General features: G+C 40.1%; 2 protein-coding genes across 3 annotated transcripts; one reads left to right on the top strand and one right to left on the bottom strand.

Annotated features, from left to right (window-relative positions):
* Positions 1-15320: 15320 nt before the first annotated feature.
* LOC148038478 (protein CURVATURE THYLAKOID 1C, chloroplastic-like) lies at positions 15321-18112 on the bottom strand. The gene is made up of 6 exons (XM_087672538.1): positions 17748-18112; positions 16777-16874; positions 16603-16689; positions 15812-15874; positions 15685-15722; positions 15321-15584 (listed from the first exon to the last, which is right to left on the bottom strand). Exons 1-6 carry the CDS (start codon positions 17917-17919, stop codon positions 15524-15526), a joined length of 519 nt encoding a protein of 172 aa, XP_087528664.1. The 5' UTR covers positions 17920-18112; the 3' UTR covers positions 15321-15523.
* A 16053-nt stretch (positions 18113-34165) lies between these two features.
* On the top strand, positions 34166-108469 carry APC7 (tetratricopeptide repeat (TPR)-containing protein). 2 transcript variants are annotated; one of them, XM_087672525.1, is made up of 20 exons: positions 34166-34317; positions 34626-34732; positions 51433-51501; positions 51981-52031; positions 52115-52255; positions 52368-52430; positions 52510-52625; positions 79448-79523; positions 91386-91445; positions 92440-92485; positions 96894-96967; positions 97727-97777; positions 97865-98068; positions 98356-98400; positions 98543-98636; positions 98810-98955; positions 100435-100664; positions 107342-107402; positions 107478-107590; positions 107962-108469. In XM_087672525.1, the coding sequence occupies exons 2-19, from the start codon at positions 34664-34666 to the stop codon at positions 107559-107561; spliced, it is 1680 nt and encodes a 559-aa protein (XP_087528651.1). In that variant the 5' UTR covers positions 34166-34317; positions 34626-34663; the 3' UTR covers positions 107562-107590; positions 107962-108469. The 2 variants fall into 2 exon arrangements, with proteins under 2 accessions (XP_087528651.1, XP_087528642.1); XM_087672516.1 differs by having other exon boundaries at positions 34187-34380.
* The last annotated feature ends 35710 nt before the right edge of the window (positions 108470-144179 follow it).

The raw sequence follows: 144179 nt of genomic DNA, 5'->3' as shown, positions 1-144179 counted from the left end.
CAGACGACTGGGGCTGTGTCGATGGTGGGCTCTTGTTAGGCTGGGTGGGGAAGATATTGACCGGGACTCAAATGGTGTAGTCCCTGACCACAGCTATTTCAAGAATGATTTTAAAAAATTCATCAAATTCTTGCTTGTCTCTAGCTATCTTCTCCTCTTTCGAGCACCTAGTGCCGAGCGTCTGGTGGGGGCCTGCACGGCCAGTTTGGGGGGTTTTTGGCTTGTGTCCTGGGCAATGTCTCTTGGGGCCTCTTTTCGGCGTGTACCTCTTTAGAGTAGGCACGTAGCATTCTGATGGGCACGCTAGTGCCTTATGCTCCCTTCTACGGAGAAGAGCTTCCTTGCATGCCAACTGCATTGTGTGCTCCATGACGGCTACTGTGGAAAAATCTGCAAAATGTGAATCAAAGTTAGGCTTTGAGGCATGATGGAATTATTTACATGAAAGGGATTAAACAATGGATTATCAAGTGCATATGAGGAGGAGGAGCGAGGTGAGGCATGCAGTGTTTGTTGTAGAGGAATGGCCCCCGTGATGATATTTGTCCTGCCTAGACTACGAGGCGTATTCCAGCCATTAGTAGATCTTGGCTTATGCTAAGTTTCATGGACTGGTTGTTATGGAGTGGAGCAAGGCTCATCCCTAGAAGGATAGATCGAAAATGAGAGGAAAGCATATAGAAAGGGACGACGCCCTATCTACGCCCACAGAGGTGTTGATCAGGGCTTCCTATGGCAGTAATGAGAGTTATATGCCCTCCCCTTGGAGGCGGGAATGGTCACACAACTTCTGAACGTGTGGTGAGAGGAGGACCTGAGGAGCTCAGTCTATCAAAACCAACTCTTCTCCCTGCGCTTGACGATCATTGCTTGTGTGTGTTGATATTATCTATACAAGGTCACAAAACTCATTGTTTATTTATGTATAGATTTACGAATCCATGTCACTTCGTGAGGATAAAAACCAATTCTAGAACTCAGGATTGTACTGGAGTGTGGCATACGCATCCAGTATTCATGGTAGCTTACTCAATAACGATAGATATTTTACAACATTGAGTAGCATGGTACCTTGTCCAAGATTACTGGCAACATGTAACTCCTCCTCAGTGAGAACCTTATCAGCCAGAGAGTTCTCTCAGCTAGTTCCAACTAAGTCCGTACCCTGAATGGCAGTCAGCACTCAAAAGAAAGTTGGCGTCACATAGATTAGGTCTCTTTGAGACCGCCATTTGGCCAATTGCTCCTCTGAGACTGTCATAATTTGGGCTCCTAGTTCGGCCATTGTAACGCGGTTTTCAAACCAACGTTTTTCAAATTAACTTCGACTCTTTGATTGTCGCTTTAGTTTCTCTATCTCTAAGAGATTTGGTTGACATAACACATCATTGAATGTCACAATTAAGCGTAGTTCTTCGACTTCCTCGTTAGAGATGAGTCACATGTGTTCATGCACGAGCCTGTCATAGTGCTCGTCAAGATGTTCTTGCTCTTCCCAGGATAGGGAAAATGGCAAGTATTCTCCAAGCTGCTTCTTGGGGAATGCACCCATGTTCGCAAGGATGTAGACATATGCGAATACTTTGAGTTTAGCATCCAACTCAGTTAAGCATTCCGCGACACTTCTATGTTCGACGAGGGCTTGCTCGATTGCTATCTCATGCAAGGTTCTAGGAGTGTCCCTAGGCTTTAGCATAGCTGGGGGCTCAGGCCTAGATGAGCAAGATTGGTCAACGCTAGGATTGCTTATGCTTTCGGGGTTTCCATATTTCTCCTGAGGCCTTGCTGCTATTGTGTCATGGTTCTCCTTGGATGTGACCGGTATAGTCTTGTCACCCCGTTGTGACAGTGTTGTATCCACTCTTGATTGGTTGATGCGAGTTCTATTGTCGGTGGATTGAGTGTTGCAAGAAACCATTGATGGTAATGGTTGCTTTGATTTTTCAGAGCACATGGATGTGCCTGAGGTTTCACCGCTGTTAGAAGATATAGCAGTGGGTTCATTCGTGGGTGGACTCAATGCTTTATTCCTTAGCTCTTCGGCACTCTTGCTCTCAATTTTCTTGGAGTCTACAAACCCTTGCAACCACCGTTGTTGTTCTCGTTGTTTTCTCTTCTCTTTCTTAGGCAATCGAGGTGTATCCCTAGAAGACTCGGGACCTTGAACTAGGTCAACCGTCGTTGATGTGCTTGGTTGGACCTCAGCATTCTCTTTCTCTAGTGTGTCCTCATGGAACATAGCTACGGCCTGTTGAACAACCTTGCTAGGTTGTGAGGGTACAACTGCCTCTCTTTTTGGAGAGTCTAGCTCTTTAGCTAATTCCCCTCTATTTAGCTTCTCAAGCCTAGGCTTTAGGTACCTTGGAAGTGCTAGAGTTGTCAAGGATTTGGTTGCGACACCTCCTCCACAGGTGAATGGATAAGGACACATTCCGCAAGGGACATTGTCACGACCAAGGGCTATGACTGCTGTGATCCATGATTGGAAGCAGTAGCAGCTAGTTCAGTGGACTGGCTACTATTGGTGGATTGCGGTATCGAGTCCTTAGGCCGATCGAAAGTCGTCGTGTCTTTTGTTGCCCTTTGAGCATTCACTTGTGTGGATCGATCATTAATCGATCTAGTCACATTAGGTTGCACAGGTATATCCTTGGGCCGAGAGCTATGGGTGGTGTCATATCCCATCTCTTGGACATCTGTAAGCTTAGATGGAGATAGAGGTTGGGATTGAGCACTTGCACTTGACGGCTGTTGTTGTGCTTCCTGTGTCCATTTAGGGAAAGAGGATGTAGGAGATCTGGGACTCTTAGGTGGACTTGGCATTGGCTGAAAGATTTGCTCGCGGCTGTTAGATGATTGTGTCATTTGCTTTGTTGAGCAATCAGCCTTCTTATGAGCAGCGTTGTGCCTGTTGTGCTCATGATCCTCTTGGGAAGTCAAAAGCTCCTTGAGCACTAGTGGTCTTTGTGCACGCTCAATGGTTACATCTGACATCTACTTATTAAGCATGCTAGGCTCTTCCTTTCTAATACTCATGTTTGGTTTCTTGCCTCAAGACTTGGATTTTCTCTTAGATTTCCTCCTATGCCTCTTTGCTTTTGATGCAATCTGGCCTTCAACTGATAGAGGTGGTTTAGCAAGGGTTTTGGTATCCAAATCCATCGGTTACCTACATAATACCCTTGAGCACGTAGCGACGCTTTGGATATCCATCATGGTGTTGTGCTAGCTCTCCATCGGTGCCTTCATCTATACGGCTTATGCTTCTTTCGTAGTCTCCTACGATGTTTGTGAGTCCCAAGCCTACCCTGGGCATTGTCTCCTGACCTTCTTATTTCAATCCTGGCCTCACTCACTAGTTCTCTATGTTCAACATGCGCTTGTAGCAACTCTTTCAACAAGTACTTGCTCTCATCACTAGGCTTGCTTGGCATGTCAAAATATTCCTTGTCTTTCCCTCAAGGTTTGATGAGGTCGCCCTTACTAAAGGTTGTGATTATCCTCACACCCGATAGAGTTAAGTGTATCCTCTGTGCGACATAGTCGACCTCACACTTGGTTGCACTTTTGAAGGGTCGTCCAAGGAGGGTTTCCTTTCTACAACTAGCACTATTTGGAGGAACATGGAATAGGACAGGCAAGCTTTCAGTTTCAATAGTTACAAGGATTTTGCACTTTCCTATGAGTGTTTGTGGGTGTCCCCCGTAAGGACTAAGAGTTGCATTAGTTAGTGTGAGCTCTGGTTGGCCTAATAGGGTCCATGCTTCATAGGTCAGGATATTAAAATCTGCCCCTTCATCGATAAGAGCATCGTCAGTATGCTCTCTTTTTGCAGTGAGTTTGACCCTAAGATAAGCAAGCAGTCCTATATCTTCATCTTTCGAGTCTTGGCTTATAAATTTAAGCCTTCTGACAAATGCCCTGGAGTTCCCAACTAGACGACCAGATGTGGATTCTCCACTCATGTCTTGGATCGTCTGTGCAGTGCTATTCAAGGTGCTTCTATCGTCATGACTATCATATCTAGTCATCCTCGCATCTGTAGCTTGATGTTGTTGTTTTCCGCTTTGACTAGATGCAGGCCGAATGCAACACATACGTGTTTTTGTGGTGTGGCCTTTTTGCCCTTGTTGGGTAGATCGGCCCATTGAGGTTCTAGGGTCTCTGTTTGTCTTTGTTCGGGTATGGGCTTTCAGTTGATGTTTTACAAGTGAGAGTCTATGCTTGTGTAGAGCCATTACTACACTGGGATCTAATTTGGAGGACTTATCGCGCGCGTTTTCTCTCCAACCTACTTGGGGGAGATGTAGAGGCGATAGCCCCCTCTACGGGGGTTCAAGGGGGGTAGTCCCCCCGGCCCGCAGGGCCATTATGGTAAATGCCATGCGCGATTTGAAAGACCGTTTATAGCCAAGTTTTGAACTACTTGCCCTATATTTCAGCTCAGTGATAGATCTATGATATAGTTTCAGCTCTATATGGTCTCTCGGTCAGTTTCAAAGTCTATAGGTTAAAATTTTAAAAAAATCTAAATTCAGCCCAACATGTCTGAATTGCAGGGGCCGAATGCCCGATTCGGCCCGTCCGAATGGTCAAGGGCCAAATGCAATTGGTCCGAATATCAAATTCAGCTAGTCCGAGTGTGGTTGTCCGAGGGCCAAGTAGTCGACTGCCCGAGAGCCGAGTCAAGTGAACCGCGGACCGAATAGTGAATTCCGAGCTGAATATCAACTTGTCCAAGTGGGGTTGGGCCAAGTCGACAAGGCCGAGAGCTGAATTTCAAAGTTGGTCCGAATGCTTCACTCGAATGGGCTGAGTGAAAAGGTGTCTGAGTATAGTTGCTTGAGGGCCAAATACTAGAGGGCCGAATGGCCGAGTGGTCCGAGGGCCGATTCTGGGACTCGACCCAGAATCGTTGTCACTCGAACGGACCAAGCGCGATGTGAGTTTTACCAAACTTCAAAGAATTCATCGCACTGAGCGATCGAGGCTTTCCTATCTATTGAGCTCCTCCAGATCCAAGCTACTCATGTGGGGGAAGGTATGGAATTACCTGTGCTAGGCAAATAACTCCTGGATGACTAGATCGAAGTAGGTCCGCGCAATGAAGCTTTCTCTCTCTCTCCAACTCTCCTGAAATCCTACAATGCAAAATGTGGTCTTTCTTGCCACTCCTGGCCTCTTATTACCCTGCCCAGGGCTATACTCACCTTAGTCTTGCTTTCCTTACTAATATTTAACCCAAATTTTCATTTTTTCTCCTTCTTTTCCATGTTTCAGCCTGTTATACAACAATAAAAAACCCAACTATGTGCTCCAATGTTTTGCTCCTATCCTTCCTAAATACAAGACAAATCATAAGGAAAATACCTACATTACTCCATCATACTTTCCCAAGTCCAAAAACCAAAAAGCTACTTGCTAAGGAGATCAAATACCTCTTCAAACTCCCTCGCTTCCTACCTACCTACCTCAAGCACCGGAAAACCCTACTTCAATGCTCGATTCAAAGCGCGCAAGCGCTCAAGGCTTGAATCCATTGGTCGCCACAACGGAACCAAAATATGGGAACTCTCGCTCAACCGCCAAGATCCACGGACCGCTTATTGCTTCAACGTTCCAAGCCGAGCACTAATGGCTACCTCTCATATAGTCGACGCGCTACCTATCCATGAGTGTAGTGAGCTTATCTCCATGCTGATCGAGTTACTTCCTCTCCCGCACACTTCAGGAGCTCCACGATCCAAGTGCAAGCTTCAAGCAAGCTCCATCCTCAAGCTCCACGCTCCAAGCTCCATTACTGCGAGTAAGAAAAAAAAGAGAAAAGAAGAGAAGAAGAGAGGAGAAGATGGAGAGCTTCTCCTCCCCGGTCCCTCACCCTCACACTCTCACTCCCTCTCTCAAGCATAAGCTCAAGCAAGCAAGAACAAGAAGAAGAAGAAAAAGAAGAGGAGAGCCACTTTTGGCCACACACAAGAATGAGCTTCTTATTCACTTTTAAACTTTATATACAAAACCCTAAATCCCTTTTGGGCGGTCATTCCCTTATCCCCTTTTTTACATGGCCAGACGTGGCCTAGGCCCCTTTTCCCATTATCCTCCTATCTTCCTAGCTTCCTTTCCAACGTCCGTTTATATTTACAAATTGCACGAGTGAGAGCCCGACACTCTTAAAATAAATCATGGTGGGCTTTGCACTTTTTTACAACAGTATAGACTTGCGCTTTTTCTCATGCGCCTTTTTCCTTGATTTAGGACTTTTCTACACTTCTTGTGTTTCCATATTCTTCTTGACGGGCCTTCATCTTCTGTTTCACTTTTGCCTTGGCCTTGTCTTCTGCTTTAGATTTTCCAGCTTTTCCACCTTATTCATTTGAGGGTTAACAGATGTCAACCAAACTTTGTAGGACCCTTCCCAAGGTATAAAAGGCCATTCTGGATACATCGGTCACCAATAATCCTCTCCCAATTAAAACAGTTTTAAGCATCTTCACTTCAGCGCTACTTGTCCATTGCAGTCTCCTATAGCCATATCGTCCTCCTGGGTTAAACATCCATTGGATAGTCGACTATACATGCATGCAAGACATACCCTTTGACTTAAAATAACTTGTATATCACATGAAATATGTCAATATCAAATATCCACATCATTAATCCACTTAATTTTCTTAGGCCATATTTCTTTGCATCCCAAATGGCTATATCCTCTGTAACCAGTATCAATGTCTCTCTTGTATCTTCTATGATCTATTTACCCTTGACATTATCATCATTGTCTTTCTCAGTATCCCAACCTACTGTAAATCCCCATGATGGTGGCGGCAAATTCAACAATTGTATGGGATCAGTTGAATGCCTGCATATCCTGATCCTCTTTCCTATCCTTGGTACCCTCATCTCAGTCTCAAACATCTCTGTCAAAGCATATGTCACATGCAATACTTTACATCCATCAGATTCAATCTTATCCTATCCAAAAAATTATCCTATAGAACCACCCTGCAGAAAACTACTCGTATCTCTTGAACCATAACTCGGATTACCAAGCTTTAAAAAGTAAAAATGTAGCCCTGCTGGCAATCTACAACTTTTTTGAAGATATTTTGACCAAATTGTGAAGATTTCAGCCCCTAAAATTTTTTGTGCAACCTGCAATTGTTCATTACAACATGCAGTCCCAACCAGACATGGACCTTCCCGACTTTGTATCTCCTACATGTGAACTCAGATGTCAACCAAACTTTGTAGGGCCCTTCCCAAGGTATAAAAGACCATTCGGGATGCATCAATCACCAATAATCCTCTCCCAAGTAAAAAAGTTTTAAACATCTTCAGTTCAGCCCTACATGTCCATTGCAGTCTCCTATAGCCATATCACCCTCCTAGGTTAAACATCCACTGGATAGTCGACCAATAAGATATACATACATGCAAGACATCCCCATTGACTTTAAATAACTTGTATATCACATGGAATATGTCAATATCAAAGATCCACGTCATTAATCCACTTAATTCGCTTAGGCCATATTTCTTTGCATCCCGAATGGCGATATCCTCTATAACATGTATCAATGACTCTCTTGTATCTTCTATGATATATTTACCCTTGACATTATCCACATCATCTTTCTCAATATCCCAACCTACTGTAAATCCCCATGATGGTGTGGCCGCACATTCAACAGTTGTATGGGATCGATTGAATGCCAGAGCTTGCTCTTTTCTCTTTTTGACTTATGCAAGTTTTGTGCTCATGCGTGTCAGGTGTATCTGCACCTCCATAGAGGTTGGAAAGATATTGGCATCTCTCTTTGGGATCTAGACATTCGGGCATCAATTATCTCTCGATTTGAAGCTACGACAACTTTCTATCGCAAATTCCCCTACGATGTGGGATCACATCAACAAGATGGAGTAGATTTGGGATGAGCTTGCATCCCTTAGTACGGATATTTCTTCAAAGGACCTAGCCATGGCACTTCTCTCGTATCTTCCATCATCGACATATGATGTGTTCTACACCAATCTTCTCACTTCTCGTAGCCTGAAGACTCTCATTTGAGAGAAGCTCATCCCATTGCTGCGTGTTGGGACTGATCATTGTAGCATTGTACCTTCAGCCATTGTAGTCACATTGTCCCTTCTCTCTTTTGCATTCTCTCTTTGTCTCCTCCTCTCCATGATCACTTTCCTCTTTGTGTTGCACACTCTCACAAGTTCATACCATCCAGCTTGTCCAGCTAGAGAGGGTAGGATTGGCACTTGCTCAGGAGATGCCATCAATGCCAATCAGGGATTGGAAGCCCCTGAAGAATATAACAGGAAAAAGTGATAGAATGGTGGTCGGTCTGAATCATCTCGAACCACACAATCCCCCAAAGCATACACATCGGCCATTGATGTCCTTTAATTAAGTACTTGCAAGAAAGCAAAGAAGATGCCACCACTGGAGTGAAAGCAACCAATAAGAGGCATCCTCGGAGTAATCTAAGTCCTTCGGACCATGACCCTAAAGAAGGCTGACTTAGGCAAGGTAGATGGGGAGTATCGCATACCAAAAGAAACATGCAATGCCAAGCAAAGAGATGGAGCAGTAAACGCAGAGGGAAACAAGTCTTCAACCAATAAATGTAGCCAATCCAAGGGTTGGTCAAGAACTAGGAGTGCCTGGAAATGGAGTCCTTGCAATAAATGCAGATTTGTGATATTGCTGGCATGATAGAGAGGCCACCCAAACTACTAAGGTGCTGCCTAGGTCTAGAAAGACAAGCCCAATGTGAAATGCAGAAATAAAGATAATCTATCTAAAAAACAAGCTGACCACAAAGTGTATTGCCCAAACTACTAAGGTGCCGCCCAGTGAGAAGCCTACTAGCCAGCTGCAAAAACACAACACAAAACGTATTGGCTGGAGTGTTGAACCTATTGCCTAGAAGGTGGTTGTATTGCTAGGCTGCAGGAGGAGACCCTTGGTCTGAAAACATGGCATAAGAAGATGGTTGTCTTGCACAAACACAAGTTTGTCGAGCCTGGTTTGAGGTTGCTCTAGATAGTGTTGTTGGAGTGTGTAAGCTTAAAGGTCTATCGCAAGGCTAAAATATAGAGGGTATAGAGATTTTGAGTCCTAGAATAGGATGAAAGAAAGAGAATATAAATATTAGATGAATCCAAAGATAATAATCCAGGTGCAATCCAAAGATCTTGTATTGCATGTAGCTCAGCGAAGCAATCTCAGTACATCCATATAATATGCCCAAATCCTAGGCATGAAGACACTTGGGATACTAGCCCATAACACACTCTGAGACTATGACTCAGATATACTCTGACATACATCAATATCTCTACTCCAAAATCAATGACATATGCCTCATATATCCATGCATATAACAAAATCCCTATAGTAAATGTTGGGTATTATCACTCGGAAGCGCTATCATCCATGAGAAAGCATCAATATGTCTGTTGACCCATTATGGGCCTTCAAAATTCATTTCAACTCTTTTAATTAGATTTATTACAACAGCATTAAAACATACATATGCTACCCAAAAATCACTCCAAAGCACATACTTTGGTTCTGGCAATCATCTATCAACCATAGAGCATCAATAGCATTCAACGAGAGTCTTTGAATACCATAAATCAATCTCGAAAACCGTGTGGACAATGGATACCCTGTTGTATACACAGTTTAGACAACAATAAACTGTCATAATCTCACTTTAAAGCCTCTATGAAATCTCCGGGAGTACTACCATGCATATAACCAAATCCCTGTAGTAAATGATGGGTATCATTACCCGAAAGTGCTATCATCCATTAAAAAACATCAATATCTCTGTCAACCCATTATGGGCCTTCAAAATCCATTTCACCCTTTTTAGACAGATTCATCACAACAACATTAAAATGTACATATTCTGCCCAAAAATCACTCCAAAGCATGTACTTTGGTTCTGGCAATCATCTATCAACCATAGAGCATTAGTAGCATTCAGCGAGTCTTTGAAAGACCATAAATCAATCTAGAAAACCCTATGGACAATAGGTACACTCTGCTATACACCCAATTTAGACAACATTAAACTATCACAAGCTCTCACTTTGAAGCCTCTATGCAATCTTTGGGAGTATCTGTGATCTGTAGGTAATGTCTATGTCTGCCCTTTGCCTAAAAGATGAGCTATCCCAACTCAAAGCTTCTAGCTTTCTTTTTGTTTTATTTGCTTAATCACGAAGTATATACGTATGTTCAGCATATGGATAAGCAAAACATGTCTTCAGCATGTGCATGAGATGATAGAAATGTAGGAGATTGATCATAGCAAGTTCAATTTGAAAAAGTATTCTCCCCAAGACATCTGGGATTGCATGCTCCTCCCACAATGGCGTTGTCCTGTTATTTTTTTTCTCTTTTGAATACGCTATTGCGGTTCAAATAAAACTCCTTGTTTTTTTCTCTAAAGTTAGGCTATTGAGGCTTAGTTAAGTCTCCCTTTTCCACCTAATTCCAGTCTCATACATGAAAACTCCACTTCTTGACTTGAGTCCTTCCCCAATATAGCATGATCAACATTTGTCAGTTTTGGTATGGACAATCTACTGCAGTGTCTTCTAGAACTTGTCTTTCACAATCCCATATGCAGACCACTGACATACTCAAAACACAACGGCCAAAACGCTTTCATATCATAGACATAAATCCCTTTGTTAGCGTAGGCACCATCCAATGAGTATGAAGGGTCCATTGGATCAAACGTAGGTGTGTATTGCGGTCTAGCTCAAAATGCAGCAGGGAAGGTGGTGGAAATAGGTTGTCTTACACTGTAGAATAGTAAACACAAGGTCTTTAGCACCTGGAGATGTCGCCTAGCTAGTTGTAACATGGACATCAAGCTCCTCTTCATAGACTTTGGCTCCCAAACTATCGGGGGTAATGTGTTTAGCCACAAACCGTGAGAGTTTTTGAGAATGAGCAAGATAGAAGATAAGATAGAAGAAAAATCGCCAACTCATTATAGGATATCTTTGGTTTAGAGAACAAATCGCCACACTTGTGAAAGTCTAAAAATACAAGTTTCGCCACATATTCTATACCATGAAAGTATACATTAGCTCTTAAAATCATCTATGGTAAGTTTCTCAACTATGAATGCTTTGCATAAAGCTACTTTAAGCACAACACTTGCGATGAAAGTGAAGGAATCACTACCAAAAATGATAATAAGAGCTACCTTTTCTCCAAAGTCAAAAGACTTTTTCTTATTGATGATTTTCTCGTCAAAAGCAGTGCAGCAATGAAAGCGTAAACATGTTCTAAAATAAACTGTTGAACACAAGACAAAAGAAAAGAAAGAGAGAACACATTACAGATGAGAACTTAGATATATGCTCGGGAAATGGAATCCATATACCAAGACATGAGACAGCACATAAGCAATGTGATTCACCAACTGTGGAGGCACTGACACATGCTCCCTCTCCCCAACAACTAAGTGATAAAAAAATATGTAGAGGAAGCCAAACAATATATAGGACAAATAAATGCCTAAAATATGATTGGTCAACCAGTATTGAATGCTGGTCGACTAGCTATAAAAAATACCCAGACCTTAATAAACAATGGTAAATAAAATACCTAAAATGTCTCTGTGCCCAGCCTGTTGTACCACAAGTATAGACTTAACCATGAGCTGATTAATCTGCTAACACCCTCTCTCAGATCATGGGTGATCTGATACAATACAATATACAATGATAATGTTATATCATAGTACATACAATAATGTCCACCAGAGTAGAACCATGGATAGCCAAGTAGTGGATGCGCAAGCCACCACTAAGGTACCTCAAAGAGAACCTGACGTCAATGTCAATCGTACCAGCTCCTGAAGATAGAGATCATAGCAGCACTAACTGTCTGTCAATAATACCTCTGATGTAGCATACGTAACCATCCTATCACCAATGCCGCAGTGCAAAAATGACCATGGATTTCCCTTATTTGGCTAGACCACCAAAGTTTCCTCTCATATGAGCTCCAGGCAAAAGCCACCCACTCTTTGTCAAGCAACAAGCCCATCATGAACTTGGATATCAATCCTAGCTCCAGAATTTGTACCTGCCAGACTTTGGCCGACACGTCAAGGATGTCCCTCACTGAATCATGTGCATCTGTATAGAAATATAAATGAGGCACGACTGCCCCATCTCACCACCTTCTCACACTCCCTCTCTCGCACTAGAGATTGGTGAGGGATGACCACATCACCTCCACTAGAAAGCAACTGAGGAAGAAGCTACTAAGCCCTTCCCACAATCCTGATGCCAGGAGGCATATTTCACGGTGGATTCCGTGAGGTTTTACGATGGATTCCGTAAACTTTGTTGACCGAGGCTCATACACAAAGTGAATTCTTTGTGCGAGAAGTTGATGGGGGTGCCTATCCTTTTTGGGCGTTTCATTAATTTAGTGTGTACATGGGTGATTCCATAGCAGATGATTTCGCAAAATACATATTAAATTAATAAACGATTATGAGTTTAAAGTGCGCACTTCTGATAAATTAAGGTTAGGATTGCTTTCTAACCAGTTGATTAATTTATGTAGCTGAAGACTGCTAGGTCTTCACTTTTGTCAGTTTAATTGTATTATTTTACTAACGATTGTGAATGTTTTAGATGATGTGTAGAGATAGCAGCAGTAGCGAAGGAAAGCATTGGAGGATAGCGTGTATTCGAGTTATCACTTATATTTTGATGGGCGCATACCTTAGGCATGGCGCCTATATTTTGTCGCGCCTATTTATTAAGACGTTAAATATTTATTTATTATTTTGTATGTGAATAGGCGCACGATTATGATATTTGTATTTGGACATTGTATTAGGTATGTCTGACTCTCTAGACACCCGCCCATTAGCTTTATTTCTATTTTGTGCTAAAGCAAACTCAAAAGCCAAAAGCGTACTATTTTGTAAGTTGGGCTATTAATTTGAGCTTGAAGATAATTAATGCATAAAATACATGCTTTGTCGAGCGCTCATACAAGGCATGGGGGAGATTACACCCAATTGGTCTCTTGTTCATGTCGTGCATGCTTTCTACCTTGAGTTTTGTGCAAAAAGTAGAGTTCTTTTGTTCTTTGGGACCTTCTGGCGTTCACTACGCGAGCATAGAGCATTCGATCTGTGCACCAGATACGAAGAAGAAGATCCCTTCCGCACCTTGGACTTCGCCTTGACCGAAGAATCGGGATTGGAATCTGAGGCAAAAGATGACTCGTCAAAGGAGTCTGCATACCACTTCGTCTTCTACTCCTTTTTCTTCATGGAAGCCACTAACTCTTTGCAATCCTTCCTTAAATGACCCTTCTATCCACAACGATAACATTGGGCCTTCGACTTCTTCATCTTTGAATCCCTCTCTGAAACTGCAAGAGCCTAACTTGAACCTTCATAATGTGATGAAACTCTCCCTTAAAGTTGCAAAGTAGCCTCATGCTCAAGTAGCATCATGGACCTATAAAGAAATTGACAAGAGTCGTAGATGTCTATGCCTGTAAAATATTCGCCCCTCCATCAAACTCTCGAGAAAGCTTGTAGAGTACCGTACCAACATGATGTGCCTCTAATCGAGCAAATTGTATAGTACAAAGCCAGTCTTGGAGTTAAGTAATGCAAAGTAGAAATGACTGAATCATATCCTTGAGTTTAAACTTCAATTGTTGGAGCTGGCCATAGAGGGTAACAACCCTCATAGTGGAAGGAGCTTGTCATCAATGGATGTGCATGGAGGAGCCATCTAGAGAGGATTTAGAAAAGTAGAGAAAAGAAGGGATTGAGAGAGGAAACGCAGCCAAACCACAAGCACAGACTACCAAAAGCAAGAGTTCACATACAGTATAACCTAAAATCCGATCAAAATAAGCCAATAAATCTATTACACAAAATCAAAAAATTAGTTCAAAAGTGTCAGAAACAATAAAACAACTTGTTCTGCTAATCGCCGAACCCAAAAGAGTACTGAAAATAGCAAAATACATGATATACACTACATAAACAAGTGCAGAGAACTGTCGCCAACAGACTAATGATAAAAATGCAGATAACAAGAGGTGTTGGATAGGCATGCAATGCAAATGCCAATTAAAGCATAGAGCATGGAAGCCAAAACTAATCGCAATCAAGTTGACAGCAATCGCATGGGCAACAGAGGGTCAACTCAGCCCTGAAATTAGCAATAAAATACAAAAGAAACGCAAAACCTAAAATCTTATACCATGTCATAAGTGGTGCAACAACGAAAGCGTGAACGTGTTGAAATAAACTGCTAAACACAAGACAAAAGAAAAAAAAGAGAAAACACAATATAGATGAGAATTGAGATGTATGCTCGAGATATAAAATCCATATACCAAGACATGAGACAGTGCCAAAGTAATGTGAGTCGCCGACTGTGGAGGCATTGGCAACTTCTCTCTCTCCCCAGAGATTGTCAAGTGATAAAAAATATATGGAGGAAGACTAATCTACTAACACTTCTAGCTTCCAAGAGAGTTCACCAACATCAAGTATGGAGCAAAGATAAGATCAACAAGAGAGGTGGGTAGCCATATGCTAGTTTCCTCTGAAAAATTTCATGCCATGTAATCTACCATGTAAACCTACTTTTCCTTTCATTAAAAGGATTCACTACATGTGCACTATCACATGCATTCAAAACTCATTACTTTACTAAATATTTTATAAACAAATTTTACTTACACGAAGTATACGGTATACCCCCTTTCCATTCAATGTGTAGATAACCTCCAAGTGATATGCATATTCTACGCCATTTCCAATCCTTCCCTCTATACATGATTTTTTATGTCTATGGTTTTCATAATGCCGAGGCGGATCCGTCGGCTATTTTCCGCTTTTAAATATTAAGGCTGATCAGTTACTATCATCAGTGTCGGTTTTGTCTTATTCTTTTCTATGGGAACTTTCATACACCAATTAAACGTCATCGCATTGTTTTACAAATAGAGACATGCCCTTAAACAAGGTGGTCGCCATGGTTGAGCTTATAGCACCTTTTGTGCCATTTGTGTTCACGTTGAAGTATCCTCTTGCCAGCCCCCCCATGGAAGAATACACAATGGTCTGCTGCACCGTTTAATATATGACCCAAATGAACGGAGACGGTAGGATGTTAACGCAAACAAGCATCTCGATAAGGCTACTCAAGACACTCCAGTAAAACGTCTTCACTCTCATCGGCCAGCTACATGAGAACATGCATGCGCCAGCTATATACATATGCAATGTCAGAAAAAAGACAGTACCCACGTTAATCCAGAAGTTAGTGTCATTGACAACACCTCACCTCTTTCATTGCGTTGCAAAAACTGGTTTGATCATCTATTACATGGCGTTTCTCACAGCAGAGAAAACCCATAAAATCAAACCTTGCAGATAGACCGACCAATGAAATACACAAAATGACCCTGCAAATGCAATACAGACTACTACCCTTCACTTCCAGAAATTTTGGCCCAAGCCTGTTCTACTTTTTTTACGAGCTCCTCCCTGCATTCATATACATTAAAATTAGTATAAGGGTTAGTACAATACACACTGGATCAAAACTGAAGGCAAACTCAAGGAGTCCACATCCTGATAGACTTACCTGTCCGGTTTGAAGAGCAAGTATCGATAGACGAACCACTGCACGTAAAAGAAAAGAACTGAGTGGAATTACTGCATGTGAGAGAACCAATCGGCATGCAAACTAAGCATCAGTAGCGAAGTCTCACCCCAGTGAACAGCAAGCCAACAAATTCAAAGAAGTTGGGAATGAGTGGCAGCTTGTCAATCGCCTGCAGTATTAGCACAAAGAATAAGAATTTCGCATTTACTGTACCAAACAAGACCTGAAAGCAGCATTTACCATCTGTCTACGACAGTTTTGGGTGAGCTAGACCACTTTATCACCTCTTTCCGTGGTATCTAGACTAATTTGCCACATTCATGGATAGTATCAAAACCCCCACCACAGAGACAACTAACACACACGCATAAGTGCTTCCAACAAGCAATCAATAGTCATCAAAACATCTGATGAGAGGTTTGATATTTGGGCATCTAGCATCTCAATAAAGCGCAGAGGAGCAAAAAAAACCCCACTTACAATCTTAGAGTCCAAACGAAACTTTTACTTTAAGGGCAAAATCAGGTGGCCCTTGCAATATGTTGCACTCTTTGTCTCTCCAGTCAGCAATCCGACATGAGATTACAAGAATCTCCAACAGTTAAATCAAATAGTCAGGCTCACATTTAGAGCCATGAACAATGACAAACGCACACAGCCACTATCACCTACATATCACTCAGCTCACTTCACACATCACACACGTGGCATATCTAACAATTGCCATTCTAAAGCACCACTTGTCTTGCTCAAGTCCATTAATTTTTTGAAAAAACCATGCCAATGTGTAAACAATAGACACTGCAGTTCAACTTTTTTTGAGAGCCCATACTTAAAGCAAGTCTGCATGCCAGAAAATAGCATTCAGGGTTCAATGTCTTAGAAAGTGCAACATACCCCTATGAGTCCAGCCGATGCCCACAAAACAATCAATCCTGCAAAGCCTAGCCCGCCAACGGCTAGCTTATCTTCTGTTTTGTCCCACTGTTGAAACGGTACAAAGATTTTAGGCAACTTCAGAACTTATGGAATGCTTATGAAAAAGCGTAGAGTGCTTAGTCTGGCACATACCGCTTCCTGGATAGACTTCAATACATCTTGCACAGCCTCAGAAGGATCACTTGACTCCCCAGTTGCCATGGCAACAGTTCTCAATCCCCTCCCATTCTCTGCAATGCATGGGCAGGGGCAGCAATGACTTTCCAGATTGAGCTACAAGCCTAACAAGTGCAACATAAACCAAAAGATTGCTTGCCATGTTTCAAAATAAAATAATGCACTGATGACACTGCCAGAGATTGAAAAGGCTACACTCAAGTGACTAGTGCATTTGGTTATAATACACCCCTACTCTACTTCCAAGTTAAGAGTAGTTGTGAGCATTGAGCTCAAAAACATATTGGTAGCTCATAACCCAAAATTTTCTTCAGAGCCATGTAATGCCTAGCGTCACCTGTGACTTGAGAATAACAATCAATATTATATTTCAAAGTTGCAGCCCTACATTCTATTAGACTTGAGCAACCAAGGCTTCTCGACGTTCCTGACCTGCACTGCCATAGTAAAGTCATAGGCTCAGTTGTTCAATCCTGTAGTTGTTCAATCACAGGATTGAATGTGCATGATCCCTGAGTTCTGACATAAAACAGAAATAAACATACAAAATAGTACCTCGAGGAATGATGTACATGCATTGTTCAGATAACCCTATGAGGCATGCAATGCGACCATATAGCGAATGCAACAGCAAGAGTCTCTTGCACTAAGCATTATTCCACTATGCACGTTAAGAGGCTCCATTGCAATCCAGGATCAACCCACAAGATGTGCAGCACAGCCAAGCGCAAGACAGGTCAACTTCCCCTAATCAAATGCTGGACACGATGCAGGCAATGTCCTCCAACTGCAGCAACTAATAGAGGTGAATATGTCACTTCTATTGCCGGAGAGCCACATGTCGATGCCACATTTTCGGAGAGTGCAATACCGTTCTATGAATCGACAAACAGATGCTGTACGACAACAGGAGCAGGAAGAAATACCTAAGGACTTGACTGAGAGCGGCGAGAAGGCAAGGCTGCGGGAGGAGTTCCGCTGCAGCTGGTGGCCGACTATGGCGGGCAAGGAGAGGGAGTCCTTGGAAGAGAAGGCAGGCGAGTTTCCGACCGAGACGGAGGAGGGGACCAGGGTAGCGGTGGCTGCGGCGGAAGCCATGGCTACACAGCTCGTCCTCTTCTTCTGCCTCCTTCTTCGTCGCTCTTGCTTCCTTCCTGTCTTCCTTATGCTGCTTCTACTGTTTGGCCTTCTTCGAGCACTTCCCAATCGTCTTTTTCTGTCTATCCTACAAAGCGCTCTCGCTCGCACTCTCTCACCCCCTGTCTCTCTTCCTGTATTCGATCAGAACCAGCAGGACCCATACGTTTTTTTTTTTCCTTTTCTTTTTCGTTTTTTCCCCCTTTTTTTGGGATTTTTCGCTTATCGGAAAAGAAGGTCCTTTTCACTATCCAATCGTGGATGAGAGCAGGCAGATCCACACACCCCTTATCGCCCGCCCACTACCCTTTTTACCATTCGTCCACGTGGCTGCCTACCTGGCTTCCACGTGTTCTGCATTTCCACACCCTCGCGAGCTGCAAGAGAGAGCTTGTGGGGAGGGTCCGTTCATGTAGACAATCTATTCCTACGACCTTCCGATGCCAATTTGAATCACCAGTTCCATTCTCATTGGAGCTTGTTTCAAGACCAACCAGACACTCTACGCCTAAATTCTCCCGGCATTTCATATCAATGTTTCGCACCAAATATGGGGTTGACATAAGGAACATAATCCAAACTTCGAAAGCTTATGTGTATATATGAAGTATGAATAAATCACATATACTCGCATATTGTTTTCTTTTTCCCTCTTCTTAATTTCTCTATGCTTTATGTGTGCACGCATGCACGCATATATAGGTGTATACATGTGTGTGTGTGTGTTTAATACATGTACGACTATTTTTGTGGTCTCGTAAGCATGTGTCCTCTCTCCCGCTCTCATCATTTTTATTTTCTATCCTCTCTTTTTCTTCCTCGCATCTCTCATCTTTCTTCATCTCATATATGTGCATGTTGTGTACACGTGTGTGTGTGTGTGTGTGTGGATATGCACATTTGTCTTTTTTATTTTCTCTCCTTTCTTTTTCATCCTTATGTCTCTCATCTTTCTTTATCCCATATGTGTGCATGTTGGTACGCATGCATGTGTATATGTATATACATATCTATGGATGCATTGCATGTATATGTGCATGTATATATTTATGTGTGGATGTACATGTTCGCATATGTCAACGTGTGCATATTTGTAATCACACATTTTATAAGTACATATTTATTCTCTCTCCATTTGTATGGTCTCATAAGTGTGTGTACACAACTCTCTCTCTCTCTCTCTCTCTCTCTCTCTCTCAAAATGTGTGTATATGTCTCTATGTGTGAGAGTGACACACAAACGTTTTTTTCTTTTTACCTCTTCTTATTTTTCCTATGCTCTGTGAGTGTGCATGTGCACCGTACATATATTTAAGTATACATCTGTGTATGTGTGTGCATATGTATATATATGGTCAATACATATGTATCCATTTGTGTGGTCTCATAACGGTGTATCATCTCTCTCTCTTTCATCATATTTATTTTCTTTAGTTTCTTTTTCTTCCTACTATCTCTCATCTTTCTTCACCTCATATGTGTGCATGTGTATATATGTGTACATATACATGTATATATGCATGTATATCTTTGTGTGGATGTACATCCATATATGTACATGTACACATACTTGTGCATGCTTTATAAGTGTGTATCCAATCTCTCTCCTCTTCTCTCTCTTCTTCTCTCCATTTTTCACTCACTCATATATATTTACATGTATATGAGCATATATGTGTGCACATTTACATGTGTATGTGTACATGTATTGTATATGTGTCTTTATGATCTATATGCATTTGTGTGTGGTTTTAGAGTATGAATACATTGCACGAACATGCTCAACCATTGAAATTATTATCTCATCCCATATATTCAACTAAAAAAACAAATTCAACTCTCTTTATATAGTGTATGTGCATTTATGGATGTTTTTAAAGTATGTAACACATTGCGTACACATGTTTAACTATTGAAAAATCATATCATTTAATATGTCTAATTTATTATTTTTTAACATCTCTCTCTCCCCCTAGGAAAGGAGAGAGAGAGAGAGTCATATATAATTTTTTTAAGACTCACATTTCCCCTTTTTATGATCATACCCTATGTTGAATTAAAAGAGAGAGAGTGTGTGTGTGTGTGCCTATTCAATCGAGAGAGAGAGAGAGAGAGAGAGAGAGAGAGAGCATGTGTGCAACTCTGTGTGTGTGTGTGCAACTCTGTGTGTGTGTGTGTGTGTGTGTGTGTGTGTGTGTGAGAGAGAGAGAGAGAGAGTAACCCCAACTCAAAGCAACTTTCTATGAGAAACTTCAATGGGAGTTTTGGATCCGAAACCCCCATTGAAGTAGCAAAGACCAACTAAGTAAAATAAAGCAGAGTACCTGGTTCTATATATTATTTAGAGCTTTGCCTTAGGGGTCCCAAACCAATGATGAACACTTAAGTGAGTAAAATAAATTCATCCATCTCTTACCAAAAGAAAAAGAAAAACTCCTACAATCATTTCCTAGATGTAAGATACAATATCATAGATAAGCATGTTAAATACACTATAGAAGACAAATAATCTGACACAACTTGTGAACCTTACACGTATGATATGTTTATAAAGCTCTAACACAAACATTTATAGAGTTTTAATGCACAATCAAGTCCTTGCAAAAACATTAAACAACTACACACAACCTCTCTCTCTCTCTCTCTCTCTCTCTCTCTCTCTCTCTCTCTCTCTCTCTCTCTCTCTCTCTCTCTCTCTCTCTCTCTCTCTCTCTCTCTCTCTCTCTCTCTCTCTCTCTCTCTCTCTCTCTCTCTCTCTCTCTCTCTCTCTCTCTCTCGTATGAATAAAAATTTATGCACTCATAATTAGCTTTGGAGTTAAACATGTATTGCTTAAAACATAATCTTAAAATGCACGTGGCATATATTATACTTCATATGGTAAAATCCACATGTGCATGTCTTTTTGCTTATAGTTCTTCGTGTAAACTACCTAGCTCTTTGTCACACGATTCTATTTCATTCTCATCTACTTTGGTGCTACTTGCTCCATGAAATACGCAAAGCCCTACTACATCCGTCCTTCCACCTCACAATGATAGTCGTCTTCAACATACCTAGGCCATGATAGTTGTCTTTAGCACCTATGCCATGACCATCCGCCCCTAGCCACTCAATCTAGTTCCTCATATGGCCAAGTTGCAAGCTTGGAAACGTTATTGTACACCATAATGCAGGGAGTGAATGAAAGAAAACCAATGAGAATTGCATTAAAGAAAATGAACGAGAGAGATGTGTAGTTCATGTGATAGTACGATCTTTAGCATTGATAAGTTGGATGGCAACAATTTTAACTATTGGAAGCCACAGAATTGACAAGTTTTGGTCCAATAGAAGTAAGTTAATCCATTAAGGTGTAAAGCCAATAGATTTTGACATTGACACTTGGGAGGAGCTTGATGAGCTATGCGGCAAGTCCATTATAATTTTATATTCATCTAAGCAAATCTATTTCAATATCATTAAGACTACTAGTACTTCATGGCAATTATAGAAAAAGATATGTGATCTTTATGATAAGTAAAGCTTGGTTTTGTTGTTGTACTAGCTTAAGAAACTTATCGACCTTTGTGCAAAGGAAGGAACTCCTATATCTACTCATTTGAATGAATTCCATTCTATTTGTCATCAACTTATATCGTAGAAGATTGCCTTTGATGACAATATTAAGTTTGTGTTCTTATTTGTCACTCTCCATGAGTCATGGGACACATTTAGTATTGCCATTAGTACTATTACTCATGAGGGTGGTTCTACATGCTCAAATCTAGAGGGAGTTTTACCCTACAATGCTCATGCAACAAGTATTTGTCCATTATCTCCACCCCATAAGAAACCATCATGACCTATAGGTATCACAACAAAGAGGATCCCTTTTTTTCATACTACCACTTAATGAGATGCTTAGCACAACCGATCTTAGGACTATTAGATACTCATATGTCCATACAATGAAAACCATTCTTTGATACCAAAAACCAAGATTCACCAATTTGTTTTTTTTCTACTATGATGTGCCTAGTGCAACCAATCTTGGGACTATTAGATACTCATATGTCCATACAATGAAAACAATTCTTTGATACCAAAAACCAAGATTCACCAATAAACATACCACCCCTAAGCTAGACATGCTTGTAGGATATAACCCCAAACTTCACAAATTTAAATATGCCAATGTCGATTGTCCTTCGAGATTACAAATTTTTACTCGTACTACAATGCATTCGATTTTTGTGAGTGCCATTTGGTTGTCTAAAAATCAGGTCTTCCATGAGAAGATAAAGCACATTGAGGTATGCTATTGCTTCATCAAGGAGGTGGTAGAGGACATGTATGTTGAGCTTAGTAAGATCTCACTAATGAGAATCCTATAGATCAGCTCACTAAAAGTCTCTCAGCAAAATTTTTGCCTTCCTTAGGAAGATGATGGACGAAGGATGAGATGATGTCTATTCCTCATCCTATTGTACTTTATATACATTTGTACTTTGTCACTTTTTTATTGTTCTCTTTTGACGAAGAATATATTCACCTTTAGTGAGAGGTTGTCAGGGGTAAATGCATCTCTGCCTAACTACCTATGTATTCATTATATTGAGAATATCCTCGCACCTATACACTACAAGTGGCGAGCACTCGCCACTATCACTTCGTTCTTTATTCTTTCAATGGTATTTGAACAAGGAAAGGTTGGTCACACATTGTGACTATTGGAGTTTCCACATATGGTATTTCTCTCAATTGCACTCTTGCTCCATCTACAATAGCTCTTGCTTTCACTCGTATACTTCCACTCAAGCTCTTCCTTTCATAGGCATCCACTACTCATAAGAAACAATCAAGGTTGCACAAAGACCTACTAACTTACTTACCAATCACCTACCAACAACAAACAAGTCTGCATGTGCATATTATACTTGTAGATTAATTTATATCTAGGTCCATTTTCAATAGAACTCATGCATTTATTTCTTAGGTTAATTGTAGAGGTTTACTGGGAAAACCTTCTAATTAATGGCTCATTAATTGCAATCACTCTTGTATAGAAGAGATATGGTGTCAAGACATTGTGTGTCTAAAGCATGAAAACAAATAGGTTTTTCAATGCTAGAGGATTTCAGTGTGCGCATATGGGAGGAGTTATTCAATGATTTATTAGACCTCTCAAGAGTAAGTTAGTATATGACACAATATAAAGTACCAATTTATATGCATAACATGTAATTGACCAAAATTAAGTGTTAGAGACCATTCTGAGTGTGCCAATACTTATTTTTATTTATGTGACCTCTCAAGAGTAAGTTTGTGTATGACACAATATAAAGTACTAGTTTATATGCATGACATGTAATCGACCAAAATTAAGTATCATAGACCATTTCTAGTGTGCCAAGACTTATTTTGAGTGGTACAAATCTTCCAAGTTGAAAAGTATTAAGAACTGGAATATTTACAAAAAAGCATCATTTTCTATGCTAAGAGGATTTCCACAATTCTACTTGCATCGGCTTATTAATCAAGTTTGTTCATTTTGATTTGAGTACTTTTGAGTTCGTATGCAAAAGTTATTGTCAAAACAAGTTGCAATCAAGCACAAAAGAAAATGAATTCAAAAAAGGCACTAAAGAAAGCAACGAGAAATTGGAAGGCAAAAAGCACGAAAAGCCATAGTAAAAACTAGGCATGTACGGTTGTAAACTATTGTAAATAGAGATCTAAGCCATTCTTACAAGTCTTGGCAAATCAATACGTAATCTACAACTGCGATTAGATCTAAGCCATTCTTACAAGTCTTGGCAAATCAATACGTAATCTACAACTGCGATTAATGCAGCTGAAGTAAAAGGCAAGTGATTCTACCTCTTTGTGAGTGTCTTTGGTCCATAAAGACATGTCTATAATATGTTATTTTTGAAATAGATATGAATATATATTTACCTATTACTAAATGTGTAAAATAAAAGTGTTTGTGTGGCTATATTTAAAGAGAGCTCATAGGGTTTTAGCTCATAGGGTTTAATAAAAGAAGGATATTCTATAGAATTTCCTTTGAATTTGCTATAGTAATTTTTATTCGAAGTCGAAAGGGTGGTGTTGAGCTATTGTCTCAAATAGAGTTTACCTATGCTCATGTCTTAGGTATAGTGTATTCAACTTGAAGAGATTTATTGCAGTTGTATAAAATTCCCGAGAGTAATACAATTTCTTGTTGGGTTTAATTATTTATTGTGTTCTCTTGTATATTCGAGAGTTCTTGTTCCAATATTTCTTTATTTCATCTATCTTTTATTTTCCTGAATTGCCAACAAATTTAGGCCTAGACCTTTCCAATCCCCAACATTTAGTGAACCTAACATGAAAGGCCTACCTCTGAGTCTACAAGACGGGAGAACTAACCGAAGATGAAGTTGTTGTTAGGACAACAAATATCAAAGATTTAATGTAAGCTTATGAATTGATTAAACATGAAGAGGCTATTACTAAGGCATTGCAAGAAGTGATTGCGAAAATGAAGAAGTCTAACGATATAAAAATTTCAAAGTTTCTTCATTTCTATGTGGAGAAGTTAGAGCTAGCTAGTGTAGCAGTAGATGATATGCTAGCATATTTTACCAGAGTTGTTTCTTATCAAATTTGAAGCTACATAGAGTCAATCTATACAGATTATGAAAATACATGGGCTACTTTCAAGAGATACTAAAAAGAGGAGTATTTTATAGAGAACGTAGATAGAGTAACCAAGCACACTTTCCTAGAGTGGGTTCATAAACTTGCAAAGGGCCATTTTGCTCTAAAGCTACAAAGAGAATTTGAAAAGAAGTTTGATCAACTACATATGTAGAGAAATTATATTTGCTTACACAAAAGTTCTTTTGTTTTTACAAGATGTGAACCTTCCCCTGTAGCTAGAGCTGGAGAAGTTGTTATAGGATGATACTATAGAGTAGGATATAAATATTGAATGGAAATATGTGTAGGATGCTATATATAAATTAGTGGAGAGAGAGAGAGAGAGAGAGAGAGAGAGAGAGAGAGAGAGAGAGAGAGAGAGAGAGTTGATGGCCATGCCCAGGCCTATGCCCAGTCAATTATAGGTGTCAATGCTAATGATTAGGCAACCACCTCCCATTCCTTCTCTAGATTCTTAAAAAGACAGTGCCATGGATGAACTTATCAAAAGTATACATGATTTACAAATTAAGCTTGCTAAGCTTAAAGAGCTAGAAAAAGCTTCTACTTTGAAGACCCCCAAATTTTGTCCAACATTGCATATGGTGTGACAGTATAGAGTGTGACTATAGAGACTGTGAGATATAGAGATGCTTTCAGAAATAATTTGATTTTTTGGAAGAATGGGAAGGTTCGTGCAAGTGAACTTGGTATGCCCCTTCCTAAAAACTTTGGAAAGGTAGGTATGCAAAATATTCTTGAAGATCTTACAATGCAGAATGCAAATGTAGTTGTCGTTGATGCTATTGTCTACAAACTGCAAATAGAGATATCTCTAGTTTTTAGTATAGGTAAGAAAGCAGAGTTATGGATCTATGCCATGCAGACAATAAGTAATGTAAAGTGAGAAAGAATGAGCTAAATGATATAGGTCAAAGTATTAGAGACTACGTGTGATTTCCCTATGGATTCATGTGTAATAGTGGAAGATAAAAGAATGAGAGAAGACAAGAATCCAAGGACCTCAAAGAGGATTACTAGAGGGGATGGTAGGAGCCTGAGCAGTTTTTGCCTCCTGCTAGACTTGGTTAGAGCTGAATATGGAAGATGTACAGAATAAGAAAGAAACAAAAGAAATAGGAAAAGGCAAAGGAAAAGCAACCAATATACAAGCTACTATTTGACATAGAGACGACTATAGATCTTAACAAGGATTTGGAATAATAAAGTAGAGTTTAAATTTGGTGAAATCCTTGGAATAGCAATAAAAGAATTCCATGAAAAATTTATAGACATTATAAAAAGAAAAAGACAATCTATGGATGAGTCAACTCAAGCTACAATATAAAGTGAAGAAGAAACAGATCTACAGGGCATATTGTTGGTTTTTTATGCTTGTGAAGAAGTAGAAGAGCTTTTTGTAGACAAAGCTAAAGTGAATACATTGCAAAGAAGACCATGGTATGTAGTAAAAATATAAGAGATATACAACATGTGCACTATACAGAGGTCGAAGTGGCATTATGGGTGATACCCAAGAGTCATTATTATGGGAACCATTGGGCCCATGCTACCATAGAGACTATAGTGAAGGTTGAAGAGTTGGAAACTCCATGTGTTTCATTGATAGACCATGGCTCAAATATTAATGTCATGGTGCGAAGTATTGATGAGAATGGAAGATGGACAATAAATGCCAACCCATAGATGGAGGATGCAAGCAACCAACAACTCTGCAGGAGACCTATATAATACCTATCCAAACGTGAAGATTACCATAGGAGATGTATAAGATAATCACCATTTCTTTGTGTTGGATTCTTTATCATACCCAACGATCCTAGGGCATGCATTTATTACTATAACACAAATGGAGACTAAAGTTTTGGATGATAGTTTTGCCTATGCAAGAATCAAGAGCAGAGAAAATAGAAGAGCATTGTAGTTTACAACAATCAGTGTCAATCATGTAAGGAACATTGATACATTAAGGGATTAACCATTACCTCCCAATGCCAAAGAGTTTTGGGAGCTGGGTTTTTAGTAAGTGATGTTGTAATGTGGGACTACAGCGATACTAAGAGGACAAAGCTCTCACCTGTTGCAGCAAGTGAATATTATTTTACTTCAAGCATCATATGATTCTCAGTAGGAGGTTTTGTGAAATTCTAGAGGATTGAAGAGATGAAGAGAGCTTCTAGATAGTATGTTTGTAGGGTAGGAAAGAGTATGAAAGATCAAGGTTTACTACATGTCGATGAGAGAATTACATGATTATATGATGGGTTATCTTTTATAGACATAGTTGCAAAAATATATTAGATATGCTAAAAAGATAGCAAAGTATTGGGTCTACCATTATACTGATAAATTCTTTGGATATGTTTCAAGTCATTTTTGTTGAATTTATGATGCAAGAAGAGTTGTATGGGAAAAATAGGATAGAAACTAGTGATGCCTATAGAAACAACGACCCAAAATGGAGCATAATTCCATGGGAAGAAGGTTGACTAGAGAATAACTTTTAGCCCTTAGGATTTAACAATTAGATAGGAGACCACAAGATATTGAAATTGCAATGCAGAGACTAAAAGAGGTAAGATTTATAACAAAGAGAGATTTGACAAGAGATAGAAGTTGAGACCCAATACTATTGAAGAGGATGATTAGATGTTGGTATATGATAGTAGTCTGGATAATTAGTATAATACACTTAGGATGATATCCAAGAGGTATTCTGGACCATACATTGTGAGGTGGTTTGGACCATATATTGTGATACGGGTTTTTGACGATGTTACAAATGTATTGTGTGAACTATATGGGACAGAGCTTAAGATCCTAGTTATAGGTAAACAAATCAAGATATTCAAGAGAAGAGAATCTAAGGAATATGAAGAGCCAAAGCTTGATGATGAAGAGGTAGAGCAAAATATTGAAGAATAAGATGATTCAGAGCTTATGACAAATGATGAAGACCTTAAACGTGCAGAAGAGTAAATGGCACATGCTAGAGGATGTGCAGTTTTAGACGGGGTAGATGTTGAGACATTGTGTATCTAAAGTGTGAAAACAAATAGGTTCTTCAATGTTACATGATTTTAGTGTGTACCTATGGGATGAGTTAGTCAAAGGTTTATGTAACTTGTCAATAGTAAGTTGGTGTATGACATAATGTAAAATACTAGTACATATGCTAGACATGTAAGTGGCCAAAATTAAGTGTCTGATACCATTACCATTATATCAACACTTATTTTGAGTGGTACAAGCTTTCCAAGCAAAAAAATATCAAGAAACAATACATTTACAAAAAAGTGATGTTTTCGGCTACTCTATGACGATTCTCGCAATTTTGCCTGCACTAGCTTGTTGATTAAGTTTGTTCGCTTCAATTTGAGTACCCTTTGACCCTATACTAAGTTTGTATATGAACGTTATGGTCAAAATAAGTTATAGCTAGGCATAAAAGAAAACAAGTTCAAGAAATGCACTAGAGAAAAAAGCAAGAGTTTGGAATGCAAAAAGCATGAAAAACAACAGTGGAAAGTAGGCATGAACTACTATAAATGGGTATAAATGGAGATCTAAGCCATTAGTATAAGTTTGGGTAAATAAACAAGCAATCTACTCTATCATTGACACGACTAAAGTAAAAGACAAGTGATTCTACCTCTTTACATGTGCCTTTAGGCTAGAAAGGCCTGCTTGTAAGAGATTATTTTTGAAATAGATACAGATATATCTTTACCTTACTATCTAGGAGTGAAGTAAATGTGTTTGTGTGGCTATAATTGAAGAGATCTCATAGCATTTTACCAAAAAAAAAAAAAAGAGGATAATTGAAGTGGTTTCAAGTTGTTTTATGCATATTTGAGTTATTCTGGTAAGGTATTATTCTACAGTATTTCCAAATATTTCCTATGTATTTCCTATGGTACTTTTATTGCTGGCTAAAGATAGAGTTTGCATAAGCTAACATCTTAAGTGCAGTGTATTTAGCTTGAAGGGTTGTATTATAGTTATACTGAGTTTTCAATAGTAATACAATTTCTTGTTTGATTTAATTGTTTCTTATGTTCTACAGCATATCCAAGAGTTCTGGCTCTAGCATTTCTTTCTTCCATTTGTCTTCTCTTTTCATTGATCCCCAATAGATTTTGGCCTAAATCTTTCCAACCCTTAACAACAGATTTCACAACTCATGCATGTTTAAATTCCCACTTGCATGTGCCTTAGTTAATTACAAGGATTATCTAGATATATAGAAGATGCTAATAATTTAAAGCCTAGTAGCTCGTCAAAAGAATCTCTTTGTTTCATGTGTCCACTTAGGGTATGTAATATATACTTGCTATCTAGAAGCTAGAGAACTAAATGTGCAAGTAGGCCGTATGCTTTTTTATTGCCATCACATGCTTAATGCCACTAAATTTAGGACTATAACTACTCAGACTTTAATGCATTTTACAAAGGTTTACCAGTAGACATACCCCCTATAAGCTATTGTAGGGTACAACCTCAATTTACACAAGCTAAGAACTGCTAGCTTCTGATGTATCCCCAAGTTACAATTTCATGCTCATATTTATGATTGAAAAGTAGGACTACCATTAAATATAGGATACAAGCATGGAGTGCTCATGCAACAAGTATTTGGTTTGTGTCTCCACCCCATAAGGAATCATCATGACGTGTATGCATCACAATAGAGAGGACTCATTTTTTTTGTTTCATACTACCCACTTTAGATATACACAAATACACACATTACTTTAGATGCTAGAAAACCATGCCTACTGTAGTAGGCTATATGTTTATTTTTAGCTATAGGTGGTTAGTGCTACCAATATTGGGACTAGTAGAGACATAAGTGTCCATACACTAAAAACCATGCTTTGATACAAAGAACCAAGGTTTACCAATAGACACACCACCCCTAAGACAAATGTGCTTGTAGGATACAACCCTAGACCTCACAAATTTCAAATTGTTAGATTTTGATTTTCTGCTAGATTGCAATTTGATGCTCAAACTTAAACTTGAAACTGTCATGACTATCGATAGTCATAGGATCCAATTATAGTGGCCTTGCAATAAGGATTTGATCTATGCTAATAAATTATAAAGATTGCAAAAACCTACCAAATTATAGATTATTCTTGCAGTTTGATGCATACCCAAGCTCCTTTATAGCATAGCTCATTTGCATCCCTTCCTAGACAAGGGTGTCTCACATGGTGGTTGTGATTGTGATTCAATCCTTGCTTTGTATAGAGTTGGCAACTCAACTTGGTTCAACCCTTCCTTTTCATACTCCACAACCTCAAGATGTTCTAACCATGATTGGTCTCACAATCCATTTGTATCACCCCATTTATTATAAGAAATGTGTCTTTCTCTTATAGCTCTAGGTCCATGATTATTTATTCAATTGTACATATGTAAATATCATAATAAATGGTTTCTGCTTCATTGGTAGGTGTTTCATCTCCATAGTCACAATCCACATATTCATCATTCGAGTCCTCTAGGTATAAAGCCCTATCATTCATTTCCTTGTTTACAACTAGGATTTGTCCATCCTTTAGAAGGGTCCAATTGTATAAGAGTTTTAGGTTCTGCACTCGGTCCACTTCCATTTTTGAGATTCCATGAGATTTTTGAGAGGCTTTAGATCAATTATAGGATCGCTCAATAGTGCTTTCTTTAGATACTCAAGAATTTTAACTAGCTCTAACTTGTTTGTCGAAATGTGAGAGGTCATGCAATAAACTTTATTATTTGAGATCCCAGTCATCATATAGAGTGGCATTGAGGGCAAAGTCATTGTCCTTAGATGTATGTTTATCCACAACCCTTACCTAAGTGCTCACTTTCTTATAATCATCTTCCTTGTCAAAGAACAGTAAGTCAATGGTTGCAATGACATGGATCAAATCTCATTCATCCTTTGAGCATGGGATGTGATCCCCCTTTTGAGCACTATCGAGATGGCATCTAGGTCAATTGGTGAGGTCATTCATGTGTCCACCTCTACATAACTGCTTTTGTTTGATTCGCAAATAACATTAGCCCATTACCCTAGTCCTCAATGACTTGTGTTCCTCTCATCTAGGGTTCGCCTAGTAAGATGTCATAGTCGATGCCCTTCATGACAATGAAGTTGACTAAGAATTGGATACTTGCTATCTTGATTAACCAACCTGTGTCAAGACCTTGAATGGTCGAAATTTCGTGGCATTGACTAGCATCACATTGAAATGAGCCATTTCCATAGGCGACTTGCTCCGAGCTTATAATATTGCATGGCTCAGAACACTCACCCCTGTCCCCATGTCCACAATTCCTCTTCTAGTGGTATTCCCTAATACAACAATTAGGAGGACAACATACATTTCAATCCCTTCCTAAAAGGCATTAATTTGCAGGGAACCTAGCACAAAGGTAGGTGTTATACTCAAAATGTGAGTTTCATTGTCTGAGTCTCTTATTTGTGTTGATTGATTCCATCCCTCAACACATGGCTTAAAGGTTTTCCATATGTAAGGATTTTATCTCATTGGCTGGCCAAGGGGTAATGCCACTTGGGTGGGGAGAGTAGAGTTGCTAGTAGACCTACATCAATTTGCTTCTATGGTACTCTCTAAGTTGCTAAGTATCGGTATCCACACCAGGGTGGTGTAAAGTCATCTCACTCTATTGTGCTTGTCTTTACAAGTCATTTTCTTAGCTTTCTACCAATTCAATATATGTTGCACAAGAGGATGGTTTGTTGCTTGAAATTTCTTGATCGTCTTGTTCTAAGATAGACTCTCCTACTGTTGAGAAACATGCAATCACATCCACCATAGCCTCTTTGTATGGGACAAACAAGGCAAAGAAACAAACTGTAAATAAAGCCTTAGACTAGATCATGTATGCACGGTTTATTAAAACCACAGTTGTTGAATACCATGGTCCCTTTCCACCTATCTCCACCTACCAATACCACCTATTGTAAGGCTATAAAAGGCACTCATCCCCACACTCATTCAATCGGTCATTATCAACCAATCGTACTTGCATTATGCTTGGATAATATTAGTTGTTCTTCCTTGTCAATGCTTCTGCCTCATTATGATTGTCTATTTGCTCATCAGTGATCCTCCATAGCATGCATTCTCAGTATTTTAACACCTATGTGGGCGAGGCCTCTTTCACTAGCCTCTTACATTCTTGATTATTTCCAATTGGTGTTTGGTGTAGGGGTACTCCCTATCTTTGTGCTCCCCTTCACCTCAAATTTTAGTGTCGAGATTTCAAGGTCTGCATCAAGCACTTTTCTCATTGAGCTCAATGTTGTGGCACTCTCGCTCTTTAAACCGACCCTTCTCTCAGCTCTTTTCTTTTTCTTTTTTTGTTGCAGATGCCTTTCTTCTAGGGCAATCCGCACATAGATGTGAGATGCTGGACTCAAAACATCTGAGATCAGCTTTGTCTTTGTTTGTTACTTCTTTTTAAGGCATCAATGGGAGGTGTTCAGGGTGGCCACAATTCCAATAGATCATAGGTTCTTGATTTTGCAATCCTTTGAACCCTCAGCCCCTTCCACTACCCAATGTCATGACAAGAATTGGTTTGTGGTCCATGAGAATTAGATTGCCTTCTTCATCGTACAAGATGTACGGGTAAGATATGACTCCTCTTCCAGTGGCTTTGGTTAAGGAAAAGAATATACAATAAGGCACAATCAAGGGGCTTCCCATAATTTGAGAGCACTAATTTGCATCATAGTTCTTGGCTAATGATAGCTCTGATGTAGTGGAGGCTAAAAAACATTATGTTGATACTTTATAAATAGTCTACAACTAGTTTTTAGAGCTATCTAGTTACGTGGTAAGTGTTAATAAGACAAAGTTGACATCCCTAAGCTAGATGTGTTGGTTGTTACAATAGGGCTTTAATCTCATTGGACCAAAAAAGTTTTTATGTAGCTAGGATGCCATGAGGTGTTAGTGTGACTATAAAATAGAGGGCAATGTGGCAAAAAAAGAGGGTGATGGATAGAACAAGGTATTGGAACGGATTGCCACTCAAATTTGGAACCGAAGTGATAGTGTTCAAAACAATGTTGACTTCAATATTTGTCTTCCTAGCCGTAGTGCTTAACCTATTGCAATTATGTGGCAAAGGATTAAGGCAGAGCTTGATTCTTTCCTACGGAAGCAACATGGAGATAAGAGAGTTTAGAGGTTAATTTTCTAGCTTTTGATTATTGCACAAAGAGTTGAGGGAGGACTACATATGCCATTCCCAAATGCTCATGTTTGCATTGTTCAATTGTATTGACTTAGTAGTTGTCAAATGCACTAATTAAGGTGTGGCTGGCTAAGGTCAACATAGAAAAAGTAATTCTTAAAGGATTAGATTGTTTTGACATTACATATTCACATTGAAAAATACGAAAAAACAGACTTTGAGGCAGGTTAAGGGATTATGGCTATATGGTAGGGAATGCTTAAAAATGCAAAGTGGGTAGGTGCTCAGGATAGGCATGGGGATTCATCATTATTTGCAATAATTAATTGGACCTTCAAGCATGAACTTGATCCCCTATACGACCCTATCAAAGAAATTTCATTGATGGTGAAGTAAATTGTAGCTAAGGGTCTTCCAAGTTTGTTAAATATATGGGATAGAAGAGCAATCTTGGAGTTTGCTAATTTAAATAAAATAGAATCTAAGTTCCGACTCAATGGGAGTGAAGTTAGATTCTTATAGCAAGTTCTAGATAAGATGAAAGATTGGCCTACTTCATCTAAAGCATGTAGTAGTAACATTACCAAATTCATGCATGTGCATATGGGGAAGATTCTTTGGAAGTTTAGGAGGAGGAAATATTACCAGAAGAAGGACTCATGTCACATAGGCATTACCTTTTGGAAGAAGTGATACCCCTGTTCTAAGATGAGAACTTGGAGAAGGAGAATAAGTAATGTTTGGAGGGCCACCCCATCCCATAAGCTAAACTTGATATTATGGAGCATTTTACTAAATGAACTTTGCACGAGGGTTAGAATTATCACCCATGTGTGTCTTTTGCAAAAGAGAAGAGGTGAATATTGCACATATCTTATGGAATTGTAGAGAACTCAAAGTAGTTTGGAGGCAAGCACAAGGTTGATTCACTATAGCTCGTTTTGCTAAAAATAGCAATACTAAACTAATACTCTTTGGAGACAAAGAGTCGATCAACGATCAATCATTGAGGATATGGAACTTGGCGAGAGTAATTTTGATCTCCTAGGTATAAAGGCAAAGGAATGATCAGTTGTCTCCAAGGACCAAGCTGTCCTTGACTCCAAAAGATGCTCGCCAAAGGCCAATGAAGAAGTTCTCACAATTTTGAGTCGGTATGGAGCTAAGTGCAAAATGTTTAGCATTGTTTAGAGGGAGGCTTAGAGATGCTAGCGCAATAACGCCTTCTAACAATATTCATTTGGGCCCGCATTATTAGACAAATCAATAGACATTGGAGGTGTATATATGCATGCTCTTTAAATGATAAAAAAGACAGTAGTAATTTGTGTGCACCGTGCAGCTCAAAAGAGGACTTCAAAAACCTGTAAAGCATCCTCCCTCCAGTTTCCTTTCGAACGACAGAAGCACGCTGAAGCTGTCCTTCTCCTCAGGCCATTGTTGAAGGTGACCTCCCGAATGCAAAGCCATCGAGTTCTGATTGTAGTAGATGTGATCGCTTGCTTGCATGTAAGACGTTTTGACATCTAACCTAACTTTAGTGAAATTATCCCGCTCATTGCGAGACATTTGCGTGCTGGCAAGCTTGTGTGGATGCTTGCTCAAGCAGACCGCTCACTAGCACAGCATGTAATTTAAACAACATGCGACAAACAAAACACCTGTCAAGGGTACCCTCAGCCTAGAGTGTTCGCTGTATAAATCGTGAAGTATCTGATGCCAGATTCACTCTCAAGTCGTGTTTCGCCTTCCAGGTTCCAAGGTTGCAGAGTGTTTACTGCTTTATAGACACATGGAGATTCTCCGGGAGCAGATGACTTTCCTTCTGGAGCAAAGTCTCTATGAATCAGCTGAGATTCTGGTATGTCTTTTGTCTGAGGGAGTTCTGGAATCAAATAATGTCATACACAATCTATGAAGAACTTGAACACTTTTTACACTAAATGTATACATCGGTAGGGATGCTTCGTCAATCAAATGGGGATTCTACTCAGACCAAAGTTCTGTCATACGTTGGAGTATGCCAACTTTTCTGCTTGTTTGCTCAAGCAGAGTTTGTGAATAATGTGTTGCTACTAAAGCACAACACAAATAGTGCAGTCATTTGTAGCTGATGCAGAGGTAACTTGAAGAGAAGTTGAATTTACAATGGCTGAGCTGACAAATCCCAACTGGGATCTGAGAAATGGAAATCACCTGGCCGAGATGGGATAACATGCTTTCATACATTCAGGGATGATTTGAGGGACACCTTACTTGCATGATAACTAATCCACAATACAACGCAGGACATGGAAGTTAGTACTGGTCAGGCTATTCCCAGTAAGGCAATGATAGGATCCCATCATCTTACTGCTGGTGGTCTGAAATAGCATTTTTACAAATATTTTACATACAGAAGGGTGCTACATGAAAGGATTATTCAAATATTGAATAGAAAATATGTGTTTTATTATGAAAAAATTCATATATAAGGGTACTTTTAAGTAGGACTTGAAAGCACATGATATAGAGGATTTAGATATAGTGAATCCCTCGAGGATGCAACCAAAGATTTTGCCTCATGGTTCTAGATGGATGGTTGAAGGATTTAATCATTAAATTGCTTATGAGGGCTTGACCAAAGCATGTTTGGGTAGACAACATGAAATGTAGCAATGTTATGGTTGGTATTGAGTATGCTAAATAAACAGACCAAGACATCGTTGTTGATGCAAGTGGAGGTAGCTTATAGAGGTCAATAACAGGGCAATGGATGCAATGTTCAAAGTAATTGCCAAAAATGGATCGAAGAGAATGTCAAATCTTCTCTATGAACATTATGAGAATAGGATGCATAATAGGTGAGGAATTATTGTATGCTTGGTCCCTTCATGTATTAGTGAGACAAGGTTGTCATTTGAGTATTGACACAAGGACATTGCATGGGCTTTCAATGCCTAATCCTTCATTTGTTTTGGTTAGAACCTACATTATGGTTCCTTTTGTATCCATTGTAGAGAAGGCCAAAATGTGTGTGAACTTATGATGTGCCTAAATTCTTTTGTATCCATTGTAGAGAAGGCCAAAACGTGTGTGAACTTATGATGTGCCTAAATTCTTTGCTTGGATGGTAGGTTTCTACAAAAGAGCTAACTTGCTTCTATTATTAAAAAGGCATTAGTTGATGTGGTTGGGCTAGCTAGCAAGAAAGAGGTTGCATAACTAGAGTAAGTCACTTCATCAATCATCGGTTGGAATTGAATTAGCGGCATCATTTGGCATACTATAGTATCAATTTGATGCAAGGATGGTGCACATCTTGCAAGCAACAAATAGATTGCATCATTGGAGGAGTAATGGTTGGTTGAAACTCAACCATACAGAGCCTATTGATTGGCAAATCATGGTATCGACCTAGCACAAGAGTGGTTGGTCTTTGATGGTCTCAAATGTTACATCCATGATAATAAAGTAAGTTGGAGTCCTTTTTTGCCATTTGATTATATTGGTTGAATTTGTTTTGTTGCTTAAGGGGTTGAGGTCCATATAATGTGGTGTTTGGGCAATAGATTGAGTCGCTTTTAGTTATATGAAGGGTTTTTGCATTAGAGAAGACAAAGTACAAGAGTTGTGCATGAATAGACAAACAAAGATTTGAAAGGTGTCACACACAAGAAGGAAGATTGCGTGCAACTTTGAAACATGATGTGTAAATTGTAGCATGTGGGCCAAAAATGCTCAAAGTTGTTTTTCCATAACTTAAGACTCTTTCCTATCATCATGAAAAGCAACAATGTCCCCTTGGGCCTTGAAGCTTTACTTTTTGTTGAGTCAGTTTGGTCTTTCGTATCTAGTATGCAAATGTAAGGAGAGATGGGTTAAGAGGTAGAAGGTTAGGTAATACCTCGTATCCACATGCTTATTTTGATGATTTTGCTCTTGTTGCATCACCGGATCATTCACAAAACCTACCCATTCCACCTTAACACAAAGTTTGCCTACTTTTGTTGCTTTGTTCACACTCACCTATTCCACCATTACCACACTAGGAGATACCCATTGGGCATGCATCTCATATGCTCCTTACCTTTTGCTTGGTTGAATGGTGGAGGTGCATTGGTAGTGGGGGTTATACCCCCCAAACCGAGCTCCCATGCGGACCTATATACAAGGGTATCCATTATATGAATATTGAGTCATTGTTGCAAAATGGAATGAGCAAAATGGACCCTTGGAGTACTGGAACGCTGTTTTGAAATTCACAGGGATAGGAAACGTGTTCCCAACATAAGGAATGTTCCAATTGTTATTCTTGACAATGTTTCCAATCTTGAAATAATCCCTAGCAAGGGAATGCTATTGGGAACATGATGTTCTTGGCAAGGGACTTGATAAATGTCTTGCATGCTTTGCCTTTATCTTTGCCTTGACTCTTGATGCCTCCGTCTTTTGCCCCACTTGTTGAAGCTTGCCCTCCTCACCATCTCCTCTGTGTGTGTGTGTGTGTCCTCTCAAGCTTGAACTCTCTCACGACCCTCTCGTAGCCCTTTGTCACAACCTTCTCTCTATTTTTTTTTTTCGTGAAGAAGTTTGAATTAATGTAGAGAAATATTTACATCAATCCTTTTTGCCAACCAAGCACAATCATAGCCTTTTTGAAATACATCAGCCCTTTAGCCCAACCAAACATAAATGGCAAAATGTGTTACGAAGCCAAAAGGCTTACAAAAGAGCACAATGCATGAATAAAAACTCTTAAAAAAGCTATCAAGCAACAATCCACAGGAACGAAGGAAGGGGATCATCAATATGGTGCAACATGGGTGGAGTGAACAATGTCCATGCATTGAGCAGCCATCTCTCCAATATTGAGGCTAGCTGAAATCATAGAAGAAATTTGCCCCATAATAGCACTCCCCAAGCGTCCCCCCTTCTCTCTTTCTTTTTTTGCAAAGAATTTTGAAATAATGAATTGAAATATTCACAAAGGTCTTTTGGCCGATCAAGCACACTCAAAAGACATGTAGAAAACAACACATGCAAGCAAAAGCTACACAAAAAATAAAGCTACAACAATAGAAAAATGGGATTACAAAGTGGGCATAATAGGGGTGTATAAAGATATGCTAGGGTTTGCATTGAGAAAACACGAAATGTATGAACATGACTAAAACACAACACAGTAATGCAAACAAAAAACTCAAAAACTCAAAACATTAAAACATAAACACAAACAGAGAAGAGAGAGAACTCTAAATTGAATGAATCAATGTTGTAAATGTTAGCAGTCATACAACACATGTAGCCAAAAGGCTACACAAAAAATAAGGCTACAAAATAGAAAAAGGGGATTACAAAGTGAGAATAATAGGTGTGTGTGAAGATATGCTAGAGTTTGCATTGAGAAAACACAAAATGTACGAACATGACTAAAGCATAACACTATAACACAAACAATAAATGCATAAATACAAAATATTGAAACTCAAACACAGACAGAGAAGAAAGAGAACTCTAAAGTGAATAAATCAATGTTGTAAATGTTAATAGTCATGTGTGTCTTATGTAGTTATCTCTTGCTTGTGAGCCTTAGTCGAGTTGACGATGATATTGTATTCATGTGTCATTTTATGTGTTTTAGACACTTTAGATGGAGGGCATATTAGTGTATTTCTTTTTGTGCACTATTGACTATTTTTAAGGGGTTTGACCACATTTAGGGTTTTGTCTCTATTTTGCCTATATATAGGTGGCATGTCCTTCCACTTTCATTATCCATCATTGATCCTTCATGATCAGCCAGCCCTCCTCATTCTCTCATCCCCTTGCTATCGTTTGACATCCACACTAATGCATAGGGTTGCGTGTTGGGGTTGATTGTTGCAACCTTGTATCTTCAGCCATTGCAGTCACATGGTTCCTTCCTCTCTTGCATTCTCTCTTTGTCTCCTCTTCGTGTTCATGTTTCTCTTTCCGTTGCGTACTCTCACATGATATCAGAGCCATGTGTGGGAGTTGGAGATTTTGAAGAGGAGCACTCTGTTCGCGGTTCTAGTCATTTTCATCGCCAGTTTAGGGGATAGCAAACTTGCATTTTGCTTTTTGATAGGCTAGGCGGCCTTCTAGTAGGTTGTTGGGCTGCCATTATTCAATGCTAAACGGCCCATTTTTTGGTCTAATCCATTCGCATTTTGTAGGCAGCCCCTCCTTCAGCATAAGTGCAGCAAGTTTAGCTTTGTGTTTTAGGTAGGTGATACTCTTCTATTGCTGGGCGGGAGTCATCTGTTGGGCAACACTCTTTGCGGCCTGTGTCTTGCATACCTTATCTATAGACCTGGGTGGTCTTTTCTAGGTTGGAAAGTCCATTTATTAATTGGGTGACACCTTTTGTGTATTGGGTTGACCAAGATACAGATAGCCAATTTTTGCAACTTTGGTCCATCCGATCCAAAGTTCTCCCATCACAAAGGTGTCCCTTTCTTGCAACGGTCCAATTGAGCATCATCACAACCATAAGAGCCTTGCCTTCTCTTGCACAGAACAATCTTACCTTTAATCTTACGCCTTGTATCCACATCAGGCACCATGCACTCTAAAACAAGCCTTTGATGTAGATTTGTCTCAGTATCATTTTCTTGATCCTTGCCTTGAAACTTAGTCCACAACAAAGGTAGGTGAATGCAAAGGTGAAGTATAGGCATTCCACCTTCCAATACATAGATCATGTATTTGCTCATATTTCTCTATATGAGGTACCAAATCTTTTAACTTATTGATCATCCTATCCATTGCTTTATATATTTTGCCAATATATGATTGCGTGCCATCAACAAGTCTCAACAAATGCATGGTAGGATGCACCATTGCATCAATTCTTTTTACATCCTTTCAAAAGTCAATGCTCTTTAACTTTTTCCTGTATAATATACCGATGGCAGTGGCTGCTAATGGAGAAGTACTAAATTCATCTCATTGACTAATAACTCTCACTTCACCCATGCACTCTTTGAGGCAACCCAATATTAAAAATTTATATGCAAAGTGTATATGAGAATTTTGAAAAATCATCTTTCTTGACCTTTTTGTGAACTCATAGCAAAGGAATTAGTTATTCAAAATAAAAGTCACCATTTGATTTGCATCCTCTATGACTAGTTGAATCCAATCTAACTCACCAATATCCTTCTAAAGGTTGTTTAAAGTGTACCATGTAATAAGAAAATGTGATGTGCTTGTACACCCCTTGAACAATGGCACTTACTGTCCTATTTGCGGGTTCACCATCAGCCACAAATTCAACTACGAGATGTGGCCCAATAATCTCAATGATAGAGATTCACTTAGTTGCAAGTTAATCTACAGACTTCCCAATCCCTGAAGCATCATGGAATGATATAGAATACATCTCCCCTCGTGAGTAAGCCACAATGCCATGGATAGATCTCTTTCTTATGTCTCTCCATCTCTTTCGTGTGTCACTGGATCCATCAGCAAAGCAAGGGCAAGTGTGGGGCGATGGCATCAGCCACAAATTCGACTACGAGATGTGGCCCAATAATCTCAATGATAGAGATTCACTTAGTTGCAAGTTAATCTACAGACTTCCCAATCCCTGAAGCATCATGGAATGATATAGAATACATCTCCCCTCGCGAGTAAGCCACAATGCCATGGATAGATCTCTTTCTTATGTCTCTCCATCTCTTTCTTGTGTCACTGGATCCATTAGCAAGGCAAGGGCAAGTGTGGGGCGATGGCGGTTGGGTGGAGCAAAGACTTGTTGTAGGTTGTAGAAAAAAAATAGCTTGCTAAAGCTTGAATCACAATTCATTGATGAAGTTTGAAGTCGAAGAAGATGGGGCTTAGGCAGCTTGTAGTAGATGAGACGGGTAGGTGGCAAAAGGTTGGGCAGAGACAAATTGATTTCAGCCTGTATAATCTTTGCAAAGTGACATAAACCAGTACGGTAAATCCTTCAAGAAAACAAATCCATGGAAATTTGTGTGCAATCTCAAGCCATGAGTAGTCTAGGAGCCTCTGAGTATAAGTTGTCGTTTAAAAGTGCTATCCAAACCAGAATAATTCTATTTTGTGTAAAACAAAGAATTGAAAATTGCATAGAATCAACCTTGTGATTGCTCGGATTTATAGCTTTTGTTGTGCTCTTTATTTTGAGCTATAGAAACCTCAATTTTGAGCTCTTTATTTTTACTTTCTTCTTTGCTGTACATTCATTTTAGAGGAAAAAACCAGAAGAGAATGTTGATTTCTCTTCTCTTGAAAGGTTTCAATGTTGCTTAATTTCTTAGACTATCCAAAATCTCTTTCCAAGCATCCAAAGCCAAGTTGTTTTGCATCACTTCCAGCCACTAATCTCTACTCAAATCAATGCCAAAATGGTCTGTTGCAATCCCAAATTGAGCCTTAATGGCTCGAGCACTTGGTTGACTTAGGTCTAGATCCCAACTATGAGAATAGTACCTCTACAATGTGCGGGCAACAATATCAATGTCGAAGAGGCTCCAATCGTTGATCTTCACGACAAAGCTCCACTCGTGCTTCTCGCTCCAAGCATGAGTTCCCATGAACACTGAACTTTGCTCCGATATAGCAGTTGAGAGGGAGCAATGGTGGGACATGAGATAAAAGCTATGGAGTGTAAGAGTTGAGAGAGAGAAGAACACAAGAGAGTTATGTGTGTATAAGATGAATGGTACACTTATTCTTTGTTATCTTCACTTATATATGATTGTACAGTGTGTACATATGCAAGGGGTACTTGCATGGCTATTAACCATTGGCATTTACCCCAACACATGCAACCATAGTAAAGCATAAACTGAGAATAGAATTGTTTGTGGCATAACATAACATTTTTGCCAAATAAAACTCAATTGGAAACCACTGATAAGCTATGCAAATGTATAATCTTAGAGCTTTGGTGAAAACTATATTTATATGTATATAAATTGCAGTGACTAGTACATCGAACAGTGACCTTATGGCAAATATATTGCTAGCAAACAATACCTTGAATGCATACTAACTACATCTGAGATATAGCGCAGCCCATTGCACCGGCCTGTGAGTCAATTTCTCAATCTACTTCATCAAGGATAGTGCCATCTAAGCCTTGTCTACTACCTACCCTTGATCTATCTGCAGAGCCTTTCACTTTTAGGCCTACTCTTAGGGACTTGTTACCTTGTTGATACTAGCAAACTATGTGGGATTTAAGGAACCTTTCATTGAATTCCATTCCTAAGTGCCCAAGAAGATCTCTTCGGCTTTCATATAGTGGCTCATTCACATTTGTCTTTATGATAGATTATATAGCACGTTCTAAGCTTGAGTATTGGCAGGAGGCTCTAAAGCATTGGTAGGATGCTCTAAAGCATCCACACTGGCATGAGACCATGGAAAAGGAGCTCGAGAGCATTGGCTAGAATAGAATGTGGACCTAGGTGGATTGTCTAGGCCTCAAGGTCATTGGGACCAAGTGGATCTTTAGTGTCAAAATGAAGGTTGATGGAACTCTAGGTAAATACAAGGCTTGCTTTGTAGTATAAGGTTTTTGGCAAAGCATGGCATAGATTATGAAGAGACCTATGGACCCATAGTACGGTGTCATGCTGCTACGTGCACACCGTGTAAAAAAAGATCTAGAGTGTGACTTCCTTTTAGATTTAGAGAGCCAATGCTATTTTAGACATTAGTGTTAGTGTCCATGGTTCAAAAATATTAGATTTTAGTCAATTTTTAATATTCTAGATATTATCTCTTGTAAAAAAAATCTACAAAACTATAGACAACTTCTAGATTAGGATGACATGTAAAAGAAAGTATGTAGCTTTCAGCTAATTTGAGAGGATTTTATGTAAAAAGAGAGATTAGCGAAATTGCGCGATGCGCGATCGCTATTTTCAGGTAGTAAACAACACTCTGAAAGTGGGAGATGAAGAAGGAGTGATCTGGCATGATTCTGGTCAGGTGTCTTGGTATTTAACCCCCCTTTCGGAGCCATTAGAAGGATCAAATTGGCGATCTGAGCAGTGTAGAGGAAGGTAATATTTTGTACACGTTTTTGTCTATTAGAGTTATATTTTCTCATAATGCTGAAAGAAACTGACAGGCTTAATCTCTGTTAGTATTCTTTTATATTTTCTAATTCTTTTCGGAAGTATTCTTCTACATCTTCAATCTCTTTGAATCCCTTCTCTTCCGTCTATTCCTCTCCTTGAATCTACCTTCACCTTGCTGTCACTTATCTTCAAGAACTTGGCTTAAAACCTTCAATCCTTCTCTTATCTTTACCATCTCTAGAGTCTAAGCTCTTGAACCCCCATACATTCTTCTCTTACCAAACCCCTGAGGTGACCTTCAACCCTAAGTGCTGCGATAGCGGTTGACATCATTCCGCCTGTTAGTCGCACTAGCTGCTGACCATGGTCGGCCGTTTTATCAAATGATATCAAAAGTATAATTTTGAATGGCTATTTGTAAGGGAAGTGTATATAGAGTAGCCTTTTGGATTTTGTATAGTGGATTGTAAGGATAAGGTCTTTGGTTTGTGGATGCTCGTAAAGAAGCAAGCGCCATGATCATGGTTCCATAGGATGGATGAGTTCCTTGAAACTCATGGTTTCCATGTTACTTGTCACAGGGATGTGAAAATTTGAGATGCTTTAATCTTGTTGATAACATTTGATTAAGTTATTAATCAAATGTACATGGTTGTTTAGCACATGTGATGCACATGGTAGTTATTTCATGATAACAGGCCAACGACCTCTAGGATGTAATGGGTGCTAAAGGTGAAAGTTATTATAAGATATGTTAGATAGGTAGTAGGTGGTACTTGGTGTCAGATTTGGGTTTAGACTAATTTATTAGCCATTAATGTTAGTGGTGACATTAGAGACTAGGCATTAATTAATTAATTAATGCCGGTCTAAGGGCTAATAATTGCTTAGGGATACTTGGAAGACAAATTGGCTTAGCCAATTTAATTATTGATTTGGTGAAATTAATGTTTTGAATACTATAATAATTAATAAATTAATTTTCAAAATTAATATTTTAAAAATTAATTTTATAAACTAGATAATGCTTGAAAATGGGATTAGAAGGCTACCATTTGATAAAGCTTGTCTATGCAAGTAGAGAAAACGTTTTTAGGGGTTGGTGGAAGTCTATTCCAATCATTGTGAGAGAGGAGGAGGCTGTTAGAGAGCAAGGAGAGGTTGTTGATGTGATTTGTAGCCATAGGGATCAGTCCTACAGCATATGATAGCAATTTAGAGTCCTCTAGGAGCAAGTGATAGTAGCCCAAGGTTCTTTTGGTATAGATGATAGCATACAGGAGGGGGCATCAGTCTTTTTGGTGGTCCTAAGTTGTAGGTGACAGCTTCCATGGTTGTTTGAGTAGGGTAGTAGTAGCTTTTTAGTGTTTCTCGTGATGAAACTCTGAAATTTCTCTCTATAGCATTCTCTCATCCCCCAGCTATCTATTAAGTTATCTCAACAATTTTCACTAGTTTGAGCCATCAAAGGAAGAGATTTTAGTCAATCTTTGTTGTAAACTCTCATTCACACCGACAATTAGGGTTTCGGCAGTTGCCTCAGGATGCGTGCTCAAAATTGAGGATATAGGACTTGAATTCCAGGAGTTGAAATTGAGGAATTTTAAGGAGATTGGCCAGCCATCCAATTTTAGATTTGGTTCTGAATTTGTCTTTCAAGGAGCAAGGTGAAATCCAATTTCCAAGTAAACCAAGGGGTGAATTGGTTTGGAGGCTTGCTAATCAGTTTTCATAGCTAGAGGCACTTGGATTAGTGGAGGAGATTAGAGGATCTTAGTTGTACCCCCTCCATTTGCAATATAAGATAAAGAAATGCCGTAAGGGGCGTCAATTTTGAGGCCAACAGGGTGTCCAGTGTCCAAGATTAAAGTGGTAAAGTGTGTATTTTTAGTTGATGTGAATTTTATGTTTGTTGTAATTAGTGCTAAATTAGGTTATTTACCATCTTATTTGAGGAGGAAGGCTGGTTACATGGCTCCATTGTCGGGATACCACTCAATCCTTGGATTTGGTGGGCTTGAGGCACTCGATTGCAAGCCAAAGCCTTGTGCTAGTGTTGATTTTTGCTTTCAGCTGAGAAATTACAGCAATATGTCTTCATATAGTGAGATGGACTCAAGTAGTGATGATGCCTCTCAATATGAATATTCACATGGGAACGAAGGAAATGCAATATTTGACCTTGGACAAGGCTCAAACTATGGACATGCACATGGGAATGAAGGAAATGCAATATTTGACCTTGGACAAGGCTCAAACTATGGACAACAAGCTAAAAATATTGTTGTTTGGGCAAGATGTAGAGCCTCTCAATATGAATATTCACATGGGAATGAAGGAAATGCAATATCTGACCTTGGACAAGGCTCAAACTATGAACAAGCTAAAAATGTTGTTGTTTGGGCAAGATGTAGGGTCTTCAAGGCATAATGAGACTAATGACCAGCAAAGTGAAGAGGAATTTGATGACTAGTTCAAGAATCGGATGAGGACAACAGCAAATCTCTTCGTTGAATTGGCAAAGGGTCCTTAGTTTATCCGTTTTTTGAATGCTCCAAAGAAGGACAGCAAAGGCAAGAAGAAAAATACGTCTTCTACACTTTCGGGATAGCAAGGTGCACTAAAGATAATGCTAAAGCCTTCATTTGAAGCTCCCAAAGATGTTAATGAAACGAAATAGGCAGTATTTACGGGGCAAGGAATGCAAATGTAAGGCTATCATGGAAGTGCCAATCCAATGGATTTTGAACAGTTTGGCATGCATGCTATGATGAGGCAACTATAATACTTTGATGGTGGTACTAGTTTCCATGCTATGGTGGGTCAATGACCGCATATGGGGATGTATGACACCGCCCCTTATCATATGCAGCAACCAATGCAGGGTACAATGCCCAATGTATCCAAGTATAGTTGGTAATATGCATAACCCTATGTATAGAAATATTGGCATGATGTTGGGGCACAATGTGGCAAGTCTGGCAATGCATATATGCAACCCATTGTGTTTGGGATTCATGGTATTAATGCCAGTCATGCAAATGCTTCGTATAGTGTTGGTCATGAGAAAAAATATAGCTAGTAATTCATGCAACATATGGGAAAATGTATTTTGGTATGGTTGGTAGTATGTTAATTTCCATGCACAATCACATTGCAATGATCCAAAGTTTATAAACAAAAATGTTTCCTATACAATTGGTGCTCCTAGCATGTCAAGTACACATGAGGGGCTAGTCAACTAGATGCAATGTTGCATATTAGTTAAGTTGGAGTTGCGACAATGTGAAAGTATAAAGTGTTGCAATGCTTAAGGGGAAGAAAGGCCTATAATCTAGTGGAGGTTTCGAGGCAAGTAAAGTTAGAGGTGAAGTTTCCATTTGCTTCTTAGTGAAGCTTTAGCATTGTTTCACCAATAGATGCAAAGTGGATGGAAGAGGATGACTTGGCAAACCATTCTTAGTTGTTGTAACTTTATTGAGATGCCTTTTAGTTAGAGTTGACTTTGGTTCGGACTTAGTTAGGTTCAGTAGAGTAGGGGTATGGAGCATTGCTTGATGCTCGAGGAGGAGGTAGCACTTCCACTCCTCTAGTTTTTGACAACTCGTATTCGGTGGATCTCGGATGTATTCAGCATACATCCAAGATACTGTGCTGCCAATGGTTGAGATTTATTGAGGAACTTTTGGGAAGTGGTTGGGGAATGAGAGAGAAAGATAAGGAGAGAGAAATTTATGATTCTATAGTGAGCAAGTGCTTAAATTTGTTGCAACCTACTAAAAATGGTAGAATGCCTATAGCCCACCATTAGTAGGAGTCCACATGCAGTTGTCTACCATTATGGGCCCCAAGCTTATAGTTGCCTACCTATAGACAACCAATAGGAGCTTTTGCTTGCTTTTGGCCTCCTCATTAGTTGTCAATAACTCTTTGACAACTTGCGATGACTAGGTTGATCACCAATGATTGGAATATTGTAGTAGTAGCTCTCTTTTTTGCTCTCCCAACGTCCACAATGGTGGAATGAGGCTCAACTAGCCTCCAATAGCCTTTTTCTCACTTGCATGGGTAAGCTTTGCCAAGTGCCACCTTCTAGATATATTTTTCAATCATTTAATGAAATTTCAAAATTAATAATTCCAATATTTAATTTCAACTCTTGTCCTTATCCAAAAAATTAATTGTGCGTATCCACAATTAAATACACAATTAAATTGGCTAGGCTATTTTGAGTCCCAAGGGATCTTGAGTATTAATTAGCCCCTAAATTGCCATTAATCAACTAATTAATACCTAGTTTCTAATGTCACTATTGACATTTAGTGGCTAAAATAAATATCATGGGCCCAAATTGACACAAGGCACCTAGACCAATATAACTTATTACAACTATTGCCTTTGATACCCATTGACATCGTGGGGTCCTTGGCCCATCATTGTGATTTCACTTACTTGCACAACACATGTGCACCTCACACTTGCACATCTGATTAATAACTAAATCAAATGCTAAGCAAAAGCATTAAATTTCATGTCCTTGTGATAAGCCATTTAGCCTCCCAATTTCCAAAACTTAATATGATAAATGACCTTTGCTCCATGCAACTACGAAAATCTTTCTCTGTTGGCCTAGAATTTGAGCCCAATCTCAATTCATTGTTGTTGCACTAATAGTAAGTTTGTTTTCTCTAGCAAATGTGGATTGTATTTCCAACATCTTCCTTCAGCCACATGTCATGGGGACGTGTATTTTTTTTGCTTAGCTTTAGCATAATTAAGTTATGCACATGTGAGGTGCAAGTTAAATTTAGCATGGTGATAGGTCCAAAACCTAATTGAGCAGTGGGGGACATTGACAAAAGTTGTGATAAGTTACTGTAGATAGGTACTTGTGGGTTCTTGGTAACACTTTTGGCCTAGAGCATTAAATGGGCCTTGAAAATGACTTGTGGTGTCATTTGGGTTAGCCAAAAATTAAACATTTAATATTAGACTAAGGCCAAATGGAAGTTAAAACAACTTTAAAGTTCAAAAAGCTTAGCACATCAAATGTGGAAGTCAGAAGCCAATTAATGGGTAGGGACAAGAGAGAATTATCGATTTCCAGCCATTAATTAATTGCTGGAAGTTAGAGTCTAGAGGCTGGGACTACAATAGAATGTGTGCCCCTTGTCAGTTAGAGTGAGAACATGCCATGCAAGCTTGTGGGAGGGTTGTTTGGGGCTGGTTGAGGGTAGAGAGGTGGCCATTACAGCTAGGTGACAACTGAGAGAGGTTTTGAGCAGGTAGGAGGCTGCTAGAGTCAAGTGACAGCAGATTGTGCATGTACGTTAGGATAGGGGCAGGAGGTTTTCTTCTCTACTTCCATGAGAGGCAATGATAGAAGAGGAGGGCTTGCCAATTGCACTGGCGTTTTATTCCCCTTTTGACGTTGTTGGTGTCATTAGAATTGGCATTGAAGTTACTGTTTGAAAGAATCTCTCTCTAATTGAATTTCTCTCTCCTTTGTTTAATTTCAGCCATTCTCAGCAAATTGGAGGTGGACAATCGTGTATTTTTTGGTAAAAAAACCTTAGGGTTTCTCAGCCACCTTGGAGATTGTGCCCATTAATTGATGACCTGATGATTAGAGCAGCACTTGTAATTGCAGAAATTGTAGTTGGTTTGAAAGGGGAAACTCATCCGCATTTGATGTGACCTGCATGCAAGTGTTCTCACTTCAATTTGTGCCCGAATTGTGTTAGAATCAAAGGGAAAATTGGATCCTGAAGTTGCTTGTCATTGGTAACAGCCTAAAGTATTGGAATTTGTAGAGATCAGTCTACATCTTAGTGTACTATAGATTCATAGCAATATAAGTTAAAGAAATACCGCAAGGGGTGCTAGTTTTGGGGAAAATTGGGTGTTTGCTATTTGAGAGATTGTGTTAAAGTATTTATTTCAGAATTGTGAATTATGTGCTTGCTCTAAATAGTGTTAAAGTAGGTCACCTACCACCCTATTCAAGAAGGAAGGTTGGTTTCAGCACACCTTGGTTGAGGTCCTAGTGTTGCCCAAGTTCACCAACTTGAGCTCTGAGACCATATTAGAAATTGGGTGGGGGGCACTACACCTCTCCTCAAGAGGTCAGTTGTCCTAGTATTGTTCACGCTAGTGTGTGCTTAATTGGATGATTCCCACAAATTGGACTAGCCATCTAGCTCCCAAAATATTCATTTGATAGTTAATCTCCGGTTTATCCAATTGTGGAAATCTTCCTCTATTAGTCTAGGGTTCGAACCTAGTCTCAACCTATCATCGTTGCACCAATAATGAGTTGGTTTTCTCTAGCAAGTGTGGATTGCATTTCCAACAGCCTTGGCCTCTTTGGGGTGTCCGTTGTCCTCCTGAGGTAAGATAACCATTGCCCCTATAGTCTTGGTAGGTTCTGGGGCAGCCAACATGCAACCTCTTTGGGGTGGCCATTGTACTCCCGAGGTAAGATAACCATTGCCCCTATAGTATTGGTAGGTTCTTGGGCAGCCAACATGCAACCATTGGCTGATGCCCTAGTTGTTTTGGGGTGGGACCTCTTAGGGTAAATAGGTTTGCGCTATGCTTGACAATCCCTCTTGTTCTGGTTTTGGGCCTAAGAGGGGTGTTAAGCAAAAAAAGATGCATGACACATTAAACCTTAATTAGCTAATTTAAACAGCCCCAGAAATTAAACTTTAATGAACAAAGTGTTTGAATGTCCCATAGCCATCCCCCTAACTTTGGTTGATTCCCCATCTATAAATAGATGGTGTGCATAGTCACTTGCATCTTTGTTCCATCTTGCCCCACTCAATCTACCTTATCATGTGGCTGCCAACTCCATCGACTCACTATTAGCTCCTATCATGGTGATCTACAGCTGCCATCTACTTTTTTGAAGGCTTCCACCTGCTGCGTTTCTTCCCAACTGCTGACATCTGCATCTTCCACTGCTCCATGACCCGTTTGGCTGCTGCATTTTTACTGTTTCAGTCATTGCTTGCTTGTGACCGTTATCTATTTGACAAACAGTCCTCGACTCCCTGAGCACCTGATAGGCTGTTACAGCTGCTGTTCATCCTCATCGTAGAAAGCTGCATTTTTCCAGCCTGGTTGCCTTGCCGCTACATAGTCCATGGAGGACACACACCGCTTCAACACTCCCCCTACTGGCTGCATTTTCACTGACTGCCCACTTCTCCATCATCCCTCAGTTTGGACTGGTGGTTTCAGCACTTGGGATCTGTCTCCGGAGGATGACACACTTTGCCGCCACCTTCAGCCTATTCCCTTGAGAGCCATTGACTGTTGGACAACTCTGCCTTTGAGCATGTATACATACATTCATTTACATTTATAATTCATTTCATCAGATTCTCTTCCACCTTGTTTTGCGTTTGTGTTTTAATCATGTTTGTTTGTACATTCTGCGTTTTCTCTGTTCAAACCCTAGCACATCTTCACACATTCATTTACATTTATAATTTATTTCATCAGATTCTCTTCTGCCTTGTTTTGCGTTTGTGTTTTAATCATGTTTGTACATTCTGCATTTTTTCTGTGCAAACCCTAGCACATCTCCACACAATGTGTTTGAACAATCTTTTAGAGGCCTGGACACCCATTTGGTTTATAGCATTTACAATATCTAGATCACATTTGGATATTCTCACATCTAGGAGATGCCTTTTACTGTTTACGTCTATATCCTTACAAAAATGCAGTTGTTTCATTTATCAAATGATCAACATTCCTGTGATACCCCTCTCTCTCTCTCTCTCTCTATTCATACAACACAAACTGCTGCTTTGCTGGAGACATTGCTATGCATATCACTTGATACTCCATCTTGACTGTCAAATCCCTGCCACAAAGGAACTGCTTCCACTTTTCAGTCCTGTTATTGCACACAACAATCTTTTGTGATTGAGTACTTGCACTTAGCTGAACTTATTCTGTGGCTTTAAAAAATTTCTAGAAAATCCTTTACTTAGGATAAGATTGAAATATTTTTGAAGACCTTACATTGGAGATAGAGATAAGGAGAAAGAAACCTGTAATTAAGTATGCCAAAAAGAAACATATCTTTTACCTTCAAATGTTCAAAAAGAAAAAACAAGGAACAGGCAAGTTTTGGCTTTGGGTAAGATAACACAGGTATCAGGCTGGGGACTTGGGGAGGCAGGATGGTTGCAAGTTCTTGCTACAATATAGAAATGTAAATAGAATGTGTAGGAATTGTAATAGTGGATGTACAGACGTTTGGAATGAAGTGACTTTTTAATGGATATTGTGTTGAGCATAAAGATTTCATCTCAAATTTGACTAGGTTTAGGTTCCTATCACTTCGCATAGGCCAACATAATGAAAAGGCATGTACATATTGGCAATATTCTATATCATTTTATTTTTGAGGTTCTCCCTTTGTTTATTCTAGGCCAAGGATATTCCTCAACTTTACATATATGTGACTGTTATGCAGGGTTGTTTCTTAATGTCTGCAACCAACTCAAGTAATGATCTGTCACCAACTGCACGAGCAGAGAACTTGGTATGCACAAGATCCCATTGTTTGAGACTGATGATTTTAGTACATGATAGAGCTAGCAGTACGGTTAATAACCTTACACTTTGAAGTGGCAAATTATCACCTGAATCCCTTCTCATGCTGTCTGCCTATCTACATGTTTCCAAGTGCAGAAAATGCACAATTTATCTTGAAAATGTTTGATAACTTTACTTCTGCTGCAAGAGATCAGCATAATATTGCTTCCCAATAAATGGTTTGAGGTGGTGTTGTAAACAGACTGAGATTCCTTGAGTGGTCTGTGAGATGTATTCTCATTTCTGTCTGATGGATATTTGCCAAGATTGCTTGTGCCAAAAACTTCTGATTCTGCCTTGGGCAAGTTCTGTGCAGAATCATGTTTCTATTCACTGGGTTGGTCAGTTCCACTGTATTGTTCCAATTCCTTTTTACACCTTTTCCTTTATGCAATGATATGCCCTTTGAATTGTTTCTCCATGCAGACTTTGTTTGCAGATGCATTATATGGCAAAAAGGAGTACAGGAGAGCGCTGGTGGGAAACGATGACACTTGCTACAGTTTTGCACCTTATTTTGTTTGTCGTTCTAAAGGGAAAACACTGTGATTTTGATGCAGAATACTTATAAGCAGGCTCTTCAGCAGTCAAGAGTGAGTCCCAAACAAACTACAAATACTGGATCCCGAGCTGCTTTTCCCATTGCAAGCAGGTCACTATCTGCAGGTGCAACGGTGGCATCAACAATCAATGAGCATGAAGTAAGTAGCCCTTTTGTGCTTGCACTTTTGTGTTGCTTTTCATCCTGCATTAAAGATTCTTTCAGATGTTGTATGTCCTAGTACTCTTAATTGAATTGCCTCTCACCATCAGGTAAAATACAAAATTTGTCTTTGTCACCTGGCAGTCAATGATGCTCGCTCTGCCCTAGCAGAGGTAAACTCATTGGAAAGAGTTGCAGGCAAGGTGTGCTGCAGTTTTTACAAGTTAGTAATGGCCAATCTACTGATGCCAGATGGAGACAATACCGACAAAATCAAGAACTTTACGCATTAACCTGACCTTAGCTCGGCTTTATCGAGTCACTGGATATGAAAGAGCTGCTATTGCATATTATAAAGAGTGCTTGAGGTTTTTTCCTGTCTTTTTCTTGCAGTTTGTTAGAAATCCTTGTGTTATATTTTGATTTTAGTTGCCTTTAGTAAATCACTGATTGATCAGCTTTTCTTCTTATTTTATTGTTATGTAAGCACACATGCAAAATTTGTTCCTTAACATTTTTGTACAACTCATAAGAGACTTTTCTTACTATACTACATATTTTTTCTTGTATGAGACATGCATAATGCATAGCTTGCTTAGGATTAGATGCTTAATGTACTACGTGTAAAGAAATACTCATCTACCGATAACAAAAACAGTCGTACAATAAAGGATACATTGATAAAAGAACTTAGTAGGGTTAGGGTAACTGAGAGACAATGAACATTGAAGATGAATGAAGAACAATGAATAAATACAGTGCTCATGCAGCAAACACACTATGCAAGTTGAATACAAAACTTCAAACTCCCATGTCTCTAGGATTGGGACAAAGAGAGTAAGCTGTAGAGTGTGTCCTTTGTACGGATCCCGAAACATAGCAGACAGCCTCTGGAAGTGTATGGCAGCAGCAAATGTCAATTTGTAGAGTTTGGATCAGTGCCGAACAAAGCTGGACAGGTTGGAAGAGAGGCTGGCAAATTGGAAACAATCAGGAGGATGCAGGCGACAACTGCCACAGCAAAACACAGCAGATCTGATGACATGGCAGGTTTTATGGCAGTGTTGACTGGTAAATATAGCTATTTGGATGATGTCAGGTGACAACAATAAACTGATAAACACAGGCAGCAACACATCCTACAAGAGTAAACGGAGCTTGTAGATGATGTCTAACACTGTAGACTGGCTGGAAACAGTCGCCAACAGTAGTAGGAGTGCTGGATGTAGGCGCTAGGTGCTGGACAGCAGCTCTAATAGAGATATGCTCCAGAAGACAGGGTGCTAGATAGTAGAGACAAGGCACCAACAATTTGTAGAATAAGGATAGGTTGAGTGGTGGGCCAAGGGTGTACTCTGGTTGCCTAAGGACCTATCAAGACTACAAAGACCAAGGCATCAAACAAAGGGTGCTTGTTGATTGCCCAACGGCCCACCAAGACTTGCAAAGGCGGATGGAACCACTTTTTTTTGGGGAGTGTTTTCATTCTATCAAGCATATGTAGGCAAGGAGAAAATGAAGGGGATGGTCAGATCCAAAACACTACAAAACAAACAAGCTATCCTGACCACCCATGGGTATCGGTGAAAAAGATAAAATATGGGGGTATGTGTATAGAGCTGCCATAGAGACCGCCATATGAATTGCCATGAACATGGTGGATCTTGAGTCGACCACTCTCTAACCAAAAAGAAATAAATGGGCACAATTGCATGTTTATAAAAATAGAATGTCAATGCATAGGGTAATGCAAGATTCCATGCTCAAGCAAAATGCCATGTAACTATGCCACCCAGGCAGTGCCCTTGCAAGAAAATTATTCGGTTGTCCAAGCGTCCTTTTACAATCATAATCATCTTGATGATATAAATAATAATATAAAGCACAATAATAATGCCCAGGAAGCAAAATATAATAAAAACCCTATAATCACTGAGAGAAGAAAGTCGCCCCCTCTCACCACTGGATGGTAAAACAGAAAGCTAGGGGGAACCCTCTCTCCTCGTCAGGCTGAAGTAGAAGGGAGGGGGCATCCACGCCAACCTTGGTAACAAGTACTAAAGAACAAGGTAGTTGACCGGTTTGGTTAAAATGTCTATAAAATTATCCGATGAAGAGAAACTTTAGGAAAATAGTGCTTAGCTCAACCAGCTTTGTGATGAAATGATAGTGCACTCTTACGAAAGCTAGGGGGAACCCTCTCTCCTCGTTAGGCTGAAGTAGAAGGGAGGGAGCATCCATGCCAATCCCGGTAACAAGTACTAAAGAAACAGGTAGTTGACCGGTTTAGTTAAAATGTTTATAAAATTATTGGACAAAGAGAAACTCTAGGAAAATGGTGCTTAGCTCAACCAGCTTTCTGGTGAAATGATAGTGCACTCTTACGTACTTGTGTTTAGATTGATGATGGGGTTTGGCATGATAATTGTCATAGTGCACTCTTATGAAAGCTAGGGGAAACCCTCTCTCCTTGTCAGGCTGAAGTAGAAGGGAGGGAGCATCCATGCCAATCCCGGTAACAAGTACTAAAGAACCAGGTAGTTGACCGGTTTGGTTAAAATGTCTATAAAATTATCGGATGAAGAGAAACTCTAGGAAAATGGTGCTTAGCTTAACCGGCTTTCTGGTGAAATGATAGTGCACTCTTACGTGCTTGTGTTTAGATTGATGATGGGGTTTGGCATGGTAACTGTCAAACACATTTTCTTGGCATTGAAACATGAAACACTTGAATTGTTTCACTAAAACGCGAAATGCCTTGAGTGAAACGGTTGTTGGAAGCAAGATTTTTAAATGGAAAACAATTGTTTGTCCTTGCTTTTGCGAGAGTTTTTAGATACTCTGCATATAGGATAGACGCCATTTGTTGACATGAAAGCATTCAAATTGTATAAATATGTAAGTTACAACTCATCGTTTATAAAGAAAACTATCTTACATATATATTCTTCAATTGTTTCACTTGGCGTTTTTTGATTGGGACTTGGCCAAAGGTGAATTGTTTCAAGGTGAAACACGAGGTGAAATGTTTTGTAGTTATCTTAACTTACCAACAAGTGTAATGACACTTTGGTTGCCTGCTGCAAAAGATTACTAACGGAATGTCACATGAAAATTGAAGTGTTATTAGTAAGCTCCTCAGGTTGATGGGCTCGGTGGTGCCATCATAAAGCCCCCATTGACTCTGCCTTATCATTGAAGACAGACATTGTCTCCTATTTATGGATGGATTATACAATGGGAGCCATACCTAGGGTGAAGATAAAATCGCCACGAGAATGCTCAGTGTCGGGATTGCTTGCTAAATCAGAATCAATGTAGCCTTGCAAAATCAAACTACCACCATCTATTAGTCCATAGGAATAGATACATCGAACATATCTCAACACACACGTGCAAGCTATCCAATGTGACATTTTGAGTGCATTGAAATATTGATTGAGCAATGAGTTTAAGCTAAGTGTGTCCAAGTGTGAATCAACTAAAGGAGTTTCCCTACCAAAGATCTAAAATGTGCTGACCTTGGGAATCCTTAGATAGTTTCGTAGTGGGATCGAGTAGCGTGGCCATAGGCCATATCCGATTAGTGCTATATTGGTCAACTAATTGAAATGTCTATTTTTGTTGAGATACATGATTCATCTGTTATGAACAACAAAGAGTGTGCCATGTTCATCACTGTTTGGTTTCTATGATCTATGATTTCATTTTGAGAGAGGGAGTTGGTAGAGGTGAACTAATGAGAGATACCATGCTTGTGTAAGTACTCAGAGAACTCATGAGAGGTAAACTTACCAACATTGATATACTATGGTCCGTTTGATTTGGCACTAGATGCACCCAAGCAGAGAAGTATGTAAAGACATTAGATTTATGCTTTAGAAAGCATATCCATATATATCTCGAGAAGTTATCCACAATAAAAAAGAAGTATAACATGCTATTATTGGTGATAGTAGATGCCAATCTATAATAGTAAACTTGAATCAACCTAAGGGGGTTTCTAGATCTATGAGAAACTTGCTGAGGGAATGGTGTGTGGTATTGTTTTCTAAGTTGACAAGCTTGGGGGTTTCTAGATCTATGAGAAACTTGCTGAGGGAATGGTGTGTGGTATTGTTTTCTAAGTTGACAAGCTTGCCGACATCCTTAGACAATTTGAGGCATGGAAGAGCTTCAATCATTTTACGGCATGACAACTCATAAAAAAGAGAGTTATATCTAAGGTCTTCGAATTAAAAATGCCAAAGATGCTTACCATTCATAGGCTCTCGTGTGGCGGCTAAAGCTTGGAAGTGATGGAACTCAAAGTTCTCAATAGTTGACCAGGAAAGAAAATGAGTCATTATATAGAGGCCGCCAGGTTGTGCCTTAGCGTGAGCAATCAAAGCAGTTTTAGGGTCAATGACCTTTATTGCGGTCGTAGTAAAGAAGATTGCTTTTCTCAGTCGGCGTTGAATGGTAAAAGATTCACAATCACGAGGATGTGAAATTTTATTGCTTTGCTTAGCATTTGATTAAAAATTAATCAAAGTTGCTAATATGACTTGCACATGTGAGGTGCAAGTTAATTGTTTCTTAGTGTTGGACCCAAGACCTCGAGATATTAGTTAGTGCCAAAGAAAAAAGTTGTAATAAGTTATGCCCGATGGTTACTAGGTGGTATTCGGTGTCAGATTTGGGCCTTGACCAATTCATTCGTCACTAGTGTTAGTGGTAACATTAGAGATTAGGCATTAATTAATTAATTAATGTTAGTTTAAGGGTCAATAACTGCTCAGGGATACTTGGAAGACAAATTGGCTCAACCAACTTAATTATTGGTTGGTAAAATTGATTTTTTGAGCACTAGAATAATTATTAAATTAAATTTTAAAATTAATATTCTGAAAATTAATTCAATTAGCTGGATAATGTTGGAAAATGGGATTAGAATGCTGTCACTTGGCAAAATTTGTCCATGCAAATTGAGAAAACGTTTTTGGATGTTGGATCTTAGCCATTCAATTAGTTTATAGCCCTGGGAGAGAAAAAGAGGGAGTTGTTGGTCGATTTTTTGATCAGAGAACATAAATTTGCTGCAAAAGATAGCCATTTGGGAGCCTCTAGGGGTTGGCAATGACATTGTTGATTAGCTGACAGCAATTTGGAGGTGTATGGTAGTAGATGTCTGCATTAAATGCAGGCTAGAGCAGACGACAGGTAGATTTTAGAGCTTTCTCATGAAGAAAATCAAATTTCTCTCTCATTTTGGCGCTCTTTCGCCTTCTCTAATAATTCTCAAAAGATCTCAACACTTCTCAGCCATTCTCAGCAGATCTCAATAAGACTTGGTGGACAATAATAGGATTTCTACAGTAAACCTTAAATTTTTGCAAAAATTAGGATTTTACAGCCACCTTGGGACCCGTGTAAACAGGGAAAGACATTATACGATCAAATCAATACTTGAAATTTGTGGGATTGACAGGGATTTTAGATGCCAGTCCATCCATTGTAAATTGGGGCAGCATTTGGCCAATTGGTGGTTCCATTTGTGCAAGTCGTGGGTGAAAATCAAGGGGCAATTAGTCCAAATTGCTTACTAATTGTATGTATAGCAAGAGGCTTTTGGATCAACAAAGGAGATTGTAGAATATCAACTTTTACACTCTCCATTAGTAATCAAAGTTAAAGAAATATTGAAAGGGGTGTTAGTTTTGGGGCCAAGCACGTGTCTGTTGTCCAATATTGTTAAGGTAATGTGTGCATTTCAGTTTATGCTTGGCCAATATGAGATTTGGGGCTGAATTTGTCTTTCAAGAAGTAGGGTGAAGGCCAATCCCTAAGCAAACCAAGGAGCAAATTGGTTTGGAGGCTTGTTGTGGTTAATTTTGATAGCAAGAGGCACTTGGATTAGGGAAGGAGATCAGAGGATCTCGGTTGTACTCCTTTCATTTACAATATAAGATAAAGAAATACCGCAAGCACCAATTTTGGGGCCAATAGGGTATCCAATGTTTAAGATCAAAGTGGTAATGTGTGCATTTTCAGTTTACATGAATTTTGTGCTTGTTGTGATTAGTGCTTAATCAAGTTATTTACCATCCTATTCAAGGAGGAAGGCTGGTTTCATGGACAGTAGCGTGTTAGTAAATGCCATTCACAGTTTTAGCCATGGTTTATGTTGAGAATATGCTTTACTGTGGTTTTGAAGTGAGAATAGTTGAGAAACATGAGTTATAGATCCATTCAATGGGTTTTTACCAATAGTTTTGGATTAATTTTTAGTATTATGTTATGTATATGTTGGTTGGAAAATTTCAGCAAGTTTGGGGCATATGACATGGTTGGATAACATTGGCCAATGTTGTGATTGTGATGTCTTATAGAAATTCAAGTGCAATATGCTTTTCCTTTGGCACAATATAGTGTAGTTGAGGACGATTGTAGAGAATTCAAGGGGATAGTTTGTCACGAGGGCATGAAATTTTATTGCTTTGCTTAGCATTTGATTAAAAGCTAATCAAATGTGCTAATGTGACTCGCACATATAAGGTGTAAGTTAATTGTTTCACAGTATGGGACCCAAGACCAAGATATTAGTTGGTGCCAAAGCAAGAAGTTGTAATATGTTATGCTTGACAAGTACTCGGTCGTACCTGGTTTCAAATTTGAAACTAGACCAATTTTTTGACCACTAATGTCAGTGGGTGACATTAGAGACTAGGTAGTAGTTAATTGATTAATGCCGGTTTAAGGGCCAATAATTGCTCAAGGATACTTGGAAGACACATTGGCCCAACCAATTTAATTATTGGCTTTGGTAAAATTGATTTTTTGAGTACTAGAATAATTATTAAATTGATTTTCAGAATTAGTAAGTTGGATAGTGTTGGAAATGGAATTAGAAGGTTGATACTTGGCAAAACTTGACCATGTAAGTGGAAAAAACGTTTTTAGGGGTTGGTGGAATTCTATTCCAGCCATTGTGAGAGAAGGAGATTGTTAGAGAGCAATGGAAGGTTGTTGATGTGATTTGCAACTGCTAGGGATTAGTCCTAAAGCATGTGAGAATAGTTTGGAGCTATATTGGAGTAGATGACAGCAACCCAAGGTTCTTTTGGTGCAAATGATAGCATACAAGAGGGGGCAACAGTCTTACTGGTGGTCCCAAGCTATAGGCGATAGCTTCCATGGCTGTTTAAGCAAGACAACAGTAGCTTTTCAATGTTTCTCACGATGAAACTCTGAAATTACTCTCTCTATAGCATTCTCTCATCCCTTAGCTATTTATCAAGTAGGGTCCGATAGCTGCCTTCGGATGCATGCTCAAAATTGAGGGTCTAAGACAGTGTGACAGGAAATGGCTGGAATAGCCCCCCGGTATGCGGAATCATCGTCCCTAGCACAAAGCCATCGTGGGATGCGTTGCGAACTAGTGAAACATTCCCTGTCCCGTTTCAGACAGGGAACGTAGTAGGGAACACGTTCCTTGTTTGAAACAGGATAGGGAACGCCACGTGGCACCCACTTATCTTCGGCCGGTCGCTGCTTTTGCCCGGATCGTCTACGATTGTGCGTTTCGCCCGGCTTTTGCATGCTGCTCCCGCTCGAGATTGTATGTCTGTTCCTTCCCCCATGACCAGTCCATAGTGCCCCCGTTCCCTGTTGTGCCGCGCCAGTCCTAGTTGCCAGTCCCTCGCCTCCTCCCGCCTCCTGCCTCCAACCTCTCTTCTTTCTTCTTTTTTCTCTTTTTTCTCTTCTTTCTTCTTCCTTCTTCCTTCTCTTCCCTTTTGCCTTCTCTTCCTTCTTTCTTGGACCTTCTCTCTTCTCTTCCTTCTCCTCTTCTCTTGAGTCTTCCTTCTTCTTTAAGTTCCAAGTTCTCCATTCTTCTTCTCTTTTTTTCTTTTTCTCCCTTCTCCTTTTTTCTTCTCTCTCGACTCTTGAGTGACTCTTGACTCTTGAGCCTTCTCCCTTTTCTCGAGACTCGAGTTTTCACTTCTCTCAAGCCATTTTATTTCAATTTTCAGCCTGAAATGGGTTCATCTTCGTGCTCCGCTCGTTGATTTGTTGGTTGAGGAAGAAGGTGCGATGATTGGTCATGGTGGGAAGAAGTAAATGCTGACCGCCCATTGAGTGGTGGAGGATCTCGACCATGGACTTGCAAGCTTTGCCCATACAAGCGAACTAGTGGAGCAAACAAGGTAATCCATTGAGTATTTGTATTTTGAATTTTTATTGATTTTAAGTTTTCAAAGTTAAATTTTAGAAATGGAATACCAATTGCCACTTGTTCCGTTTTAATATTTATGCATAATCAGGTCTGAGCTCATCTCCTATATGAGCCAAATTTAGGGGTATAGTTTTAGCTTTCATTCAATTGGAAGGAGCACAACTCGCGATTCTTCAATCTCCTCCTGCTAATCAATTGCTCTTGCTGTCATAAATGACCAGCAAGCCTTTTGGGTCATTTGCCCCTTGATTCACCTAGGACTTCTTCTCCAATTTGACCCTTGGCTGGCCAAATGCTGCCCCAAATCAATTCGGGATGGGCTGGCTCGTGAAATCCCTTGATAATCTTCAATTATTAGCTGTTGATTTCAGTTCCTTGAACCTTCAATCTTTGGCACGGATTCCAAGGTGAGTGCTAACCCTAATTTCTGCTGTAAATTACGGTTTACTGCAGAAACTACAAATCAGCCCACCAAAAGTGGCTGAAATCTCCTCCAAATGGCTGAGAATTGCTGAGAATGGTTGAGCATAGGTTGAAGGAGATAAGAGAATGCTATAAAGAGAGAAAATTTTGAGATTTGTTGCAAAGAACTGATCAAAATCAGCTACTGCCTTGCTATACCAGCCCCAAACAGATGCACCAACAACAATAGGAGCATCAGAGACTGTGATCTTTAGGAGAAAGTGCATCAGCAGCAATTGCCAGCTTCCTAAGGTAAAGAATATGCAATTTGCCCTGGGTGAAAATCAAGTCTTGAATGCTTTGTTGATTATTGGAATAGCAAGGGTTTTTTGAATCAGCCAAGGAGATTGTGAAATCTTGGCTTGTAATTTATCCATCAGCAATTGAAATTAAAGAAATACCGAAAGGGGGACCAGTTTTGGGGCCAACAGGGTGTCCACTGTCCAAGTTTATGAAGGTAAAGTGAGCATTTCAGTTTATGTTCATTTGCTAATTGTTGTAATTAAGTGCTCTTTTGATTCGTAGCTTTGATGACAAATTTGATGGCACCAACAGCTTGAAAAGGGGGGTAAAACACCAGCCTGGCTGGCGAGCCCTCCTCTCCTACCGTCGCCTCTCTTGAGGCGGAACAGAAAACCTGCTGCCCCCTGTTGTGTCGCGGCGCGCGATTAGTCGTCGTCGCCTCTCAAAGCCAAATTTGATCACCTCCTCTCCCTCTATCAAGCTCCGAATGGCTACCATTCAGCTTCCACCACCCTCCAACAGTCTTTTCCCTAGTTGCACGGGAAAGTTTTGCCAAGTGGTAGCCTTCCTAATGCCTTTTCAGCCATTAAATTAATTTTTTAGAATTAATTAATTCTGAAAATTAATTTCAGCCCTTTTGACCCTACCCAAAATTAAACATGTCCATCTGGAATGAAATTGGCTAGGCCATTTGCAACTTGGAGTGGTTCCCAACCTCTGTTGATCCTTAGACTAGCATTAATTAATGCTAGTTCCTAGTGTCACCACTGACAATTAATTAATGCTAGTCCCTAGTGTCACCACTGGCATTTAATGGCCAAACAATTGTCCTAGGGTCCAACTTGGCACCAACTGACCACCAAAACCCAGTTGGCATAACTTTACACAACTTTTGTCTTTAACACCCACTGCATCCTTGGGGTCCTTGGCTTGTTTCCATGAAATAACTGCCACGTGCATCACATGTGCTAAACAACCTTTCACATTTGATTAGTAACTTAATCAAATGTTATTAGCAAGATTAAAGCATCTGAAAATTTCACGTCCCTGTGACATCTAGGGCAAGGGTCAGGAGAATGACACTGAGGTTATGGATGCATGGAGACTTATATTGTCTCGTCTAGTGTTTGATCATGGCACTAGATGAAAGATGAGAGATAAACTTTATGTTATAGGAGCTTTCGGGGTTGTTTTGGTTGTGGGGATGCACAGGAGGATCGCTGTAAGATTGGGGCAGCTTTGTGGTGGAAGGACTATGGTTTGGACGGTCCTGAGTTGTAGCAACTAGCCATCCGTATTTTGAGTCAATCGGTTAGCTTCTCTTGTTTGGAGCGATTGTGGAGTACATATGTTTACATTGCTTCAAAGAAGAGGAACCGTCTTGGTTGTCAAAAGATGACGTACCTACGAGACAGTAGGGTTTGCGGGGAAGAACACGGAGTGAACTTGGCAAACATGGAGAAGAGAAGAGAGAAAAAACTCTGATGAATGGAATGATGAATTTTCGAATTATGGAGTGAATGTGATACAAGCGACCAAGTGTGTCGTTACACAAGGAAGATGATGAAGATAACCACGAACCACGAACCGCAATGTCCTCCTGAAGGGGTATAAGGGTAGTAGAGAGGCTAGAGAGAAGAGGTGACGGACTGTAGGAATCAGCCGTAAGGAATGAATGAGAGAGTGGTCTATAAATAGGCACAGTCAGTCTAGGATGGCGCCTCTTTTTAGGGTTGCAAACCCTAAATGTAAAACACATAAATGTAAAAAAAATCAAATTGCAGGTGAAGGGTTTCTCAACACCCCCTCTCAGGCCCAAAAAGAGGAACAAGAGAAGAGTGAGGTGGAGATGCAATGCTACATGTTGAAGAATGCTCATGCAGCAGGTGCCACTTGGACAGTGTCCCTCCTGGGGAAATTGTTCACTTGCCCAAGCGCCCTAGTACAAAGATGATGAAAACATGCAATGCATAGGAGGAATGTCGGACTTTGTGTGGTGCCAAGAACCATAAGGATATGCTTGTACTTGATCTCGGGAGGTGGCTCCATGCTGACCAAGTGACCAAAGCAAGAAGAGAAGAGGAGGAAGAAGATGTAGAGGATCCCTAAGATCCAAGATTTCCACCGGAAAGGAAACCTGCAGTAAAGAATAGTAGACAGAGTGAATTGGAGAAATCGAAACTCAACCTCGGGAGAGAAGCTACTAGCTCCGCGCATCCATGCTGGAAAAAATATGAAGGCCTTGTCACCAAGTTACTACTGAACTTCCGAGATCTCGATCTAGGTGGTACTTGAAGATCTTGAGTGTTAGTAGAAGATATGACTGGTCAAAGACAGCCACCCCAAGAAAGTAGAGGATGGGTGAAGAATTTGATATGGAGTAGGTTTCCCCTTTGAGGTGTGAGGTGGAGGGGCCCTTGCTGAAGTGGAACAAGTAGATGCCCCCTCGGAGGGCAAAGAAATAACATCCCCCTTTGAATCCCCTAAGTAGATCGGGAATTCAAAAACTCATGGATCACGGACTCTAAAATATCTAATGACGAAGGAAGTGCCACCGGTTGTGCCAAAGAAGGTATTTGGGGTGCTGAAGAGCTCCTAGAGGTAGCCTCTCGAACTTGAGTAGTTGAGGGTAGGGAAGGAGTCGAGCAGCCACTGTCTCTCGAAAAAGTGGATTGACAAGGAGACAGTATCAAACAATCACTGTCTCTTGGTGGAGCGGATTACAGAGCCATAGGTTGTGGAAGCCATTGTATCTGAAAATAAGTGAGAGAAGACTGCCGTTGGTATTGCAATGATGTCCAGGAGGTCGTAGCGCCAATCAATTCTCTATGTGCTCGAAAGGACTTAGTGCACATTGGATGCGTCTTATTGGCTTGAGCATAGTATTTTGATAGCTGATGCAGAATGATCTCTATGGCTTAGAAAGGAGGTGTGGCACAAGGAGTGCCTGGTGGAAGATGCATATACTTCGGGGGGGGGGTGGGGAGCAAAGGTTGAAGTTGGTAAGCATCGGTGGTGTGTCCAATGATGCTACAGTATCCAGTAGTCTGGTCATCTATTGGTAAAGAAGCCATGGATACTAGTGTGCCTTGCTGAAGAAGGAAGAGGTTGGCCACCATGAACCACGAACCGCAATGTCCGCCTCAAGGGGTTTGAGGCCAGTGTGAAGCACAAACCGCAATGCCCACTCAAGGGATGGGAGGGTAGTGGAAGGACTGGAAGTGAGCTGCTAGTGGGAGGAGGATGCGACCAGCAGTAAGAGACTGCAACCAGTAGAAAAACGTAGGTGAGGAGAGAGAAAGACTAAAAACGCAGGCAATAGGAGAGAGAAAGACTAAAAACGTAGGTAAGACAGCTGCGGGAGAGAGAAAGACTACAAACGTAGGCAATAGGACTGTGATGCCGAGGCAGGCTGTATGGCAGCAAGTCTGCACAGGAACAACAGTCGCTTGGCTGGAATGAGCTCCAAACTGCTTGAAGAGGGCTGGAAATCAGGTGCCAACTGATGGAGACATCAATGGACAGCTTCGACTAAGATGTCCTCCATGAACGGGGTGTGGGTAGTAAGCTGAAACACCTAAAATCTGCAAAAACGAGATTTTGATGTAGGGGAAGAAGAAGAGAAGTGGATGCCGACCCCGCGACCGGTCTTTGCCTTCATTGGAGTGGAGGATCTTTGCCGCTATGATTCTCTCAATTGGTACTTGAGCTGCACCAACCCACCAAAGCTCCATCTTAGACTGGAACTTATGCACTGGTGCGTGACCCCCACCATTGCTATATTCCAATGCCCTGTTCATGATGCAAATGCTGACTCTTTCCATCTTTTGTCCTTTTTGAATCAGTGCTTCATCTAACTTCAAGGAAAAATTTAAAACACCGTGACATTCCTCCAACGTGAGTCTATACATGTGAACCATTGCAATCTGCACTCTTCTTAGATCAACCCATATATTGTTAAATACATTGTATTCAAAACTAGATTTTCTTTTTGTCTTTTCATATGGCATAGATTCTTCAATATAAATGTATTCCCCGAAAACTTGTGGAATCTTAATACTAGTGCTAATTTAAGGATGTTATGCAATAGTATGATAACAAAGTCCGATCCATTCACAGAGTGGGAGATGCAACAAGAAGAGGTGACATAAGCTGATGTTGAGGGAGATGCAACAATTCATGATACACATGATGATGAGGCTGGCACTTTAGGAGTAGCTAGAGCAGCCTGAGATCATGATAATGATCTTTGATTTAGTTTACTTATCATGAGTCTTAGACTCATGATACATGACACATGTACATTGTATATGATATTATGATAATTGATGACAGTGTGATACTTGGGCCGTTGATAGTTGTGCCATGCCAATATTATATTTGTACTTGAGTCTTGCAGTCTTGCAGTTGCCTTTTGGGCTATTTTGACATGCCGCATTTTGCTTCATTCTAGAGATTAGACTTTATATTTGTAGTCTTTTTTAGGGCAATGAGCATTTTCTTTCAAAGATTAGACTTCATATTTGTAATCTTTTAAGTTTTTTGGCAATGGGACCATAGGCATGTTCTTTTAGCTTAGACTTTAAAGTTTAGTTCATTGTTCATTGTTTTATCATTTATGATATATGTATTATGCATTTTATTATTTATAGGTGAATAGCTTATCTCTTGAGCCTTGTAAGTTGCAATTCAATTTCTAATGAGTAGTTTTAGAATGATACATGATATCTTAAAGTTAAAACTTAAAATGATTTGTCCTTGTGGATTGTATACCTTGGTTTTAAGTTTTAACACTCTAGAGTCCACATGGATTATGAGTGAAATATTAATTTTTTTTCATGAATTTTAATTTTTTAAATATTGTTCCCGTTCCCACGTTCCCGTTACCTAGGTTTGGCGTCCCCGTCACCGTCCCCATCCCCGTTTCTCGTTCTTGTTTTCTGTTTCATGTTTCTATGGTCTAGGATTTGAATTTCAACAACTGAAATTGAGGAATTTGAAAACTAGCCTTCCTCTTCGGATAGGGTGGTAAAACTTGATCAAGCACTTAATTACAACAATTAATAATTGAACATAAACTAAAATGCACACATTACCTTAACAATCTTGGACAATAGACACTTGGTTGGTCCCAAAATTGGCGCTCCTTTAAGTATTTCTTTAACTTTGATTGCTAATGAAGAGTGTACGACTTGAGATTCCACAATCTCCTTTGCTAGTCTAAAAGCCCCTTGTTGTACATACAATTAGCAAGCAATTTGGGCCAATTGCCCCTTGATTTTCACCTGGGACTTTTACAAATGGAACCACTAACTAGCTAAATGTTGCTCCAATTTACAATGGATGGGCTGACATTTGAAATCCTTGTTAATTCATATGATGCCTTTTCTTGTTGGCACGAGTTCCAAGGTGGTTGTCAAACCCTAAATTTTGCAGAAATTTAAGGTTTACAGTAGAAATCCTTTTGCTTTCCACCAAATTTGGTTGATATCTGCTAAGAATGACTGAGAAGTATTGAGATCTTTTGAGAAATTACTAGAGCAGATGAGAGAAAGCCAAAATGAGAGAAATTAGATTTTCCTCATGAGAAAACTCTAAAAATTCGCTTGTTGTCTGCTCTAGCTTGCATTTAATGCAGGCACCTATTGCTAGGCACCTCCAAATTGTTGTCACCACCTGATCAGCAATGTATTTGCTAGCCCCTAGAAGGTGTCTCCTTGTTATCCCTTGCTTGTTGAGGCTCCCAAATGGCTATCTTTTATTTTTGGGGCGGGATAGCAAGAGTGCATGGAAGATGTTTCATGAAAGACAGTCCTCCATACAAATTACATCACCAGATGCTTGGTTTGACTATGGGAGACAGTTGTATGACCTGTTAGGACAGCCACCTATGCAGCCCCCACAAGCTTGTAGGCCAATGCATTGGTCTTTCTTCACATGAAAAATGGTTAGGGATGCAATTTATAGATTAGAAAATGGGAGGGCACAGGATGAGGATGGACTAGTAGCAGAACATTTTTCACATGCTTGTGACATATTAGCACATATGTTCAATAGAGCAGTATGTGAAGGTTTCCCTATGAGTTGGTCAGACAATACTATAATTCCACTATTTAAAAGTGGTGATTTCCTGATTCCTAGCAACTACAGGAATATCGTGATCGGTTATACTTTGGCCAAGATATATGGATCTTTATTGGAGCATGAACTCAATGAGTGGGCTGAAATGCAAGGCAAGAGAGTACAAGGACAGGCAGGTTTCAGACGAGGATATACCATGCTAGACCATATTCTCATACTTAGAGCTATTATTGAGGAGGGTCGAGCCCGAGACAAGAGGATCTATTGTTGCTTTGTAGACTTTCGCAAAGCTTTTGATACAGTCGCTCGTACACGCATCATGCAGAGATTGCAGGACATTGGAGTATCAGAGGGTATATGATGGGGTGTGTCTATGCATTATATGAGGCAGTGTTAGGTCATGTACGAGCACCTAGGGGGACTATTAAAGAAGATTGACAGTACCATAGGAGTGAAACAAGGAAGTCCACTTTCACCCACATTGTTTGGTCTATACATAGATGAAGTGTTTGATCACATAGACCGAGGAGGAGTTGGAGCCAGCGTGGCAGGGGTGCTGATACCGATATTATTGTATGCAGATGATATTGTTCTCATTTCAGATTCACCGAAGGAATTGTAGTGTTATCTAGAAGCTTTGCACATCTTTTGTAGAGATAAAGACCTCACAGTGAACCTCGGGAAGACCAAAACCATGGTTTTCAATACTTTAGTAGCATGGGTGACTAGATCTATGTACCGGTTCACATTTGGGAGAGACATACTGGAGCATGTGACGGAATATGTCTATTTGGGAGTCACCTTCTTTGGCCCACGTTTTTTGTTGAGAGGGGTATCAGAAGCACGTCTGGCATGTGGATACGTAGCACTAGGGGCACTCGAGAATCAATGTGCTCACATACAGTTCCAGGAGCCCTGCACCAAACTCTGGTTGTTTGACACCCTAGTCACATCTACATTACTATATGGAGCAGAGGTATGGGGTTGCAGCTTGTACCAAAGGCGCCTTAGCCCACTCATTGATCATATTGGAGTAGAGAGGGTTTATTATGATGGTTGGGATAGCACGGAAAGGCCATTGATCATGATGATAGCATGCATAATTAGGAGTAAGTCCTCCATCCCACATCCCATTGTCAGAGCAGAGCTAGGGGCAATACTTTTAGTTACGGAGGCACTCTTCAAGGCAATGACCTTTTGGCACAGACTATGGAACGTCCACGCCATAGATACTCTAGATTGGCACTAACCTCATCTAGACAACTAGCAGCAGGAGGCGAGAAGAACTGTTGGTTTTCACAGATGGCTGTTTGGATGAACCTACATGGTTTCCACCTTTGGATTATAGCCTTGATTGCCCTACACTTTCTCTCAGCCGATCAGAGTTGAACCAGGCGATCAGAGCTGATATCTTGAGAATTGAGACAACAAGGACATGGATTCATCCACCACTCCCTCTAGGATCGAGAATGGAGTTCTACAGGAGTCATTTCTTGTGTCTCTCTGATGTTGGCTTCACTATTCGGCTAGTATATATGGACACCAATCTCTCCCATAGTGTATGGGTTGCAATCGAATAGATTCGCAGCTCCTCACATAGGCTTGAGATGGAGACAGATTAATTGACAAATACCCTAGCAGAGGATAGGACTTGCCAGTTTTGTGGTCGAGAGCTTGAGACGGAGGAGCACTACATATGCAGATGCACAGTATACTATGACATACGAGGACGGTATCACTGTCTCTTCCGTGATGGATTTGGACCCCTTCGTTGCATCATGGAGTACGAGGACTAGAGATGCCTAGATCTTTTCCTCCTAGAGCTCGAGAGGCATCGAACCGCACTACTTCGAGATAGGAGGCCAGCTCACCTAGAGGGACATGCACAGAGAGCATTGACAGACTTCTTCTACAGAGCTGACCCTATTGACACTACCAGGCTAGCAGAGACAGAGCTACACTGCCAGACACCTTACAGGCCACATCGTGGAGTCACATTGGATAGAGCCATTTCCCTTCATCGAGCACGATGACCCCGTCTACCAGGACCACGTCCGAGGAGGCCACACCTCAGTCGGATTAGAGCCATTATCACGAGACATCGAAGACGCACCACCAGGCATATCAGTGAATTAGCTAGGGACCGCATCATAGCTAAGATTCTTCAGCCCTTAGTCTCCACCACACTTTTGTACACGGTTCTATCAGATATGGTTCTCCTTTCCTTTACTTTTCTTTTCTATCGATGGAACACTATATATGGTTCAACTTTGGTATAGTCCCATCGTATAGTTATTTTCAGTAGTGTTTCATAGGCCACCCACTTATTTGTAATGTTATATTTTCCTTACTGATGAGATGACATTAGACATGGATGTGCTTTGGATTTTGTCTCATAGGCCACATTGGCCTTATGTAGACGTTAATATATCTTTCTTTCTTTCTTTCTTTCTCTCTTCCGCCCTCGCAAAGGCTGTAAACTAATTGAATGGCTAAGACTCAGTCTCTAAAAACGTTTTCTCAGTTGGTATGGGTATTTTTGTCAAGTGATAGCCTTTTGAATCAAATTTTCAGCATTATCTAGCCATTTAATTAAATTTCCAGAATTAAATAATCTTGAAAATTACTTTTTGTGCTTCTGACCTTGCCCCCTTGAGTATTAGGCAATACTTCGGACCCTGAACCAGATTGGGCCATAACTGAAGTTGGCTCTAACTGAAACGCATCTAGATAAAGTTGCAACAATTGAGGATGGTTTGCCAAGTCATCCTCTTTCATCCACTTTGCATCTATTGGTGAAACAATGCTGAAGCTTCACCAAGAAGCATATGGAACTTCAAGGAAACATTCTTGTTTGCATACTTTGAACCAATGCAATGTGATTGCGCATGGGAATTTCCATACTACCAGCCATACGAAGATACATTTTCGTATACATTGCATGCATTACTAGGAGCATTTTTCCTCATGACCAACACTCATTTGCATGGCTAGCATTAATAACACGAGTCCCATTAACATTCAGGGGTGCAGATGCATTACCTAGTATGCTACTTTGTGCCCCAGGTATCAAGCGAATGTTGCCATACATAGGGTTTTGCGCATTTCTAGGAATACACGGATACATTGGGCCTTGCATACAATGCATTGGTTGTTGCATGCCATAGGGATTTATGCCATACATTGTTATACGCGGTCCTTGTCTAACTATGGCATGACGAATTGTTCTACCACCAAAGTATCTTGGTTGCCCCATCATAGCATGCATGCCTGGCTGTCCAAAATCCATTGGATTGACACTTTCATGATAGCCTTGCATTTGGATTCCTTGCCCCGTAGGTACCAACTGTATTGCTTCATTAGCATATTTGGGAGCTTCAAGTGAAGGCTATGGCATTACCTTTGATACAACTTGCTGTCCCAAAGATGTAGAAGATGACTTCTTCTTCTTGCCTTTGCTGCCCTTTTTCAAAGTATTAAAAAATCGAGTGAATTGAGGATCCTTTCCTGATTCAGCAAAGAGATTTGCTGTTGTCCTCATCAGATTCTTAAATTGGTCATCAAATTTCTCTCCACTTTGCTAGTCATCAACGTCATTATGCTTTGTAGGATATACATTTTGCCCAATAACAACATTTTCAGCTTGCTGTCCATGGTGTGAGCCTTGTTTAAGATCAGACATTGCATTTCCTTCATTCCCATGCGAATGTTCATACTAAGAGGCATCATCACTGCTTGATTCCATCTCATTGTATGAAGACATATGGCTGTAATTTCTCAGCTGAATACAATTTCAGCACTAGAGCAAAGTTTTTGACCTTCAATCAAGTACCTTGTGTCCACCAATTCAACGGAATTGATATTATCTTGACAATGGAACCATGAAACTAGCCTTTCTCTTTGGATAGGGTGGTAAAACTTGATCAATCACTTAATTACAGCAATTAATACTTAAGCATAAATTGAAATGCATACATTACCTTAACAATCCTGGACAATGGACACTTGGGTTGGCTCTAAAATTGGTGCTTCTTTCAGTATTTCTTGAACTTTGATTACTAATGGAGAGTGTACAAGTTGAGATTCCACAATCTCCTTTATTGATCCAAAAGCCCTTTGTTGTACATACAATCAGCAAGCAATTTGAGCCAATTGCCCCTTGATTTTCACCCAAGACTTGCACAAATGGAACTACCAACTGGTTAAATTGAGTTTCGAGACTGAAGTTGTCTTTCAAGAAGCAGGGTGAAGGCCAATCCTTAAGCAAATCAAGGGGCAAATTGGTTTGGAGGTTTGCTGGTTAGTTTTGACAGCAAGAGGCATTTGGATTAGCGGAGGAGATCAGAGGATCTTAGTTGTACTCCTTCCATTTGCAATATAAGATAAAGAAATACTACAAGGGACACTAGTTTTGGGGCCAACAGGGTATCTAATATTTAAGATTAAAGTGGTAAAGTGTGTATTTTTAGTTTATGTGAATTTTATGCTTGTTGCGATTAGCTCTTAATTAAGTTATTTACCACCTATTTGAGGAGAAAGGTTGGCTTCATTTATTGAAGCTTGGAGACATAATACATATCCTCTAGTGATGTGGGATCTCGGCTTGTATTAGTATTAAACTTGATTGGATCTAGATTTTGGATCTTGATTGAGGAGTTGTTTCCACATCGGACATTCTTGATTGCAGGGGCTCTGGTGACAAAAATGTTCTAAATGGGGGTCATGTGATATTTGGCTCCACTATCTACAATCCAAGCATGCGAGAAGCTACTTGGTTAGATAGAGCGGGCCTTTGTGGTCGCCTCATTAGGAGGTAACTCACAAATATGGACTAAGTTCGCATCTTTTGATGTCTCTACAGAGAGGTCTTGCCTCCTTGGTTGGGGGCTAGTTGATTGAGGTGTGGGGTTTTTATTCTTAGATTTGGGTTGTGCAACTCTAGCTTTTGAGCGACACTTATCATCAAAATGACCAATCTTTTGATAGTGTTGGCAATACTTATTTTTCTTAGGTATATTTTGCAACCGGGTTTGGGAGATGACTAAGTGTTCCCTTGTGATTCACTTTATTGATTTTGAGGTTGGTTTTGGTTTTGATTTTGATTTTGTATTTGCAACCGGGTTTGGGAGATGACTAAGTGTTTCCTTGTGATTCACTTTATTGATTTTGAGGTTGGTTTTGGTTTTGATTTTGATTTTGATTTCTATTTTGTTGGTTCTTGCTTTTCCCTTGCTAGCCACTTTTCAGAAGTGGTAACAAGAACCCCGTCCTAAGTGTGAGTGGGGGTGCACTAAGTGTTTCCTTGTGATTCACTTTATTGATTTTGAGGTTGGTTTTGGTTTTGATTTTGATTTTGATTTCTATTTTGTTGGTTCTTGCTTTTCCCTTGCTAGCCACTTTTCAGAAGTGGTAACAAGAACCCCGTCCTAAGTGTGAGTGGGGGTGCACTATGGAACTTGTTGAACAACTGAGTGTAATGTAGTAGCTAGCGGTCAAATTCATAGAATGTAGGTATGGTGGGCTGTGAAATCACTTGCTAAATATTTATTGGGAAACTTGTTCAGGAACAAGGTGACCTGGTCCTCAAGGGGCTTTGGAGCCCCCATAGTGGAGAACTCAATGAGTAATCATCAATATTTAGCATTTGATCTTAAATTTTTGGAGCTCGTGGGTGAGATTGATACGATAGATCCTATCCTGAGCCACATACCAAGCAGTCAAGTGTTTCCACCTCTGAAGTGCAATGTCAAAATTGTGTACCTATGAGTGAAATTTTGGAAGCAGCACTTACATTAACTCAACGATGGCATGAGGCATTACATTGCTTTCTTCCAAGAGTTGACTAAGTGGTTTGTGGTTTCCCATTGTTGCAAGAATCTCTAAATATATAAATATAAAAGCATTGAGGATATGGTTTTGGAACTATTGGTCAAGTACAACCAATGTAGGTGGAAATTATGTTGATGAGGAAGAATGCTCTCACTGTAGTAACGTGAAGAGGAGGGCTTTAATTCTATCACAAGTTGAGTTGGTAATTAGCTTGAATATTCATGTGTACAGTGTTGGGCCAATGAATAAGGATTTGGTATGTTGAGAACGAATTCAAGTGCGACTTTCATTTTGCAATAAGTGGTAATGCACCCATTCGTGTTTCTCTGATTGCTTAAGTAGCTTGCCTTGTTCATCCAACTTGAGATACTTCAATACATAGGTGCCTTCAGTATTGTCCACATTGAGGATTCAAGAAACATATTGTCTTGGATGATTCCGTCAAGCCTCTTGGTGCTACTAGTTCAAACATTGCAAAACGAATTTGGGAGGAGATTGTCAGAGTGCAGTGATGCGGAAGCGTAGGACAAAGATTAAGAGAGAGTGAACACAGAGAGAAGAGAGAGAGAATAGGAGACAATGCAGCACAGAAAATCTGCAGTGTAGTATGCTGTATAAGAGTGCAGAAATATACACGGAGGGTAGAGGAAATATTTGTGGGTGTGTCCATCTTGAAGACCTCGATCTCCATCAGCCGGAGTCTCAGTCGACAGATCTCAAGATCAGAATGAATGATAGCAGAGAGTGTGCCACCAACTGGCTATATATAGCCAATAAATAAAAAATACCTTGTACCAGGTCTGTTGCATAAAATGCAGCCGACTGGAGTAAAAAAAACTGTCCGATTGCAAACAGTAAATTGTCCAACTGTTGACGTGTCCTTTGCTGTACTGTGCTGACGTGGCATTGCCATACGACTGTCCAAGAAATGATTGTCTAACATCCCCTCTCAGATCCTAGACGGGTCAAAAGATTGAGGGATCTGGAATGCTGCCGAAGAAGAGCTTGGGGAAGTGCCTTCGGAAACAAATCTGCAAGATTATCCTTCGTCTTGCAGTACTCCACATCAATGGTCCCATCTAGAAGCTTCTCTTGTACGAAGTGATATTGGATCTCAATGTGCTTCGTCCGGGCATGGAATACAGGATTCCGCACCAAGGTAATACAACTCTCATTGTCGCACTGCAGAAGAGTAGGAGAAGGTTGGGGTAGCCAAGCTCCTCCAATAATCTCCGAAGCCACACAACCTCACATGTGGTAGAAGACGTGGCCTGATACTCCGCCTCAGTAGAAGAAAGAGCTACCGTGGTCTTCTTCTTGCTACTCCAAGAGATAACACTTGTACCCAAGGTAAAATAGTAGCTTGTAGTAGACTGCCGATGGTCCATATCACCAGCCAATCCGAGTCACTCCAACTTGCAAGAACAAGATTTGAAGCATCTGTGCCCGTGGGATAAGAAATCCCTAAGTCAAAGGTCCCCCTCAAATACCAAAGAATCCGTAGGGCAGCTTGCCAATGCACTTGTTTGGGGTCATTTATGAACCTTGCCAAAAGACCCATAGCAAAACAAAGATCAACACAAGTGTTGAGAAGCCAAATCAAGGATCCAATCAACTGATGGTAGCGGGAAGCATCCGTCACGGAAGAATTTGAGTGTGAAGTGGCCTTCCAGTTCGAATTCATAGGAGTAGAAATGGGCTGACAAGTCTCCATCTCAAAAGTCACCAAGAGCTCCTTAATATATCTATGCTGAGAGATGAAAATCCCCCTCTGAGACTAATAAATCTTATGATCCAAGAAGAAATGAAGAAGTCCCAAATCCGTCATCTCGAACGTCTTATGTAAAGCTGTCCTGGTCTCTCGGACCTTTTGTGTGTGATCCCTTGTCAGAATCAAATCATCAACATACAACACAAACAACATGCAACCAATCTCGGAAGTGTGCACATAAAGCTGCAGATCGGCCTTGGAGTGCCCATATTCCAACTTTGATTGAAGAAACGAGTTAATCTTCTGGTTCCATGCTTGTGGAGTCTGCTTGAGGCCATACAAGGCCTTATTCAACATGTAGACTTTCCCATCCGAGGACCCAAAGCCAGGAGGCTACTCAACATAGATCTCCTCTTGCAAATCATCATTAAGAAAGGCCGACTTCACATCCAATTGAATCTTCTATGGCTAGCCAAGGCAAGAACAGCTCGAATAGGCGCCATACGAGCAGTGGGGGCAAAAGTATCATGGAAATCAATGCCTAGGCGCTGAGCAAAACCTTTAGCAACAAGGCGAGCCTTGTGCTTGTCAAAAGAACCATTGCTAAGGTACTTGGTCTTGAAGACCCACTTGACGCCAATCACCTTCTTGTGAGAGGGACGAGGCACAAGGGACCAAGTGCCATTCCTCTCAATAGCCTCCAACTCGGCTTGCATAGCCTTCCGCCAATGGTCAGATTGCAAAGCCTCCTTCACTGAAGTGGGCTCACGGTGTTGCATAACACGGGTCATCAAACTATAGTTAGAGCAAACAAGCTCTGTAGAATGTGCATGATTTCTCAGTGACCTCCGCGGTTCATCTTGCGGTTCCCACTCCTCAGGGATCCCCTCGATCCCTGAATCACGGAGTGTGTCATGGGCCCAACGAGGAGGAGGACAAACCTCTCTCCGTCGCTCTCCATCGGTTGAAGATGCGGGTACATCCACTCGTGGAAGCTCCTCGGGGGTGGTTGGTGGAAGGGATGACTCTGAATCAAAAGAAGAATCTCCATCAAGAGGGTCTGGCTCCAAAGGAACTCTCTCGAGAGCCCAACTCTCCCCTGGATCTCCAAGGACAAGGTGCTCCTTACCCCCCTCTATGGCCAGAACTTCCACGAACCACGCATCTCGGCTCGTGTAGACATCCCGCTTGACGGGATTAAATAGACGAAAACCTTGGGACTGGGAGATATAGCCAACAAAAACCTATCGTCGGGAAGCCGCCTCAAACTTGTCACACTGCGGCTTCGGGATGTGGGCATAAGTGTCACACCCAAAGATCCGTAAATAAGAGACATCAGGCTTCGTCCCAAAGTAAGCCTTAAAAGGTGTCATCCTGTCAACGACTGAAGTGGGAGATCGATTGAGGATGTGAATTGCAGTAGCCATTGCCTCGGCCTAGAGAAATTGAGATGTCTGCCGGTGCTCCATCATGGTGTGCGCCATCTTGATCACACTTCGGTTCTTTCGCTTCAAAATGCCATTCTCTTGAGGAGTGTTTGTGTTATCAAACTCTTGGTGAATGCCCTATCTGCAGAAAAATGAGCAAACTTATTAGACATAAATTCACTGCCCTTGTTTGAACGCAAGGTCTTCAATCGCCGGCCATATCGGTTCTCCTAAAAAAGAAGCCAATCCTTGAAGTGAGAGAAAGCCTTCGACTTCAATGTCAAGAAATAGGCCCATGTCATCCTGTTGTAGCTATCTACAATCAACATGAAGTACAAGCTTCCCTTCATGGACTCGGTCCTCATAACGAGGGGGGTGAAGAGTAAAGATCAATAGAGAGGTGAAGAGAAAATGTGTAATGTGAAAAGAAAAGACAAAGATCAGTAGAGACAAGCTTCATAGCTCCATGCAGTTTCCCACGAATGCAGGAGACACATGGCTGATGGCTGACCACTATGTCCGGCAAACCTCGGAGAAAAGACCCTCGCGACCCCTTTCGAAGGTACTCATAGTTCAGGTGGCCAAACCGAGCATGCCATAGTTGGGACTGTGTCTGAGAGGTAAGAAGAAGTGAGATAAGAGCTGTAGAAGACTTCAATTTTTAGATGCCATTCTCCTCGTACCTTGTTGAGAGAACCTTCCTCGATCCACGATTAAGGACTCGAACAATATCACTGCCAAACTCCACCAAGAGGCCAAGAGCACAAATCTTATGGACCGAAAGTAAATGATACCCCAAGCGTGGCACATGCAACACCTCGGAAGTGTGGGTATTACCACGTCCATCTTGAATAAGCTGTATCTCACCCTACACAGCAATAGACACAGAAGTGCTGTCGCCAATGAGAATCTGTCCACGCGAAGGTTGCAAATGGACAACACCAACAGAAGGAGTCATATGCTGTGAGGCACCACTATCCACAATCCACTCTCAAGCCTGGGGAGCTGTAATCGTAGCATTAGAAGTCTTCAGTGTAGAGTTCTCAATGACTGCTAAGTGTAGAAAAGCAACTGATGAGGGTGCAGCCATCGGTCGAGAATCCTTCGTGTCCTTCTTTTTGGGTTCCTTCTTGTCTTTGTCGGAGCAATCCTTTTTTCAATGACCGGTCTTACCACACGTATGGCGAGTCGATTCCTTCTCCTTGTCCTTCTTGGATTTGTTGTTCTCATTTTTTTTCTTTTGGTCCTTCCCCTTCTTTTGAGAGGCTTGACCAACCAATGTCTCTGATTTGGTAGCATTCTGTCCCTTCAACTGTTTCTCTTGGTCCAAGACCATAGGAATCACCTCTTCCCATTGAAGAGTTGATTCCCGCCTTGAAGCAATAAGAGGGGAATAAAAAGTATCGAATCGTGGCGGCAATTGGGACAATAAAGTGATCGCCATGTCTTCGGAGGAAATGGGCTTTCGCGCATTTTGAACTTGCATCTGAAGTTGCCGAAGCTTGTTGATGTGTTCCAAAGTTAAGAAGACTTATTCACGGACAACGTCCGCATCTGCACCTCCAAAGAAACCCTCTTCATCAGGGTCATCCGGTTGTACATTTGGTCGAGCTCCAACCATATTTCTCGAGTCACTGTTAAGTGCTCGATGTGAGCCATCACAACTGTAGTGCAAGACAGAAAAAGAAAAGAACGAATCTAGCATTCAGCTTGTCCCAATTAGACTAAGCTTTGGTAAACTCCGCATGAGCACTGAAAGAGAGTGTGGACTCATCTGACATCGAGGGTCGAGTGATCTTCTCCATCACAAGCTCCGCCAAATCATAAGACCCTAGAATGGCCAACATCCTCACCCGTTAGATGCGATAATTGTCACCATCAAGCTTCTGTTCGGATGGAAGAGCCAATAGAACAGGCACCTTCGTGTCCATGATCGCCTGGAACTCCAAGTCACGTCTCTGAAGATATGTTCACCTATAGTGCTTACACAAACGCAAAAGCAGCCCCCTCTAACTGTGTAAACGCAGCCTGTTAGGGATGTGGCCTCCACATCCCAAACCTTGTTCACACGCCAGAGGCGATGAAAAGGTAAAATCTGCAATGGAAGGCCTAAAACATAGCCTTCCTCCGCTTGAACAGCAATAACCTGCAGCAAATTCACCAATTGGACTCCTTTCCCGCACGCCCACGCTTGCTTCAGCCTTGATCCGATGCGCAGCCCTCCCGCTCGCCCTCGAATCTTGGAAATGCAGCCTTGTGTTGCACTGAAATCTCCTCTTTAGGTAGGTTCAGCACTTAGTCAGTCCATCTTCACCACTTTGATACCATGTTAGAGTGCAGTGATGCGGAAGTGTAGGACAAAGACTGAGAGATAATGAACACAGAGAGAAGAGAGAGAGAAAAGGAGACAGTGTAACATAGAAAATCTGTAGTGTAGTATGCTGTATAAGAGTGCAGAAATATACACGGAGGGCAGAGGAAATATTTACGTGTGTGTCCGTCTTGAAGACCTCAATCTCCGTCAGCTCGGGCGTAGTCAGTCTCAGCCAACAGTTCTCAAGATCAGAATGAATGGTAGCAGAGAGTGTGCCACCAACTGGCTATATATAGCCAATAAATCAGAAATACCCTGCACCAGGTCGGCTGCATTAAATGCAGCCGACTGCAGTAAAAAAGCTGTCCGACTGCAGACAGTAAACTGTCCTCTGCTGTACTGTGCTGATGTGGCTGTCCTCTACGCTGATGTGGCACTCTGCCGTACTGTGCTGGTGTGGCACTGCCGTACAACTGTCCAGGAAATGACTGTCTAACAGAGATAAGAGCATCTTTACCTCTGGGAAGAACCTTTTAACATAGAACCAATGGGATTGAATATGGTGCTTCAAAAAGTCCTAGGTGCAAAACTTGATTGTGGAAGATCATTGAAATTAAAATCTCTCTCAAATGCCACACTTGTGTTTGAGAAGCAAATGCTTTGGGTTTTCAATATCATACTTTATATACTGTTATCTTTCACTTTTGTACATTTTGGTTTTAAAACGTAAACAAAATTTTTGTTCTTTTTCAAAGTGCTTGTTCTCATTATTTTGTGTTTTTAGATGCAATTTTGATTCAATTTGGCACTTTTTATTTTCCATGAAGTTGCAATACACTTTTTAAATGATACCATGTTTGGTTTGTGTTCATAGTGAATCTTTCAAATGACTAAAATTTTCTCTGCAGGCAATGTCCTTATGCAATGGAGGCTATTGTTGCCCTAGCTGAACTTGGGGTAGCTCAAAAGGAGATGCAACCACAGGTTTGGTTTCCGATTTGATTTGTTGGAATCGGTTCAAAGAAGAAACAACTCTATTAGTAACACCTTAGAAAGAGACATTGAGATAAAATACAAAGTACAAAATGTACGTATATAGATTGTTACAACTATGGAAGTTAGTGATCCTTGTATGAGGGCAAGGTTTTTGTTCGGAGAGTTCTTATTGGAGGCCTCCCTAGTGGTGACATGGTGTGATGATTGCTAGTGGTTGCGATATGTTTTGTGTTATATATGTGGAGATTTCATCCCAGCTTTTTGTTTTCTAGCTGGTTGGTAGATAGATATGGGATTTAATCATCAAGGTTTTTCTATCTATGACATGCATAAAAATGCTTTTATCTTTGACTCTGCCTTTGGAATTCATGGTCATATTGGTACTCTGCCTTTGGATTTCATGGTCATATTGGTCGAACTAGAGGCTTATTGTGGGGGTTACACACACACAAACACATGCACACAGAGAAAAAGAAAGAAAGAAAGTTATACAAATGTTCTATGGAGGCCATAATTGACCTAAAGGACAATATTGGATACACCATTAATCATTTGTAGATTCCACTTCAAGTGCCAAACAACATAATCAATCTAAAGACCAAAAAAGGAAACTCTAAGATTATCCTATCATCATAGGATAGTGGGTACAATATATCAAATTACATGACCCACTTAGATATTCTTAGGGGATCATTTTCTTTTTGCATTGGATCTGTGGAACTTTGTAGTGACGGACGGCCCTACCACATTTTTAGACCACCCACTTTCCTTGTTTTGTTACTTCTTGTACTTAAGCTAGTTCTTGTTTCCTATTCATGTACTCAAGCTAGTTCTTGTACTTAAGCTAGTTCTTGTTTCCTATTCATGAGCTGGTTGGGTGTGAGCTCATTTGCCATCCATACCCTAGTTCATTGTAGAGATCTAGTTTGTCTTGGCAACTAAATCTTTTCTTGCATTGTTGTGTACCATAAAACCAAATGCTTTCCTTTGATCATGATTGATGGGTCCCTAATGTTGATGATGGAAATGACCCTCACACCTGTCTTTGTATGATTTTGTGTTTTAGAACAAGAATATCTTCCTCTATTTCTTCATCCTCCAAGACCTTGATCTTATCCCATTCCTCATCCATGTGCTCTACTTGCATTTCTTTGACAACCTATTCTTGCTATTGTTTTCTTTCAATTTGTGTAACGACTTCCTTTACTAGATTGCAAGGCTTGGATTGTTATTGAAGGTTCCTTTCTCTTTGGCTCTGTAACATGGAGACACATTTTTTTCAAGGGATCATTGTAGGAAATCTTCTCCAAAATCATTGCTAGCAAGCTTCAAAAAGTTTTTCTAGAGTTGATTCACCTGTCACAATATGGTTTTATTAAGGGATGCAATATTACACACAATCTTTTGCATGCTGAATTTGGGATAGATTATGCAAAAGCTTCTATTTAGGAGGTTGCTATGATTCAATTGGATATTGAAAAAGCATTGTATCACGTTAGCTGGTCCTTTCTTTTACAATTAGTGTGTTTCATGGGTTTTGACTTCCAAATAGCTTCTCTTATTAATGCAATTAGTTTTGATGGAGTGGCATGCATAGCTCTTATTAAGGGGGTAATTGAAGAGATTGCTTTTCTTAGTCCCTTTGTTAGGGATGCCCCCTTAGTCCTTTGTTGTTTGCATTGATGACTCATCCAATGCTCTCTGTGCTAGATAAGTTGATGCAATTGATGGTGAAATCATTGGTTTGGCTCTTCTTGGTGGGGCTAAGCTTTTGGGACAATCTCTTTCATACATATGATTCATCTATGTTTTCTAAGGTTGAGAAGTTTAATATGGTCATAACAATGGCCATTTGGAGATTGTATGGTCTAGCCTTGGGCGTCAACATGAATGGACATAAGTCCATCCTCATGAACTCTATAGAGAGAGACCTCCATGCTTTGGGTTGGCAAGGTGGGATTGTTCTTGAGGGAGAGATTAATAGAGACTTGGGTTATCCCATTGGGGTGGATGCGGCTCCTTATGCATTTGCTCAATTAGACGTCTTGTATTTATATATTGGAAATCTTAGGGTTGTCCTCTACATGTGCGACTCAAAGTTGTACAAATAGTGATGATAAGTATGATCTCCTATTTCTTGCCTTTGCTTTCTTAGACATGTAGTTCTTAGTTAATTAGGTTATATACGGCTCTATATAGGAAGGAATGTCGGTTTTAAATACATGAGGCCAAATTAAAAACACACGAATTTCGTCTTCGCTAGATGTGCCAAAGACTACTCCAACACTAAAAATGAAAATGACAAGGATGCTCTCGTTGTAAAGTGGTCATAGACAACATCTTTTCCAAAACCCAAGAACAAATGATTGTACTCTAATGTGTCATTGAAGTCGATGCTTAGAAACAGGAATCCAAGACCTATCTAGCAATTGGGCAAGAAATAAATAGATGAACAAGAGTCTCATTACATGTAGTAGAAAAGACACATTTATGTGGGGAGGCCCTTGATAAAAAGCCTCCATATAAAAACTTTCCTTGGTGAGGAAACTTAAACCTCCACAATTGAAGGAACCGATCACACCACTTAGCTTTACTATCTTGAGAAAACTAAACTTTATTTGCTTTCTCAGTTGCTCATCTCTTATCCTGAACCATTTTATGATAAACCTAATTGGTTGATTGTTTGAAAAAATCATCCAAGTGTATAAAAGCCTAGTCCAACCATAGGGATGAAAGCTGAAATTTAAGCAAAGGGAAATGCCTTTTGAGTTGTTTCTTCAAGTTAGACCAAATTAATTTGTAACCTTGAGGAATGCAAAAGTATCAATAAAATATTAGGAGATGATGTGTTCATGATCCTCAAAGCAAAACGAGAGAATCTCCATAAGGCATTGGATACTTAGAAGCTTTTTGGGCAAGCCTTTGGTCTTCGTATCGGTGCAAGTAAATCCTCTCTTATCACTTGTATTGAACTATATCTATAGTCTTTGTGTTATGAGGACTTGTATATTTAAAACCTCACTTAACATGTGGATTAATTTTTAATCACATGGTTAAGTAAATGTTGTATATGTGAGGTGTAATTGGATTTAGAGTAAATTTAGGAGCCCAAGACTCTAGGAAATCACAGGGTGTCAAAGATAAAAGTTGCTATAAGTTATGTTGCATATGTACTTGGTGGTATTTGGTACTAGTTGTTAGCCTAGGTCATTCATTTGGCCATAAGTGTCAGTTGGTGACACTAGAGAAGTGATGTTTAATGGTACCTAGGACCAATTTGATGGTCAAAGATGGTGCAAAGATACTTGGGAATGAAAGTTGTCTAGTCAATTTAATTATTGGCCAGTCAAATTATTTTTTTGGGCACCGAAATAATTATTAGATTCATTTTCAGTATTTAAAGCTTGAAAATTAATATTTAATTATGAATAATGGTAAAAATGAGAATAGAAGGTTTTCACTCGGTAAAATTTTCCCATGCAAGTGGGAAAAACGTTTTAAGAGGCTAGTGGAGTCTATTTCAGTCATTGTGAGAGAGAAGAAAGCTATTGGATAGCAAGGAGAGGTGGTTGATGTGATTTGCAACCACTAGGAATCAGTCCTATAGCATGTGGCAGCAATTTAGAGCCCTTCAAGAGCAAGTGATAGCAGCCCAAGGTTCTTTTGGTGCAAATGGCGACCTATAAGAGGGGGGTAACAATTTTTCTGGTAGTCCTAAGCTAAGCTATAGGTGACAGCTTTCATGGCTGTTTGAGCAGGGTAGTAGAAAATTTTCAGTGTTTGTCGTGATGAATCTCTGAAATTTCTCTTTCTACAGCATTCTCTCTCATCTCCCAATCTTTTTACAGCCTTGCTCTGAAGATTACAAAATTGAGATCACCAGAGGTTGAGAAATTTTGGATTTCTTTGTTATAAACTCTAATTTGCAATTATAAATTAGGGTTTAGTTATAGCCTTAGGAAGTGCGTCAGAAATTGGAAGCTCTAAGACTTGGATTCAACAAGGTAGAAGCTATTTTCAATCAAATTCAAGTGGAGGGACCAGTAAATCAATGAATTTGGTTCATTTTCATCTCTATCAAAGTGGGTGGAGGCCAATTGATTGCCTGAATCAAGGGGCAAATGAGATTGAAGACTTGCCGGTCATTTTGGATAGTAAGGGGAGTTGGAATATTGAAAGGGATTGGGAGAATCCCATTGTTCATTAATTTCTTTTTCAATTAAGTTAAAGAAGTATCTGAAGGGGTGTTTGTTTTGCGGCCAACAAGGAGTCCATTGTCCAAGATTGTGAGTTAATTTGCATTTCTCATTTTGTAATAAATGTTGCTGTTGTAACTAAGTTGTAATCAAGGAAATACCACCTATCCATGGAAAGAAGGCTGGTTTCACTTTGCAATGGCAAGAGATGGTCATCCCTCATAGGAATGTTACTTGGCATTTGGGTTACCCCCTGGGTGTTGATGTTCAACCCAAGCAATTTTGATAATGAATTTCTCGAAAAATGGGGGGCGAAGTTTCTGTACCAGAAATTGCAAGCCTGGCCTTTCTACATCCACCTTAAAGTGACATAGTGCATCATGCTTGCCATGCTCACTTATTTTTTGCCATGCTTGCCTTGAATTGCCTCCACCTTGAGGGTTCTTATTGGATGAATTCACTTTATGCTATGGAAAAATGACACTTTGCATATAGGTATCTCTTGGATCTCTTGGAGCCATGGTTGCGGTCCTAAAAGTATGGGTGGTGGGGCTATTTTGGATGTGCACTCACATGGTTGCTCTTTGATGGTCACTCTTTCGTGCTTGGTGGCAAGTTCTTAATGCTGATACACCCTTTTCCTTATCCTCTTCTTTCCTAGTTGGTGAGCTCATCAGCTTGTGGAAGTTGGTTCTTCTGTTGGGTGTAAAGGCCCTTTCGCTACTTGTGTATATATTTACTTGTACATGTGAATACACCCTTGCAGGTGCAAGTGTACCATACCCTAATTATAAATACATTCTTTTATTCTTTGTGTGTACCACATTGTTACACAAATAGCTCTCGAATCTCCACTCTCTCTGCACACTCTACTGCTGAATACACCTCGTTTGATTCGCATATTGCTTGAGTACTTCCACTTGCTCCCTTCAAACTTGTATCAGAGCTTCGGCAAGAGTGTGCACCCTTCTTGAGGTTTGGATGGGTCAGTCTTTGCATGTGCGCATGAGGAGACGTGCAGTTGAGACCAGTTGGTGGTCAGTTTGACCAGCAGGCGTGAGGTGCAGGTCAGCTGCAGACGTTTTCAGGAGGCGATAGTCAAGCATCACGAGGGACAGGCTGTCGGCACCAGGCGCAGGTTTAACAGGCTGTTTGCAGCAGTCGCAGGGCAGGAACAGCAGCGGCACATTCTAGCAGTCAACGAGTGACAGCTGCAACGACCAGGCACAGATTGGCAAATCAAGTGTGACTAGGTGGTGACCAACACGTTGGTTACGAGGGCACATTCATGGCATTTTTCACACTTTTTTTAAGTTGTTTCCTACAAGCAAGCTGCCTATTCATTAACAGGGGTTTGCATGTGCGAGCACATGCTCAGATCTGTACAGATTTATACCCCAAAATTTGGGGCTTTTCCTAGATTTGATGCTGGTCATGTAGAACAGTGACATCTAACCCAAAAATTGCAGACATTGTGTGCATTTGCTTCAAAAATTTGGGGCATTTCTTACACAAGTGAAATTTTGCTCAGCTGAGCCAATTTTACTGTAATTTGTGCACATTTGGACCCCAAAATTTGGGGGTTTTGCGGAATTTGTGAAATTTCTGCAACATTTGCACGTATTTGACATTGGGGATGATTTATTAAATGCAATGGAGCAGATTTATTGCAAAAATTTTGGGGCTTTTTGCATCAATGATGCATTTTGAGCTGATTTGTGCTTTGACAATGAAATTACAGCAGATTCACTGCTGAGTGGGAGAAATTGGGACTTCAGATGTATTAAATGTCCTAAAAGGGCAGCTTTTGTTGGTAAATTATTGCTGAATGCTCATTATGCAGTGAAACAGTGGTACATACAACACTTGGGTTATTGCATTTGGGCATTACGGTGATGTATTATTGAAATGGGAGTTATCGTTCATGCATATGTATCAGATTTGGTTCATGTACATGTTGTTATCAGCTCTTGGGACTGAAATTGCAACAAAATATCTGCTTCTTGGACATCTTTGGAAGTACAAGTGTGTATACTTGTTGTTATATTCAGCAACTTGCTATTGGTTGAAAGTTTTGAGCATTTTATTGTAGTCTTTTATTGGTAAAGATGGTTAGCAATGCATGTACATCTGATACAAAGAATCTTTTTGAGATTCGTAAATTTGATGTCAATGGCTTTGATCTTTCGAAAGATCGTATGTAGGGTATACTTTTCTTGAAGGATTGTGATGATGCTTTGGCAGAACATAAGCCTGTTGCTTTGTCAGTTGAGGATTGGGCTAAAATGAATTAGAAAGGCATTACTTATATCAAGATGGCAGTCACAGATAATATCTTGGTTGATATCAAGGGATTTAACCACTACTTATGTAGTTTGGGAGAAACCCTAGGCTACGTATGAGAATACAACTCCTGTCAACCAGGTACATTTCATGCGAAAGTTAGTCAACTCGAAGCTTGATGAGTCTAAGCTCGCCTTAGAGTATTGAAATGCTTTCACTAGAATTTTGAGTTAGTTACAGGATGTAGGCTTGCCGTCTTCTAGTCCTAAGCTAAATGCTATGTTCTTGCTTATGACTTCGCCAGATACATGGGAAGCATTGGTTGTGTCATTGAGCAACAACCCCAACTTGACATTTGATGGTGTGCGTGGTTCTATTCTCAATGAGGAGATTAGATACAAGGCAAGTGGAAAAAACAATGGATCGGTCTACAATGTAAAAGGATGAATTGAAAGGAGGTCAAATGCTGCAAATAAGAATAAAAATCGCAGCAAAAGCAAGGAAAAACAACGATATCACTTGTTATTAGTGTGGATGCAAATAACATAAAAGGTTGATTGTAGGTACTATAAAAAGGAGCAAGAATGTAAGAAGCAGGCTAATGCAAAGCGAAAAAGGAATGAGAAAGATTACAACTCTACCCCTAAAGAAACAAAAAATGCAAATATGGTATCTAATGTTGTTTTTGAGGAGATAGAAGAAGATAAAGATGCTGATTTGTTGGTTGAGTCTGCAGATTCACATGCTATGATAGTGAAAGATATGTATATTACTAAAAGGGATGTGATAGATGCCTTGTTGTCTACTCATGATGGTTTGCCACAATTGTGGATTGTTGACAATGGTGCTTATTTCATGTAACTCCATCTTTGGAGTGTTTTTCTTCTTATGTAGTAGGTAATCTTGGGAAAGTTTACCTAGGGAATAACCATGCATGTGATATTGAAGGATTAGGTACCATACACTTGGCTTTTGAAAATGGTCAAGAATTGAATCTTCATGATGTTAGGTATGTATTTGGCATTAAGAAGAGCTTGCTTTCTGTTGGGCAGCTAGACAACAGGGATTACTTCACTACCTTTGGTGGTGGAATGTGGAAGATACAGAAAGGATCCATGCTAGTTACTAGAGGCGGTAAAAAGGGAACTCTATATTATCTTTACCGCAAGGTATTTCTTGGAAAGTTTGTTGCAGTTAGAAAAGTGCAGTCACACATGGAGTTATGACACAAGCATCTTGGACTCATGAGCCAAAAGGGTTTACATGCACTTTCTTAACTTGGAAGAGTTGATGTGAAAAACTCAAAGCTTGACTTTTGTGATGATTGTGTTTTGGAAAAACATGTAAAGAGTTCATACTCTCATGGAGCCTCTAGGAAGGCATGTATTTTAGATTTAGTCCATTTTGATGTATATACATGTCAATAAAAACTCATAGTGGTTTTTATTATTTTGTGTCTTTTATTGATGATCATTCTAGAAAGGTATGGGTTTACTTGCTTAAACAGAAAAGCGAGCATTGGATGTCTTTAAAAGGTTTTATGCATTTATTAGTACTCAAAAGGGCTTAAAATTAAAATGCATAAAAATAGACATTAGGGGAGAGTATGTATCTAAAGAATTCACTACGTTTTGTGATGTCAATGGGATTAAATAGGAGCTTACAACTCCTTATAATTTATTATCTAACGGTGTGGTTGAGCGAGTAAATCGCACTTTATGTGAGAAGATTCGGTGCATGTTGTTCACAATTAATCTCCCACAATCGTTTTGGGAAGAGGTACTTAAAACCACTGTTGTATATTTGCAACCGATCTCAACATCGTGCACTTGAAAGTGGCATCCCTCAAGAGGTTTGGTTTGGCAAACCTGCTTCATATGACCACTTAAGGGTGTTTGATTGCGAATGCTATGTACATGTACCTGTTGGTAGTAGAATTAAACTTGACATGAAATCCCACAAAGGCATCTTCATGGGTTATGGAGATGAAGGTGAAATGGGTTATAGAGTTTGGGTTTCAAGCATGAAAAAGGTACTACGTTGTCAAGATGTGGTATTTAATGAGTCAAAGCTATTGAAACATACCGCATCTAGTGATTTGGACAAAAAGAAAGTGAAATTTCAGCATGATCAGCGACTTGAACAGCCATCAGCCACTGAAAATTCAGCTCCATTTGATGTTAGTTATGATAGTTAGTATATCATCATTGAGCTAGATGAAAATGGGCAGCGAAGGGATGTTGAAAATCAGCTTGGGCAACAGAATCAGCATGCTGAAAATGAATTACAACAGACAAATAATGAGGTCATTGACATTACTTTGGATGTGGATGCATTGCCTGATAACATAGATCATTGGGTGAGAATATTTACGCATGTCAAGAGACCTATACAGAGGTTTGATCCCTCTTTCAACTGCATTTTACTCACGGATGAGGTTGAGCCTCTCACATATAAAGAGGCATTATCATGTAAGTTAAAGAAAAAGTGGGAGCTAGCTATTTAGAAATAAATGAAGTCATTGTATCGGAATAATATTGGGGATTTGGTTCCATTCCCCAAAGATAGGAAAGCTATTCCTAGCAAATCGGGCTATAAAATCAAGCATGTGGATGGCAAACCCAAACACAAAGCTAGGCTTGTGGCTAAGGTTTATACATAGAAAGAGGGGATTGACTTTTAGTAAGTCTTTTCACCTTTTGTCCCCTGGTCAACTCGTCCGATTCGTCTTGTCTAGTACAATACGTTCGATCATGTCCAATGGAAACTGTCCGATTGTTTCAAGTGCCTATTTGTGACCATTTGGGGTAAATTGTAGGTGTTGTTTAGGCTTCCTCTCCACAACATACTTTTACATAACCCGAATCTCTCTCTCTCTCTCTCTCTCTCTCTCCCTCGTCTCCCTTCTAGTAATATACTCTTTCCCTCTCTTTTCTTGTCTAATTTCAAATTCAAATTTCAAGCTCAACTTTTAAGCCCTCTATTCTTAAACTCTCTCACTTGAAACTCTCTAACCCCACTCCCTCAAGCTCTTATTCGCCATATCTCCACCCTGCCTCCACTTTCAAGCTCTTCATTGGGCATTCTGTCTATCCTCAAGCTCTTAATATGTAAACTTCTAGTATAAAGTCTCTAAATGTTTAAAGTGTATTACTTTGAGTCCCAACATTTTGTTTAGGTATTAAATTTATATATACAATTTTTTTCATTGGCCATTTCATCGGACGTAGGTCCAAGATATATTAGTCTGATTGGTATCGTGCTAATATCAGACTGTACTAATTGGAGGCCATTGGACATGACAACCTTGTTGTCAAAATGACCACTCTTCGGGTATTGTTTGCTATCATAGCATCTATGGATCTTGAACTTGATTAAATGGATGTTAGAATTGCATTCTTGCATGGTGATTTAGAAGAAGAGCTGTACATAAAACAACCAGAGGGCTTTGTTATGCTAGTAACGGAGCATTTGGTGTGTGGGCTTAAGAGAAGCTTGTGTGGTAAAAAACAGGCTCCTAGACAGTGGTATAAAAAATTTGATGCCTTCATACTCTCACATGGGCTTAAAAGAAGCAATGAAGATCACTGCTTATGTATAAAGAAGGTGATGATGGAAGCCTTATAATATTTGTGCTTTATGTGGATGATATACTTATTGCTAGCAAAGTATAAAACCCAAGTTAATGCACTAAAAAGATAGCTGAATTCAGCCTTTTCCATGAAGGAGGCGGATGCTACTGAACACATTTTGGGTATGTGCGTGACAAGTGATAGAGAGCAGTAGCTCTTATTTTTCTCACAAGAAAAGGACATAAGCAAAGTACTTGATCGTTTTTCTATGGTAGTTGCTAAGCCACTTGGTGTTCCTTCACCACTATACCTTAATCTTAGTAAAGCAGATTACCCAAAAGATAATAAGGCAACCAACTCTATGAATGGTGTTCCTTATGCTTCAGCTTGTGGGTCACTCATGTATGCTCTGGTTGTTACTAGTCTTGACATTGCTCATACAGTTGGAGTCGTGAGTAGGTTAATGTTAACCTTAGCAAAGCACATTGGGAGGCAGTGAAATGCATCTTCCGGTGCCTTAAGGGCACACAAAGAAAATGTATTTGCTATGGAAAGGGTATGTTAGATTTGCAGGGGTATCGTGATGCAAACATGGCATGTGACTTGGATACTCGCAAGTCTACCAGCGGGTACATATTTACTTTGATTGGTGGGGCCATTTCTTGGTGTTCTAGATTTCAAAAGATAGTAGCCCATTTGTTGCGGGTTGATGTATTTTCGCACCGCCAAGAGACTTTTTTGCATCCCTCGAGGTTACAGGGACTTGTGGGGCCACCTTTTGATGACATTGCAGCCTACTTTGGCAAGATTGGGACCTTGGAGGTCGACTCCATTTGGAAAAGGCTTTGGCTAATCAAGGGTACCACTTAATGATTAAGTATCACCATTGGCTCGTCATCAAGGCTAATGATGTTTGGGGTATACACAAATCTTGCGATTAGTGGAAAATGGATGCCATGGAGGGTTGGTCCAATAAGACATTGTACAAAAGTAAAGTTCTCCAGTATCACCATTGGTTCGTTATCAAGGCTAATGATGTTTGGGGTATACACAAATCTTGCGATCAATGGAAAATGGATGTCATGGAGGGTTGGTCCAATAAGACACTGTACAAAAGTAAAGTTCTCCTTTGACACATTGTGGTTGGTGGGCTGTCTCTTGTTGTGGCACTTGCAAAACGTTGCATTTCCAATGGCTCTTGTTTTTTTTGCCCCACTCGTATTGAATCTTCAGGCCATCCTTTTCTTTTGTGCCCTTCGATGTGGAAAATATGGTCTTTGTTGTCTTCTATTTGGCGGGCTGTGGTTGGCATGTCAGTATGTCTCTTTGATTCTTTGCTTAGCCCAAGTACCCTATTGTAGCACAACCACATATGAAGATTCTGTTTCTATCCTTCGTTTTTGGGGCTATTGGTAGAATTGGACAACCCAGAATGCTTTTGTTTTTGATTCGGCGTATGGCGTGTAGACACACCTTGCGCAGCTAGACCTTATTCAGCACACTGCTCTAGGGAGGACTTGGTTCCTTGGCATATGGCAATCTTTGTTGCTTCTTTGTCGAGACTTTTGTAAAAGAGAGCTGGGTTTTTGTTCCGATGGCTTAGAGCCATCTTGTAATCTTGTAATCTTGTACTTTTTTCGTTATTAATACAAGTACCTATTAAAAAAAGAGAGAGAAAGAGAGGTTGGGGAGAGGGAGGAAGGCAAGGGGGTGGGTGGGTGGGAATGGTGGAGGTGGAGGGAGGTGCGGTGAGAGGGAGGAAGGGGAGGCAAATTTTCCTATTTACAATTTTTTTACAGGGACACTTAAAAAGTTCAAGGGCTATGGGTGATCATCTGGATCATGTGCGTTGGTTGCAGGTAAAATGTGAAATTTTAGTTTCTTAAAAAAAAAAAGTGTCTCAGCAATTGGGTTTGTAGGGTGATGAAGTAAGAGCTTAAGAAAATGAAATCAAGCAAAAGAGAAAGGAATCCTATTGCTTCTAGCGTCAATATAGATGACAAGAAGTGATAAAGCTTTCTTGAGCTTTGAAATATTGCAAAAGTTTATGTGGTAGTTGTGATCATAGTAAACAAAAGACCCGTTTTTCCCATACAAAACATGAGGTAATGAAGCACATGAAACCACATCATGAAATGGAAATGTTTTCGCGAAACGGAAATTTTTCCTCAAGGTTTTGTAAAATAGTGAACATGTGGGTTTTGTTTTCTTTTTTAACTCTTGTTTTTTCCATACCCTTCTTGTGCATGCATAACCTTCTTATGCTTGTGCATCTCCTCCTCCTCTTCTTGCCCCTTATGCTTCTCCATCTCTTCTTGCTCCACATATTGCTCCTCCTCCAGCTCCACCTCTACCTCATCTCTTTCTCTTCGTTCTCCTCCTCCCCTAGCTCTTCGACCACTTTGTCTTTACCTCCTCCTCTGCCTTGGGCCTCCACCTCCTCGAGCAAAAAATGCCTCCCCAAAAGGATTTCCTAGAAGGATTTTACTCATGAACATTAGTTTTCACTTTTACTTTGCATTGGTTATTATTTGTATCTTGTAGCCTGTACGTTGTGATTTGAAAGTTGTTAATACTAATTTCTAAATGAGTGGATGAAATGCATGTTTTTATTTTAGGCTTAAAGCCTTTTGACTCCAAGATCTAGGTGGAATGAAGTTTTCCATTTAATGGATCCATTTCTTATTGTAATATTAGTGCTATATAGTAATTTTAATTACAATAAATAATATTTCTCAAAACCTCAAAACTTGGAATCTCTTTGTATGGCTAGTAATGTTGTTGACTTGATCTTCAATACAAAACTCTTAAATAATATGGTTAAAGTTTCCAAGTAATGTTTACAATATGCAGAGGCTTGCAGAAGGACATTGTGCAATTTTTACACATGATTACAAATGTGAGTATATGAAAAATATTTTGCTCAGTTTTTTGAATTTAGGGTTTTGCGTTCTCTACATTTGTTGCCTTCTGAAAGAGCAAGAAACATAATCATTTTTTTACACACACTTTCATTGTCATGTTTATCCAGTTATTTGCTTTTGTAAATTTTGATTGTTTGCTATTTCTAGGAGTTAGGATTATCAATGTGAAAAGTTACTTTAGGAGAAGGTAGAGGACATCCTTATCTCTCATTAAAGACCGTACACCTTGATTTTGTCATTTGCGCATTGAGTTATTGGTCGTTGGTGCTTTAGCAAGAGAACAAAAATTACTTTTCTGTTGACTTACCTTCGCAACTTGGCTAGAATTTTACGTGAGAAGAAACTTTGGGATTTGGCTGATTCTGATGCACTTGCATGCTACTTGTGAAATGCAATTCATAGCTTGTAAAATGCGAAATGCATTCCATGGCTGAAACATTTTCACCCTTGGCTTGAGACACCTTGACACTTCATTTTAAAGAACTTATCCTTCCCCAATAAAGAAAACATTTAGAGAATTAGCCATTTCACTTGGTGTTTTGCCAAATGCATGCCTAGCATCATGGTTCTCACGTCCGATTAGTACCGTCCAATACTAGTATGGAACTAATCGGACTAATAAATCTTGGACCTACATCCAATGCTTGTTTGATGAAGAAAGGTTGTACATACAATTTTAAGGTCTATACTTAATGTTGGGATTTAAAATAATACACCTCAAACATTTAGAGTCTTTATACCAGGAGTTTACATATTGAGAGCTTGAGGATAAAGAGGATGGAGATCTTGATAGTGGAGGTAGGGAGGAGACAGGGCAAAGGAGAGCTCAAGGGAGTAGGGGGTAGAGTGCTTGAGGAGAGAGAGTTTGAGAGTAGAGAGCTTGAAAGTTGAGCTTGAGATTTGAATTTGAAATTAGAGAGGGAGAGAATATATTGCTAGAAGGGGGGGGGGCCCAGAGAGATTGGGCAGCAAACATCAATTTAAACTTCCTCACAGGAAAAAAACAAGAGATTGGGGGTATGTGCATGTGCCTTGTGGGAGAGGAAGCCTAAACAACACTTGCAACTACCCCAAATGGGCACAAACATACACTTCAAAACAGTTGGACAATTTGGATGGGATGCGGTTGAACGTGTCCGATGTTGTACTAAGGATGGATCGGACAAGTCGATCTGTCGATCAGACGTGGACAATTAGGCCTAGTACTGAAGTATTTTAGACTAAAAGGAAACATCTTATGGCTGAAATGTTTCATGACCGAAACATTTTCACCCTTGGCTTGAGACACCTTGACACTTCATTTTAAATTACTTATTCTTCCCTGGTAAAGGAAACATCTTTTGGCTGAAATGTTTCATGACCGAAACATTTTCACCCTTGGCTCGAGACACCTTGACACTTCATTTTAAGTAACTTATCCTTCCCTGGTAAAGGGAACATTTATAGAATTAGCCATTTCACTTGGTATTTTGCCAAAGGCATGCCTAGCACTGAAGTGTTTCAGACTAAAAGGAAACATCTTGTGGGTGAAATGTTTCAGGGCTGAAACATTTCACAGTGATTGTGTGGTTCTCACCGTTATTTGGAGAAGTTATTCCAAATCATTGGACACATGGTCATGCCAATTCCATGCAACTTGCAGGTGCTGCAAAAACACTTCCATATACATTTTATTGGATATGTGATATGTGCCTTCAGTCTTTGCCTCTTGTACTTTGAGTTGTAAGTCTTTTATAGGGATAGGTCTTGAATTACATCTATTTTGCTAGTTGAATGCATATTACACAAGTGGATCACATAGTTGTTATGGTGGGACACTATTTAGCATCTTCTTGGGTTAGTCAATGTGGGGGTCTTATGGATTTATCGCCCTATGAGTTTCCTAGTTTCTTTTACATGGTACTAAAACTGTACTAAATTTATTCAGAATTACAACCACATTTTGGCATTTTGAAGGCAAACAAGCTTCCACCTGATGCACTAAGAGTTCTGTCTCTTCTTTTATGTGGTATTGAAACTGTACTAAATTTATCCAGGGTTACAAGCACACTTGGACATTTTTAAGCCAAACAAGCTTCCACCTAATGCACTAAGATGGGATCTTGCCCTACGAAGCCAATTCTGTGTGTTTAAACCCTGTCAAAAACTTTGTTCTCATTTTTCCATGATCACATCCTAGATAATTTGGAGCATTTTTTTTTGGATACCTAGACTAGCTAAGTTAGCTTCATACAGCTAGCTGTTGTGTGCTTAGAGTTTGGAACGTCATAGCAAGACCTGGAGCCTAGGGCAACTTGGAGAAAACCCTGAGAATATGGATCAGACAGTTGTGTTGGTGTAATATCACTTTAAAACGGCAACCCTAACACTATATTGATACAAAAGAGTTTCAAAATATAAAGGCTAAATGTTTGAAACCAATATGGGCAGTAGAAATTCAGCCTAAAGTGCATCATGGCTGTAGGCAATAATGTCTAAACCCAATCTGTGCAATAGAACTTTAGCTTGAACCATTCATAGCCTAAGGTCAATTAGAGATAGTAGGCATAGGGATTTCTCTAAACTCAACTTTGGATGTTAGGCATTTAAAAATGTTAGTAGAATTCAAAGCATTCTTGTATTTTTGATGAAGATTGGGGGTTGGAGCAACAGGTTTATCTGTTCAATAGGCTACTATATTTGGTAGGTGACCCATGGTATGTGTGATGTATGTCAAATGCCATATGTGTGAACATATGGCACCATGTGAAAGAGCACAATCAAATTAGCATTTGCTACTCATGGATTTTGGAGGTTCTATTTGAATCTCAAGTTGGATAAATGCTCTTAACTTGGCATCAAAACTATCAATCATTGTATTTTTTCATTTGGCACTAAATAAATACCTTCAAGCAGATTGTCAAGGTTGTGATTTCATCCAAGGCTAAATGCTTGCATTAGCTCGATGTGTTTGGGTGACATTGAAGTTTTCTTTCTTTTTTTGGTGACAACTTTGTAAAAGCAATGATTTTTTGTGAAACATTAATTTTATTGAGTGTGTCCAGTTGATTGTCACACAAGACACGTACTCTCGATGTGACAGTTTGAAATGGGCAGATGTGAATCACATGCAGTTTTTGATTAGGGAGGAGTATGGTTTGGCATTATAGTCACCATCCTTCAGTACTAAGACATCTCCTTTGAGCAAACAGCTTGGAAGATGTCAATTCCTTAGCCATAGTAGGACGACCAAAATCTCAAAGAATGTGGATCATTGGAATATCATGTAAACAAATGTTCACATATAAAACTATCACATTGAAAGCCAAACTTTCAAATGAAAATAGAAGTTTTTGACAAATTTTCACATTGCTATAGGTAGCCAATAGGTAACTAAGAATAAGAGACAAGCCACAACCAAAATTCCAAGTTTAAGAATGGAAACTCCATATTGTACAGTCCAATGGGCTTAGTAGCTACCTTTGACAAGTTCTAAGCGAAACAAATCGTAGAATGCTGGTCACTATGTGCAAAGTAGTAAATCGTAGGAAGTTATAAGTGGACAAGTTGCAAATGTCAAAGTGTAAGGGGCTTAGTTTTTGATGTTGGGCAAGTAAAATTTGTTAGAATGGGTCAATTCTAGGAAATGCCAAATGTTTTAGTGTGTGGTGTGGACACACCTGAGCCAATAAATAATGTCACTACTTCTAGAGTTGGTTTAACTCAAGTTGAGTTAGGGTTAGGTCTAGCTGACTTTAAATCTATTGTACTTCCATAGGTTCCAAGCGAAACGAATCGTAGAATGCTGGTCATTACGTGCGAAGTAGTAGATTGTAGAAAGTTATAAGTGGACAAGTTTCAAATGTCAAGGTGTAAGGGACCTAGTTTAAGGTGTTGAGCAAGTAAAATTTGTTAGAATTGGTCAATTCTGGGCAGCGCCCGATATTTTAGTGTGTGGCGTGGACACAACTAAGTGTCCACAACTAAGTTAATAAGTTGCGTCACTACTTCTAGAGTTAGTTTTACTCAATTTGAGTTTGGGCTAGATCTAAGTTACTTTTGGTCTATTGTGCTTTCATTCTATCATTCTAGTACTTGCATCTTTTGAGAGTAGGACGGCTGCCACTCCAGTTCATTGTCTTGTGTGTTCTCTCTCTCTCGCGTCCCCCCCCATCCTCACACTGGGTGGAGTTAGATTTGCATTGTATTATTGTACCTCACATGCATATAGTCACACATTGCTAGATGGACGTACTTGTATACACTGATGGCTCGCCTATGTTTTATCATGTTCATGTCAACTCTTCTTTAGAGCAAATGATGTTTGTTGCCTTTTCTCAGTAACATAATCTGTTCACTTTTCAGGGAAAAAATACTTACTTAATTGGGCATGTTGTGGAGCAGGTGCTCTTGAACATTTCTATCATTTGAGCCAGCGGTTTCCTAGTAACCTGCATTTGTTGGTAGAAACTGCAAAGGTAATATTGAACTATATTCTGAGATGTGTATATTGTCATGTCATAAGACAGATTTCATGCTATCAGTGTTGGCTGGGTGCATTATGTCTAAATTGGGAGGATTAAATTTAACAGGGTGCTCTAAAGGATGTAGCAAGAACAATAAGAACCACAACCTTAGCTGCATTACAACCACAGAATAATTACTCACCATTTGCAATCATAAAGCACAAGAACGGTTACAGCTGCAATGGCAAAACTGTAACTGCCTGCTACCATCACCATGCATGCTTTTTTGTCCGAGGGTGTGAATACTTCATATCCCTGTGTGGGAAAAGTGCAAAGGGAGGGAGAACGCACTGTGAAGCAGAAGGGTAAAGAATATTACAAACCCCTGTGCACTTAGGGAGTCAGATTGGTGTGGATATTTTAAGTAAATGCTGAAGCTCCCTTTTCCATAAAGGTCACGAGCTGGGGAATCCCTGGTGTGACAGGCTGCAACCATTTGGCCATTTTCAAGTATTGTGCTTTTTGTCAGTGTATGTATATTGTGGTTTGGTACCATACTGTGCACCCTATTTCCTTGAAGAACTAACCTTTGCATTTCATATCTTGAGTTGAGAGGTAAGTCAAATTTCAGCATCAAACTGAACATCTGCAAGAGCCTTTTGATGCAAGCATGCAATTTTTCTTGGTAGTTTCTTTTGTTATTTTGCGTTTTATTTATTATTATTATTATTATTATTATTATTATTATTATTGGGTGATATCTGACTGCAGGTTGAGGCTGCTGTAGGTAAAACTGATGATGCCCTTCACAACTTTGAGAAGGTAGTCTGCATAGACTTTGAGTGTCTTTTCTAATGAAGACCTTGCTTCATGTCATCTGTCTCAACAAGCAAAGGGCTTTTATTTCAGGCACGACAAATTGACCAGTTTAGCATGACCAGCATGGATGAATATGCCATGTTGTTACGGTCAAAATCTGAACATTCCGAACTGAATAGGCTTGTTCAAGACCTGCTCAGCATCGATCCAACTCGCCCTGAAGTATGGGTTGCATCAGCCATTTATTGGGACATGCGTGATGATAAGGATCGTGCTGCTGCATATGTAGACAAGGTTTAAAGTCTGTACTTCTCTACTGAGTGTTCCTCTACCTTTAACTTTAGTTTTAATCTTCAACATCAGTAATTTTGGTAGAGTAAATGTTTGGATCCATGTGTTGTATTCTTGTTTCATTATTCAAAAAATGGACCATGAACTTATATGTTTAAAGCTTCCAGCTTGGGAATGTGCTCTCTCTATATGCAATTGCAATGTTTCACTCTTTTGCTCATGATTTGTCCTTGTCTTGATTTTACGTCTGGTAACAAATGGGTTTCTTTTCTTATAACCTTGACTACCAGAGTATACGAGTTGATGAACGACATTGTCCTGCATATATTGTGAAGGTGAATTTTTATCCCTGACATCAGAAGAATCAAATGCTCTCAGATGAGAAAAGCTTCAAGATAAAGTAAATCAAATTTCCATGCTAGGCAAGGGAGAGTTGGGGTGTTTTGAGTCACATGTTGATGTTGTTGGTGGAAGTAGGGCAATATCTGCTTGTCTATAAACCGTCCAGAAGCAGCTCTTGCTGCGTTTCGTAAAGCTCAAGCTTTGAAGCCAGATCTACGTTCATATCAAGGTGAGGAATTTTATCATGTTACAGACGAAAATATATTTCAAGAAAAGTTGGTGTTTATACAGTGTCTTAAATCTATGTAGTTGATGCCATTGGAAAGTTCTCAGTTACTGAAATAGTTGAGACTTAGTTTACAGATGATTGTCTTTAACTTTGTGCGGGGTGGCCTTGTACAGGTCTTGTACAAGCTTTGCTGAAAATTCCCAAGCATAAGGAGGCTCTTTTTGCTGCACGGGATGCAATGAAATCGATGTCTCATTCAGCAAAAGCATTAACCTTAGTGGGTGATGTGTATGCCCATATTGCTGATGGAAGGGAAAAGGTCTGGATACATAGTCTGCATATACTTGGTACCTTCTGTCTCAGTCTGTGGGAAACACTGTATTTTGCAATCATTGTTAAATGTGGAAGGAAAGAGGGCTTCCTCAAGAGGAGACTCGTAACCTTCTGAATTAGTGAGAAAACCCCTCTAGTTGATGTTGATCTATTTTATCTCTGAGGCAAGAATGAAGACTGGCACATACTGAATGATGTAAGTAGGAGTACCTTACCACAGAAGGCTAAAAGGCTTGGAAAATATATCTTTTAAGAAAGGCATGACATTTGTTGTTGCCGTGAAAAGTGAAACACATTCTTTCAAACGTTTTTAAGGTTTTCTAAATATTTTCATAACCAAGTGTACACATGATAAGAAATGTGCCACATAGCATGGAAAATGTGTTGTGATTAGGACCAACTTTTGAGATCCTGCTTTGTGTACATGCCACAACATGTGCATACCACCTGTGATTAGGACCTACTTATAAAGTCCCACTTTGTGTCCATGCAAGAACATGTGCATAACACCTTTTTTCCCTATCTTGCAAAGATTCAGACATTCTGGGGAAGTACAATTTTCAAGAAATCTATCATCCAGCTACCATTAGCACATTACATTATCCACAAGATCAATCTAAAGTGTTGAGGAAACCCCAAGTCTTTTCCAATTATAGTCCCACTTTGTGTCCGTGCAAGAGCATGTGCACACCATCATTGTTCCCTATCTTGCAACATTCAAACATCCTGGGGGGGTAAATTTTCAAGAAATCTAGCATCCAGCTACTATTAGCACATTGTCCACAAGGTCAATTTAAAGTGTCCAGGATATCCCAACTCATCTCCAATCAAGAAGAGGAGCGTAATTGTCTGCACATCCACTCTGGAGAATTTTAAGCTGGCAACGTGAAATCTATGAAGAACAGTCTCATTGCAGCATTGGCAACATGATGGCCATATATCTGCGGCTCGGTCTAGATTCAAGCATATATGTCTTGGTATTTGATTTGGAAATATAAGATACACAAGTTGACTATAAGATAATAGCTGTTCCTTGCCCAATGGAGTTTGGTTTTGACTTCACGATTGAGAACCCCATGGACGCTCTCTTCACTCTATGCCTGTTCGGGTAATGGTAATGATGACAGGGGATGGAGAAGGGTTGGCATAGGAAGTTGGGGATCTCTTTTAGAGTAGGTGGATGGAGCGAGGAGAGTGACAAGGTAATCTGCAAGGAGGAAAACGAGGTGAGGCGGCTTGATGCTTGAACTCAGACCACGACCCTCTTCTTCTTCAATCTCCCCCCCCCTCTCTCTCTCTCTCTCACTTCCCCTCTCTAACTCGCTTCTCTCTCTATCTCTCTCTCACCCTTCCTTTGAATTTATCAACATCTTTTAAGTATTTTCACAGCCTTGTATTTGTCAAGAGTTTTTGATGCTTTTATTTATGTGATAATTTTTTAAAAGATGACATTTTTCTGTGACAGGCTAGGAAGTTTTATGAGTCTGCTTTGCGCCTTGAGCCAGGATATCTTGGAGCTGTTTTAGCTCTAGCAGATCTGCATGTTGTTGATGGGCGAAATGCTGATGCTATCACCTTGTTACAAAGGTATCTGAAAAATTGGGCTGATGATGCTCTTCATACAAAACTTGCTCAGATTCTTGCTGCTACCGGCAAGGTTGGCGAATCTCTCTCACATTTTCAGGTTGCTTTAAGGTCAATCTCTCTCTCTCTCTCTCTCTCTCTCTCTCTCTCTCTCTCACGCTGCCCCCCCACCTTTTTTTTTCCATAATCTGTCTGTCTGTCTGAGTGTTTAATATATTGTATACGAATCAAGCATAGATAAGGCTGTCTGGCCAACTTGTAGGTCCTGTATAATTGATGTCATTAAACCTCAAGGAGAGGCCAATGAACCACTCTCATATCCTTGACTACCTAAAGCCATGGTAATCTGTCTGTCTGTCTCAGTGTTTAATATATTGTATACGAATCAAGCATAGACAAGGCTGTCTGGCCAACTTGTAGGTCCCATATAATTGACATCATTAAACCTCAGGGGGAGGCCAATGTACCACTCTCATATCCTTGACTACCTAAAGCCATGGTTGAAGCTTCTTTTTGGCAATCACCCTAGCTGCTCCTCAAGAAGAAGTTGCCAGTAGTAATTGCTGAATCCTTGCCGCATCTAAAAAGATGCTCAATGCAGCATCAAATATGAAGGCATCTCTTGTGAACCATATATGCTATAATCACCACTTTTGTAAAAACTAGAAAATGACCTTATGTTCTACTTCCGAAGGCCCTCCTAGAAAGCATCCAAAGATCCAATCTTTAGGCTTCAAACTTTGATGCATTATGACCTGCCACACAGCAGATAGATATAAAACCATACCCTCTGGGCTATTGGGCACGAGTTGCATAAGTTACCTTCCAAGCTGCTGGGCATGACTTGCATAAATGCAACAAAGTCTCCACGCAAGTTGTATAGAAGACACAATGACCACGGCTTAACATACTTTTGCTAAGTTGATCACAAGTTGATAATACTCCCAGCAGAAGTCTTCACATGAAAAGGTATCTTTGAAGTCCAGACATTCAGCATTGTGGTTTTCCACCACTATCATACTGGATGTTTGAACTTCAAGTTTTATTTGCTTTGTGAGTCACCCAATGCTTATCTTACGCCATGTTATGAACTGCATTGGCAAATCTATGAGTAAGGGCTTCTGAATCCTGAAATGTCTAATCACTCTATGGTTTTTGATCATCAAGGAGAGGAATGGGGGCCTAGAGTCCAAACACGTTTAATCAAATACTCATAAAGCAGCTGATAAACTTTAGGCACCTTACCTTTCTCTTCCTCTTTTTTTGGCTCCCCTTGAAGAATGGATTAATGAATTGAAATATTTACAAAGGGCCTTCTGGCCAACCAAGCTGATTCAAAGACAGTTAGAAAACAACAAATGGAGGCAAAAGGCTAGCAAAAACATAGTGATAGAATGACAGGAGAAAGAAATCATGAAGCCGGGAGAACTGAGGTGGTTCAGATGATATCCATCCATGGAGCAGCCACTTCTCTAAGGCTTGCATCAGCACAAACCATGAAACTAACTTGCCAGAAAGACCAGTCCAATGCAAAAATGAAAGTGGCCCATGTTGAGTTGTCACCAAAGTTCATACTTGGGAAATGAAACGCGAAACTTTTCTAGCAACTGGGCATGAAATAAAGAGATGCGCAGGAGTCTCATCACATGTAGTATAGAAGGCACATCTATCATTGGAGATCTTGTATATTACATGCGATGAGTAGGAGTCTCATCACATATGTAGCATAGAAGACACATCTACCATTGGTGATCTTGTGACAATGCGACATATACCTTGTGGAAGACCCTCAATAAGAAGCTCCTATTAAAAACTTTTCCTTGGTAGGGAGGCTTAGACCTCCAAAATTGAAGCATGCGATCAATGCCACGTAACTTTGCAATCTTGATAAGATCAAAATTTATTTTGTGAAAAGAAAATTCTATTAATTACACCTCAAAAAAACCCCTTTTCCCTCCCACTGGTGATGCATAGTACAAAGCACAAGAAGCTTTGTAAAGAGTAGCTAAGTACATTACAAACACAATGGTTATGTGAACAATCAATCCGGTGGGCTATAGTGCTAGACCATCTAAGTGGCAAGGTGAAAAAAAGTGCCAGAGTCCCAAGTCCACAAGAAGGCCTCTCTTCTCTTCCTCATTCTTTCAGAGCTGTTGTGCATCATCTCCCATATCTTTATGATAGTGGCAATGAACTTCCATCTGTGATAGTGTCCTTGGGTCCATTATGCTTGGGAGTAATTTGGAGTGTGGATCTTGCTCAAATACTATCCAATGTTTAGGAAATAAAGGTTCTCTTGTACATCCTCATAACCACACGTTGGGCCTCTATCTATGACCCAATCAATAGCTTCCCAATTTGCCACCATGGTCTTTGTTGTGCCATGGCATATCATCCCAAGGGCTCTTCTCCATATCTCTTGAGATTTGGGAGCAATCGCATAGGCAATCTCTATATGTCTTTTTTGGCTCACTACATCCCACACATGCCAATGGGTTCTTTCCATATCCAAGCCAAGTGCTAACTATTAAGCTCATGTGAGCTACAAGACATAGGAAGAGAGATATCTTCTTAGGCCTAGAAATGCCATGTAGCCTCCTTCAAAATAAAATAAGAAGGGGTTGTAGATGCCCTCTCTATGCTAATAGGAGGTAATTGTTAGTTGTGTTGTGATCTTGTGATTCGAATTCTCCTCTCTAGCCTAGTTGTATAGCCAAAGAAGGTAACGTGAGTCAGATGGCGTATCAAGAAATGGATCCCTCCACATCCACTCTCCTAGATCTCATTGTACTCTTTGAAGAGGTTCCCTTTGATAAGCCAAAAATCTCCATCCATCTATTAGGGAGGTGGTTGGGTTTGGGTCAATGTACCACTTCCTTTCACAGTGTGCCACTACTCTAATCCTTTATTTGGAGCATCTAGTGAATGCTCTTTGATCAAAGTACTCTTGTTGGAGGCTACCATCCTCCTCAACCGTAAAAGCGAATGTCCTTTCTTAGCTAGTTGCCATGACCGCTAGAGAAGAGACTTTCCTAGGTGTGAAAAGTGTTTGTATTTGTTCGCCAATTTGGTGGAACTGCCCCCATCAAAGTCTCAATCATAGCTCTGGTTCCCTTGGGACTTTGTAGCCTTTGCCTCTGAATCTCCTACGATAACTTTTGAAATGCAAACCAGTGTTCGATTGATGCATCGACTTGTATGGAAAATCTCCCTTTCTTCTAGGTTCATGCATTTCATGGCTAAGTATGAAACAACCTATAGTGGCTACCTTGTCTTGGAGGCTGAGTACATGGCAGCCTTCATAGCAATAGTGGAATGTGTATGGCTGCATAGATTGTTGGCCGATCTATAGATTTCATTGGAGGGTCCTCTACTCATTCTTTCTGATAGTCAGAGTGCAATTGTAGTAACACGGAATCTTGTGTTTCGTGCTCGCACGAAACACATTGAGATACATTACCATTATGTTAGAGAGAGATGCTATGGAGGAGAGATCAATTTGATGTATATTCCTACACAAGAAAATGTTGCCGACATTTTCACCAAAGCACTACCTCATGAGAATTTTTTGAATTGCCTCATAGGGCAATAACAATAGTAATCAGCCCAAGCTTTGCTATTGTGGCTTGTTGTTTGCCTTCCCATGAAACAAGCCTTGAAAGGGCTAGCAAATCATCATGTAGAGAATAAGCTTGCAAGTGATCAACATTTGGGTGCCAAGAAAACTTTTTAAGCACCACTTTCTAAGAATGGACTAGGTGAGTCAGAAGCATGGAAGCTTCGAGGTGAATAGGCTGATCAACATTAACAATATGCCTGCATAAGGCATGGATCCGAGTATTTCCATGGAGGAGGAATTGGTCTTCAAGAAAGAATCTCTCGATATAGAAACCTAGGGCTGTTGAACGACACATGTAGCTTCAAACAAAGCCCATTGGAGTGCAATCATGTGAGTCTCCACATCTAAAGTAGCTCCAACCCCCATTCTTATCGGTGTACAAATTTGATTCTAAGAGATCGAAGGAATGCCAGATTATTTAGAATCCTTTTTCCAAAGCATAAAGTGGATAAACTTAGTTATGTTTTGCAAACTGGACTTCGAGTACAGGAGGAATGACAAATAATATGAAATCATTGGTACCATGATTGTTTGGGTTGCTTTAAGATGCATATGAAAAGGCCATGCTTGTGATTTGTGATAGATAAACTTGTCAGCAACATGTGTGGAGATTAATTCGAGCAATACGTGTAGAGACTCATTCAAGTAACTTCATAGACAAAAAATTCACCCCCAAGGGATAGGTCGATTCCCTCGTAATACTATCTTCAGTCACTACTTCTCCTTGCTATTGGTCAACCATCCATCTCTCTCTCTCTTTCTCTCTCTCTTTTCATAATAGGTAATTGCATTAATTACGAAAAAAGTACAATATTACATGATTACAAGATGGAGGATGGGTCTAGGCCATTGTGCGTAAACTTGCTTTACAAAAGATTAAATAATTATAAGAGTACAAAAGTTATTGTAAAAGAAGTAGTAGAGATTGCCATATGCCAAGGAGCTAAATCCTCCCTAGGGAAAAGATCAGCATGTTGCACAAGATCTAACTTGCTAGTATAAAAGACCCTTGAGTCTGGCTATGTGTCTCTATACGCTTGTAGTAGAGTCAAATACAAAAGCATTTTGGGTGATCCAATTATGCCAACAACCCCAAAATCTGAAGAAATGGAACAAGGGTCAAGACCTTCATATGTGGCTGCAGTGGGGTGGGATATTTGGCTCTGGGAAAAACCCAATTAAAAGGATGCGCGATAGATCAACAGCCACTTGCCAAATATCTATTAGAAAACAAGCTTAAATTGAATGAAAGTATTTGCATTAGGCCTTTTGGCTAGCCATGAAAATCCTAACAATCACAAATCAAGCCAAAAGGCTACCAAAACATAACACACAAGTATCATGGAGGCGACAGAATAGGAGTAGGGTGAAACAATATCTAGCCAAGGACCAGGCATGTGAGGGAGAACCAAGTTCCTTTTTTCTTCATTATCAACTGGCTACCCTAGTGGTAAGCCCCTTATTTTATCAACCAATTGACCTAGATTCAAATCTTCCTTTTTCTATGCCTATAATAAAGGACCATGGAATGTGGGAGTTGAACCTAAGACCTTATGTTCACCACACGCGCAATGCACATGCAGCGAGTTTTTATAGATTTCTTCAGTGCTAGCTCCAAGTCCAGCTTGCCAAATACTACAATTACAGCAGCACTGCACACCATCCATGAGCCGGACAGCTTACAAAAGATAAGGCAGTCACACTTTGCTGAGCATGGCATCCACCACCCTGTTGCTGTCTCCAATCCCCACTTGCAGCAGATTCGACCGATCATTGCTTGCGGTTGGAGATGAGTACCTCATCTGACTGGGTTTGCTGTCTTCGATCACCCCATGATAGATATGCTTGCCTCGAGGAGAGTACAACATTTCTAGTGATTCCTATTTACAGTTGTTCTGATTTTAAGCATCATTGTTGTTCTCAAGTTGAGACAATGTGGTTAGATGTACTCATTTCTTTGTTCATAGGCAATTCTGACTTTTTTGAGACATAAAATACATCTCTCTCTTTAATAAAAATGAAAATAAAGGGTTCTCAAGTCATTAGTGAAAGATATTTCCGATCTGTTATATGCAAAAAATGCATCCCTAAGGTCACCTTCTTCCTCATCTTTACAAAATCCAAGACATGCTTCGAAAAATGAATCATTCAAATAATTGAATTCATGGATTAAATCCTCAGGATTTTTATCCTCCTTTGCTGAAACCATTAAAGCAACGCAGCAATCGTGGTTTAGAAGAAAGATATGAAAAGAACTGTTTTCTCTCGCTCTTTTTTTTTTCGTAAAAGGTAATTGTATTAATTACGGAAAAAAGGTACAAGATTACATGATTACATGATTACAAGAGACACGAGGGCCCTAGGCCAACGTGTGGGAAATCCCCGTACTAATGCACTAAAAAGGTTACACCAATCATGGCAATGACCCAGAGTTAATTGCCATATGCCAAGGATGCAAATCCTCCTGAGGGAGCAAGTTGGAGTGCCGGATGAGATCTAGCTGCCAATGCAAGAGCCCTTTAAGCCTGGCAATATGTCTCGGTACATTAGAGGCCGAATCAAAGAGAAAAGCATTGCGCGTGGTCCAAATGTGCCAGCATCCCCAGTATTTGAAAAAGTGAAATAAGATCTTCATATGTAACTGTGGCGGTGTGGGGTACTTTGGGCGCACAAAAACCCAATCGAAAGGAGTTAGTGAGGACCCCACCACTGTGCGCCAGATTTGCAACAAGAGTGACCAGATATTCTTGGCGAGCGGGCAAGAAAGAAAACGATGTTGGGCCGATTCCGCAGTAGTGGTACAGAAGAAACAATTGCCATTCGAGATTCGACGCTTGGAAAAGGTCGAGGCAAGAGGAAGACCACCAATCATTACCCGCCAAAGAAAGATCTTGCATTTGAAAGGTGCCTTATTCAGCCAGCCCTCCATTAGCGTTGCCTGCCACCATGACAGCGATTTCCGCAGTCCCAAAACAGTATTAGCTTTCACACCCAGCCATTGGTGATCTTGAATGAGAAGATGATACACCTGATTAGTAGAGGCCTTTTCCAGACTCAGTTCTCTCTCTCTCTCTCTCTCTCTCTCTCTCTCTCTCTCTCTATGAATGCTGCAGATTATTTGCATAATTTTCTTGAAAGCCTAGCTAATATTAAAGTTCTTTGTTTTCAGTATCAATCCACTGAATGAAGCTGCAAAAAAGGGTCTTGACCGTCTTGAAAAGAAAATGAAGGTTGGTTGAATTGTTTTGGTTTTAAATAATTGTAAATATAAACTGTCTACTTTTTCTGAAGGGTTTAGGATGTAGGGTGTGGATCCTGATGCACTTGAGGAAGAAGAAAATGAAGGAGAAGATGTGGATGGTGATCAACAAGATGAAGAATTTTTGTAGCTATTATCAGTTAATCAATGAAGTCCAAGGTTCGCCCATTTCTTCCTGTTTTAAGTTGAATTAAGCAATGGGCCAACATAAAACTGCACATAGCAAGTCCAAAGATATAGCCCTATTTAGTGTGCACCAAATCTAAGGTCTACATTTGTATTGTGAAAGAATGTAATACATTCAGATCTTAGTTGCAAACTAATGAGGGAAGTGCTCCATGTCCGATTGGCAGGTGTTTTGCATCTGTTTCGTGTCTTCTTTATCTGTGTTTTGAGTATGGGTGGTGATTTCTTGTAGTGGGGCACTTTTCTGAAACCTGGGTCTTTTCTGAGCTTTGTAGATTAGCTATAGTACTTCAATTAACACTGACATAGTGCTTCCACTTCTTTCTGGCTTTTTTTTAAAGCAGAAAGGATTGGCAACATGAAGGCATGGATATAGTGAGCCCGTGTCAGGTAAAATGAGGGTGCCATTGTTGGTAAACTCAAAATCGTACCAATATAGTTGAATGACACTACCGAGGTTGCATGTTGAGCTTTGGGGTTGATGAGTCTAGATTGCCTGTCAATACTGTTGTATGGTGAAGAGGACAGCTTTGGTAGAACTTAGTTGCTGCAGCTTGCTTGCATTATTCTTGCAGATGCTTCCGCATATATGCTGCAGCTCTGTGCAGATGTGTTTCTTTTGTAGTGCCGTACTGTCACATGTATAAAGATGCACATGCATGTATGAGTTCACCTGTAAGATAAATCTAAGAAATCAACTGCCAATAACATCTGTTACTCTACTTTTACCCAATCACCTCTTCTAGGAATTCACACAATCAGCAGACCCTTGTAACATTACGTGTCAGTCAGGTGTTATTGGAGAGTGGTACAAACTGTTTCATATGTTGAAATGGGGTTCTCTTGATACAATCTTATGAAGGTTGGTCTAGTCTTGTTGCTGAATTCACAAGTAAATCTTATGAAAAGGCTGTTTTAATTTTGATGTTGAAATTGGCAATTATATAGCAGTTGAAAGTGTTAAGTGGACTTATTACTGCCTCTTGATGCTTGTATAGCGAGGTCAGTGTGATTGGTTGCAGTTAACGTAATGCATGTTGTATTGAAAACTGCAAAAAATTGACTTTTGTGCTTGGAGACTGGTTAACAGCAAGAGAACACACATGAACTTGCGGATGCCATATTTCACTCAAAAGTTTTTTAGATGCAAAATGATATTGGATTAATAATGAATATCACTTACATACAAAATGCCTAGAGTACAATCTGAGATAGAGAAGCCAGATCCAATTTATCCAGCTTACCCAGCATACAAGCCATACTCCAATCCCAGCTTGCCGTGCAGGCTATTTTTCTCTAGTTCACTTGTTTGGTTCTTTAAAAAATAAGCTTATTCCTAGCGTCCCACAGTTCTTGAAGCTGCAGGATTCTTAGTGCTTGAATCCCCATGTGTTTGATTTTCCCGTGTATGAGAGCTTCTCCAAAGATGCAAACCTGCATTTTACTCCCTGAAAGCCAGGTATGGGAGTATATCACACCAAGCTTTAGTAGCCATACATCCATCCGCGAGACTAGATGTATCACTGATCCCTTTGATCCACATACAATTCCCATGTGTCATGCTGCTTTCCTTTAATTTATCTGTTGTGACGAAGGCTCCCATTAGTAATCTCCATGTTAAAGCTTGATATTTAGAGGGTATTTTCAGTGACTATAAGCCTTGAGAACATTCTCAGCCTCTCTTTCTGACATATCTACTCCCCAAGTTTCATTTAATCTTCCTATTTCCACTCTCTTTAATTCTGGCAGCAGTTTCATTGTCTTTGTGTTTAACCCAATTTATGTTTCCTAACTCCCACTTCAGTAGGATCTTGGGATTGAGACCTGGCATTGTCTTCCCATATTGGGTTTAATTTTCCTACAACAAAATCCCAGCTTGGTTTAAAGGATTTGGTTAAAACCCAGATTTGGTTAAAACCCACCTTATTAAGCCTTGCTTTGTTGAAATTACATGGTCGCTATCATCTAGCCATTGCTCAACCTTGCATATTTCCTCTGTCAGTAGTGGTGGAACCTCCCACCTTGGGCAATCTTAACTATTAGACAAAAGACAAAAGAGTGGGTGTGCTGTTGCTACATATTGGAGTGGGCTTAGTGGGCAGTCTTGCATTACTCCCCTTGTGACTCTGAACAAGCCCAAGAGTAAGCTAGTAATTGAAATATATGCATGCGCACCTCTAGCCAGCATGAATAGAATGTTATGTGCCATCAAATTTCATTTTTAGTAAATTTTCATTTATATACTCCTTACTAGTTATGTGAAGAGCCTCTTTGACATCAATTTGTAAAGATAGAAAATTTTGGCTACGCATTGCCACCCATTCTGAAAACATTATTACATTTAGCACATTGTAATGTACCCGCCCTTGATTATGTGGCGGATAATATTGTAGTAGTTGCCTAGAGATTACCTTCCAATCATCGCCACTCATACTCTAATCAAATGATAGGATTTTGTCCGGCTAGTTAACCCTAGGTCTACCTCGCAGGAAAAGCATCTTGTCGTTACTCACGGAGGACCGATTTGAAGGTTTCTAATTGACTTAACAGTCACCTATCAACAACTAGCACACATTCGGAGGTGTCTTTCGAGAGGCTTCTTGTTCGGAAGAAGCGACTGTCATTACCCTTGGTTCATGGACGACAACGCTTTTTTTCAGTAGCAGACTAAGGATTTATGAAATCCCTCGCAGTGCTCTAGTATAGTCGTCGTATCTTTTTCCTAAGATAATTTACAATTCGGGTTTTGAGACGAAACCTTAGGTAAGTCAACGAATCGGCCTTTCGTAGAGCTTCTTTTTAGCGTTTGTTTTTGGGAAAACATCTTGGTTAATCGAGATGACCTTGCCATAGGTTTGCATTCGTTGGGAATCCATCCACTCGCTTTCCTCTATGGAAGTTTTTAGTTATCTAATTACCTACCATATTACGTGAAACATAAAAAAATAGTTTCATTAATTAAAAAGAATCCTTTTATGCATAGTTGTTCGTTTGCGTAATTTACTCACGAACATACAATTAGAATAAAACAAATTCATTGATTACATTTTATAATGTGTGCTCTCTCGTCCATATTGGGAGAAACATTACAATTTCACGTGTTGCCTCTTCTTGCGCATATGTACGACATCGATATTAAATCTATCTATATCTAGCGTTTTCAGGTGTCCCAAGTAGAACTTGGGCCATACAGGAGACCAAGTAGTTTCTAGATACGTAAAGAATTTACTAGCCAGAGCTTCCTTAGCTCTCTATCTACTTAATACGATCCCTATTGGGAGACCTCTCGCCATCAGAGCCAGTCCATGCTTCTGCGGCGGTAAAAACATTCCCTCATAGTATGGGGATTCATCACCTATCCTTGGGAAAGGTATAAGGCTTCTTAATTTTTATTTGTTTCAATACTTAATTCAATCATGATCTAATCTTGAAAATCACAAACAAGATTGGTACCTTCAAGTAATTATGATTTCAATCAATCATGTAACTTTCAAGTGATGATTAATCTAGTAGCAATTGACACTTGAATTTTACATAATGAACTCTTTTCCTTGAAATTTAAATAAGGGTATCTAGATTTTAGGGTCTCTAACTTCGTAGTTTAAGGTTTATTCTTGTAACTAAGTTTCTTGGCTTTAAGTGAGTTTCTTTGAGTTATTTTCAGTTTAAAAAAAAAACTTGTATTAGAGCTTCTAAATTAGAGCTATATCCTTGGCTAGTTTCTTCAGGGTTTTGGTTTTAGTGAATTTGTTTAGAATTCACAAGATTTTTTTTCTATGGAGTTCACATTAAAATTTCTAATGATTTCTCTGGAGTTCTAGGTTTTCATAGTTCCCTTGACGTTTTCTAATCTATAAGATGCTTTAATAATTTACCAAGTGAATTGATCGTAATATTTCTCAAGAGACTTATTTTATTTCTATTGAATTCGGATATAAATTTAAAAAAAAACTTGTGGTATCGCTATTGGTAAAGGGTTGTTATCTGGGCCTGTGACTGTTGGTGACTCTCGTGCTCACAACTACAATTGTTGCTTCCACGTTAGTAGGGTCATTCGCGATTTTCACTTTTGAATTATTTTTCTTTGGGACTATGACAAAAATACGATTTGTAGAAGAAAATGACAATAATACCAGTTGGTAAGGTTGTAAGACTCCACGATGATGATGATGGATATTTCAGGATTGAATGATGTAGGCCTCACGGATGGTTCTTGCCTTGTGGAGAGCAATACTTCTCTCTATAGTAGACAGAATATGGTCGAGTAGAGGTATGTTTTCTAACCAGATTGATAGAATATGATAAAGGTTTCCAATGTTTTCTTTTCTCGGATTAGAGTAGAAGAGGATCATAGATCTTTTGCGTATCTCCTTCCTTGGGTTGAATGGAACGATGTAATGTTTCCATTACTTAGTTTATTTTAATGTGCATATACATTTCAAAGAAAATTGATTTATGTTGCATATTTAAAAAAATACTAGCTCTAATTTTGAAACCCTCATTATGAAGATAATAATTATTATTAACGAGGTATTATATGTCAGTTCATGTAAAAAAAGACTTAGGAGACTCTTCCAAGACTAGCTTATTAAAACCATATTTGTAGTATAGAACAACAAAAAGAACTAGCTTAGCGAATAGTTACTTGGCAGTTAAGTGCACTTGGGTGATAATACTATTGGGACGAGTGTCCTCTCGGGAAGTTTTCTCTACAAGCTAGTGGGAGCTTCTCGCGTGCAACCAACGATATCAACGAAGCCTTTGTATCTCATTGGCAAGTATGCTAAGGCGAAGATGCCAAGGTTGATGCCTTGGTTGTAAGCCTTGAGAGTGACGGCCGTCCGATGATGCGCCACCAGTGCTCTCCCATAGACTCCTAAGTTTTTATCTTCACGCAATAAAAACGGAGCTCCCTCTTTGACGTCATGAATGATGTCATCAAAAGTTCTAAAAGAAAGTGTTCTCTTTGTTATCGATGTCATCCAAAAGCGCTAAAGAAGCTTTAGAGGACCACAATAAGAATCACAATAGATTTATCTTGTAACACCACCAAGATTTTGTTTTATTTTTTAGAGAACCACAATAAAAAAAAGAACACAACTAGCAAAAAATCTTGATGCAACATCATAGAAACAATCTCCCACAGCTTTATCTTGAACAAAATTCATCATTCTCTTTATATTCTTCATAGAATTCATCAACCAACAAAGAGAATACAAAAGAAACACTACTTTGAATGGAAAAATATCACATAGAATTTATCTTCATTATCTTCATAATTTTCTCTCACAATCTCTCATATATAGATGCATTATTTGGCTTAGAATTGGCTATCTTTGACTCTCTCTTTCTCTCAATCAATAGTATATCATATCCTCACTATAATAATCAGTAATCACTCATAATAATAATTTTTTGATCGTGGATCTCTCTTTCAAAAGGTGTGCTTGATATAAAAAGATCACGAGAGCTAGTAGAATGACTCTTCATAACTCATCAATGTCACTTCACTCTAGTCTTCTCTTGAGTCTTCAGCAGCTACTTTCACTTTCTTGAGCTCTTTTGAATTTACATTCACCTCTTTTCAAGGCTAGAAAAATGATCCAAAATCTCACATACATTCCACAGAATACTTACAGAGGCATACATAATAGAATAAAACAGGATCAGAACAAAAATATAAGCTTTACAGAAGCTCAACAGAGCGTTTAAGAAGGTCGACAGAAGGCATCAAAACCACATATTTCATACTAAAACCATTCAAAACTATAAAAAACCATTCAATGAGTTTTTAAATATTCTCAAATTTCATAAATTATTAATTCATGTTTTATATAGAAGAGAAACAAAACAACAAAAGCTAAACAAAACCAAAGAACCTATCAAAACATTATAGAGTCTCACATCTCTACTGAAAATCATCATGAGCTTCAAAAACATAATCAATATAATTCAAAACACTCTCAAGCACTTTTAAAATAACCAGTCATAATTTAAAAGTAATAAAAAATCATTTATTCAGTCCTAAAAAATAACAAAAATCAATAAAAAAACCTAGTCAATTCAGTATTCAACATATTCCCACAATAAGGGAGCGTCCTTGCGACCTAAGAAAAAGGGAATATAAGTTCATTAAACAGCTCAACTTGATTTTCTTTAGTATCTTCAATAAACCATCCAACCACGATTTTGATTGATCACCCGTATCGAAGAAATGATACAACAAAAGAAAAACTCATTTATTCATTAACACATCTTATAATCAATAGAAAAGTATAACAAATTCATAAATGATATAAGAGGTTCTTTAGATTTGTATCTTAAGCTTTTCATCCACCATTACCATCACTAGCAATAGTTGAAAAGAGAGCTCTTGAACAAATCCAATATTCAAGCACCACGAACATATCATATAGAAATTAACACATTACAAACACAACACAACCATATAAATGGCACCTCCAAAAGAGAGATATAATTAAGAAGCATAAAAGATACATCCACATGTATTAGTGAAGATCCCTCTTGAAGACTTAATGATTATGAAAACGATCCATGGATAAGAATGTTATAAAAGTTTTTGGACGATTTTGGAAGAATTGAAGAGAGCATATCCTTTTTAGCAAGATAAGGAATCTGCTAGGTAGACAAAGGGCATGGAAATATAAGACATCTAGTTGTTGGAAATTAATGTTCACATTGACATTCATAAATAACTTCGGAATGGTCTTTTGATCATTATGTGAATGCTTATGTATATATGTGAGGTACCAAGTAAAGTGAGTTGTCAATCTCACTAAAGGAATTGGAGATTGTGAATATTGTTGGGTAAAATGGAGATAATTTTGGTATGGTTGACTAGCAGTTGTCCACTCCCTTAGAATTAATGACCAATTAATTTGTGGTCTCGTAAGAAAATCAGTTGAGCTCCATCATATTCTTCTTAAAATCTGTTGATGAAACCCTTTGTATTCACTAACCAATTGAGAGGGCTGAGAAATTGAAGTGGTAGGAGATGAAAGAGGAATGGGTAAAAGAGGATGAAGAGATGGGTATGCAAAATCATAAAATGCGGAATAAGCTAAAGAAGGATTAGTTGAAAATTTAGGCGAATCGATTAAGAAATGTGTTAACTAATAAGCATGAAAAGTGGAAGGAATATGTATAGATGGGAAAGGACAAGATGGAGAAGGGAAAAATACTCGATCTTCTATGAAAGAAGAATATGTGAAGATTGGAATTTAAGAAGCACCTTGAGGTTGGAAAAGGAGAGGTAAAATGAATGTTGAGTTGGATTGATAAAGGAAAAAATAAGCATCATATCAATGGGTCATTTGTTGATAATAGGATAAGCTAGAAACGGATGGACCTAAAGCAGATCGTTGATGGTAAACTTCAAAGAAGGATGAATCAAATGGATGGTGCTTGGAAAGATAAGCTAAAAGATCCATCCTCAGTTGGTTAGTGTTCTGCACATGAGTAGAGGCTTTGTTTTGTCTTTGGTTCAGGACTACAAAATCAATCATTGTATGCCATAAAGTGTCAGGGCAAGCAATCACTTTGGAAGAATAGCACTGGAACATTTCATGGATTCTCAACTCTTAATGTTTGATATACAAGGCAGCTTGTAAGACCACATTCCCTACATACCAAGCTAGATCTTAATCATATGGAATTAACATATCACCTCGTAAATACATTAAGACATTAGTATTGTATCCAAAGTCACAAAGTTTTCAAAGACCATGCGGACTACTTTGGTTAGCAAATCAGAAGACTAGACCCCACTCCAACCATCCTCTGAAAGAGATAGATCCATAGTTGAGAGCTTAATATAGAAGGCCAACTTTTGCAATTGATAGTGGACAAAAAAGAAATATACTCTTGAAATTGCTCAAATGAAGACCATAATAAGTTCATGTTGGATTGCAGCCTTTCCACTTTGGCTTGGAACAAAGGACATAACGTGGCTTGTCGTTGAAGAACTGCCAAGTCCGTAGGGGATAAAGTAGGATTTGGTTGCACATGACTCTGTGTAGTAGACCGAGATTGACCCAACTGATCTTTGAGTTGTTGGATCTGAGCATGGCTCTGGTCTAAGATAGTTGTGATTTAAAACTGCTCTGCTTAGACATCTATTACCACCTTTATCTCTTGATCCTCCTACAACCTATCCCTCTCCTCTGTTATAGTAACAACTTAAGACCTAGCTTCTACCAACTGAGGTTTTAACGTAGAGATTTTATCTGTCTGGGTATCTATGAGGTTAGTTTGCTACTCCATTTGCGTACAAAGGTGAGAAAATTTCTCGAGCAGAGGTTAACTCAGTATTGACCTTATTCAGCTTATTAGATTGCTGAACTTCTTCATAAAATGAAGAATAAAGCTATTCTATAAAGACAATAACCACAAGTTCAATGAAACTTTGGATATCCTTGCATAAAAAAGAAATGGCATCTCTCGTTACTAGGCATCTGTCGTTGCATAAAAAAAGAAATGGCATCTCTCGTTGCATAAAAAAGAAATGGCATCTCTCGTTACTAGGTGGTGCATAGAACGAATAGTAATGTTCAACATCCCATCTCTATGGGCTCTGAAAAGATTTGGCGTCTGAAGGAAAACATGCAATGTAGTGTAGGATTGATCAAGAATGGTAATAGGAACGAGAGGAGGAACTAGAACTGATTCAACCACCCTCTTAAGGCGTTTTCTCTGTAGGACTAACGGGGGGGGGGGGGGGGGGGAGAATCATTATCCTCAATGACCACATCAGCCTCTTTATTAGGAGGAGGAGGGAGCTCGGGAGGATCAATTGGAGGGAAAGTGACTTCCTTAGTAGGAGCAGCATGTGTCAAGAAGACATGAATGTAAGACCCAAAGGTGACATTAGTCTGATTTGCTCGAGTAACTCGGACAAAATGTTGATCCATCTTGGATAGGAGATAAGTACTCCAATCAATAATGATACCTTTTAGAACCATATGGGAAGTTGTGAATAAATCCTTGGAGAGGTAAGGAGATGGGGTTTTGGCAAGCATAGACCTGTCCTGAAGAAATGGATATGTTTGCTTCAAGAGGAGACCGACAGTCATGGAGACACTGACCCCTGACATGGTAGTAATCTTCTTCGGATCTAGAACATCCCGAGTCAGCTTTTACAACATCTTCAAAATATCCTAATTGGAAAACAATTGATAGCGGGCAGCAGGGACAGACTGCCCATGATATGTGTAAGGTGTCCGCTTATCGACTGTCCATGCATGTTTTTAGTGGTCCATCGAGAGACGAGTCTAAGCGATGCCGCTCGGCACTCCCATGGAATGTCATGGGGTTTGTCGCCTAAGTTTTCTCAAGTCGGCCTCGCAATGGAACATGCATGGTCGAATCCATTAGGATCGACTTGAAATTTGGGTTTCTAGTAGACAAGGTCTCCTGACAGCATTCTAGCGTGGGGTTCTGGATATCCTACTTTACATAGAGATACCCAAGCCGAAGTTGACCCATACCGCACTTGGTTTAAAGAGAATGGAAAATGAGAGGGATGCGCTGCTCGACCTCTCTATCCCCATAGGGCATAGTCCCATTCCGATCCCCTAAAACGGCATGAATCGGAGTGCTAATTTAAAAATACTTAAAGGTCAAACGTTGGTAAAACCTTATGAGAAGCCTCTTTGTTTTCCGAGACCACCTTGCCGTAGGATGAACCCATCGAGGATTCCGCCCATCCACTTCCCTTGATAGCTTTAGTTTTCTAATTAGATCATACTACATTTATGTGCAACATTTAAAAGTAGCTTTATTAATTAAGTTTTTTAGGGAATAGTGTTTGTTCATGTAATTTATAGCATAGACACGAAAATAGAGCAAACAGTCCTTTTGACAAACAAGTTCAAACAAGTTCCTTAACTTATCTTTAAGTGAATCTTTGTCTCCTGCACATACATGAGAATTATATATCCCCTTCTGCCTTGTAGAAGTGATTGGTTCAAATCACATGGCACTACAAATTCTATCCTTTATCTAGAGTAGGATTTTCCAATGTCCCTAGACATTTGGCTCATGACAGTCTACAGCTGTCCTGGACTCGGCAAGGGGTGTCCAGAGCTCCAGTGATCCCAAGCGATCTAGGAGTGAAACACAATTTCCGTGGATGGCCTTTTCACCACTCGACCTTCGGCCTGTGAATCAAGCAGTGCCTCTCGGGTTGAAACGGGGTGTGACCTTGAAGATGATCCACTCGCGCAAAATATCATTCCTTAATTAATCAAATTAAGAATCAAGCACAATCAAGGCAATCAACCTAATATCATATTCTAAGAAAACATTTCTTTTTTTCCCATGGCAATTTGTTATCACAGACCCTCGCCATGAATTTACCATCAATCACAAGCCCTTGGAGTAATCATTGAAACCACAATCCAAGAACCAGTTGAATGTACAAGCATTTAGGGAGTTGTTCGATCAACCAATAAAAACCAAGTGTATTTTTTTCCCAAACAATACAAGAATAGACGCGATAACAATTGCATCGCATATTCGCTCTCCCCCTTGGGATCAAAGAGCGATTCTATGCAAAATTTACTTAATACTTGTATGCATAATTTTTAATGTTCTTTTTACGATTATGCCATGTATAACCTCTGACCGATTCTTCTTTGTAATTGCTCTATCAACGAATAAGCCTTATGTAACTAGGTGCAATTAACTTCCCTTGATAGATGCACTTTGCAAACTCCATCTTTTGAATACGTGAGATGAAATTTATCCTTTTCGATGACCTATTCTCGTGCATCATAGTATGGGGCCTAACGTATCTCATACGAGAATTAAAGAAAGCACCTATCAATTTGAAAATACATTACTTATGATCGGTACTACGGTTGGATTAAAAGTGATGCCTTTGTCTGAAGCTTCATTATTGGTTGTAGGATTGCTATCTGCACGCGATATTCTTTGCTTGGGGGCCATCATCCACAAATAGATTCGAGAAATAAAGAAGGCAGAATAGATTCGAGATAAGAGAGTGTAAGAGAAGATGGCTTAGTTGAAGACAGAGATAGGGGAAAATTGAGCTAACTCTCTTCCTCGCAGCCTCTCGAGATAACTTCTCTCTCTGTCTCTGTCTCTGTCTATTTCTTTCTCTCTCTCAAGCTCCATCTCATAATCTCTTGGAGGGGTATCTATCCATCTCTCTCTCTCTCTCTCTCGCAACCTCTCGAGGTCTCCTTGTGCTTGCTTGTGCCTCCCCATGCCTTATATTTACAGCAAATTAGAGAAGAGGGCTTGTGGTTGAGAAGAAGAGCTCTTTGTGGAGGGAATCTTGGAAAAATCAGTGATCTGATGGTTTCATTGGCTCCAAAAGGGAGGCAAGACCCCAAGATGCTTGATTAGAAATCTTTCAGATAGCTTCTCTCTCTCCTTGTTTGAAGTGCTATTTATTGCCTGTGTACACACGATTTCACAAATCTCCCTCTTTTTGTATTAAATCTCCAAAACTAGTTGAAAAAACACTTGCTTTTTTTTTACATGATATCCAGCTCTAGAAATTCTCATATCTTTTTAGGATATTTACAATAAGTAATATCCAAAATATCTAAAATATGCTAGTTTTGCTTAAAAATCTAATATTTTTGGACCATCTATATTATACACATTAACATTAGTGATTAATATGGTTCATAACCCTTGTTCACGTTGTAACTTCTGTGAAGGGTGGCTACAGTCTTTGTCAATCTGAGAAAAATGTCGAATTATGACTCACTTTTTTTAAATAAATTATTTTAATTAAATAAAAATTGTTAGTTATTAATGTTAGTTAGTTTTTACTTTAGTTAGTCTTTAGCTAGTAATGTTACTAACTTATTAATTTACTAACTAACTTTTGAACTAACCAACTAACTTTTAATCGAGTGGAAATATTACAATACGGTAGACAAAGAGCCTTGCCCAGACTCTTAGGTATCAAAAGAATCGTAGTACCACGGACAGAACTGACTCTCTTATTGTAAGAGGCTAGAAAGTGATCATAGAGAGTAGGATCATCTGGAACTAGTGGTAAGGAAAGACCTACAAACTTGGATAAGCCCGCTTTAGCAACAAGGTCCAAATCTAGTAATAAGGAGTAATCATGCAATAGCAGAGGGGCATATTGGATCAGGGGAGGGGTACGAGGCACCATTCAGAGGGTTTTACACACACACACACACCCCACACACATAGATAGTCATAGTGAATGCTTGCAAAATAGGATAATCATAAATAAGAGATCGACCAGAATAGACACATACATATGATTGATTGACTGACCACCCTAAGCAATCTACATCTTAGAAAAAATTTGACATGTTCTCTACACAAATGTGATCAAAAGCTTTATGCGATGCAAGACAAATAAACACCCTGAAGCCTTGTATCATGTAGAAAAGAAAACTACAAACTACTCGTAATCGTGTCATCGTAACCAAACCATAATACAACCCAGTCAGGACATGATTAAAATTTCTGTAATCAAATTGGACAATAGAGACAACTCGAAAGATTGCACATGCTCATCCCACGAAGGACATTTTTTGAAGAGAAGAAAAAGTGCGAGGAAAATTAGTTTAATGAATGGTTCGTTTTAAGAAATTATTTAAAAATGGATGAAATTTTATTATGTATTAAAATTTAAAAAGAAAATGACGGTTTCTTCTTAAAATGTTAATTACAAATTATTAGGGTGAAGCGGTATGGTAAACGAATTTTTGAAAATGATTTTTAAAGATTAAAAAATCATTAAGTGATCAATTAAGGAATTGAATATGCATTTATCATTCATCAACATGAGAAAATGGTTGAAAATTTTTCAATATTTTTTTGGGGATTAATTTTTAATTTTTAAATATTTTTAAATATATTTGAAAGAAATTTATAAGTTTTTGAATTTTAAAAAATTAGTTACTAACATTTAAGTTTGAATTTTTTTTTCAATTTAATAAAGAATTATTTTTCTATTTTTATGAGTTTTTAAAAGATTTTGAAATAAAATTTTAGGGATTTTAATTATTTTTAGTGTTTTTGAGGGGTTTGGACAGTTTTGTATTAGAAATAGGGGTACTTGATTGCATATAAATAGCTGCGTGTGAATGGACGGGCACGCACCACCGCACAAATAAGTCCGAACACGCATCCTCGTTGGGGGGATTGTTGGGGGGGGGTAGGGGGGGTGGCGTAGGGCGAGTGGGTGGCGACCAGGGCGAGCGGCGGCAAGCTGCACAGTGGCAACGATGGGCTCTAGCGGCAGCGGACGCGGCCATGATGGCAACAGCGGCGGCGGGCGTGGCCACGACAATGATGGTGGTGGACTCTAGGGGGAGGAGGCGGACACCTAGAGAGGGGTTGACGGGCAGAGGAGGAGGAGGAGGAGAAGCAAGAGAAGAAGGGGGGAGAGAGGAGAGAGAGAGGGGGGTCGGGGAGAGAAGAAAAAGAGAAAGAAAAGGAGAGAGAAGAGGGAGGAGGGAGGGCGGGGGGGTGAGGGGACGCAGGAGAGGCAGTTTTGGGGGGGGGAATTAAATGTTATTTTAAATAATAATAATAGTAAAATAAAGCAATTAAAAGAAACAAAGAAACCCTTCGTCCATCTCGCGCATGGGCGCGGGGTAAAAAAATTTGTGGTATCTGGAATGAAAAGTGAATGATTAGCAAATGACAATTCAAACGTGTCATGCACATCCAAAGATGATTAACGAGGGCGTTCGCGCGTAAACCCGGGTGACTTCGGGACACAAAAATAGACAATTAATTACGAAAAATTCGTTGGTCGGAATGAAGTGCGAAAAAAAGAAAAAATGTCCAACTAGATGAATCAAACGGGACTATCATGTCAAAACATAATTTTGATGCAAAAAAGGGGTGTTCATATGGAAAAACATAAAAAATACGTAATTTTTTTTTGAAAATATGCAATAATTAATAACAGACAAACCGGTCACTGGAATGACGGCAGATAATAAGAAGGAAAAATGCCAAAAGGAAGGGGTAGGGTAGGAATAGTACATCAGATTGTTGGTTTGAAGCAAAAAAGGCCCATTCACATGGAAAAAACAAGAAAACCGCATCGACAACAGGGCATGGAAATTAATTAGGGAAGATTCCTAGCTCATAACAAAAAACAAAAAAAGGAAAAATGTCAAGACAAGTTAGGTAATAGGGCAATGAGGTTAGAATGCATTTTCGAGGTTAGAAAGAGACGTAGGTCACTTTATCTTGTAGTGTGTGTGCTTTTCAGTTTGGTGTGTGGAATATGAAGAAATGAGCTTGGGAGCCTGAAGGCTCATGGATATGGAGTTTCTCCCTTTCTCTCTCTCTCCTATTTGAACATTAGCAGCCCATCGGGAAGAGAGTCTACAAAGCGCCGCCCGGCACTTCCACGAAATGTCACGGGGTTTGCAATCTAGGTCTTCCTGAGTTTGCCACGAAGTGGAAGCATTCCGGCCGTTCCCACTTAGGACCAACCTGAATCAGGGTTTTCCTAATGGTCAAGTTCCTAGAATGGTAGCTAGTCGAGCCCTAGACGAACTACTTTCCACAGAAACATCAGGATCAAAGCGGATTTATACCGCACTTGGTTCAAGGAGAATGGGAAATGAGAGGGATGTGAAGCTCGACCTCTCTGCCCTAAAGAAACAAGGGGAGAATGATTCAGAGGGAGTATGCCAAGGTGCACAATGGATGGTGCATTGGTGCATCCTACCCCTTTCTAGCATAGGTGCAAGCAGGAAGGCCAGGAAGCCTTGTTATATAGTGTACAGAATAGGGTGATGTATCCTATGTGGTGATGGCAGAAACCCATCTCGTGTGTACATAGGGAGACGGCCGACTCCAAGTGTCATAACGTCCTCACTCACCTCTCCATAAGTGATTGAGGAAACATTAGTCACGCTCAGTCCCCTCGCTATCTCATGCTCTCTTGATAAATATACGAGGACAGTCCATTCGTGAAACCCACTGATGTTATCCTCATGATCACGTATATAGAGGGTGTATGCCTTGTGTGCAATTGATGGTGCAACTGTGCATTCCACTATGTGCTGGTATATAGTGCAAGAAGGAAGGCCAGGGAGTCTTATAGTGCCGTGAATAGGAATAATGTTGTGCGTTGTGCATTGAGAGGCCCATCCCGTGTATGCAACGCTCCATTCACACATCTCACCTCTTTGTTGAATATTAAGGGCAAGGAGTGGTCACTCACTCCACCCCTTGTCTCGCACTTTGTTGATGAATACAGAAGGCAACCCATACTCACATCCCCATCCGATTGGGATGAAAGCTTACTATGCTCTAAGTTTGTCGAGGAAGATCAGCTTTGTCTATTGAAGGTGTCAATGTGGATTGGTTGATAAAGAAGCCTATCCGGGGAGGTAGTCAACAAGTTCGGTACTGGGATTACATGTTGAAAACGAAGTATGTTTGAGGAATCAAAAGCACTGGAGAGGTTATAGGATTTAACGCACCAAGGGAGGTGGCTCAAAAAGTTCGTCTATAAGAGTTCAATTAAAGATCTGGCGATCGTGGATTGTGGGGTGTTACTACATTTTCCACAGTTAGCTTCCCGTCCAAGGGTGTGGGCCACCTTGTCTTGGAACGAGGCTTGTTATGACAAGGAATTGCTTCCTTTTCTCCCATAATAGTTTTATTTTATTTTATTATTTTTTTCTTTTATTTTCTTTTACCCTACTCTCGAGGGTGCTTCCACCTTTCCTCGAAGAATAGGTCGACATGATAGGGACCTAAGTCATTTTCTCCCATGACCGATATATTTGTATTTGTATTTTTTTTTCTTATTGTCTTTGAAGCATCGAATGGTAGAGACTCCATATATCAGAATCATCCTTGCCACCTGTGTTTCATCAGTTGGAAATTAAGCTAAGGGGAGGAGAAAGGTGTCTGCGAGGGGCTATCAGGACAAAACCATATCATCAGAATTAGCAAGAGGGTTATCAGGAGTATTAGGTAAAGCTGTATCGGTCGGGTAATAGGGTGTGGACTTACAATGACAGATCTTGTACAGTTTTGTCAACTTTTCCATGATCTTATTAAGGAAGTGGATACCTCGGTCACTGAGGAGCTCTAAGGAACTGCTAAAACGGGTGATGATGTTCTCGTACAAGAACAATGACATACTATTACCATCGTCTCACTTCAGAGCTTTAGCTTCACACCACTTTGTTACATAGTTTGTATAGACCAAGATATATCTATTTTGCTTTCGTCAGGTTGGCGGATCAATGGGGCCCACAAAATCAACCCCCACTTCTCGAACGGCTTTAGAGAAAGAATAGGTTGTAAGGGCATGGCACTGGATTTGGTATGCTTTCCCATTCACTGATAAGTATCACACCATTTGTAGTAATCATATGTATCCTTATGGAGGGTAGGCCACCAATATCTTGCAAGTAAAGCCTTTTGGCTGTCGCTTCTTCTACAAAATGTCCACCACAAGGCTTTTCATGGCATGCTTTCAATACTATGCCGATTTCTTCTTCTACAATATATCTTTGTAAGACTTCGTTCTTGCCTTTCTTGTACAGAGTACCTCCTAACAAGGTGTAGCGGATTGATTCCAACAAAAGCTTTTTTCTCTCATGGCTCGAGATTCCAGGGGGATACTGTTGGGTTGCCAAGAGGTTGGCTATGTTTGTACCATGGGGTAACTGTCTCGGCTAGAAACAAGGAAGCATTAGGAAGGTCTGGATCATCTTACTCTTTTTCATCATCACTTTGAGGGATTCACGAAAGGTGATCAGCCAATACATGAGAGCGACTGGGTTTGGTAACCACTTCAAAGTCAAACTCTTAAAACAAAAGGAGCCATCTCATCAGTCTTCCCTTCGCGTCGGCCTTGTTCATCAGGAAGGATAGGGCTTCATGGTCCACGTAGAATTTGAAATGTGTCGATATTAGATAATGTCGGAACTTCTCCAAAGCAAACACCATTGCTTCAGGGTATTGAATGCCTCATCACAATTATTGGTCCATGTAAACTCGACATCTTTATGCAAAGGGGTTGCCTTCATCGCAAAGTATGCAATGAATCTTTTGTAATAGCCCATATCGTCAAGGAATCCCCTCAATTGCTTAAGGTTAGTGAGGGCTGTCAAGGTTGAAATCTTCTCAATCTTAGCATGATTTGTTGCTATCTCTTGTGCAGAGACAATGTGACCTAGAAAAACTCCTGATGAGATGCCAATGATACATTTGTCGGGGTTAAGAGAAATCCCACACTCTCGACATCTGTAAAAACACTTCTCTAGGTGTTTCCAACGCTCACGGATTAGGCTATAGACACATAAGTCATCGAGATACACCTCAATGAAATCATGTAGATGGTTTTGGAAGGCAGCCATCATCACTCTTTAAAAGGTAGCCAGAGCATTACAGAGCTGAAATGGCATCACTCTGTAAGCATAGGTTCCCCATTCGATTGTGAAGGTTGTTTTGGATCGGTTATCTTTTGGGATTTGGACTTGGTTATATCCACTGAATCCATCCAAGAGGGAATAAAGCTCATGGCCTACCATTGTGTCAAACAGTTGGTCTATGAAAGGGATAGGAAAATGATCATTCTTTGTCTTGGAATTCAGCTTTTGAAAGTCCATACATATTCAAAGTTTCCTGTTCTTGGGTATGACCACAATGGGCGAAAGCCATTTACTATTAGCCACTAGATAAATGAACTCGGCTTCAATAATTTGACCTTCACCAGAGCAGAATAATTTGGACTCATGCGCCTTTGTCAGGTGAGACAATTAGGCTCTAGGTCGATGTGGTGTTGGCATACTATGGGATCAATCCCCTTTAAATCTTTATATGACCATGCAAACACATCTAAGTTCTTCTTTAGTAAGTCACGCAGGATCAATAATTCTTTTTCTGCAAGATTTAGACCCACCTTCAGGTGATGTTAAATACCATAAGCATCCATGGGCGTCAATTGTCTTTCACCTTTCACTTCATGGATAAATGTCGCATGGACTGCTTCTGGGTAAAGATTCACTTCTTCAAGGGGTGGTCTTTTCTTTTGATGATGCACTGAAACTACTATCGTCTTTTAATGAAAGCTCGCTCTTTGGGAGGTTGAAAGGGTATTATTGAGATTTCAGATTTGGGTTGGGGATGAATTATTTCTTGGCTTGAGGATTCATCTTTTGAAGATGCATCTAAGAATGTCACATTACAGGAACTTTTTGCGTTCTGTTTAACATGCAAGGCTGGGGATTGTTGATAAGGTGCATCATCATCATGTTCTTTAAAAAAGGGCAACCTTGGATAACAAGAGCCACTGCTGAAGGAAAGCCTATTCTTCTTCATCCATTTCTTATAAAGGCTTTGCTCATAACGTGACTCATTAATCACTTCAAAAGGTACCATAATCATTCTGTCGATTAGAGAGGGATCTTCTGCTTCTGAGGATTTAAGAACTTTAGGAACTTCTTCCTCATCTCCACCTTCTGTGAGTAGATAGATCCTTCCAGCTCGCTTTCATAATCTTCTTCTGCATTATCACATTCATCTGCTTCAGATTCTACTTCTACTTCTGTGGAGACTCTATAAGAGAAGAACAAGCTCTCTGTTATGTCTTCTATTTATGCTTTTGTCTTTGTGTCTGTGTCTGTCTTAACATCTCTCCTACCTCCCGTAGGAGTGGATATATTGGCGGCATTTACCTTCAATGTTTGTAGTTGTTCTGTAATAACATCCATAAGATCTTTCTTGATACTTGCCACTAAATTGGACAGGTAGTCCTTCATATTTTCACCTCGTGGAATACTTATAGTGGGGTTTTAGGAAGCTTTTGTGATTACTGCATACACTGGTTGGGTTGAACCAGAGGGTCCTCTATTCTGGTTTTGATTCAAAGTTCCTGTTGAGACTTGGGGTTGTTGATTTCGGTGGGTAGGATTCCATTGTTGTTGACTTGGTATTGGAGGAATTGTTTGAGACCACTGCTGTTGTGGTTGAATCATCATTTGAGGCATTGCCATTTGTGGCCAGTATGGATTAGGCGCATTGTATTGTGGCAGTGTTTGCATTTGGGGGTAGGGATAGGAAACTGTCCCTAGGATTTCATTTGGTGGGTATACCATTCTTGGCATGGGAGGAAGTAAGACTCCTCTTGTTGTGGTCATTGACAACCTTGCTTCAACTTCGTCATACAATCTTGCACCTTCCACTGTAGCTTGTAGATTGACTAGTTTTCTCAATTCCACGAACTTGCAAACTTTTGGTTGTAGGCCTCTGAAAAACACTTCTTTTTGGATGCCTTCATCCAAATGATGATTGGTCCATCTCTTTAGGATGGATTCCATTTGTGAGACATAAGCTTCTACTCTTTCTTTAGAGGATTGACTTAGGTTCATGAACTCTTTTCGCATTCGCTCTTCAAAACCTTCAGGCCTAAATTTAGTGAGGAAGTCCAACTTCAGTCCCGTGTGCCAAAAGTTATTGTTGCTTGTCTCTCATACCACTGACATGCCGCATCCTTGAAAGTGGCGAGGAATATTGCTAACCAATGCTCGGGGGTTCTGGCATTGTTAGCCACACTCTACCATAAACTTTGCTACATGAAGATCGGGATCTTCATTGTACTCTCCTTTAAAAATGGGCAATGGGACTATATTTACTGGCATGTCATCAATATTTTCAGGACGGATTTGACTAGGAAGGGGACCTTGAGTCGTCATAGGGACTTTTGTAAAGAGTGCTTTTAGGGTGTCAAAGGAGGCTTTTGCTATAAGCTCATTCTCAGCCTTGATTTTTGCATTTTCTCTTCTCATGTACCTCTGGACTCGTTCTAGTGCTTGCCTCTTGATTGTGCCATTCATTAGGGGGTTGACTCCAACCAGTTAGTTTGTACTTGACTGAATAAAATCAAGGGGGCTTTAGTCTCTCGAGGACTCTCTGGCCAACATCTCTTCTACTTCCTTCTTTTCTATATCTTTGAATTTAGCCTTCAAACCACTACAGAGGGGGAGATATTCCGTTTTGAAGGTATTAAAACTCATTCTTTTGAGAACCGTTGTTGTGCCATCATCATAGTAATGCCAGCTTCTGATGGTTTTAATAGTGTACGTTGTGAATAACACTCTGTCTACCAACTTCCAGTGGATTGCTAATTGGAAAAATATGAGATTTTCGGTGCACCATGCGTCCCACGTGTCCTATTGTTGAGCATCTACGAACAAATGCTAACTGTTTTCTTTCTTGTTTTCATGAACCTCCACTGACCACGACTCTTGAAGCTTCTTCACAATCTCCCACTTGATGTCTGGAAACTTCTCAATGAATGCCAAATCTTCCATGGATGGTCATTCTCTCTATTTTTGCACTTCAGCTTGTTCACAAATAATCTGCCACCAAGGTATAAGTTTCTATTGCTTCAACAAGAAGAGGGAATAGTCCACCACATAGAGTCTGCATCATGACGGTAATATATTTCTACCATTGTGGGATGAACTTTTTGTGGAAAGTGGCTTTGGTAATGAGAATCTTCAAATATTTAGTGGAAGAAGGAACTTTGCAAGCATCCATTGAATTCTTCTTTTCTCGGCAATGCCATTTCCCTCATTTTTAGCCTCTTTTAATGCTTGTTGATGGCAAGTTTTTCTGGCTGCACACAAAAAACATGGAGCCCCAAGAGAGACACCAAGGAAAATGGATTTCTACTGCAGTAAAATCTATATTGTAATACCAACAAGATTTTGTTTAATTCTTTAGAGAACCACAATAAGGAAAAGAACACCACTAGCAAGAAATCTTGACACAGCATCATAGAAGTAATCTCCCAAGACTTTAACTTCAAGAAAATTTATCATTCTCTTCATATTCTTCATAGAATTCATCAACCAAAAAAGAGAACACAAAAGAAACACCAATTCAAATGGAAAAATATCACATGGTATTCATCTTCATTATCTTCACAATTTTCTCTCACAGTCTCTCATAGATAGATACATTGTTTAGCCTAGAATTGGCTATATCTGACTCTCTCTTTCTCACTCAATCAATAGTATCATATTCCCACTACAATACTCAATAATCACTCATAATAATCCTTGTTTTTTCATGGACGCCTCTTCCAAAAGGTGTGTTTGATATGGAAAGGTCACCAGAGCCAGTACAATGACTCTTCATAACTCATCACTATCACTTCACTCTAGTTTTCCCTTGAGTCTTTAACAGCTACTTCTTTCACTTTCTTGAGCTCTTTTGAACTTTAATTCACCTATTTCCAAGGCTAGAAAAATTTTCCAAAATATCATATACATTCCACAGAACATTTACAGAGGCATACAGAACAAAACAGAACATGAACAGAGCAGGAATAGAAGCTCAACAAAGGGTTACAAAAGGTCAACAAAAGGCATCAGAACCACACTAAAACCATTCAAAACTATCAAAAACCATTCAATGAGCTTTCAAATATTCTCAACTTCCATCAATAATTAATCCATGCTTCATACAAAAGAGAAACAGAACAAAACAGAAGCTAAACAAACTAATCAAAACCTATAAGAACATCCAAGAGCCTTATATCTCTATTTAAAATCATCATGAGCTTCCAAAACATAATCAATATAATCCAAAAAACTTCCAAGAAAACCAATCATAATTCAAAATCCATCAAAAATCAACCATTCAGTCCTCAAAAACAACAAAAACCAACAAAAAAACCTAGTCAATTCAACATTCACCACTTGAGGAGATACATTTCATTGATTGTACTACAAAAAAGGAGTTGAGATTTATCTCGCATAGCGTCATGAAGGATATTAGATGGTAGCCAATAATTCTAGTAGGTCATTTTGACATTGGAATGATAGTAATCTGTTTTAGATGGCAACTTGTTTCTGTGTGCACGTAGCAGTTGCATGTGTGCACATGCAGGTTGCAGGCTACCATTGAAACCAATGGTTTGCCATTACATCTTTATTTCCCTTAGTTATGATTGATTTCTTCCCTCATCCCTTTTGCTAACTTTATATATAACATGTCTATATAGTCTATTTAGACAAGCTTGAGAGAGAACATTTATTTTTTCTTCTATTTTTCATTGTCCAACTCTAGTTTGATATAAGCCCCTCTATCAAAGATCATGCCAATTTGCACAAGGTTAGGGTTTTGGGAGGTGCCTAAAAACAATGATGTTATATAATGAGACACGAGGATGTATACAAGTGATATTCAACTTCTTGAGCTTTGAGCATAAATGTGATTTTTCCTAAAATTATTATTATCTTGCATGCTACCATCATTTGAGTTCTAGGGCTTTCTTCCCTTTCAACCATCAAAATGTTTGTAGTTAACTTACACTAATATGCCATCATACCATGCTTGTACCATCATTTGATTATGTTGACACGGTAGCTACTGGTACAAATTATTCTCCATCCCATATCCTTTGATAATTTCTTTGGTTTATTCCATTACCCCCCCAACTTTCTACCATTGCTACCTATGGATGTTCTTGTGGAGTACCATTAACTTAGTTTAAATATATCATAGCTTTTATTTTCATGGTCATAAGATACTTATCCTATTCACTTCTAACGAGATATTGTGCACTTATTTGACTCATTTTCCCTCAACTCATCTCTACTACAAGTGTTGAGGTTTATACCTCAATCTTTCGACCATTATTCCTTTGAAGATTGCCATTCACTCAATGGAACTCGCTCACACCTAGTTGGCTTTTACTCCAAGATCTTAATAGTCACATCCTTGGATATAAAGATTGGCACCAACAACATCGGTCACAACCTTAGATCATAAAGTAACCTACTTCAAATGCATTAGGGGCACTTTTGGGTTAGGAAAGTCGAGGCTTGTTAATAGGACTAGAAGCCCATTTGTGCACATCTTTATATGTTTAATACTCTTCTAGAATTTAGGCCCAATGGTTGGCACATTTGTACCATGAGATGGTATGGGCTGGTAGTATGGGACGTTCCTGGAAATGCAATGATATCTCGTCAAGATTCACTCTCCACTTTTCGTGTATGCATATAACCATGTGTATGGCACCTTTTTGATTCCATCATGATCCCTTGTAAGGGGGAGAAGGAATGTGATGAGACAATCCTTGACTTATGGCTAGCCAAGTGGATGAGCTACTTCTATTTTTGTGAGTTTGATAATATGCAACACATTAGAAACAAACATGTTAAAGGTGTACGCTTGGTGGGTACGGTTACATCCCTAAACTTAATGGATTTTCAATCTATTTTATGTTTTGTCATAGGTGGTCAAATGAAGAACTTCCACGAGTTGTTTGAGCTCAAAATGGAAAAGAAGAACTTGGATATGTACTCACAAGAGTTCAAGATATTCTACATACGAACATGCTTTGAATGACACACAAACACTCATCTACATATAGTTTATTCCTACTACTACCCATTGGGTCCGAGAATGTCTTCACTACTTCATTGGCCTTTTAGTCTAGTAGGATGGACTTAGAATTTCACCCCCTAGTAGACAAAGTTAAAGTTCTTGGATGCTATATGTATTCCAAATAATAGTTGACATCTCATATTGGAAAACTTGAATAATTCAAATAATAATAACTAGGTGCTTTGTGCCTCGATTCTTGTAGTGCTTCATGATGGTGTTCTCTTGATGCTTCACACCGGGGTTCAAAAGCATGTTTCATCTGGCAAGAGGGTTCATGGGAGGTTGGTATAAGGAACATAATTTGAACTTCAAAATCTTTGGCAACACACATTCATAATGTGTGCGTGTATATATGCACATATGCATATATGAATCACACACACACACACACACACACACACACACACACACACACACACACACACACACACACACACACACACACACAGGTTTTTCTCCTCTCTCTCTCTCTCTCTCTCTCTCTCTCTCTCTCTCTATCTATCCCTACATATGTGTGTCTGTGTGTGTGTGTACATATAGATATGTTAGTGTGTGTTTAATGTGTCAATTTGTATATTCAAATGTGTGTTTTCTCTTGCTCTCATCTTTTCCATTTTCTCTCCTTTTTTATTCCCTTTCTTCAGTCTCTTATCTTTCTTCATCTCATATGTGTGTATATGTAATGATCTTAATAAGTTAAAGAAAAAAAAAAACTAAAGTGAAAAAACTAAAGCTTATTAAAAAGCTTCATCAATTTTTGCAACATGTTTGTCATCATAATTATTTTTTAAATCTTCATTGTCATTATGATTGTGAAGGATGCGTCACTCTCCACACTTTCATAAAGCTTGCACCATGAGGAGCAGAGAATGGACACAGCTTCTTAGAGCACGTGGCATACATGACTGGCTCGAAGGCTATATAAGCCTTAGTTATGAAGGCTTAAGGGGCATATTGTGTTGAGAGAGAGAGAGAGAGAGAGAGAGAGAGAGAGAGAGAGAGAGAGAGAGAGAGAGAGAGAGAGAGAGAGAGAGAGAGAGAGAGAGAGAGAGAGAGAGAGAGAGAGTGTGTGTGTGAGATAGAGAGAGAGAGAGAGATAGTAGTGTAAGAAAGGGGGAGAATTAGAAGAGAGAGGAACAGAGAGGGAAAAAGTAGAATAGAGAATGGGTGAGATAGAGGGGTTGGAAGAAGAGAAGACCTCTAAAGATCACCAATTTCAAAGGATTTACTTACTTGCAACCCATCCTCACAAGTGATATCAAAATTCTCCTCTTTGATCTCCACCATTATTATATTCCTATATGTTTATTTCTCTATTGTCAAATCCACTCGAGATATACCACGTCTTACCCTCTAACATGTGAAAGTTTCATAGTACTAATTCTCTATCATTTCAACAATTCTCTCCAAGGATTATCCTATTCTCCTAGCCAAGATACTCCCTTGCTTTGCCAAACTCTATGTATCCCATTTTACCTTACTAATATTTACTTAAAAAATATATGGTTAGGAGGCACTACATGGATCGAAGAGGGAATAGAGCAAAGAACAGAAGTTTTCTTGTTATGATGGCTCAAAAGCGGCATAGAGTTTGGCTTACGTGTGTGAATGAAGTCCCATGTACATCAACTTTTGCTTACATGCCTTTGGATAGATTTAAAGGGATTTTGATTAAGTGAAATGATTGATTTATTAGTTTATATCTAGTTGGCTATACTTGCAACAATGAAGTGTAAAGAGTCGTTTCTATCCATGTTGTGGGAGCTTCTCGCTTGACCGCCAAGACTCACAAACTGATTATTGCTTCAAGTGTTTCAACCCAAGTGCAATGGCTACCTCTCACATAGCCGTACGTACTTTCACATCTATGAGTGTAGTGAGCTTATCTCCATGATCGATCGAGTTGCCTCCTCCTTCAATCACTCTAGTAGCTCTATAATCCAAGGTGGAAGCTTAACCAAGCTTGATTCTTAAGCTCCAAGCTCCATTGTTACGTGCGAGACAAGAGAATAGAAGAGAAGAGAAGAAGAAGAAGAGAGGAGAAGATGGAGAGCTTCTCCACTGCGGTCCCTCACCCTTACACACTCATTCCCTCACTCTCTCATACTCCCTCTATCAAGTACAAGCTCAAGCAAGCAAGAATAAGAAGAAGAAGACAAGAAGAGTGCTAGTTTTGGCCACACACAAGAATGATCTTCATTCACTTTTTGCCTTTTATACAAGCCCTAATCCCTTTTGGGCACCCATCCATTTGTTACATGACCGGCTATTTTAGCCTAGGTCCTCTTTCCCTATTCCCTTTCTATTTATATTGTTTCTTCACCCATGCATGTCTATATTTATAAATTACACCACATGAGGGAGCTTGGCGTTCTTTTACAAAGATTTAGAGTGCACTTTTATATTTAAAACGCACATTTTATCTTTTGTGGTTTCTCTTGTGTTTGGCATTTTTTCCTTCTATTTCTTCAGTCTGGATTGCAATTTTTTGCTTTGCCTTGTGTCTTTTTAATTTTCTTCATGCGTTCTTTGTACTCGGGTTAACATTACCCCCCTCCTAGCTAAGTGCCAGGCTCATGGCACTTGTAAGCACTTGTTATTGATGAGGGCTCGGGTGATTGAAGGGTTTCCATGTGGGTCGATGATGGGACTTAAGAAGCGTCACAAAATGGATGTGGGATTGTGGAGGCCGAGAGTAGTATGAGTGGATGGCGGGGGCTTTCGAAGTTAGTGGTTGGTCACGGATTGTCGAATGTACGTGAAAAGGAAAAGGAAGTGCACTACCTGGGGGATGTGCCTACCTTATCGTGTAGTGCGGGGTGTTTGTGTGAGTGAAATTGGGAGTTGGGTCGAACCTTAGGGAAGCTTGTGGTATTGTTCCACACTTGAGGACCCTGTTTTGTGTACAAGGGGAGGTGCTGTGGGTGTGACTTAGGGAGACATTTCTAATCTAGGTGAGCACAAAACTTCCTAGTTGTGTCCTACCCTTAATGTGCCCTAAGAGTGAAGTGGGGGGATAGGAAAGACTAGGGAGTTTAGGCACAGAGCCAAATGATTGAGGCCATTGGATGCATCTAACTTGAGAGCCCCTAGGTGCGGTGTTTGTGGCACTCTAATGTTACATGAGAAGCTCTTTGTTTTTCTTTTTTCTTCATGTGGGTCTTTGCTTTGTTTTCTCTTTTTTTTGTGAGATACATTGGGAGGAAGCATGCTTAGACATCATCCTGATGCTCTTCAGTAGCTACATTTCGAAGGGGCCTAAGAGATTTGCTAAGGAATACATGGCTTTGCATGTAGCCTTTTGGTTAATCCTTACATTAAGAGGGGTAATAGAGAGAAAAGCATGATTACATTTTGAGAACCTGCTATCACTCATAGATTCTAAAAGGCTTATGGAAAAAGCTGGCAAGAGAGCGGGCCTTAACATTAGGCAGGTCATTGCACAACTGTCTATCCCTACATTGATATCAAAATAGAGGGATGGTAGGTGCTCTTCTTGGGCTGTTGGTTTTTGTTTTAGTAGAATTTGCAAGAGGTGGAGGTAATTACAAGTGGTAAGGAAAGCGGGGTCGGGGCATGCCTCGTGAACTTGTCCAAAAAGTGGGTAATGGAAGGTCAGAGGTCTTATGCTCCAAAGGTCTAGGAGTGGCAGCATTGACATTGTAGATCAAAGGGAAGTCATACTTGCCATGCTTCCCTTGGTCAAAATCCACACTGTGGCACCTCAGGTAAGCCACGTAGGTGGGGCCATCCCTTTTGTATGGTAGTGTATTGCAAAAGTCATCCATGCCTCAAAATTGGTGTCTTAGATTCTTCGACACCATTTAGGTTGGGCTTCATAGCCTTTGAACTTTCTTGGCTCTTCCGTGACCTTATCCTCCAACTATTGTGCAGGCTCTCTTCTCCACAATGTGGGATTTCTAGCCCTCTCGTCAAGCCATTGTTTCCCTAGCCTCTTTGTGACAACCTGGATGGCTTCTTCAACCCACTGGAGGGGGTAGCACTTGATTCAAGATGGAAGGGTAGAAGAAATCGAAATCAAATTGTATGCACCCATTCTCCCATTCCTCCCAATGGTTTAATTCTAGTGCCCAATTGATCTTTTGGCCTCGATGATTCTTTCTGCGGTGGTGGCAAGATCTTCTTCTTATTGGCCTTCTGCTTCCGTTGTCAAAGTGGGGGAGGGTTCTAATCACCAAGATGTGCATCTGTGTCAGTAGGTTGCTCAAAATTAGGCCCTTCGTTCTTTGGTGGTTCTAATTTGGGATGGTGTAACAATTGGTTGCTCTCGATGCTCCTGTTCTCCAATTTCGAGCTGCTCTAACTCCTCTATTGAGAGCTCTACTTGGAACAAAATTTGCCTTTGTTGTGCAGGCTTGGTGGTCCTTGGGGTGTGCTCTTGGAGCCCATATTTAATGGCTCTCCTTGAGACCTCTAGCTTCCTCTTTAGCCTTCCATAAGGTCATCATCCCCTGCTTGAGTTACATGAAGTACTATATTGAGGAAGGCGTATTGCTAGACCTCTAGCCCTGCCTTCACTGCTGTGGCCCTTGCTTCCACCATGATTCTCTTGCTTTCTGCTAGGGCAAGGCGTTCGGCCAAGTCCTTGACTCTTCCAAGGTTCCTCTCTTCCTAGGCCTCAGCCCTATCCTCCATCTTGCCTTGACTTAGCCGCAGCTCTTGTGACAGTATTGTCACTACTCTTCTTGTTCTTTCCATATTGACAACATCTTTTCTTGTCATGCTTGTGGTGATTCAACTCTTCTTTTAGCCATTCTTGCTCTTGGAGGGTCCCAAGGAGTCTATTCTCTACCTCTAGTAGCCTTTTTGTTGACTTCGTGTTCTTCTAGGCCCTAATCTCTTGCAATTCCTTTAGTATTTGTTCCTTTTTTGTCCTCTCCTTTTGGAACTTTGCATGGGCTTGTGTTTTTATCCTCTTTAGCTCCTCCCCTAGGTTTTGTAATTGTTCAAATTGCTCCTCCATATCCTTTTGCCCCGTATGAGGCTTGAGAAGTCAGTTTCTAGCCCCATTTCTCCCTCTATCTTTTCCACTTGTAACTCTTTTGCACTTTCTTCTTCCTTCTTTGCCTCCATTTTCTTCCTTGCTTCTAATTCCTTCTTTAGGTAGTTCACTTGCCTTTGATAGATAGTTATCTGCTTTGTCTTCTCTAGTTGGTAGGCAATGAACACGTCCTTTTCCACCTCCAATTCTTCCATGGTGGCCTTCTTGTCTTCCTTCATCTTTTCAAGTTGGCCTAGGAGCTCCTGCACATACTCATCATAGTTGGTCATTGCTAACATGGCCAATGTCATAAACCTTGTGGATGCTTTGACCTTGGACTTCTTTGGATCCTTTCTAGATTTTGCGTCCACCACCACCACGGGAGTAGGCCTCTTTGTCCCTATTATTGGGGCTCCACCACTGGGCATTAGACCGAGCTGCTTCATCGAGTTCAATAGAGGTACTGCACCCATGCCACCACCCTGCTTTGGTCCACTCCCCCTTCTAAGGTCTCTAGTGTGGTGAGTGGTGTGGCAATCAAGGTCAATGGTGGTGGGTTCATGGGGGCCTTAATGGGCCCTTGAGCTCTTTCTTCTAGTGCTAGAGCCTAGCTCATCACTTGGGCTTCTCCTTGTGAGCTCTTCAGGTTGGGAGGCTTGCTCTACCGACATTGCAAGGCTAGGGCCATTTGCTTGTCTTCTTCTCTTTTTAGTATTTCCTCCTTTTCCATAAATTGTGTCCTTCTTGACTTCTCCTCATGAATTTCCTCCTTTTCCATAAATTTAGTATTTTCTCCTTTTCGATAAATTCCTCCCTTCTTGACTTCTCCTCCACCCTTCTTATTTGCTCCTCTTTCTCTTCCTGCTTCTTTCTCTGTTCATCTTCTAATTCTCTTGATTCCTTCTGTGTGGCTTATACTTCCTTGTCTCCTTTTGCCATGGTTTTCTTCCTCTTTCTTAGGATGTTTAGCTTGAGTTTTTTTTTTTGCTCCTTGGCTCGATGGGACTAATCCCTCCTTCCCTTCCCCACTAATGGTTTTCTCGCTTGAGGCCTCTTGTTGCTATGGACTTGGGGTGGAGCTTCCTTCTTTTTGGATGACTACATGGGCAATCTATGGGCTGGTGAGTGTTTGGTGGTTTTTTCTACCACTTCGTGTCTTTCCAAGTTCCCAATGGCCTCCTGGATGATGGTGGTGAGCACAACTCCAAAACCTATGTTGGAGGCCTTAACTGCTGGCTTTTTCCTTGCTGTCTCTAATGTGGAAGCCAAAGATTCCTTGCTTGCTGCTCTAGCTCCTGTGGCTAGCGCTTTTGTTGAGGTTTCCATCATCTTTCTTGTGCACATAGCCATTCCAATTGATGTCATCCAACAACTTGGCCGTGAGGCTCTCGAGTAGTGGCACTCCAATCCTGTCAGGATCGGGGATGTCGGCTAGGTTAATTCCATCATTCGTGTACACTTGGGCCTTGTCCATCCCTAGCATACTGTAGACATCTCTTTTGGGCCGCTTCCCGGGTTTCTTGACTAGCCCTAGAGTTCTTTCCACCATTTTGGGGCTCAACTCCACTTCTACTCTACAAGTCTCTCCTCCTTGTCTTATTACCACAGTGATGTGGTTCCTATTCACAGGAACTCCGCGCACTTACTGTAGTCGATGGCTTGACCAACCTTCTCCATGTATTTGCCAAGATTACCTTGATCAATGATCTATTTACCAGCTACACTTTTGTCACCACACTTTCTAAGTTTTGGATGCTTCTGAACTTAAGTTGATTAAAGGCTCTTATTTTTGTTGTAAGGCTGTATTTGGCTTGCTCTTCTTCTGTGAATGGGAGCTTGCTACCTTTGTCATGCTTGGCCATCTCGGGTTCATGTCATGATGTAAGAACTCACTATTAGTTTACTTGAAACGACTTTTTGTGAAAAGATGAGGGGGTTATGAATATATGGTATGGAAAGATGAAGAGCTCAAACACAGAATGAAAATTTTTGCTTCAAGCACACACATAGTTCAACCTAGAATTCCATGAACCCTTAAGTATGAATCAAATTCTATTAGTCATTTTTGTTGTTTAAAGTTTGGTTTAAGGTTTAAGTCGTGTCTTCTTTTCCGTCTTACCCCCTCCCCCTTGGGAGTGATCAAAATCCTTCCTAGGATTGGAGAAAAAAGGGTTAAGGGCATGAAGTGCATGCGTGTTGTGCTTTACTTCATCATGAGCTAATCATAGAAGTTTGGGCTATACTCCAAGTGGGTGTGACGGTCCATGTCATGAGGTCTAATGCCTATGTGTGTAATGTAGGTCAAGACATCAATGAGGAAGTCACCGGAGTTCATCCTGCTAGCGATATACAATTCCTCCTCGGTTAGGATTCGATTGATGGGCCATGACATGGTCTTCTAACAATCGATTGTTGCGATTGGCAATAGCCAGTACTCTAAAAGAGGTAGGGGCTACATAGGTCGGGTTGTATTTCTCGACTCTGCTCTGCATTGGTCATTATTTGGCAACCCTCTTGTTCCCATTGGAGACGAAGAGAGCGTACCATTTGCACAGAAAAGAAAAATCAGAGCCAGCTAGTTTTTTCAGCTCTTCTAGCTCTTGGCTTGTTGTTGTAGAGACTTTGCTACTGCTATAGGATATGATTAGTCATTGTGTGCGAGATTGAGTCGAGCTTGCTCTTGAGAGATTTCGGTGGCAATCAATTCCTTGGCTACCATGGGAATCTTGACAAACATGAATTTGGATTCTTCCTAGGTGCATGGCAAGGAGTGTAAATCTATTGCTAATGGCTATGCGGAATTTGGATTCTTCCCAGGTGCATGGCAAAAAGCATACATTTGTTGCTAATGGCTCACTGAGGAGCGCTAAGTCCACAGCTGAATAGCTTTTGGCTAGTGTGGTGAAGGTAGCATCCAATCATCTAATGCAGTTGACTAAGTCGTCCCCTGTATTAGTGGCTAGGTTTGAGTCCAATGTAAGGATGGATTTGTGCTCATAGGAGGGTCTAAGGCTTGTAGGAGTTTGAGGTTTGGTTGAGTTGGATAGTTCAGTGGGGTTTTTGTTGGCCACTTGTGCAATGGATTGGTCTTGTGACTCAGATGATGAGCTGCTTTCTACTTCTGGAATAGTTGGGATATTGGGAGTGTCAGCTGAGTTGGTCTAGGGGCAGCTGGTTTTGATTTTGGTCGATAGATGCGTTGAGGTTCTATGGATTTGGTGCTTTTATAGACAATCGACTTCTCATGAGGTTTTGTGGTTACGGGCTCATGTGGTTTGGTTGGCTTCTAGGTAGGTACGGTGGCTGTTTGAGCACCCATTTGAGCTGTTTCTCAATGCTCTTAGGTGCGACTCCCTTGGGTTGTAGCCATTTTGTTTTGATAGGGTGGGACAAGTCCCAACCTCCCTCCTTGGGCTTTGCACTTGGTTTCTCTATCGATGGCACTGCAAGCTACTGCGATGGAGCCACACTGCTCTTGTTGAAAGTCATCACTATTTGAACATTGCCAATGGAGAGGTGAGTGCACTGTGAGGCATATAGTTGACATTGTAGTGTGCTTGTTTTTTGAATGCACATTCTAGTAGCAATTCCTTACTGGCAGCCTAGTGTTAGGCATCACATAGATCATAGGTAGGCTTTCAATCTCAATAGAGACCACTATTTTGCACTTTCCCAGCGGTGAGTAGGACTGTCCCCCAAACGGGCTAAGTTTTGCATTAGTAGATTACAATTGGGGTTGACCAATGAGGGTCCAATGATCATATGTAAGGATATTACAATCAGTTCCCTCATCAATGAGTGCATCAAAGGCATATGTCATGCGATCGGTGGCCGATATGCGTAGGTATGAAAGCGCCACTTCTTCCTCATCCTCTACCTCAATCTCAGTGATGGTGGCTACTCTTACATTTATAGGCAAGTTCAGCATTGGAGGCTCATGTGGTGGGTGCATTGGTGTTGGTCGATTGCTAGAGCTCCTGGACATCATGTAGAGTGACACTGATGGTGGGACCCTACTCTTTGGCAACAGTTGAGATGGTGGGACTTACTGGCTACCCTAGCAGCTTGTTTTTAATCCTCCTCTTCATCTGAGAATGGCAGATCGATGGTGGCTAGCACATGCATCCAATCCTGCTTGTCCTTCGGGGCAAGGGATATATGTCGTTAATTGCCCATAGGAATTGCTGACTTGTGTGTCTCCTTTCAACATGGTAGAGATAGCATCTAGGTCAATTGGAGTGGTCTTCTAAGTATCCATCTCAACTGTCATGACTTTCAATATGTTGCATAAGAACATTAGATTGCTGCCCGAGTCTTCTATCACTCGTGCATTTTGCATCCAAGGTTGGCCTAACAGGATGTCATAGTGTACTTCCTTCATAACTATGAAGTTCACTGAGAATTGGACTCCCCCCATCTTCAAGGGCCAATCTTTTAGCACCCTAAATGGCCTAACTCTCATTCCGTTGGTGAGTGTGATATTAAACCTTGCAGTCTCCATAGGTGGGTTACCCCAAGCCTACAGGATCGCATGGCTAAGTACACTGACTCCTACTCCTATGTCTACGTTCCTTCATGTGGTGTTCCCTAATGCTATGACAGGTAGAACTGTGTGCATCTTAGTGCCTTCCTAGATGCCTTCCTAGAAAGAATTCATGTGTAAGGACTTAGGCACTGAGTTTAGGGTCAAGCTCAGTATATACGTTACTGCGTCATGGTTGGCAAGTTGACCTCTCCAAGCTCATTTAATCTTTCTACCCATTGCTTTAGCACTTGCCATAAGGTTGGATTCTGCCTAAGCAGTTCTCCCAAAGGTAGAGTCATAGGGGCTGATATCAACATTGTGAGCAAGTTGCCCACCGCCTTCTTTTCATTGGGCTCTATAGTCTGTTTCCAATGATCTTGGGTAGTTTGCCCACCTGTGGTGTCTAGGCTCTGTCTATGTGGTGCTACATTGGGTGTGGATGCGTCTCTTGTTTTGAATTGAGTAGGCAAGACTGATGCGCTCACACTAAAGAGCTCATCGATCTCATCTTCCATAATGGGTTCGGCATCCTTTAGCTATGATTCGGCTTCTCTCACCCACTCCTTGACCTTATCAACCTTTTCTAATTGATGCCTCGGAATATCTCTCCAATCTCTTGGCACTTTCCTTTTCTACTATCATAGGAGTAGACGTCTCTACTTTTGCATCCATGACTTGCTTCCCCTTTGGTAATGTGGTGGCACTGTCCGCCGTCTTAAGTGTAATCTTTGTCTCAAGCCTCTTTTTCCTTTTCTATGACTTTTCTTCCCTATTGAAGCTGTGTCGAGCTTGCTAGGACCTGGTGATAAAATACCGGTCTGCCTAGCCTATGCTCAGGTCAATGGAATTGGTATGGCTTTGCCATCAAATGTTTCAACTTCAAACACTCCCAATTGTACAGATGTCACGATAGGCAAACTAGTGGAAGGTTTCCACCTAGGGCACTTTGCATACAAGTGTGCGATCCCACACTCAAGGCATATGAGGTCGGCCTTGTCTTGCTTGGCTTGCTCTATTTTGGGCATCACGATGAGATGTGTCCTGGGTGGCCGCAAGTCTAGGATGTGATGGGTTCCTAGTTTTGTTCTCCTAGACCTCTACCTCTTCACCTACCCAATGCCATCATTGGCACTAGTCTAAAATCCATCAAGATGGGATTACCCTCTTTGTCATACGAGATGTAAGGATTCACATATGTTTTTTTCTCATTCGGCTCCTTCACATAATGTATCGGAGTGTCGTTTGGTGGATGGATCATGATGGGTCCACGTGGTCTAGGTTTTCATATGGGGTTGATATCCATCCTAGGGACAATTGGCTTTGAATCATTGGGTGCTGGGAGAGCTAGTGGAGCTCCCCTTTTGAAATATTGCAGTCTACTCCCTAGGTAGTGAGGCTGATTGTATGCCTTAATCGACAATGCATTGATACTAGTGGAGCTCCCCTTTTGAAATATTGCAGTCTACTCCCTAGGTAGTGAGGCTGATTGTATGCCGTAATCGACAATGCATTGTATCATGGCCAAGCCTACTGCAATTGGCACAGGGTCTGGATCTAGGATCCATGCACTCAGTTGGAAGGTGGTTTGCTCTATAATACATGCACTACACATGAGGTTGTGCGGGCTGTCTCATCATCTCTTGCAACCTAGCCAACTCTGCCTTCACAGCTCGCCAACTCCTAGCCCTAGTCGACACTCTTTCCCTTAATTTGGGTGCTTTGACTAGATCTTTCACTAATAGTCATATCTCTTTCTAAAATTCTAGAGATAGCACTGTCTCAAGTTACGGGTCTTGAGCTCCTCTCCGTGAGTAGGTCATCCACTCGTATGGCTTCTTTGAAGACCCTAGCTAGCACATCCCTTTGTAGGGTTGAATTGCTCACTAAGACCTTGTAAAGCTCTTCATTTCAGATTCTGCTTATGAACACAGTGGAGACCACTAGGTCACTTTGCAGTTGGGATTCTCTTAAAAGAGACTCTACATGTGGGTGACATAGTCTTAGATATCCTCCTTGTTCTTTTGACTGACGTTCGTCAATCTAACAATGAGGTTGTCAGAGTATCCCGTATAAGAGAATCTCTTGATGTTATTAAAGTCATCGTGTTCTAGGCTAGTGTATCATGTACGTCCTTTGTCTCTTAGGAAAAGTCCAAAAGCTTGTGCACGTTGAGCAAGGTTTGAGAGATTGTTAGCCTCACGTATGTGCTTGAACTACTCCACAAAGCTATATGGGTCATTGTCGGGCTTACACTTGTGAAGTTGCTTTGGCAACAACAGGAATCTTGGTTTGGCTCTTTGAATTTGCGGTGGTTCCTAGTCCTGCTAGCAATGAAGTTGCCATGGTTGCTCTGTTCTACTATGCAATTGTGTTGTCTAAGAGTCACTTTATAAGAAGCTCACTCAGTGTAAGGTCACCTTGTAGTGCTCTCTCCCTCTCGACGTTTGGTCTTGTCTTATTTCAGTTGGAAAGGGCTAAGATGCATTGGACCTCACACATTTCTACGTCTTGCCTCATCTTTTGAGCTCATTGCTCTTGATTGTAGGTAGATATGCCTTGCACTGCTCTCCTTGCTAACTTTCACTCTTCCTCGAGATTGGCGATGATGTCTTCGGTTGGTCTACTGTGATGCTCTGTTTTAGTTTATAGGTCATACCAGGTTATCATTTGCTAGATATTGCGACTGGAAATTCTCTCAAGTCAAGCTCATCAATTTTCAGGTTCCCAATATGTTTCCAATTTCTTGGGCAACTAGGGGATTGATTAGATTGATCAAGTTGGGTAGAGTTGCGTCCCTAATTATGCATGTCGCTGTTGCTCTTGAAGAAGCTTGACGATTCAAGTCTCTCAGTGTTCAAAAATTGGTATCCTTGGCCATTGTTTGATGTCTAGGGTATCCTCCTACTAGTGAGTTTGTTGAGCTTATCTTATTTTGTGTGAATTTTTTGTTATTTAAAATAATCCTCAATGTTACAGGTAGTTAAATGCTAGTGGTATGCTCCTCAAAAAGCACTATACGAAATCGGGCTTTTAGCTTTTCTGGTATGTGTCAACTTCAAGTGTTCCAATCCAAGTGCAATGGCTACCTCTCACATAGCCATATGCACTCTCACACCTACGAGTATAGTGAGCTTACCTCCATGCTCAATTGAGTTTCCTTCTCCCTCAAGCACTTTGGTAGCTTCATGATTCAAGGTGCAAGCTCAATCCTCAAGCTCCAAGATCTAAGCTTCATGCTCCATTGCCGTGTGCACGAGACAAGGGAAGAGAAGAGAAGAAGAAGAAGAAAGGAGAATATGGAGAGCTTCTTCACCATGATCCCTTACCCTCACACCTTCGCACCCTTACTCTCTCACACTCCCTCTCTCAAGCACACACTCAAGAAAGCAAGAACAAGAAGAAGAAGAGAAGAAGAGAGCTAGTTTTGGCCACACATAAGAATGAGCTTCTTCATTCACTTTTTGTTTTATACAACCCCTAACCACTTTCGGGCACCCATCCCTTTTTTACATGACTGGCCATTTTAGCCTAGGTCCTCTTTCCCTATTCCCTTCCTATTTATATTGCTCCTTCACCATGCTTGCATAGATTTACAAATTGTATAG

This window comes from Lygodium microphyllum, chromosome 3, assembly GCF_053477565.2.
Source record: "Lygodium microphyllum isolate KBCC chromosome 3, Lygodium_microphyllum_v1.1.10, whole genome shotgun sequence".
Lineage (NCBI taxonomy): Eukaryota > Viridiplantae > Streptophyta > Polypodiopsida > Schizaeales > Lygodiaceae > Lygodium > Lygodium microphyllum.
The sequence above is the reverse complement of the archived record's forward strand: the minus strand, read 5'-3'. Positions and strand labels throughout refer to the sequence as shown.

Coding starts and splice junctions, on each gene's coding strand:
- LOC148038478 (XM_087672538.1), bottom strand. CDS start 17,919: ATGGCTTCCGCCGCAGCCACCGCTACCCTGGTCCCCTCCTCCGTCTCG. Junction 15,875..16,602: donor CATCGGCTGGACTCATAGGG/GTATGTTGCACT, acceptor CTAATACTGCAG/GCGATTGACAAGCTGCCACT. Junction 15,585..15,684: donor TTGCTCTTCAAACCGGACAG/GTAAGTCTATCA, acceptor ATATGAATGCAG/GGAGGAGCTCGTAAAAAAAG.
- APC7 (XM_087672525.1), top strand. CDS start 34,664: ATGGAGATTCTCCGGGAGCAGATGACTTTCCTTCTGGAGCAAAGTCTC. Junction 52,431..52,509: donor CTCGCTCTGCCCTAGCAGAG/GTAAACTCATTG, acceptor TACTGATGCCAG/ATGGAGACAATACCGACAAA. Junction 100,665..107,341: donor CATTTTCAGGTTGCTTTAAG/GTCAATCTCTCT, acceptor CTTTGTTTTCAG/TATCAATCCACTGAATGAAG.